Here is a 130,314-nt window from a genome sequence, read left to right on the forward strand (position 1 = left end):
ACCAAAAGTGTACAGGGGTTCCCTTTTCTCCACATCCTCACCAACACTCGTTATCTTTCATCTCTCTGATAATAGCCATTCAACAGATATAAGGTGATACATCACTGTGGTTTTGATTTGCATTTCTCTAATGACTAGTGAAGCTGAACATCTTTTCATATACCTGTTGGCCATTTTTATGTCTTATTTTGAGAAGTGTCTATTCACATCCTTTGTCCATCTTTCAATTGAGTTATTTGGTATTTTGCTATTGAGTTGTTCATGTTCCTTTTTTATTTTGGGTATTAACCCCTTATTAGAAATATGGTTTGCAAATATTTTCTCCCATTCCATGGATTGCTTTTTCATTTTGTTGATTGTTTCCTTTGCTGGGCAGAAGCTTTCTGGTTTGATGAAACCACACTTTCTTTTTGGTTTGGTTGCCTGTATTTTTGGTGTCATTTTCCAAAAAATCATTGCCTAGACCAAGGTCGAGAAGCTTTTCCTCTATGTTTTCTTCTAGTAGTTTTATGGTTTCAGTTCTTACGTTTAAGTATTTAATCCATTTGGGCTTGACTTTTTGTGTATGGTGTGATATAACTATCCAACTTCATTATTCTGCATGTGGATATCCAGTTTTCCCAACACTAATGATTTAAGAAATTATCATTTTCCCATTTTGTATTCTTGGTACCCTAGTCAAAGATCAATTGACTGTAGATGTTTAGACTTATTTCTGGGCTCTCTATTCTTTTCTTGGTCTATATGTCTTTTTTGTGTGTGTGTGTGATATGCGGGCCTCTCACTGTTGTGGCCTCTCCCGTTGCGAAGCACAGGCTCTGGACGCACAGGCTCAGTGGCCATGGCTCACAGGCCCACCCGCTCCGCGGCATGTGGGATCTTCCCGGACCGGGGCACGAACCCGTGTCCTCTGCATCGGCAGGCGGATTCTCAACCACTGCACCACCAGGGAAGCCCTATATGTCTGTTTTTAATGCCAGCATCATACAGTTTTGATTATTGTAGCTTTACCACATATTTCAAAATGGGGAATTGTGATACCTTCAGCTTTGTTCTTCTTGCTCAAGATTGCTTTGGTTATTCAGGGTCTTTTGTGGTTCCATATGAAGTTTAAGATTTTTTTTTTCTATTTCTGTAAAGAATGCCATTAGGATTTTGATACGGATTGCATTGAATCTCTAGATTGCTTTTGGTAGTATTACAATCTTAACAATAGTAAGTCTTCTAAACCATGAACACAAGTTGTCTTTCCGTTTATTTATGTCTTCTTCAATTTCTTTCAGCAATGTTTAGTAGTTTTCAGTGTGCAAGTGTTAAGCCTCCTTGATTAAATTTATTCATAAGTATTTTATTCTTTTTGATGCTATTGTAAATAAAATTATTTTTCTTAATTTCCTTCTCAGATTGTTCAGGCTAGTATACAGAAATGCAACTAGTCTTTGTATGTTTTTGTTTTGGGGTGTTTTGTATCCTGCAACTTTACTGAGGTTTTTTTTTTTTTTCTTTAGTCCTAGCAGGTTTTTTTTTTTTCTTGATTCTCCAGGATTTTCTACACTTAAGATCGTGTTATCTGTGAATAGACAGAGTTTTACTTCTTTTCCAACTACATATCTTTTTTTCTTTTTCTTGCCTCATTTCTCTTGCTGGAACTTCTAGTATAATGTTGACTAAGGCAGCAAAAACAAGTATTTTGGTCTTGTTCCAGATCTTTGGAATCAGTTCTCTGCTGAATATGTTGTTAGCTGTTGGGTCTCCATATACGACTTTTATCAATTTGAGAAAGTTCCTTTCTCTTCCTAGTCTTTTGTATTACTGTATGGTCAGCATTTTTTATCATGAAAATGTGTTACATTTTATCAAACACCTTTTCTGCATCAATAGAGATGGTCATTTTATCTTTCATCCTATTAATATGGTGTATTGTATTGATTTTCATACAGAACCATTCCTGGGACAAATCCTGCTTGATCATGGTGTAAAACCCTCTTAATAGTTGCTGAATTTGGTTTACTAGTACTTTGTTGAGGATTTTTGCATCTGTTTTCATAAGAAATATTGGTGTGTACTTTTCTTTTCTTGTTATATCTTTATCTGGCTTTGGTATCAGTGTACTGCTGCCCTTATATAATGAGTTCAAAGTGTTCCCTTCTCTTCTATTTTTTTGGAAGAGTTTGAGAAGTGGTGTTAATTCTTCTCTAAATGATCAGTGGAATTTACCAGTGAAGACACCTGGTCCTGAAATTTTCTTTGCTGGGTGGTTTTTAAGTATTAATTCAATCTCTTTACTTGTTATAGGTCTATTCAGATTTAATTTCTTCTTTATTCAGTTGTTTGTGTTTCTAGGAATTTGTCCATTTCATCTAATTTGTTGGCATACGTAGTATTCATGGTATGTAGTATTCTTCTATAATCTCTAAAATTTCTGTAATGTTGGTAGTAATGTTCTCACTTTTATTTCTGATTTTAATAATCAGAGTCTTTGTGGGTTTTTTAGCTAATTTAGCTACAGGTTTGTCAATTTTGTTAACCTTTTCAAAGGATCAACTTTTGGTTTTGTTGATTTTCTATGTTGTTTTTGTATCTTCTGTTTCATTTCACTTCACCCTAATCTTTATTATTTCCTTCCTTCCACTAGCTTTAGTTTTACTTTGTTTCTTTTCTCACTTCCTAAGTTTGAATGTTAGGTTACTGATTTGAGACCTTCTTTTTCTAATGTAGGGTTTTTTCAGCTATAAATTTCCCTCTGAGCAGTGCTTTTACTGCATCTCATAATCTTTGGTATTTTGTGTTTTCATTTTTATCTCAAAGTATTTTCTAATCTCCTTGGTAATGTCTTCTTTAACTTATTGCTTAGGAGCTTGTTGTTTAATTTCCACATATTTGTGAATTTTCCTTCTGTTAATAGATTTCTAGTTTCATTCCATGTGGTCAAATAAAGTACTTTGTATGATCTTAATCATTTGAAGTTATTTGAGACTTATTCTGTGGCTTAATATATGGTCTGTCCTAGAGAATGTTCCATGTGCACTTGAGAATACTGTATTCTGCTGTCATTATATGGACTGTTATGTATATTTTCTCTTTGGTCTAGTTGGTTAATACTATTGTTTAAGTACAGTTGACCCTTGAACAATACAGGGGTTGGGGCACCAACCTTCCACATAGTTGAAAATCCACATATAATTTTACAGCCAGCCCTCTGTATCTGCAGTTCCACATCGTGGATTCAACCAACTGCAGATCATGTAGTACTGTAGTATATATTTAGTGAAAAAAAAATCCACGTATAAGTGGACCCATGCAGTTCAAACTGAGGTTGTTCAAGGGTTAACTGTATTCTATTTATTTATTGACCTTCTGTCTCATGTTTCTATCATTATTGAAAGAGGTGTATTGAGGTCTCCAACTATTATTGTAGAACTATCTATTTTCCCTTCAATTCTGTCCATTTTTGTTTGGTATGCTTGGGGGCTTTATTGTTAGATGCATATGTGTTTATAACTGTTATATCTTTTTATTTTTACAATTTTTTTGGGGTATAGTTGATCCACAATGCTGTGTTAGTTTCAGGTGTAGAGCAAAATGAATCATTTATACATATACATATATCCACTCTTTTTTTAAGATCCTTTTCCCATATAGGCCATTACAGACTATTGAGTAGAGTTCCCTGTGCTATACTATAGGTTCTTATTAGTTACCTATTTTATATATAGTAGTGTATATGTGTCAATCCCAATCTCCCAATTTATATCCCCACCCTTATCCTCTGGTAACCATAAGTTTGTTTTCTACATCTGTGACTACTTCTGTTTTGTAACTAAGTTCATTTGTACCCTCTTATTAGATTCCAAATACAAGTGATATAATATGATATTTGTCTTTCTGTGTCTTACTTCACTAAGTATGATGATTTCTAGGTCCATCCATATTGCTGCAAATGGCATTATTTTGTTCTTTTATGTGGCTGAGTAATGTTCCATTGTACCCATCTTCTTTACCCATTTTTCTGTTGATGGACATTTAGATTGCTTCCATGTCCTGGTTATTGTAAATAGTGACGCAGTGAACTTTGGGGTACATGTATCTCTTTGAACTATGGTTTTCTCTGGGTATATGCTTAAAGGTGACATTGCTGGGTCATATGGTAGTCTTATTTTTAGTTTTATAAGGAACCTCATACTGTTCTCCAATTTACATTCCCACCAACAGTGTAAGAGGGTTCCCTTTTCTCCACACCCTCTCCAGCATTTATTGTTTGTAGGATTTTTGATGATGGCCATTCTGACCAGTGTGAGGCGATACCTCATTGTAGTTTTGATTTGCATTTCTCTAATAATTATCTAATAATCAGAGATGTTGAGCATCTTTTCATGTGCTTTTTGGCCATGTATGTCTTATTTGGCGAAATGTTTATTTAGACCTTCTGCTCATTCTTTGATTGAGTTATTTGTTTTTTTGATATTGAGCTGCATGAGTTGTTTGTATATTTTGGTGATTAATCCCTTGCAAATATTTTCTTCCATTCTGAAGGTTGTCTTTTTGTTTTGCTTACATTCCTATCATTATTTAAAATGGTGTATTGAAATCTCCAACTATTATTGTATTGTATTTTTATTTATACAGTATGCCTGAGAGCTTTATTGTTAGGTGCATAGGTGTTTATAATTGTTATATATTTTTGGATGGATTTAAACTTTTAGCAGTACATAATGCAATTCTCTGTCTCCTGTAAAATCTTTTTACTTAAAGTCTATTTTTTCTGATATTAGTAGAGTTACTTCAGTTTTCCTTTGGTTATTATTTGCATGGAATATCTCTTTCTATCCTTTCACTTTCAATTTTTGTGTGTGTCTTTGGATCTAAAGTGAGTCTTTTGTAGACAGCATATAGATAGATCACTTAAAAAAATCCATTCTGCTACCTCTACCTTTTAATTTGAGAGTTTAATTCGTTTACATTTTTTTTTTTTTTTTTCGGTACACGGGCCTCTCACTGTTGTGGCCTCTCCCATTGCGGAGCACAGGCTCCAGATGTGCAGGCTCAGCGGCCATGGCTCACGGGCCCAGCTGCTCCGTGGCATGTGGGATCTTCTTGGACCGGGGCGCGAACCCGTGTCCTCTGCATCGGCAGGCGGACTCTCAACCACCGCACCACCAGGGAAGCCCATAATTCATTTACATTTAAAGTAATAATGATAAGGAAGAACTTAATGTTGCCATTTTTCTGTTTATTTCCTTATGTCATACTTTTTTTGTTCCTCAGTTCTTCCAATACTGCCTTCTCTTGTGTTTAATTGATGTTTTGTAGTGTACTATTGATTCCCTTTTTATTTCCTTTTCCGTACACTTTGTAGTTAATTTTCTTAATGGCTGCTTTGGGGATTACAATTAACATGTTAAAGTTATAACAACCTAGTTTGAATTAATACCAACTTCTCTTCAACAGAATACAGAAACTCTGCTCCTGTATATGTCCATCCCTCCCCTTTTATTATTTATTTATTGTCACAAATTGCATCTCTATACATGTGTGCCCACTTACATAGATTTATAATCATTGTTTTATGTATTTGTATTTTGAATCATATAGGGAAAAAAAGGAGTTGCAAACCAAAAGCACAAATATACTACCTTTTATATTTACCTATGTAGTTACCTTTACCAGTGTTTTTTATTTCTTCATATGACTTTGACTTATTGCTTATGTCTTTTCATTTCAGCTAGAAGAATTCCATTTAGCATTTCTTGTAGGGCAGTTCTACTAGCAATGAACTCCCTCAGCTGTCATTTATCTAGGAATGTTTTAATTTTTCTTTCATTTTTAAACTATATTTTTTTAGATAAAAAATTCTTGGTTGACAGTTTTTTTTTTTTTCTTTCAGCATTTTAAATGTGTCAACCTTCTGGTCTCCATGGTTTCTAATGGGAAATAACCTATTAATCTTATTGAGTTTCCATTATATGTGACAAGTCACTTCTGTCTTGCTGTTTTCAAGAGTCTCTCTTTGTCTTTCAACATTTTCATTATGTGTGTCAGTGTGGATCTCTGAGTTTATCCCACCTGGAATTTGTTGAGTTTCACAGGTGTGTAGATTTACATATTTTTATTAAATTTGGTAAGTTTCTATCCATTATTTCCTCAAATATTCTTTTTGCTCCTTGTTCTCTCTTCTTCTGAGACTTCTTTGATGCATATGTTGGTATGCTTTATGGTGTCCCATAGGTCTCTTAGGATCTGTTAATTTTTCTTCATTCTGTTTTCTTTCTAGTTGTAAGACATTTAGTTTATTTGAACTATTTTTAAGTTCTCTTATTATTCTTCTGTTAGCTCAAATTTGCTTTGGTCCCCACTAGTAAATTTTTCATTTTAGGTTTTGCGCTTTTCATCTCTAAGTCCATTTGGGCTGTCATAACAGAATATCATAGACTGGATGGCTTTTAAACAAAAAAATTTAGGAGGAATTCCCTGGCAGTCCAGTGGGTAGGACTCCGTACTTCCATTGCAGGGGGTATGGGTTTGATCCCTGGTGGGGGAAACTAAGATCCCACAAGCCACACAGCACAGCCAAAAACAAACGAGCAAACAAAATTTACTTCTCACAGTTCTGGAGGGTGGAAGTCTGAGAGCAAGGTGTCAGCAGATTTGGTGTCTGATGAGAGCTCACTTTTTTTTTCACAGACTACCATCTTTTCACTATACCCTCACATGGTGGAAGGGGCAAGCAAGCTCTCCAAGGTCTCTTTTATAAAGGCAGTAATCCCATTCATGAGGGCACTCCTTTTCCTTAAAAGTTCCACTTCACAATGGGGATTAGGTTTATACATGAATTTTGGGGGGACACAAACATTCAGTCTAAAGCAATCTCTAAAATTTCTATTTGGTTCCTTTTTATATTTTCTATTTCTTTATCAATATTCTCTATTTGTTGAGACATCCTTCTCCTGGTTTCCATTCACTCTTTGTCCATAGTTTCCTTCTTTTTTTTTTTCCTTTGAGTATAGTTATGACAGTTAAATTAGTATTTTTCTAGTAATTCCAATATGTATGCTTCCTCAGGGACACTTTCTGTTAATTTTTTTTTTCTTGTGAATAGGCCATAGTTTTTGGTTTTTTGAATGACTCATTTTTTGTTGTTGTTTTAAAAAGTAGGCATTTTAAATACTATGCTGTGGTAATCTGGAAATCAGATTCTACCTCTTTATCAGGATTTTTTGTTGTTGCTTGCTGTGAGTTTCAGCTGCTTGTTTGTTTAGTGACTTTTTAAAACTACTTTTGTAAAGACTGTATTCTTTGTTATGTGTGGCCTCTCAAGTCTTTGTTTCTTTAAGTTAGGCATCAGCTAGTGGTTCAGTAGAAATTGTTTCAAATGCCTTGAGCTGAGAGAGAGAGAGAGAAAGAGACAGACAGAAGAAAAAAGAACAAAATACTGTTCAGGTCTTTGCAGATTGTCTCTGTGTTGAGGCACCCTGTCAATGCTTAGCAAGGTCATTTACAACTTCACCTTAGCCTTCACTTCATGCTTTTGTGGAGCCTAAGGTCATCAAGAGGTAAAAGCTTAGGGTCTTCTCAGGAATTTTCTAAGCACAAATCTTTCCTTGGGTATACACAAGATTTTTTAGGTCCGTCATTATATGTGGGAGCTTTTCAAAGCTGTTATTCTACAGAGTATCTCATCCTCTAGCTTTTCTTCCCAGGTTTCTAGCATGTCTATTGTTTGCCCCAATTGTTATTTTCCTCCTCAGGTGGTAGCAACTTTGTTCATTTGCCTTTCAATGTTTTTGATGAATATCCTTAGTGCAGCCACTTCTCCACCCAGAGAGAGTTTGAAGTTGGCAAAACAAAGGCAAGTCCCTTGCATTGGTCCTTCAGGGAACCCCATAGATATGTCAAAATAGGCAAACACACATCCTTGGGAACAGGGTTCACTCTGTTCCTGGGTACCACACTGGGAATGTGGACTGCTGTTTTCAACTACTGCCACTGCAAGGAGGGAATTGGGAAAGGGTATGTTAAACTGCCACAAAGCTCTCCCATCATGTTTCAGTGGCCTTTCTTCTGGTTAAGCTTTTGCTTGGTTGCTGTAAATATTTGACTATTTTCTAGAGTTCTGATAAGGTTGCTTCTAGAAATTTTTGCCAATTTTTTTCAGTGTTTTGGGGGAGGGATGGGACCCCAGAATTTCCTACTCCACCATTTTCTGTAATGCCACCCATATCTTACTTTTTAAGAAACTGCCAAACTTATTTCCAAAATTATTACACCATTTGACATTCCTACCAACAGTTTTGGGAGTTCTAGTGTCTCCATATCTCAGCCAACACTTGGTATGGTCAGTCTTTTTAATTCTAGCCATTTGTTCAGACTGTCTCCTATTCACCCTGTTGGCAAGGGAGGGAACCCCACCATAAATAGCATGAGATGGCCGAATACATGACACCTAACACTGGACAGATGAGATAGACAACAGTTTATTAGTCACATATACTCATAGCCCAGGGGAAGAGGACATCATATGCCATGCAGGGCCACATGGGGCCTGTACTCAGGAGCAGAGTGAACCAGCAGGGGCTGTGGGAGGCAGGATTTGTAGTGACAAGAGGGTGGACTGACACTTTGTTCCTGTGGGAGGCTGTGATTGGCTTGTTTGAATAACTTCGTGGGTTAGCAGAGAGATGAAACCACTTAGGCTGTGGACTGGGTGGCGTGTAGCTGGTCTAGCTGATAGAGAGCTGGCTGGGTGGGGAGGTTTTCCCTCTGGATGGGGGCATGTCTGACAAGAGCAGGGAATTCACAGTTAGGCCTTTTGGGCCCCATGAGGCTCAAAGATGTCAAGTCCTTATAATACACCATTCAGTTAGGTGAGTGCTGGCATCACATCATAACTTTAATTTGCATTTTCCTAATGACTGATGATGTTGAGCAACTGTTCACATGCTTATTTGACACCCATATATTTCTTCTGGTGTAATGACTGACTGAATAGATCAACTCATTTTCCTACCCATGAACAAGGTATATCTTTCCATTTAGTTAGGTCTTTTAAATTTTTTTGTCAGCAATGTATTGTTGTTTTCAGTGTACAGTGTCATGAATCTTTTGTTTGATTTATTTGTATTTCACGTTTTTGTTGCCATTAAAAATGCTACTTTAAAATCTTCAATTTCTTACTATGGAGGTTTTAGCCAGTTCATTAAGGCAAGAAAAAGAAATAAAACCAATCCAGATTGGAAGAGAAGAAGTAAAAGTCTTTATTCAGAGACCACATGATTGTCTATCTATGTAAAATCTGGTAGAATCTATAAAAAAGCTACTGGAACTAATAAATGAATTTAGCAAGGCTGTGGGATACAAGATCCAAGTACAAAAGTCAATTTTATTCCTATATATTAGCAATGAACTATTGCAGATTAACATATTAATTCTCCTCAAATTAACCTATAGATTCAATGAAATCCCAATTAAAATCCAGCAAGCTGGGAGTTCCCTGGTGGCGCAATGGATAAGACTCCACGCTCCCAATGTAGGGGGCCCGGATTCGATCCCGGGTCAGGGAACTAGATCTCACATGCACACTGCAACTAAGAGTTTGTGTGCCACAACTAAGGAGCCCACATTCTACAACTAAGGAGCCCTCCTGCCACAACTAAGACCTGGCTCAATGAAATAAATAAATAAATATATTTTTAAAAATGCAGCAGGGCTTTTTTGTAGAAATTGACAATTTAAAAAATTGTAAAATTTAGGAAAATATTAAAATCACACAAAATAGTCAAAATAACTTTGGTAAAGAAGAATGAAATTAGAATACTATCACTACCTGATTTTAATACTAGTTACAAAGCTATATAATCAAAATTGTGTGGTATTTGCATATAGAGAAATAGACCAATGGAACAGAATAGGGTTGAGAAATTAGACTCACACGTGTATGGAGAACTAATTTTTGACAAATATGTGAAGGCAATTCAGTGAAAAGAGGATAGTTTTTTTCAACAAATGTTGCTGGAAAAATTGGATGTTCATATTGGGAGAAAAAAACTCAACATATACCTCTCATCTTACACATAAATTAATAAGAAATGGATCTGAGACTAAATGTAGAATGCAAAAGTATAAAACTTCTACAAGAAAAAACAGGAGAAAACATTTGTGACCTTGATTTAGGCCTAAGGCTGAGTAATTAACTATTTTCCAGTTTTATATATTATAAATAAACCTAGGTTTTTAGTTAAAAATGCTAAATTGACACACACATTAGACCTCTGTTCCATACAAATATCCCACTAAAATGAAAATAAGCAGGCTTTCAAAAATGCAAAGAATAGCAAATTAAACTCAAAGAAAATAAGAGGAGGAAATAATACTGATAGGAGCAAAAATGAATGAATGTAAAAGAAGCATACACATAGTGAGAATTTAGAAACTGAAAATATTAGCTATTAGAAGATTATGACATTTATAAACACCTGGAGAGATTGATTAAGAAAAAAAAGAAAAGATACAAATAACTAGTAATGATAAAGGGAATGTTATGACATATTCTTTTTTTTTTTTTTTTTTTGCGGTATGCGGGCCTCTCACTGTTGTGGCCTCTCCCATTGCGGAGCACAGGCTCCGGACGCGCAGGCCTAGCGGCCATGGCTCACGGGCTTAGTTGCTCCGCGGCATGTGGGATCTTCCCGGACCAGGGCACGAACCCGTGTCTCCTGCATCGGCAGGCGGATTCTCAACCACTGCGCCACCAGGGAAGCCCTGACATATTCTTTTTTATAAATAAAAATCATATATATTTAAGGTATGCAATATGATGTTTTGATATACAAATCATAGTGAAATGATTACTACAGTTGAGCTAATTAACATATTCTTCTCCTCACATGGTTACCTGTGTGTGTGTGTGTGTGTGTGTGTGTGTGTGTGGTGAGAGCACCTGAAATCTACTCTCTTAGCAATTTTTCAGTGTTCAATACAGTATGATTAACTATAATGTGCATATTTGATTTATTCATCTTACTTAACCGTAACTTTGTACTCTTTGACCAACATCTTATTTCCCCCACCACCGCCCTGCTTCTGGTAACTACTGTTCTCTCTGCTTCTATGTATTCAACATTTTTAGATTCCACTTGTCAGTGATGTCATGCAGTATTTGTCTTTCTGTGTCTGGCTTATTTCACTTAACATAATGTCCTTCAGGTTCATCCACATTGTCACAAATGGCAGGATCTCATATTCTTTAGACATTAAAAATATCATAAGATGTTATGTAAAACTTTACGACAATAAATTTGAAAATCTAGTCATAATAGATTCCTGAAAAAAGCACAACTTAGCAAAATGGAAAGAAGAATAAATAGAAAATATGAAGAGTTTAAATATTAAAGTGATTTAATCTATAATTTAAGACCTTCCTACAAAACATTGCAGGCCTAGTTGGCTTCACTGGTGAATTGTCCCACACATTTAAGGAAGAAATTGCAATCATCTCACTTAACTCTTCCAGAGAAAAAGAGGGAACACTTTCATAAGAAAAGGTTACAGTAGGTCTGGACCCTTTCTTCAGAGAAGTAAGCCTGCCTGGGAAAATGGCCTCAGTTGCCTTCCTCAAAGCATTGTTTCCTTGAAAGCATATGGAATATACATACAGGTAGAATGCCACTGTGCACCAAGAATTGATGACGGGCCCTCATTACTGTGGATCTTCAGTCTGTGTGACTGTGTCTGGACCAGGAGACCTGTGAATTGGCATGGAGGCCATGGGCCCAAGTGACTGGAGGGAAACCAAGGCAGTGGCTTCTCTGTGTTGAAGTGTGATAGATTTGTATCGTGTCGAGTTAGCCAAACTAAAACTGTTTCCCAGAATTTCCACCCCTGCATAGTTCCAGGTTATCATGGGTCTTGTCTTGTTCTTCATGCACCGGCCACAGCTTGGAAACCCTGGGAGGGTACCCATGGGCAGCTGGCACACTCTGCTTTTGGCAGAGATGGAGGTTGGCTGCGAGGACTAATAGGAGGGAGGAGAAGCTGGGGCCCTGAGCCAAGGCCCTGCCCTGCACTCAAGATAAGAATCGACAGAGCTAAGCGTAGAGGGTGACAAAGGGGGCTACCCCATCCAGCTGTTGTGCAAGAAGAAAGGAATGTCTCTGGTCAAATTTCAGGGCTAATGGGAACAGTTTTCTGGTCCTGGGTCAGCCCCAGCAGGCCCCCTCCTCACTGGCCTAGAAGACCTGAAGTATGGAAGGTAAGAGAAGCATTTCTCATTGTCAGGGAGAAGACATTCTCACCCCAGTTTACAGACAAGAAAACTGCAACTCAAGGAGTCGATAAAGCAGCCGAAGGGCCAGGCAGGTGGGAGCAGGCTGGAAGCAGCCCAGGGTTGCTAACTGCTGACACTGGGCTGTGGAAGGAGGAGCTGGATGGACTCATGCTGGGAAAGGGCAAACCTCTGCGGCAGTTGTAATTACTGACCTGGGAGGTCTGAGAGTTGGGAAGGCCGACAGGAGTCAGGAGCACAGAAGCCAAGGTGAGCTTGGGCCAGCAGGGTCAGAACTGTGCTGTCAACTGACCCAAAGGGCAGGGTCAGGTCAGGAGGCAGGGCATCAGGAGTCTCCCAGGAGTATCACCTGGATCCCACTCAGAGGCCTCTGGGGCTTCCTGGGCCTGACATGGTCACCCGGTGTTTGAGACCCTCTATGTTCACATCCCTGAACCCCTCCAGTCATTCCCACGATTCTGCCTTTATAGGTCAGTCTCTTCTTTCTACATAGGCACAGTTCCATCTCATCTCACAACTGACCCTGCCTGAAATAGTCTGTACTTACAAACTACAGATTCCTAAAACCCTGAGCTTCTGTCCCTCCTTCCAGCTTTATCTCAGGAAGGCCTTCCAGGAATCATTTCCTGACCACTCCTACCACAGGAACCTGGAATTTCTCTGGATCCTGGAACATGTCACTGAATCACTCAACACTGGCAGAAAAACTAGTGTATACTGGGCACTCATGGAGAAAAGAGCACCTACCATCCTCACTTCCTGGAGCTGACAGTCGTGGGGGAAACAGACAAGCAGGGGAAAGAGCAAATACACCATGGCAACTTTGACGTGGTGATGAAGAGAATGATCAGTGTGCTGAGAATGGAGATGAGAGCTGAGGCCTCTCTGAGGTGGGGAGGTGGGGAAGTAGCCTGCTACAGAAATCTGCTGGCATTCCTGAGTGGGCCTGAGATGCAGCAGGAAGGCAGGAGGCTGATGCTGCTTGTGGGGAGGGAGAGGTCCAGGCAGAGTGGGACAGGTTGCATGTGCTGAGGACCTGGTAGCAGGTTTGGGCTTTGTTCTTAGATCAATAGGAAGCCACGGGTAGACTCCTGGGAAATGTGTAGGAACCATTTGCGTTTGGGAAACTTACTCTGGCTGCTGTGGGTGGGGAGAATGGGAGAGGTTAAGACTGGATCCTGGGACATACCTGAGGCCATGGTAGTCTGATGAAGGTGACGTTCTTGGACCAGGATGGTGGCAGTGGGAATAAGAAGTAAATGGATTTGGGGAAATCCTTCAGTGCTACCCACCCTTCCAGAGGGATTTCATCTGCACTCAGGACTTAGCCATCGCAGGTATGCCCCCAGTTCCCACACCTTGCACCTCTTGCCAGATCCGGACCTACCCCCAGGATCCTCCCAGACACTGCACCCAGGCATCCTCAGGCACCCCCGAATCCCATAGGGCCAAATGAAACTTACATAATCTTCCCCCACCCCCAACTTCCTGCTCACTGCTGGCTCCTGCTTCTCCTCTTGCATCCTCCATCAGGGTGATGTCACAAAAACCAAAAAACTAGTCAGCACTCTAGACCAGGGCGTTCAGACTTTAAGGTACACATAAATCACCTAAATACAGGTTCTGATTCAGCAGTTCTGGGAGGCCCCAAATTCTGCATTTCTGACAAGCCCCCACTGCTTTTGGTCTTTGGAGCCCAGTTGGAAGAGGGTGGCTTTTGGTCTTCCCTCTCCCTCATCTCTCCCTCCACATCCGGAATACTTCCTGAATCTGTCCCCTCTCCCCTTCTCCTACCACACCTGCGTTCAGGTCCCATGGTCTTTAACCTGGATTGTTTCAGCACCTCCTGACCAGTCTTCCTTTGGTTCATGTTGCTAAGTGGTGTTCCTAGGAGAAATCAAATGTTCCATGAGAAGTATTACTTATCCAGGCGACTTGGCCACAGTTGCCAACAGGGTTATGACCAAGGGCAGGCTGCTGTCCAAGATGCTCTTACTACTCATGCTGTACAAGGCTGGAGGATGTGCACAGAGCGGAGTCCTGGAGGGACTATCAAGATCAAAGCCAGGAAATGGACTCTAATGGGGTCATCCCATCAACCCTCTGACAGTGGGCCTGAAGGTCCTGGGCCAAAGCAAGAGGGAGCCTTTTTATTTTTTTCTGTTTTTGTTTTTTTTCAGTGTGGAAATTTAATTTATTTCACTCCCAAGTAGCCAGAATATACATACCCTCTTAGCTCTGAGAAATGTGATAATGAAAATACCAACAGGATCGATCATACATAAAGAAAAGAAAGAAAAGCCCATACTGCACAGTTAACATCCCTAAGTTCACCCTAACCTAGTAGTGCAAGTTAATGGTATGTTTCTGGCATTGTCACCTTTCAGTTGATTTACAATAATTTTATAGGACATATTTAAAGCAAAGATTTTTATTTTATTTTTTAACCCTAGCAGATTCTTTTAAAAAGAGGTTATATTAAATGACAATACATTCTGGGTTTTTTCTTTTTTTATTAACTTTTATTGGAGTATAGTTTCTTTACAATGTTGTGTTAGTTTCCGCTGTGCAGCAAAGTGAATCAGTTATACGTATACATATATCCACTCTTTTTTAGATTCCCTTCCCATTTAGGTCACCACAGAGCACTGGGTAGAGTTCCCTGTGCTATACAGTAGGTTCTCATTAGTTATCCATTTTATATATAGTAGTGTATATATGTTAATCCCAATTCCCTATTCATCCCTATTCCCCCCCCCCTCCGGTAACCATAAGTTTGTTTTCTACATCTGTGACTCTATTTCTGCTTTGCAAATAAGTTCATCTGTACCATTTTTCTAGATTCTACATATAAGCAATATTATACAATATTTATCTTTCTCTTTCTGACTTACTTCACTCCATATGACAAACTCTAGGTCCATCCGCATCGTTACAAATGGCATTATTTCTTTCCTTTTTATGGCTGAGTAATATTCCATTGTATATATGTACCACATCTTCTTTATCCATTCCTCTGTAAATGACAATACATTTTGAATCAGGGAAAGAAAAAATTAAAAACTGCAAACTTCTATCAGTTTACTCAAAATAAAAATACACATAGAATTATGGAAATATAGGTTGACTATTTCCACTATGCAAATTTTGAAAGTTTTGCAAATTATTTTTCAAGTTTTTTTTTTTGCATCTTTATTGGAGTATAATTGCTTTACAATGGTGTGTTAGTTTCTGCTTTATAACAAAGTGAATCAGCTATACATATATATATATATATATATATCCCCATCTCTCCTCCCTCTTGCGTCTCCCTCCCACCCTCCCTAATTTTTCAAGTTTTTAAAGTACATCATAATCCCTCAATAAAGTATACCTATATTCGCTGGGTGCTAGTTTCTTGGAGGAAAACCACCCCATGTGCTCAATCAGTGGGTTTCAGATTTTCGTAGTGTGGACTAAAATCACTTGTTAAAATACAGATGCCATAGCCCCCCAAAAGATTCTGATTTTGTCTCCCTTGGGGAGTTAGTATTTTAAAAGAAAAAAACAACGAAACAAAAACAATTCAGGAGATGCAGATGCCCACCCAACTTTGGTGCTGGCTGCTCTTCTTCACTGATGCCAATGGCCCCACCTGGCGGTCTAAGGGTGAGTTACACGCACTCCTAAAGGGAGGTTGGTTACCAGTGAGTCCCCTTCTTGGACATGGGATAGGCTCGTTACACACAGTATCTCTTCTTATTTTCCCCCAAACTCCTTACATGTGATATCCTCATCCTGTTTCAATGACGGGGAAACTGAGACTCAGAGAGTAGAGGTGACTAGCCTTATTGTGATGATCCTTTTACACTATCTACAAATATAATTATGTTGTTGTACACCTGAAACTAATATAATATTATTTTTAAATTATACCTCAATAAAAGAAAAGGGAAAAAAAGGAAAGGGAGTGTTGACAGTTAAAGGTTTCCACAGAGGAATCGTGAGTTCGTGAATTGGGCTGCAGCAGAACCTCCTGGGACCCTCAAGCCCACCCAGCCCAGGGGGAGTTTGGGAGCTTAGCTGTCTGTGGGGCCCAATAGTACCAGGCTGGCCAAGGCCAGGGCACCTGCCCTCTCCCAGGACAAAGTCAGCTCTGTGGTGGCAGCTGCCAGCCAGCAAGCCCTGTGCACAATATACTGGTTGTTTCTTCCCTGTACATGCGAACGGAAGAACAGGCGCCACCTGGCACTTGAGTTTGAAAGACTAATTAGAATCCTCATATTGCATTTTTTATCCTCACCTAAAGGATGTCCACAACTTGCTTTTTTCTCTCGGTGTGGTTTTTGAGATTTACTTATTGTAAATAAATCAAGTAATTAAGTTTTTCAAAATGCCTTTGTATGCATGTTTCACAATTTATTGAATGACATTTAGGTTGATTTGGTTTTGCTTTGTTTTGGTTTCTGCAATTACAAATAATGCTTAATAGCCCTGTGACTTTGGAAAGTTACTTTGAACCTCTCTGGGCTTCTGTTTACAGAATCTAGGCTTATAGATACTTATCTGTAAAATGGGGGTAGCAGTAGGTTTGTGATTAGGATTAAATGAATTCATAAATGTAAACAATGTTTCTCAATCAAGGGCAATTTTGTACCCAGGGAAAATTTGGCAATGTCTGGAGACATTTTTGGTTATCACAACTTGGGGAAGGAGGCTGCAGCTGTTACTGGAATCTGGTAGGTAGAGGCCAGGGATGCTGCTAAACATCCTACATTGCACAAGACAGCTCCCATGCATAAAGAATTATCCAATGCAAATTGTCAGTATCACCAAAGTTGAGAAACCCTGGAATAGTGCATGGTGCAAAATAAGCACTCAGTGAACATTAGTTATTTTTCAAGAGTGGCAGTGAAAATTCTTTTTCTTATCTTCTATATACAAGCATGAGACTCTCTCACAGAAACAGTCACTGCCTACAAATACTCACGGAACACTTACCAAAATTGTTTTACTCAGCCATAAGGAGCACCTCAGTAAATTTTAAAATATAGCAATTGTGCAGAGTACTTTCTTACCAAGAAGCAATAATTGAGAATATAATTACAAAAAGAGAGCTTCTTCCTGACCCACCCTTATTCTCCCACACCTACTAGAATTCCAAAGCCACCAGAATTTTAAAATTTAGCAAGTAACTATTTTTTAAAAGGAGTAACATAGAGTGAAATATTAATTTATAAACTAATATTAATAATAATATTATATATTAAAAGATATAGAGTACAATCAAGGGAAAACACAGGAAAAAAACACCACAATCTTATGAAATTTTATAAAATACAGAATTTAAAACAAATGAGCTAAGCATTCACTCTAGAAAGAAAATAAATAATAAAATAAATACCAAGAGTAAGAGGAGGAAATTAATAAAAATTTTAAAAGAAATCAATGAAATAAACAAAAATAGCCCCCCAAAATAACTATTTTTTGAATGCCAGTAAAATAGACAAAACTCTGACAAATACATCTTTAAGGGGGAAAAAGCTAGAAACAGAAATGAACAATATTGGGAAAGAATATGACCTTAGATTTATAGGCGATTAGAATTGTAAGCGTTCTGTTTGGATAGAGTACTGTCTGTACATATTTGATTTCACTGCCATGAAAACCACAATAAAGGGATGAAAAGAGGTAAATAAACCCACAAAACAAAAATGGGGAGAATTGAGAGGGGAAAACATCAATAAAAATTTGGAAACTAGAAAGCAGATATTTGAATCATAACTGACTTAGACTCCAGATAATTAAAACAATAAGCCAGGGGTGAGGAAAGCTGAGAAACTTGATTAAAACCTCAAACTGGATTAAAACCCTGCACCACAACATGGACCATGTGATCCACCAGCAGCTGCAGATCAGCAAAGTCCCTGGTTACACCAGCTCTCACTCCACAACCAGTGCACAGGTGATGGTGATATCTGCTTGCAGCAGCAGCAAAGTCTTGGCGTGTCCTGGATCACACTCTACAACCAGGGACTAGTGGGCCCTGCAATGGCACCACCAGGATAAAAGCTATGCCTCCCTGCCCTTCACCTGGTGGCCTAAGGTGACCCAGGCCCAGTATCTTCTGCTGTAGACACCCAGAAATAGCAGGTAAACCCAGTAAGTGCCTCCTGCCCTCACAGACTGCACCAGCCAGTGCTGAGCAGAAGCCCAGCAGTACCAGAAGAACAAAGCTGACCAGAATGCATGGCAGAGCTCAGAAAACTAAACTGTCATTGGAACTAAAGTCTACAAAAGTAGACAAAACCCACAGACTAACCTGGGGACTGTCTGATAACATGGACGATTGAATGGGGCTGAGAGTTCCCTCACATAATAACCCTAATGGAAGGGTGCTATAGAAAATCACTTGTCATACCAAGATGCAGGAAACAATTACCCAAATGAGAAAAGATAATAAAGTGAGACCAATACTGAGATGAATCAGATGTTGGAATTATCTGACAAGGATTTGAAAGCAGCTGGCATAAAAAATGCTTCAACAATCAATCACAAATTGTCTGGAAACACATGAAAAAAATAGAAAGTTTCAGCAAAGAAAAAAGTTATTAAAAAAATCAAATGAAAATGGTAGAACTGAAAAATGCAACATCCAAAATTTAAAAACTCACTGAATAGACACAACAGTAGAGTGGAGATGACAGAAGATAGAATTAGTGAACTTGAAGACAATCTGAACAACAGAGAATAAACTGAAAAAATAATGAAGAGACTCAGAGACCTGTGGGTTTATATTAAAGGATCCATATAATCAGGGTCCCAGAGGAGAGGAGGAAGATGTGGGACCAAAAAGGCACTCAAAGAAACAATGGCTGAAAATTTCCCAAACTTTGTGAAATACATAAACCTCCAGATTCAAGAATCAGAGAGAATCCCAAATATGAGAAACCCAAAGAAATCCACACCAAGATACATCATAACTATACTTCTGAAAACTAAAAACAAAGGAAAACATCTTGAAAACAGCTAAAGAGAAATAATGTACTAAGGAAAAGCAATTCAAATGACAGTGGATTTCTCCTCTGAAACCATGGGGGCTAGAAGGAAGTGGCACAAAATTTTTCAAGTGCTGAATGAAAAGCTGTCAACTCTGAAGCATAAATTTGGTGATATTGTCCTTCAGAAAATAGGAGGAAATAAAGACATTCTCAGATAAAGAACATCTAACAGAATTTATTGCCAGCAGACCTATCCTTAAAGAATGGCTAAAAAGAGCTCTCTAGAAAGAAAGGAAATGATGACAGAAGAGAGCCCTCAGAAAGGAAAGAAGAACAATAAAGAACAATAAAATTAGTAAACATAAGTAAGCACAATAGATTATCCTTCACCTCATGAGCTTCCTTAATTATATCTTATGGATGAAGCAAAAGTTATAGCACCACAGGATGCTATAACTTTTAATATATCAACAGTTGCTTTAAATGTAAATAGTCTAAATACACAATTAAAAGACAGAGATTTGGGAAAAAAGACAGATATTTGGAAGAGTAGATTAAAAAATAATAATGCAACTATATGTTGTTTATAAGAAATTCACTTCAAACATGATGACAGAGGTAGGTTCAAAGAAAAAGGATGGAAAAAATAGCATCTCCAAGCCCAGACATTCTCTCATTGGAGTATTTTACCAAACATTCAAAGAATTAATAACTGATTTTAATCTATATCAGAAAATAAGAGAGGAAGGACACTTCCCAACTAATTTTATGAGCCTGTATTATTCTGATCCCCAAATCAGAAAAGGTAGCACAACAAAGAAAACTACAGACCAATATCCCTCATGAATTTAGATGCAAAAGTCCTAGATGCAGAAAAATTTAGCAACTTAAATACAAGAACATATAAAAAGATGATACACCACAACCAAGTGGGATTTTTTTTTCCAGTTATAAATGTTGGTTAAATATTCAAAAATCAAGGATGAAGGTCATATGATTATTCCAATTTATGCAGGAAAAATATTTGACTAAATTCAACTACCTAACCATTCATGATAAAAATTCTCTGGAATAAAAGGGGACTTAACCTCACAAAGAGCATCTACAAAACCAATAGCTAACATCATACTTAATTGCATGACTTTTCCTCTAAGACTGAGAAAACAAGGCAACGATGTCTGCTTTTACCACTCTTACTCAACATAATACTGGAATTTCTAAACACTGTGACAAGACAAGAAAAGGCAAAAAAGAAAAAGTCATACAGATTGGAAAGAAAGAAATAAAACTGTCTCTACTTGCAGATAACATGATTGTCTATGTTGAAAATTCCAAGGAATGTATAAAAATCATCTAGAACTAATAAATGAGTTCAGTAAGATGGCAAGATACAAAGTTACCATGCAAAAGTATTTCTATATACTGATGACACACAAGTGGAAGCCAAAATTAAAAATACCATTTAGAATTGCTCCAAAGAAATGAAATATTTAGGTATAAATCTAACGAAACATGCACAAGATCAATATGGTAAAATTTATAAAATGCTGATGAAAGAAATCAGTGAAGACCTAAATAATTGAAGATATATACCTTGTTCAATATTTGAAAGATTCAACACAGCAAAGATGCTAATTCTCCCCAAAGTGATCTACAGATTTACCACAATCTCTATCAAGATCTCAACAAACTTTATTTTTATAGATACAGAAAGCCTTATGCAAAATTTTAGATGGAAAAGGAAAGGTCCTATAACAGCCAAAACAAATTTTAAAAAGAAAAGAAGTAGGAGTAATCATTCTTTGAGATGTTAAGTTTTTACTATTAGCTACAGTAATAAAAACAGTATGATATTGGCAGAGGGATAGTCATATAGATTAATGGAACAGATAGAAAATGAAGAAATAGACCTACACAAATATGTTCATTTATTTTTAAACAAAGGAACAAAGCATTTCAAAGAGAGAGAGATGAGCCTTTCAGTAAATGGTGTTGGAGCAAGTAGGTACCCACAGCAAAAACAAAAAACCTTGAACTAATCCTCCAATTTTATACAAATTTTAACTCAATGGACCATGAAAAATGTAAACCTTCTAGGAAAAAAATAGGAGAAAATATTCAAGACCTAGATTAGGCAAAGAGTTCTTAACTGAGAGCATGATCCATAAAAGGAAAATTTGATTAATTGGACCTCATAAAATTTAAAACTTTTGCTGAGCAATTGACACTATTAATGAATATGAAAAGACACATTACAGACTGGGAGAAAATATTTGTAAATCACATATTTGACAAAGGACTTGTATCTAGTATATACAAAGAACTCCTCAAACCCAACATTAAAGAGACAAACAATCCAATTTTTATAATAGGCAAAAGAAATGTGTAGACATTTTACCAAAGATAAAGATATACGAGATATACAGTTGGAAAATAAGCACATGAAAAGATGTTCAACATCATTAGAAAAATGCCAAATAAAACTATAATGAGACATCACTACATACCATTCAGAATGACAGAAATAAAAATAGTCATAACACAAATGATGGTGAGGATGTGGAGAAACTGGATACATCATACATAACTGGTGGGAATGTAAAATTACACAGTGTAATATAATTTTAAAAAATGCTGTCTTGACCCAGTTTTGAGGCCCTGGCTAGAGGTTGGTCAGTTCTCCTTCTTGAGCAGCCAATTAAGCCCATACTCCCAACTATTGAGTTTACTGGGCTCTCATTACTACTCCTAGACACTATACACCTGCCCTAATCACCCCAAGGCCAGGTACCAGACAACCAAGGACAGACTGAAACCCAGGGCTGACTGAAATTACTCAAATTATCCAGTGCTAAACCAGCTTACCTTGCCTGAGCCATTCCTTCCTGCAGAAACCACAATAAATATGCTTGCCCACAATTCCCCCATCCCTCTGCCTCCTAACTGACCCTGGTGCTTCCTTGTGTGGCCCCGTGTGAAGTGCTCTGTTCTCTCCTATTGAACTTTGATTAACCATTTTTTCTCATTTTTTTCTCTCTTGACCTGTGTCTGGCCTCACCATATCCCACTCAAGGTAATATGATTAAAACATACAGGCACTCTGGAAAATAGTTTGGTAGTTTCTATTAAACTAAAAATGGAATTACCATATGAACAGCAATTACTGTCTTGGGCTTTTAGCATAGAGAAATGAAAACCTGTTTTTATGCAGAAACTTCCACATGAATGTTCTAGCAGCTTTATTCATAATAGCACCAAAATAGAAATGACCCTAATGTCTTTCAACTGATGAATGTTTAAAGAAACTATGGCACATCCATACCATGGAATGCTATTCAGCAATAAAAAGGATGGAACTATTGAGACATGCAACATCTCAGATGAACATAATGGAAATTATGCTGCACTAACCTCAAGAGGATACATACTGCATAATTCTATTTACATAACATTTGTAAAAGAACATAATTATAGAGATCAGTGGCTAACCAGGCCAGGGCTGGCTGGGGAGGGGAGGATGTGACTGTAAAGGGGAGCATAATGGACACTTAAAGTGATGGTACAGTTAAGTATCTTGATTACAATGTTGGTTCCACAAAGCTACACATGTGACAAAGTTGCATACAGCTACACATGCACACGCACGCACCCACACACATGCGTGCGAGTGCATTATTAACTGGTGAATCTGAATAAACTCAATGGTTTGTACCTAATGTCAGTTTTCTGGGTTTGATATTGTTCTGTAGTTTTGCAGGATGTAAATGTCAGGGGTGGTAGGGTGAAGGGTGCATGGGACCTCCCTGCACATTTCTTTGCAACTTCATGTGAATCTATAATTACTACAAAATGAAAAGATTTTTTTAAGGGGAAGGGGACTCCTGTGATGGAAAACAAACAAAACAAAACTTCAAAAACTTCAAAGGTTTCAGAAACTGGCATTAGCTACTGCTGCACCTGAAATTTATACTTTTTTTTTACGTGTAGGGGAGGATAAAATCAAGAAGGACGGGAGAAAGCACCTCGAGAGGAAATTAGACCTCAGATTCTCTCCCTCCTTCTGCTTAGCCAGGTGTCTGCCCCTCCCTACTCGGAGGGCTCGTTTTCTGTTGAGAGTAAACCAGAGGGCTTTCTAGACATTTATTCCTACTCAACTCTAAGAATGCTGGCAAGTAAAGGGAGGGTGGGAAATTTCATCTTTGTTCTGGAAAAAGAGTTATCCTGCAGTCCTGGTACAACTTCTCTCTTTGCCCTCGTATATATCCATGTGCACCCTTCTTCCCATACACAGAGCACTCTCCCCAAGGGGGCAACATAGAGGCCAATGTAGCTCAGAGTAGCCAGCAGGTCCCAATGTGGCTTCTTGTGGTCCAGTAACCTGGGAACTAAAAGACGACTGCCTCCAACACACAGAACATATAACTGTCAGTAGGAATGGGACAATTGTAGCAAACAAACAAACACAATCTAATTCAGAAAGTGGGAGGATGGTAGACATACAGCAGTCACTGGTTCTTGCCCACTTGGTTTTCTAGGAACACCACAGTCTCCCTTCTCTGCAAGTAGTGTTATTGATCAGCCCACCTAGCAGTCCTTTGTCCACTGGCTTCTAAAGCTTTGTCCCTGCCTTCTGGTAGTTATATTTTCTTTCATGGTCACATTAGACTTGGGAATTAAAGCATCTGCTTCCTGCTGGTGCGTGTGTGGGAGTTTGGGCACTTCTTTTGGGGTTATAAAATTATAGAATTGTAGGTGGTCTCTTTGACATTTCCCTAAAAAACCTAGTAGGTTTCCAGTCTACTCTCATCCTATTAGTTCCATGTGACAGTACCCATAGCCAAAGGTCTGCCTGGACATCGTTTTTAAATTTTAAGACTTGCATCATCTGCCTTTGTGGTCTGCTCATTGCTCAATTTCACAGCTTAATGAATCTGAGGTCATTTTAAAATCAATCAACTTAGTTTGTAAAGCAACACTCTCAATCTACTTTCTGCCAGTAAGCTTTAGGTTTCTGCATGGCAGGGCATCAATCTTATCTCCTTCCAAATACTACCATGATTTTGGAGGAATTCAACCTAGAACTGGTGTAGTGTCTGCTCCATGAAATGTTCAGAAACCAGGCTTCTTTCAGCTCCCTTTCTTATTCTGATATCATGGGCCTCATTCTCGTGGTCCAAGACAGCAGCTCCACGTTCTAGGCAGCAGGAAAGAAGAAGGACTAAGGGAAAGGTTGCAGCAATGGATGGGACCTTATTTGGGGACAGGAAGAATAGGTGCCATTTGTTGGAAGAAGCATAAATGGGGATATTTGGTAGTCACAGGGGTGGACGGTGGCAGAGATATTTATCTGCTCAAAAAAATTCATTTTTTTCCTTCCATTGTTGCTGAGAAGCAGCTGCTCAGATGGAACTGAGTAAGTTATTTCCAAGCTTGTGAAAAACTTCCCAAGTCTTCTTCACATTTGGTGGGGATATGTGACTAGTTCTTGCCAATGGAGTGTGAGGAGAAGTGCTGCGAGTGACTTGAGGTTGAGCTAGTTAAGAAGCACATGTGCTTTCTCTGCATCTCTCCTCTCTTTACCAGTGGATACAGAGGGCTCCAAACCAAGGGCAGGAGTTCTTGACATTTTTTATGATATGAGCCTTTTGTCAGATGCCCTGTTCATAATAATGTTTTTTAAAAGGATAAAATAAGGGGGGGAGGGATAAATTGGGAGTTTGGGATTGACATATACACACTATTATATATAAAAGATAACTAATAAGAAACTACTGTATAGCACTATTCAGTGTTCTGTAACGACCTATATGGGAACGGAGTCTAGAAAAGAGTGGATAAATGTATATGCATAACTGAATCACTTTGCTGTACAGCAGAAACTAACACAACATTGTCAATCAACTATATCCCAATAAAAAAATTAATTTAAAAAAGCATAAAATAAAATACTGGGTTAGCCAAAAATTTCCTTTGGTTTTTAAGTAAAAATAAAAGACGCATCTTTCATTTTCACCAATAATTTTATTGAACAATATATTCACCATTTTGTTCCACTACCTTCTGCCAGTTTTCAGGCAACTTCATAATTCCATCTTCCCAAAACTTTTTATCTTTTGAAGCAAAGTACTGTTCCAGGTGTCTTTTACAGTCTTCCAGGGGATTGAAATTTTTTCCATTAAGAGAATTTTGTAAAGACTGAAATCAGTGGAAAGACAAAGGTGCAATGTCTGGTGAACATGGCAGTTGAATCAGAACTTCCTAGCCAAGCTGTAACAGTTTCTGACCAGTCATCAGAGAAACATGTGGTCTTGTGTTATCCTGATGGAAGATTACACATTTTCTGTTGACTACCTCCAGACGCTTTTTGTCGAGTGCTGTTTTCAGTTGGTCTAATTGGGAGCAGTACTTGTTGGAATTTAATCGTTTGGTTTTCTGGAAGGAGCTAATAATAGAGGACTCCTTTCCAATCCCACCGCATATAAAACATCACCTTCTTTGAATGAAGACTGACTGGCCTTTGGTGTGGTTGGTGGTGGTTCATTTCGCTTGCCCCATGATCTCTTCCATTCCATATTATTGTGCAGTATCCACTTTTCATCAGCCGTCAGAATTTGTTTCAAAAATGGAAAGTTTTCATTATGTTTAGGTAGAGAATCATATACAGAAATACAGTCAAGAAGGTTTTTTTCACTTAACTTATGTGGAACCCAAACATCAAAGTGATGAACATAACCAAGCTGGTGCAAATGATTTTCAATGCTTGATTTGGGTATTTTGAGTATGTCGGCTATCTCCCAGGTGGTAAAACGTTGATTGTTCTCAATTAATGTCTCAATTTGATCGTTATCAATTTCAACTGATCTACCCGATTGTGGAGCATCGTCCAGTGAGAAATCTGCAGCACGAAATTTCGCAAACCACTTTTGACACGTTTGATCAGTCACAGCACCTTCTCCATACAATGCACAAATCTTTTTTTGCATTTCAGTTACATTTATACCTTTCTTGAAATAATAAGGCATAATATGACAAAAATGTTGCTTTTTTTCTTCCATCTTCAATATTAAAATGGCTATACCAAAATTCACCAATTTTGAGAAGCTTTTTAAAAATGCATTCTGATATGACAGCTGTCACATACAATCTAACAAAATTGTTTCCAATGAAGTTAAAGAAAACTAAGAGCTACCAGAGCCATCTTAAGGAAAAAAACAGATGAACTTTTAGCCAACCCAATACATAGGATTACAAAGGAAACCAGTTATATTGAAATAGTTACCAAAATATTTTAAGTATTATGACATAATAGTATTTATGCATTTAAATAGCATGTTAAATGCATGTTCTACTGGTGGGTCTAATATCTACCACATTTTCAATGTCGTAAATGAGTGAAAATGATATTTTTAGATATACCTAACATTTTCTTTTAGGATGATGAAACTGTTTTAGAAATAGAGAGAGGTATGGTTGCACAACATTGTGAATGTAGTAAATATTACTGAATTGTGCACTTTAAAATGGTTAATTTTAAGTTATGTAAATTTTACCTCAATTAAAAAAAGAAAAAATGAAATTTGGGGAAAAGATCTCTATTGTACAACTGTGAGAGGATATGAAAATATCAGGCTGAGGTTTGTCATTGGTTATAGTCACATCCTACTGTGGTTTGTTATTTAGACTCAAAATGGCAGGAAAAGCTAAACTTGACCCATCTGGGTTTGCTGCAACCCTCCCTGACTTCTATCCACAGATCTCTTGGGGGTACATGGACCCCAGGATAAGAACCCCCATCCTAGGGGGTTCTAGGGGATGACAGAGCCGTAAGAGGAAAGGGATTAGGCCCCTGAGTCACTACTAGGAAGAAAAATCACCTGCTGAATGGTTACATGAGCAAGAAATTTTGTATCTGTTGATTAGAGAAGCTAGTATTATCCTGAGCCAATACACTCCTATTTCTGCTTAAATTACTTCAAGTCAGGTTTCCAACACCCCATATCCCATAATAAGCAGGAAAGTAACAAAATGTTTTTTGCCCAGAGCAGTATCAATGATTAATCTGCCTGTAGGCCTTAAATCAAACAACCCTAAAGGATGCCCTACATTTGGGCTTTCAGTGATGGCAGTCAGTAAATATCCTTATTCGGTAAACATGTTTGAGAATGTTTTGGTTTGTTTATTTTATTTTATTTTGTTATTTAAGGCCAAAGCCTTGTAAACAATTCAAATCTTTGAGGAGTGTGGCTGGAGTTGGGCCAGGGATGAGACCTCCAGTTTCTTATTCATGCCTTTCTGTAATTTAGTCTTTTTTTTAAAACCATGACCACAAATCATTTTTATCACAATGAATAAGGTGGTTTAATCTTAGAGAAAAAAACTATATATGGGCAAACTTCAGAGATATTGCGGGTTCAGTTCCAAACCACTGCACTAAAGCAAATATCACGTTAAAATGAGTCACACAAATTTTTTGGTTTCCCAGTGCATACAAAAGTTATGTTTACACTGTAGTGTATTTAGTGTGCAATAGCATTATGTCTAAAAAAATGTACATACCTTAATTAAGAAATACCTTACTGCTGGGACTTCCCTGGTGGTCCAGCGGTTAAGACTTCACCTTCCAATGCAGAGGGTGCAGGTTCAATCCCTGGTCGGGGAGCTAAGATACCCCATGCCTTGTGGCCAAAAAACCAAAACATAAAACAGAAGCAATATTGTATCAAATTCAATAAAGACTTAAAAAAATTAATTAAAAAAAGAAATGCCTTACTGCTAAAACTTGCTAACCATCTGAGCCTTCAGCAAGTCATAATCTTCTTTTTTTAAAAAAAATTAATTTATTTTTTTGGCTGTGTTGGGTCTTTGTTGTGGTGCATGGGCTTCTCATTGCAGTGAGTGGCTTCTCTTGTTGCGGAGCACAGGCTCTAGGCGCACGAGCTTCAGTAGTTGTGGCTTGTGGGCTCTAGAGCACAGGCTCAGTAGTTGTGGAGCACGGGCTTCGTTGCTCCGTGGCATGTGGGATCTTCCCGGACCAGGGCTGGAACCCGTGTCCCCTGCATCGGCAGGTGGATTCTCAACCACTGCGCCACCAAGGAAAGCCCAAGTCATAATCTTGTTGGTGGAGGGTCTTGTCTTGATGTTTATGGCTGCTGACTGATCAGGGTGGTGATTGCTGAAGGCTAGGATGGCTGTGGCAATTTCTTAAAATAAGACAATAATGACGTTTGCCATATTGATTGACTACCTTTCATGACTACATTTCTCTGTAGCATGCAATGCCATTTGATAGTGTTTTACCCAAAGAAGAGCTTCTCTCAAAATTGGAGTCAATCTTCTCAAATACTCTTGCTGCCTTATCAACTAAGTTTATGTAATATTCTAAATCCTCTGTTGTCATTTCAAGAATCTTCACCAGGTGTAGATTCCATCTTAAGAAACCAGTTTCTTTGCTCATCTATAAGAAGCAACTCCTCATCCATTAAGTTTTATAATGAGATTGCAGCAATTCAGTCACATCTTCAGGCTCTACTTCTAATTCAAGTTCTCTTCCTATTTCCATAACATCTGCAGTTACTTCCTCCTTGAACCCCCTTAAAGTCTTCCATGAGTGTTGGAATCAACTTTGTTCAAACTCCCATTAATACTGATATTTTGACCTCTTCTCATGAGTCATGAATGGCATCTAGAATGGTGAAACTTTTCCAGAAGGTTTTTTTTTTTTTTTTTGTAGTATGCGGGCCTCTCACTGTTGTGGCCTCTCCCGTTGCGGAGCACAGGCTCCGGACGCGCAGGCTCAGCGGCCATGGCTCACGGGCCCAGCTGCTCCGCGGTATGTGGGATCTTCCCGGACCGGGGCACGAACCCGTGTCCCCTGCATCGGCAGGCGGATTCTCAACCACTGCGCCACCAGGGAAGCCCTTCCAGAAGGTTTTTGATTGACTTTGGCTTGATCAGACGAATCACTATCTATGGCAGTTATAGCTTTACAAAATCTGTTTCTTAAATAAGAAGACTAGAAAGTCAAAATTACTTCTTGATCCATGGGCTTCAGAATAGATGTTGTGTTAGCAGGCATGAAAACATTAATGTTGTACATCTCCATCAGAGCTCTTGGGTGACCAGGTGCTCATTGTCAATGAGCAGTAGTATTTTGGAAGGAATCTTTTTTTCTAAGCAGTAGGTCTCAACAGTAGTTTTTTTTCAGTAAACTGTGATTCAAACAGTTGTGCTGTCATCCAGGCTTTGTTGTTTCATTTATGTAGCACAGGCAGAGTAGATTGCACATAATTCTTAAGGGGCCTAGGATTTTTGGAATGGTAAATGAGCACTGACTGCAAGTCACCAGCTACATTAACCCCTAATGAGAGAGTCTGCCTGTCTTTTGAAGCTTTGAAGCCAGGCATTGACTTCTCCTCTCTAACTATGAATGTCCTAGATGGCATCTTCTTCCAATATAATGCTGTTTTGTCTACATTGAAAATATGTTTAGTGTAGCCACCTTCATTCATTATTTTAGCTAAATCTTCTGGACAACTTGCTGCAGCTCCTACATCAGCACTTGTTGCTTCACCTGGTACTTTTATGTTATGGGGATGGCTTCTTTCCTTAAACCTTGTAAACCAACCTCTGCTAGCTTCAAACTTTTCTTCTGCAGCTTCCTCACCTCTTCCAGTTTTCACAGAATTGAAGAGAGTTAGGACGTTGCTCTGGGTTAGGCTTTGGTTTAAGGGAATGTTGTGGCTGGTTTGATCTTCCATTCAGACTATTAAAATGTTCTTCATATCAGCAATAGGGCTGTTTCACTTTCTGGTCATTCATCAGTTCACTGAAGTAGCACATTTAATTTCCTTTAAGAACTTTTCCTTCGCATTCACAGCTTGGCTAATTGTTTGGCATACGAGGTCTAGCCTTCAGCCTATCTCAGCTTTTGACATGCCTTCCTCACTAAGCTTAATCATCTCTAGCTTTTGATTTAAAGTGAGAAATGTGTGACACTTCCTTTCATTTGAACACTTAGAGGCCATTGTAGGGTTATTAACTGGCCTAATTTCAATATTGTTGTGTCTCAGGGATTCGGGAGGACTGAAGAGAGGTATAAAGACAGAGGAAAGGCTGGTCAATGGAGCAGTCAAAACACACACAACACTTATTAAATTTGTTGTCTTATGTGGGCCCAGTTCGTGGTGCTTCAAAATAATTACAAGAGTAACATCAAAGATCATTGATCACAGATCACTGTAACAAATATAGTAACAATGAAAAAGTTTGAAATACTGTGAGAATTATCAAGCATGACATAGAGACATGAAGTGAGCAAATGCTGATGGAAACTGATGCCAATAGACTTGTTTAATGCAGGGTTCCCACACACTTTCAATTTGTAAAAAATGCACTATCTGTGAAGCACAATAAAGTGAAGTACAATAAAATGAGGTATGCATTTGCAGCTGGAGCTGTTAGAATCTAAGCCTGTAGATGCTAGTGGCCATCTTTCCTGCCTCGTTGCACAGCCCTTGTGAAGCCAGTGGGGAGGAAAGCTGAGTGGAGGGTGGAAGAGTGAGATTGGATTGATTCTTGTTGATATTTTAAGATGTCTGAACTTCTCAGTTATGTGATACCTGAATACATAAATGACCTCTTTCTGCATCAAGCCTATTTGAGTTTGGGTTTTATAACTTACACAGGGAGATCTTGCCTAATATAAGGAGCACTTTGATCTGGATCTGGAAAGGCATTTGATGGGGTTCTCTTCAGATATTCAGAAAGAACAGGATGTGCACAGGCAGGGCCACCATTGGTTCCTTCTCTATGGTAGCTAGTCTACTGAGATGGCCCCAAATAAGTCTCTCCTTCCCTCCTGCACTGCTTATGTCCTCTTCTCTTAAATCTGGACTGGGCTCGTGACCGTTTTGACCAATAGAATACAGAGAAAGTGACATTCTTCAAAGGGTTTTCCACTTCCTCTCTCTTGGAGCCCTGGGTTGCCATAAAAGATGTTCAGGATAACCTGCTAGAGAGAAGCCACAAAGAAAAGTGGGAGGATAAAACACTACAAAGGGAGGGCTTGTTGGGGACATAGAGGTGCCAGAATCCAACCCCAGCCACCATCTCAGTAGAGGCATGAGAGACCCCAAATGAGACCTGGAGCACTAGAATAATGAGATGTAATAAATTCGTGGTTCTATGCAAGTTATTTTGTTATGCAACTGGACTTCCCTGCCCCCATACACATGGTACCAATCACAAAAAGTAGCTCCTTCTGGGCAGATGAATTACAAAAATTCACCCCTCTCTCCAGGTTGGAGCACAGGTTGCCAGGGCACAGCATTCACATGGGGGGGCAGAGAGTGCCACTGGCTCCTCCCTCAGTCTGGTGACACTTTGTAGAGCACAGGGGCTGCACAACCCCAATATTCAGAAGCCTGGGGTTGGAGGCTGTGGAGGGATGCCCACAGGCAGCCAGTCAGTCTGCACTTGTTCTTAGCAACCCCCTATCCCTCCTGGGCTTTCATGTTGCCCTGCTGTTGTCTAGTGTCCTCTGACACTAGAGGACTGACTGTTGATGCTGAAAACTCAGCCTTCGTGCACTGGTGCCGAATTGAATCTTGGAGTTTTGGGTGAAGAGGAAAAGAATAGCTTTATTGCTTTGCCAGGCAAAGAGGGGACACAGCAGGGTTGTGCCCCTGAAAAACTGTGTGTCCTAACCTGGAAGGATTTGGTGAGGAGTTTTATAGCAATGGTTCAAGGGCAGTGTTGCTGATAAGATTAGGGTGTGTGCAGGGCATTCACTCCTTTAATCTGGTCTCGGTAATCTCTTGATGAGCTTCTCTGGTTCCTTTAATCTGGCCTCAAGTGGTCTTCTCTGGAATGAAGAATGCTAACATCTTCTATTTGTTGGGGGTTTTAGTTCTGTAATGAGCTCAAAGATACTGTTATGTGTATCCCTTGAGGTAGTACCAGGACCCTGCCCCAAGGCTGCACTATTATTTCTTGGCTGCTCCTCCCTTGTCTCTGCAAGCCCTCCCTTCCCTGATTAGCAACTGTTTGAAAAGCTTCCGTGCCCAGGAGTCCTACGGTCTCAATCTTTTCCTTGCCCTTCTAGCTCTCCTCTGCCCCAACAGCAGCCAACCATTTCCCATATTCTCCAGCCCAGTATAGCAAGAGAGGGTGTCTCATTTTGTTGCTCTTGTTAGTTCCTGGAACCTGTTTCACTCTCATTTTTTCAGAGTTGATTTTCCAGGAAAGAGCCAGGAGCCCATCCTAGTTTGCCATGTAGGTGAGTGGACAGCTATTCCTTTTTCCTCAGGCCATGCCTGTCCTCATGCACCTCTAATGGGTTTTAACAGTCTGTTGAGTGTTTCTCTTGTCCCTAGGCTGTGAGCTTACTCAGGGCAGGCCGGGGCCTGATTCATCTCTTTGCCTTGGTCCCAGCACAGGGCCTTGACCACCAGTCAACTAATGTGAACTCATGCGAGCATCATCAATCCTTTCTCTGCTCATTTTCAATCTCCACCTGAATAGAACATCTTGCTCTTTGAACACAGCTGCGGACAGTTACTCCGGGCTAGGATCCCACCAGAATTGTCCCTGAATTTACTGGACTGAATGACCATTAATGGACCGAAATGTGCCATTAATTAGTTTTTTCTTCATATCTGAGGCAGGATGAATCAAGCCACTGTTCACGACTGAATGTCTTGTCTTTAGGCAGCTCAGGATACTGGCTAAGGGTCAAAAGTCTGAGAGCTTGTCCCTGTTTCCATGTAATTGATAGGCGAAACGAAAGGGAGGAAGATCAAGGAAACAGAGGGAAGAGAGGAATAAAAATGTACAGCCTGAGACAAGAAAGAAAAAAAAGAGCTAGTTGAAAAGCATAGGAGCGTTAAGAAGATGAGAAAGTAGAAGCGACAAGGCAGGAAATAAGCGACGAGAGCGGGAAGAGAAGAGGGACGTCTGACCCTGGAGCGCGCCCGGCCGGCTCACTGCTCCCCATCGCGGGGGTGGGGGAAGCGGAGAGCGACCTCCCCGGATGCTGAATGGTCGCGCCCGGCGGCGGCGGCCAATGGGCGGCCGGGATGTTGAAGCGGCAGCGTCGGTCGCGGCGCTCGCAGGCTTGGGGTGGGAGGCGGGGAGGGGGAAGGGGTGGGACGGCGGCCGCCGCCATGATGCTTGTTTGCTTTCAATGAAAACGAGGGGGGCGCAGAGGAGGAGGCGGCGGCGGCGGCGTCGGTGGCGGCGGCGTTGGCTGCGCGAAGGCGAAGGCAGCGGTGGGTACAGCGAGGAGGGTGAGGCCGGAGGCCGAGAGGCCGGGAGGCCGTAGTGGTGGCCCATCGAGGCGGCTGAAGCGGGCGGCTGACGAGGTGGATCTCGGAGGGAGAACAAAGAGCGGCGGCTGAGGCGGCAGAGGAGCGGCGACGGCGGCGCTGCAGCAGCGGGCGGGACTGGTATGGTGGTTCCACAGGTCAAACCCCGCTGCACTCACAGGGAGGAGGCAGCGGCAGCGGCGGAGGAAGGCGGCGCACCCCAAGAGGTGAGCGAGACCAGCCCGAGGCCCGGCTGGGCTCTGCTTCCCACACTGGCTGGCCACGGGCCCCTCTCGGTCGTGTCCCCGGGACCGTAGCGCGGGGGACTCGAGCAAGAACACCTTGAGTTTTGCGTGCAGCGGGCCCGAAGATTGGAGGAGATGGTGGCTGTTGGGGGTCCCTAGACGCGCGGCTGTCGCCATCTAGTAGGTCCCCAGACTGCGCCCCCGCGCCGCGTCTGGGGCTGGGGGGTGTTGATTGACGGCGGGGGCGCGCAGAGGGCGCCAGGGTTGGGGGATGCCCCTGGCTGTCGACCCTGGCTCTGGTCACCCGGAGGAGGGGAGTTAGTGTTCGGGACTCTTGGCTGGCATGGGATGGGTGGCAACTCTGGAGAAGTGGCGGTGTGGAATTGCGCGGAGTGGAGTGTGGAACTTCTCAGTTACCGCAAAGCGGGAAACCAGCTGTTTACCCCCTCCCCCAAATGGGTTTAAAATTCAGTTTAACACAAATATTTTGCGGGGTGGGGGAATGGGAATGACATGGTTAAAGAAACCCTTAGCACCAGATGAAGAGATTTATGATATTGCTGAGGACTCAAAGATAGTTCTAATTACTTGAAGTTTTGTGTAATAACTTGAATCGTATCTGTTTTCTTTTTTTCTAAACACCAATCATTATTTTCTTTGGAATTTTTTTTTTTTTTTTACTCTTTTTCTTCTACAGCTTCCCCTAAGAGCCTGCTAATGAACACCTGTAACCTCTTCTTGAACTCTTACTGCAAATGACAGCATTGTGAATGGTCATCTTGCTTGTCCTTTTTGGATTTGGTATTGTGTTAAGCTGACGTTTAAATAAATCTCCTTAAACATGAGTTCCCATATTTACCTGTTTTCCAGGAGGATTGCCCCATTAGTGGTAGTGCGGAATCTTGCCTCTTTGTGTCTGGGGATTTTAATTTTGGAGAGGAAGAGAGTGAATATGAACAAGTGAAAAATAAAATGGCATATAATAGCACTTTGTGTTTTTCACAGTGCACTAGAATTTATCTTCCCAAAATAGTTTTGTAGGCTTTAGGAGCTGTGTCCATTGATCAAAAGGTTTTGAAGACTTGTTTTGTAATTGCTATCAGAGCAATTATCGCAGTCTTTGGAATGTGATGACTTTTAGAATAAAAATTGCTTAATATTTTTAGACCAGTGATCTAGTCCAGTCAACTTGCTTTAAACAAAATATTTGAATAGCTGCTGTTGAGGAAGCAGGCCTAGAAAGGTTAAAGTGACTTGCCCAAGATATTACAGTGAAGAGGGAAAGGACCAGGTTTTGTGTAAATGTGAGAGCACATGAGAGTGAGGTACTTGATGGAGATTAGTTTTTTTGGGAGGGCGGAGTGTGTTTTAATGGCTGTAAGTTATTTGAGGTAGTTGAGTGTGGTCAGTTCTCAGTAGGTGAATAAGATACTTAATGAAATGGTCAAAAAAGGAGGATGTGACAAAAGACAAAGTTTCCTGTGAGACTCAGAAGATTTTGCATAGTTTCAGAAGTGTCTTTATCAATGGTAACGTAGATGAGGAAGCTCTTTTGAATGCCTCTTTGATTTGTAGGTATTTCCAGGTTTCTTAAACCTTGGTGGCAAAGTAAAACTTTTCAGACTCTTGAACAGATATGAGTTGTTTACAGAACTTGGTCCTGGCTACAAATAAAGGCATTTGCTTCTGTACTTACGGTTTATAAATAATGCATTTTGGTTAATGTGTAGGCATTCCACCATGTTCCTATTAGCCTTTATTATATTTAAAGCATAAACCTTTTTCATATCATAGTGCAACAGAAAGGGATAATATATGTAAGGCATACTGGAATAAATGGTCAAGGCTGCTCACAGCTGTAGCCTTTGGGCCATGAGAGGTGAGGGCCCTCTTCAGCACACTTGTAACTTTCCCATATGGAAGGTATACTGGTTGGGAAACTGCTTTTAAAGTGTTTATTTGCATGTAAGATGGGGACTCATTTAGTCTGTCTTAATCTTACTCTTCTCTGGGCTTTACCTCTTCCTCATCCATTTTTATTTTCTTGATAAGTTATGTGCAAGGAATAGTATATGCTGGACATAGTGTTGGACCCTGGGAATTAAGAAGTGAATAACACTCATTTGCTGTCTTCTTGTTGCTGTAGTCTTAGTAGGTGTACATAGTGCTGTGGGGAGAACAGGAGAGAATGATGAAATTTGTAGAATGTGTGGGAGCAGTTTACAGAAAATAGCACGGAATAGGTGTTTGTCAAACTGGAGAGATGGGGTCATTTCAGACAAAAGGAACTGTGGGTGCACTGAGGTGCCAAGTGTTGGGGTAAGGCCAATATCGATGTGTTACTGGAACGGGGAGAGTGACTGGAGATGAGCCTGCAAAGGTGTGTCCATCCTAGATTTTGAAGAACCATACTTACTAAGCTAAAAGTGAGGTTTATATCTTTATCCTATAGCAAAGGAGAGAGCCAAAATATTTTTCATAGGGGAACAAAGTGATTTAAAGATCATTTGGGCATCAGTGTGGAGAATTAAGTGGAGCCATACATATAAAAAAGTCACATTTGAGATACTGTGGAGTTAGTGACTCTGAATCTATTTTAAACTTGGATATAGGGTCTTTTGTGTATGATCCATTTTATAGTGGGTTTGAGGGCTCAGTTCAATTGCTCTGTAATACAGGGTAGTTTAAAATCAAAATGTTTTGGAAAAAAGTTAAGAGCAATTAAAAAATGAAACCCATATAATGGTACATGTGAAAGTTCAGGCATTCAGAACTTGGCTTCTGAGTTAGGCTTAGGCAGACTGTAGAGCTTAAGCTGGAAAAATCAACTCTGCTCACCAGAAGTGAGAGCCACCAAGCTTAATGGTTATGGCTATCCTGATGGTCTGTGAGGATATGGACTGTAAACATTTTGTGAAATTGGGGAGAGGGCAGAGTTTTCTCTTCTGTATATTATTGGAATTGAAATATTGAAAATTTCTTAAAACCTAAGAACTCCTCATACAGCTGTTAATTTATATAGTCAGTTCTGCTGTAAAGCAACATATAAGTTCCTAAAAATCTCCATGATATGGAAAATTGTGCAGTTAAAAACTACATGCCTTTTGGGAAAAGTGGAACTAAGGCACAACACTCAAAACTTTGTCAGTGACTTATGTTAATAAAAAGGAACCTGGTAAAAATGGTAGCATGATTTTACACATGTTATGATATACGTAAATACTACAATAAATATGTCACTTTACCTTGAAAAAGACCTGATTTGCATGTGTTAATGGGCATCAGAAAGCTTGCAAGGAGGGTTACCTGAAATCGAATGGAATGTTTTAATAACACCAGAGGTGGGTGGGTGTGGCTCAGCTCATGTGTACACACACAGAGTGAACTGATGTAGCTGGTAGGTGTTTTGAGGTGTGTGTATTTTGTGTATTTCTATGCAGCTCAGTTCAGCTGGGGGCAGGTTTCTACCATCATCTGGTTTTTTTCACAGACAAAATCACATAAGCAAATGGAAATTTTGTGTTAAGCTCAAATTTTCTAATATATCAGTTACGTTGGAACAGATTATTTTCAGAATAAGTGATACAGCAGAACTGATTATACTTGAACACAGCATTTTAAAATAGGGCTAAATCTCAGTTCCAAAAATACTGGAAACACCCATGTGTCAGGCACCATTATAGACTTGCTCCTCTAATAGGGCTTATGCTCTTTTATTCTAAATGGGTTTATAATGGTATGGAGAGAAAAACAAATTAACCAATAAAGTGCTCATCAGGTTATATAGTAATGAGGAATACACAAAGCCTTTGGGGCATTCTAAAGAAGGAGCAACTAATTCTGCTTGGGAAACTTGAGGGAGTCATCTCAGAGGTCTTTGGGCTGAGCTTTGAAGGTTGAATAGAGGTTAGACTGAGTAGGACCTTTTAGTGAGAAGAAAGAACATGTGCAAAGTCAAGTTACATACAACTTGGGCTGTGAAACATAGGATGCAAAGATGAAAGGGACAGGAGGAGTGGCCAGCAACAGTCTGTGAATAGTCTTAGGCATTTTCTTAAAGTATTGAGACTTTCGTCTCTATATAATAGGGATTCATTGAGAGTTTAGGTGCATAGGGGTGGGGAAATTGTGTGTGTGACATACTTTTTCAGGAGACATAGGAAAAATGTGAAGGCTGGATGAAGGAGACAGGGCCAAGAAACTGGGGTCAGAGAGTTCATTTAAGCCCTTGTGAGAGAAATATTCTAGAGTTGTTAAAGGCTTCTTGATGATTTATAAGGTCAGCATTTTATGAATAATTTTCTTTCTTAGTTTTTAGGTGAAAAAAAGACTAGTGGGTCAAAACTGATTGCTACTATATTAGAACTTCCCAAAATGATTGTATACATGAATTAGCAGCTAGAATAAATGTTGAATGCCTCAAAAGGCCAAAATTCCAACTAGATAGGGGTAGCTAGAATACTGTGATTGTAAGAGTGGGAGTAGCAAATAGATTATGGAAACTGGCAAAAGATAAGAAAGAAATGAAGAGATTTCTGTTGGCAGCCATCATTGCTGAAGGTGTAAACTAGACGGTTGTTGCTTGTCTCATACTAAGAGAACAGATTTAATATCGATGGCTCCCTCTCCTTACCTTTTTGACCTCGGTGATGTTTCATCACACAAATCATGGTTTGACTTAATGTTAGTGGGCCCTCAGCTTTGCTGGCTAGATCATAAATCATAATTGTCCTAATATGTTCTTTTGTTCTATACTTTATATTTGACTTAAAATATAGAAATTAAAAATTTTAAGCTAAGAAGTATTTGTGTTTTAAGTTGAAATTTGTGGATCACCTATACTTAGTGTATCTTTATAGTTATATTTTGAGTTAATTTATTGAGTTGAATGAAATTGCTAGTATTTTACCATTTTTGATCTTCAAAATTGGTAGTTTCCTGTGGTGTTGCAGTACACTCTGACTGTATTTTATATTCACTTGTGTTATTAGGCACAGACACATGATTAGAATTGCATTTTAACAGCAGTCTAGTAAACTCTTATGGGCTGTTGGTTATTGGCTGGGCACTGCGGATGCAGATGGGTATGCCGGTCTTCTTTTAGAGCTTAGACTAACTACTGCATTTGCTGTTTGACTCTGTTTAGGAGGAATATTTTATCATAATTTTAAAATCTTTTTTCGCAGAGGTCTTATTGATTGGAAATTTTAGTTAAACCAATATGGACTTAAATTTATTCTTATTCTAGTTGAGAAAAGGATTTAAGGAATTGAGATTTGGGGAGGCAGGAGGAGGTAGCTACAGAAACCTTAAGTTCTTAGAAATATTACTAAGGTTATTTGCCTTTTTCATTCTCTTCCTCTTATGAGTATACAATGGTGTTTTCCAGAGACTGACAAAATGATGTGTAATATCTGATCAGTTGAATTCAGAGCAGATAGGTGAATCCAGCTGTCTTCTAGCATGTCAGACCTTAAAGATTTGCAAAAATGTAAGACGGTGTCACTCTTCTCACAAAACTTTACTTTGTTTTTGAAAGTAGTTACTTTTCATAAAAATGTTAACATGTGATAGGTTTATTATATTTAATGAGTTAATACATATTTTAAATTCCTTAGTTCTAATTTCTAGTATGGTAAATATTGATAGTTATAACCCACACAATTGAAAGGTCTTTGAGGTACTTGAGTATAAGGATCCTGAGATGATAGCATTTGAGGTCTGCTGTGTTAAGTATTAGGCAGAGTTTGGGAGTAGAGAATACAGGTGAAGAGTAGTTTGGAAAGATGATACATCTGAGAAGAAAACTCAGGGGCTCACAGTCTTAGCAACATAATATTTGGAGAATGAACACAAGATCTTGGTTTCATCAGTGACAGAATTCTAGACTTGTGTGAGGCATTGGTGTTATAGAGTACAGCTTTGCAGCTAGATTGTCCCAAGTTCAAATCCTAGCTCTACTACTTACTAAGTGTGTGCAACCTTGGGCAAGTTATTTAAACTCAGAGTCTCAGTTTCCTCATCTAAAATAAAATGAGGGGCTTCCCTGGTGGCACAGTGGTTGAGAGTCCGCCTGCCGATGCAGGGGACCACGGGTTCGTGCCCCGGTCTGGGAAGATCCCACATGCCGCGGAGCGGCTGGGCCGTGAGCCATGGCCGCTGAGCCTGCGCGTCCGGAGCCTGTGCTCCGCAACGGGAGAGGCCACAACAGTGAGAGGCCAGCGTACGACAAAAAAAAAAAAAAAAAAAAAATCAATAAAATAAAATGAGGATAGTGTCTACTTCATGGATCGCTATGAGAATTAAATCAAGGTAATTACCAGTAAATTATTGCATAGTGGTTGAAAGCATAGACTTTTGGATCAGACTTGGGTTAAAATCACAGTTGTGCCAGTAGGTTCTCTGTGATCTCAGGTAAATGACTCATTTTCTGGACCGTTCTTTCTTTATGTATGGAGAATAATACAATAGTGTTTACTCATAGGAGTCCTGAGGGTTAAATGAGATAATGCATGTGAAGGGCCTGCCAGTTGGTGAGTGCTCAAAACATGTTAGCTGTTATGTGCCTAGTGCAGAGTGTGACAGATAGGCACTCCAGTACAGTTTTGCCATTACCCCCACCTGTTTGAGGTTTGCTCTTATTTTGCTATAGCATGTCACTAAGATTATGTTTATACAGTTTTACCTTTAAGTTTGTCCCTTTGCTTCATATCCCAACCTGTCCTAGAACGAATATTCTCAGCCTTTGGTCACTTAGGTCCTTTCTGTCGGGATTCTCTAGATTTAACCTTCCAGATTAGAGGCCTATGTTAGTTTTTCTTACTCCTGCTAACATGGGCACTGCTTCTGTTAGCATACTTGTCTCTTACACAATGTTTGCTTTTTTTTTTTTACTGTCCCAGCTTATCCCCTTGAATTCTTATAATTATTCACCAAACACTCTTTGCCAGGCTCTGAAAATATAAAAATATTTGAAATATAAGTGCAAAGACCCTATGTTAGAGTAGGTGAATGAGACATGTCAAAAATAATTAAGGTGGGCTTAAAGAGTATAACATTAGAAATATCTTCAAGGTTCAGAATAGCTCAAAGCAGGGAATGATAAACTCCTGTGTTTGTGAGGGGTAGGGAAGAAGTCCTAAATTAGAGTGATGTTTGTAAAAAGGGTTGTAGTGTGATTACATCATCGTAAGATTTTTGTTTGCACTCCCCAGTAGATTAAGATCCAAGATTATGTACGTATTTCCTATTTATTCTTTATTCCCAGAACCTGGCAGAGTGCTTGGCACATAGAGGCAGAAGGTGCTTAGTAAATATTTGTTGAATGAATGATTCTGTAAAGAAAGCTTCCTTAAGGAAGCATGGTTCGGATGTATTGAATTGCTTTTTTTGGATTTTTCTTGGAAAACCTGATTTTGAGTCATGAAGGAAAGAATGTTTAGACCAGTTTATTAGTACAATGAGCTAGGTCTTAACACAAGACACTGGGAGATACAAACTGGGGTGATAGATGCTGTAGTAAATGTATGGTGTGCAGAGGAAAGAGTAGTGAACTTGTGCGTTTGTTGGGAAGGGCTTACAGGGACTCTGACATCTAACATGAGTTGCTGTGAAGGGGGTGAGTAGGAGTTTAGGGTGAAGGTTCCCTTTGGTGAAGGGAGTAGCATGTGTTATTGAAAGACTATGTCTTAGAAGTAGGTTTGCTTTGATTAATTTAGGACTTTATAGGGTGTCTTGTGTGTCAGTGGCTGAAGATGAGTGAGAAAATAGTTGCCTAAATCCAGATTGTAAAGGACTTTGAAGTTAGGGCTTTAGCTAGGTAGGCAGAAAAGGCCATCTTAGATTTTTAAGCAGGAGAGTGACATGAGCAGGCATCTATCAGGAAGGTATAGAGAAGTTTGTTTAAAAGTTGTAGCTGAGAAATGAGGGTATAAATTAACTTCAGTAGCTGTGAAAATGGAGAAGACAGGTTTAGAAGTCCTGAAGAGGTAAAAATCAGTGGGATTTAGTGAAAAATTGGGTAAGATGTAGTGAAAATTTGGATAGGGAGAAGTAAATAGGCACCAAGGCTAGTGGCACTACCTTTTCATATATTCTATAACTTATAGCTCTGTGAGGCTCCCGATCATCAAATAAAAGGATTTTTCTGCACATGAGTTTATTTCTTCCTTCTCCCCTCCCTTCCTTTCCTCTGCGCCTTCCCTTTTTTCTCCTTTGTGTATGTGAAGTAAAGCACCAAGAATGGAGGAGAAAATGTAACAAGCAAGGAAAGGAAAAGAGGAATTTAGCATTTTATCTTGTCAGTTAAGATTTGCTATAATTCAGCCTCATTTCCCTTGGAAAAAAATCTGGCCAATACAATTTAAATAAATTATTTAACTTCAGAGTGCCTTTTAACAAGAAATGCATTTTTGTACATTGCCAAAATAACATGATCTCATAATAATTCATTAATATTTCAAAATATGAACTAGATATTAAATGTTTCTCCAACAGTCTGCAGAATGTCCTTTGTTGCAGATTTGTGGATCCTATATAGGGACCATTCATTACATCTCATTCTATATATCCCTTAATTTTCTTTAAATCTAGAATAGTCCTGACACCAGCTTGTTAAAGGTGGCAGACCAGTTACCCTGCAGAAAATCCTGCATTCCAATTGCTTCTTTGGTGTCATTTGGCTAGTTCCTCTAGTTCTTAATCAAGGTAAACATTGTTGGTGTGTATTTCATATTCTGTCAGATCCGAAGACCCACAGTATCTGGTTCTACCCCCATCAGTGTTGGGAAGATTGGTGAAGGGGTAACAGTTTATTCCTCTCTTGAACATTTTTTACCTTAAAATCAAAAAACAATCTGGGTGGTGGTGTTACCTTAGCATTATGCCAGTGCCAATGATTCATCTAATGGTTTTAACCCAGTTTATAAATCCTTGTTTTTAAAAGGCTCATTAGGAATTATGAAATGATGTTGTTTTTGTTTATTTATTCTTTCATTCTTCATTTACTCCTTTGTAAAATAGGACTTTTTTCACCTGGGGCTATTTGATGACTCTGAAGTACAGTACCCACTGAAAGGATAAAGACTTAAATTTTTCTCTTCAGTACCAATTTTCTTAGTTTAAAAGCTGCCTCATATGGTGGCTGACTTGTACTTATGGTCTCTCCCTCGCCCTGCGCCTTCCCTCTTACCCCCCCTCCCCTGTGTATTTTTTAAGCCATTTTGTAAAATGTTTAATAATGAAAGCATATCTTTCTATGCTAGTAAATAATGTCCTGTATTTCTTTAAAGTAAATAATTATTCTAAGATACTGAAAAACCGTTTCTCTGAGATCTAGATCAGGGACAGATTTTATGCTGCCAGGATCAGTAGTGATGTTTGGCACTGGATTGGAGGAATTGGAGATTGACTAGTCAGGAGCTGTATACCTGCTGACTCTGGCCTAGCTATTTTTTAAAAGTCTTTTAATTCTACTTGACAATTTTCAAGCCTGTTTTGGAAACGTTTTATTCTTTTTAGATAGTAATCTGCAGTGACATACTGTATTTTTTAGAGAGTAAGGTCTTCTTGTTTATTTCAAGCCTTGGGAAAGATCCTAAATTGTTTGTATTCTTATATCCTTTTCTCTACCTAGTTTCCAATACAATGTTCAGTTGGACTCCAAGAAAAATGGGTGGGGTTGCTCAATGGGCAGATAGGATCCTCAGAAGGGCTTGATTGTCCAACTTGATGCCATTTCTTTTATTCTATCATATTCTCCTCCCCGCCCCCCACTTCCTAATATGCACTGTCAGGGATTCAGGAAATAAAGAAGATCTCCTCACTGCTTTCAAGTAATGAACTGTCTCTTAAATTTTAAGGCAACACATCATATGTCATGAAAACCAAGCAAGGGAGTGGTTGGCCGCTTAGGCAGAAATCATTACTCTTTGATGGAATGACCGCAGGTCTAGGGCTTGGATTTCAGATTTCAGTTCAGTAATACTTGTATTTATTCTCTGAAGCATGATCAAACTCCAGACATTGATTCACACTAAATAAACTCCCATGAGAGTGGTAAATCAGACTTCTGAACTTTCACTAAGAAGGCAATGATTAATAATTAGTAGTAACTCAAAATACTAACCTCAGCTGGAGAGAGCAGCTTACCATTATTAAATTCTATTTGGAAAAGCCAGTGAAGACCACATGGTCGTAAGTAAAATCTAGTCAGAATAGTGGCATTTGGTTGATCTTAAGGAATCTTAAGGGATGTTGTCATCAAGCTCTGGTAACCTTACACAGCATTTTGTTATTACTGGTATATTCATATGATTCAGAATGGGCACTTGCTTCACCAGATTGTCCTCTAGGTGGAACAGGAACAGTTCTTGACTGTATAGCTTTCTCTGTTCGGTATTTTTGTATTAGTCTAAAAACTTCAGGCACTGTATTTCTGTTTTGGAGAAATTAATGTGTAGGAGAACAGTTTTATTAACAATATTTGACAACACAAAAAATGTGCTGTTTCTTGTGCAGATGATTAGTCTTACCATTTATATTTTTACTTTCTTCTAAAAGCTTTTTAGGATTACTTATCTCCTGTGTTTTGACTACATGGTCAAAACCATTTCTATGTTTGAAAGATAGCTCTACTTATCATTAGAGGAGCAGCATAGCATAATGAAAGTTGCTTTAACTTTTTCCATTTTTTTAATTGTAGAAAATATACATAACATACAATTTACCATCTTAAGCATTTTTAAGTGTAGCATTCAGTGGTATTAAATACATTCATAATGTTGTGCAGCCTTCGCCATCATCCATCTCCATAACTCTTTTCTTCTTGTAAAACTAAAACCTCGAACCCGTTCAACAGTAAGTCCATTTGACGTAAGTGATTGCTGACTCGCTTACTTTAAATTCACATGATGGTAGGTTTTTCTCCAGCTTTGTTTAGCTGTGTAGGTATCCAGAGTAGGTAGAGACTTGGTTAAAGCAGATTATGGCTCATCCAAACACATAAGGTGAAGTGAGACTGGGGCAAGGAGCTTGGGAGAATATGCAAGGAAGTGAGATTTCATTTCACCTGAATATTTCAGAATGTTTCTATAAGAATAAGAATTTTTAAAATAACCACAAACAAAATGAACAATAGTCCCAATATCGACTTAGGTTTAGTTCTTCTTCAAATTTGTCCAATTCTCAAAAATGTTTTTTTACACTTGATTTGGTCAGATCAGACCCAAACAAGGTCTATACGTTGCATTTGATTGTTGTGCCTCTTAAGTCATTTAATATCAACTTCCTCTTACTCTCCCTTTTTAATGTCATTCATTGGTTGAAGAAACTGGGTCTTCTGTTATGTTGAACTTGCCATGGTCTGTGTCTGGCTGGCTGTATTCTTGTGGCATTATTTTAAAATTAAGAAAAAATTTTTTAATCATGGTAAAATTATAACAAAACTTACTATCTTAATAATCATTTTAAGTGTACAGTTCAGTAGTGTCAAGTATATTCACATTGTTGTGTCTCGTGTTATTTTTAACATGTTCCTCTGTCTCCCTTACTTAGTGTAAACTGGTACGAGATCTAGAGAGGCTGATTTGATTCAGGTTCAATTTTACTTTTAATTTTTTGGATGAAGGGGCAAGGGCATACATAGTGTTGGCATGTAAGTCTAGTTGTCCTAATACTGAGATCAATCTTTGGGTTGCGATCTTACAGCCTGATCTATCTATTTAAAATTTTTTCATTGGACTTTTTTCACCTAATGCTTTTATTAACCATTGATGGTCATCCATTTTTTCATTAGAGATTGTGAAATAGTGTTTTTTCTAATTATGTAACTCTTTACATTTATTAGCTAGAATTCTGTCAAGAACATTTCCTCATCTAGTTTCTGCCAGAAATGCAGGATAAATGCTTGATTCTTTCCCTTTATTTTCCAGTTTTTGGGTGACTGCATTTTTTTTTTTCCTGTTAAAGTTTTGGATTCATGCAGTTTGAAATGTAGTCTTTCTTTTGATGTTCAGATTGTCATATCTGTGGCCAGTGGGACCTCTTCAAGCTGGCTCCTGTTTCCTTCACAGCCACAGCATTTTTCTTAGTGTCCAGCCTTGTTTGTATTTTTCCGATCTCAGACCTGAAATCCTCCATTTCTCCAAGGGGCTCCTAGTTCCTTTTAGTGGGAAATTGTGTTTAGAGGTCTACTTTTTTTTTTTTTTTTTTTTTCTGCGGTATGTGGGCCTCTCACTGTTGTGGCCTCTCCCATTGTGGAGCACAGGCTCCGGACGCAGGCTCAGCAGCCATGGCTCACGGGCCTAGCCGCCCTGCGGCATGTGGGATCTTCCCAGACCAGGGCACGAACCCGTGTCCCCTGCATCGGCAGGTGGACTCTCAACCACTGCGCCACCAGGGAAGCCCGGGTGTCTGCTTTTTTTTTTTGCAGTACACGGGCCTCTCACTGTTGTGGCCTCTCCCGTTGCGGAGCACAGGCTCCCGACGCGCAGGCTCAGAAGCCATGGCTCACGGGCCCAGCCGCTCCGCGGGCATGTGGGATCTTCCCGGACCGGGGCACGAACCCGTGTCCCCTGCATCGGCAGGCGGACTCTCAACCACTGCGCCACCAGGGAAGCCCGGTGTCTGCTTTTTAAAAAGATGTTATTTTCAGTTATTTGATTCTTCTGGGTATTGATTGGTTTCTTTTCTTAATTCAACAGGCATGCCCAAAGAAAAATATGAGCCCCCTGACCCTCGGAGGATGTACACAATTATGTCCTCTGAGGAAGCAGCAAATGGAAAGAAATCACATTGGGTGGAGCTTGAAATAAGTGGTAAGACATGCAAGCAAAAATTTATGGTATGGAAGTTAAGATATGGTAGAAAATTGTTTTCTAATGCTAATACACAAGGAAAGCAATGTTGTGTTTTACCAGTGCTAATTTATCTTAGAAGCTGGAAGGTCCAGTAGAAAGAACATGGTTTGAGTCAAAGTTCAAAACCCATTCATTGCTTATTCTCTCACTATCAGTGTCCTTTTATAAAATGAGGATAATAATATCAAGGATGGAATGAAAATAACACATGTGAAATGCCTAGTGTACAAAGGTTTGTTCTCATACTTAATTCTCTAATAAAGTAGGATAGAGCTTTTACATGATCAAATTACAGGTTTCCAGTGAGGTGGGAAATGCCGGTTCTAGTATAGGTTCTGGGATAGATTTGTTTCTCCTTATTTTCTTCATTTGCTTTTCAGTCTTAGTCTCTAGGGGGACAGCCTTATTCAGAAACAAAATCTTAAAAGCAATTGGAGCAGCTTTCAAAGTTCCCTTCTACCTTTAATGCAGTCTTCAAAAGTGGCAAAGGGACATTATTACTTCTCAAGGCAACCAGTGCTAAAGAAAGTTTGTGTTCATGTTGGCCTCCCCATACTTTCCTTCTAGTTTGTCTTGGTTTTTGCCTTCTGAAATAATACAGAGCAAGTTTTCTCTTCTTTCAGCTGACTGTCCTTGATTTTTTTTTAATTTAATGCAGCAAACATATTGAGTATATGCTATGTGTAAAACATTTTGCCATGTGCTATACTAGGCATATGGAAAATATATAGATGAAGAAAACATATTCCCTTTCATTCTGAAGCTTATGGCATATTAGGGAGTGAGAAGAAGGGAATATACCAGTGTAAATAACTAATAGACAAAATATAACTGCCAAATCTAAGCAGAAGGGTGCTATACAGAAAGCAAAAGACGTAATGATGTATTTCTCCCTTGTCAACTCAAGAGTTCTGATTAATCTATTGAGTAAACCTAAACACCCTCCTCTGCAGCCATAGTAGAGGTCGGTGCCCACATGGGTCTCTCCTTTTCTCCCTCTTCGATTTTTGGAGAGCTGGTATGGTGTGATGGAGAGTGAAATTTCTCTCTTCTTTTGCCTCTCCCGTCAGATTTGATTTTCTGTGTCAGGGGAGCCTTTGAAGCACAGGCAGTCACCACTCCATCTTCCCCTTTTAATTTCTGCTGGATTGGTATTTAACTATATTTTTCTTTTTTTTCAGTCTGTATTAGCAGTTTTTGAATTACAAGTCCTTTGCTTCTAGAAAGTTTAGGTAATCTAGAAAGTGCTCACTTAGGTCAGTGAGATTGTATGTCTGAGGTTAAGGGGATTCTTCGCTCTCTCCTCCCTCTACCTCATGTTGGGAACTCCTTGGCAATTTTGAGTCACTGTTCTCTGCTTACTCTAAACTTTGGGAAGAAATCTGTGTACAAGATAGGAAGGAAGAGGAGAGATTCCTCTAAAGTAACATTCTTAACAAAGTCTTATCCTTACCAAGTATCATGGAGGATAAACTATTGATTGAATAGGTCGGTGGAACAAGACCTTATAATTAACAAAGCTACTATCAGGAAGGTCACTTTATTGTCTTAGTCAGTCCCTAATACATAAATTCCTGTGTGTAGAAATTTTCAAGGCTGAATTCATTTCATGCTAAGACAGTTACCTTAAGATCCTGTGTTACAAAGTTCTGGGGATCTGAGGTCATTGAATCCTGGACCTGCAGTAATCTAATATACTCTTCTGGTTCTAGGGAGATGGGTGGTTAGATCCTTGTGCCATTTGGAGTTAACCAGATAAGCCAAATGACTATTAATCATTTACTTTCTAAAGAAAGCCTTGTTTATTGTAAAATGAAACAGAGATAAAGAAAACCGGGAATTCTCTGGCTGTCCAGTGGTTAGAACTCTGAGCTCTCACTGCCGAGGGCCCAGGTTCAGTCCCTGGTTGGGGAACAAAGATTCCCCCCACAGAGCTGCGTGCGCAGTCAAAAAAAAAAAAAAAAAAATCCTCAAGAAAACCACACAGATATATTAGTGAATTATTATAAGGCCAGAAGCCTTATAATACGCAGGTCAGGAATTAGAAGTTTTTCACTTATCCCAGAACCCGTTCCACACCACAGCCAATCACCAGCCCTTCCCTGCTCCCCAAAAGTAACTGTTACCCTGACTTTTATAGTAATCACTTCTTTTGTTTCCTTACAGTTTTAACACCAAGTTATGTACACCTAAGCATTTTAGTTTAGTCCCCCCCTTTTTTATTTGATATGTCTTAATTTACATGTTCCCCCTTCATCCTTTTCTTTACAATTTATCTGTTGAACCTGAGTAATTTGACCTGTTGTTACCCCACAGTCTATATTTTTCTCCATGCATTTCAACATGTTTCTCATCCACATGGGCAGCAGGATGCAGAGGCTTGATCAGACTCAGAATTTAAGACCCTTGACAGGACTGAAGGTTGTGTTGTGTATGTGGTATTGTCCTTTTACTTCAGGAGGCACATAAGGTAAAAAGGCCTTCTTTCCTACTGATGTTCAGTGCACTGCCTAGAGCCATTAATTCTTTGAGGGTTGCAGAATAGCGATATTCTGTCTTTTTTTAAATTAAGTGAGCTGCATCTGTAAAGAGATAATTTCCTTCATTTTTTTAAAATTTAATTTTTATTTTATATTGGAGTATAGTTGATTTACTCCCTCATTTACTAATTACTCAAGGTACAATTTGTATAGGAAAGGCAGGAAAGAATGCTTATTTCTTTCCTTTTATTTACTAGTTTTCAGGATAAACTTGTCCTTTGAGGGTGACCAATTAGATTTTTAAAGTATCATTATTAACTAGTATATTTTGGTTTCAAACATATGCCATGAGTTGTCATGATTACTCTTACTTTGTTGCTTAAAATTGTCCTGTTGTTGGCAAATGGGAGATGTGTGTTTTGTTTGTTTGTTTGCAGAGTGTTCACAATGTGGGTAATTGTTTTCTGAAACTTTCTGGTTCTGTTCCCTTCTCTCATTTTTATCTGGACCTTTTTCTCCCTTCATCTCTTTTTATACCTGTCCTATTTAATTTTATTTCCATTTTTGGAGCTTCTTTTTTCTCAGCGTGGGGCCTTGGCTGGTCAGTTTGGAGAATCTCTGGGGCCCAGACTACTTTCAGACTTACTGTGGACACTTTGCACTCGTTACTGAATTGCACTAAATTCCTCCCAGTTGTGATAATGTGGCTGGGTGGGTGGGTGGGTGGGAGTATTCTCTTCAGATATCCAGAGCTTTCTATCTGTTTAGTCTCTCCTTTCTGGCCCTCTGCCCTGTGAACTATAGCCACCTTGGCATCTTTGGACTCCCAGCTTTATCTCCTCAACTTACATAATATCACCAAACTCCACCAGGTTTCTGTCTCCCTGCATTACTTTCTGGAAACTGTAGCAGTAAACTGGAACAGTCTTAAGGGCTCACCTTGTTTGTTCCCCATCTATCAACGATCACTGTCCTGTGCTGCCTGGTGTCCAGTGTCTGAAACTCAATTTTTCATATATTTGTCCGTTTTTTTCGTTGTTTTAGGTGGGAGGGTAAATCCAGTCCATATTACTCTATCTTGCTGAAAATGCAAGTCTATCAATTTTTTTAAAATTATTTATTTATTTTTGCTGTGTTGGGTCTTCGTTTCTGCACGAGGGCTTTCTCTAGCTGTGACAAGCGGTGGCCACTCCTCATTGCGGTGTGCGGGCCTCTCGTTGCGGAGCACAAGCTCCAGACGCGCAGGCTCAGTAATTGTGGCTCACAGGCCGCATGTGGGATCTTCCCAGGCCAGGGCTCGAACCCTTGTCTCCTGCATTAGCAGTTAGATTCTCAACCACTGCACCACCAGGGAAGCCCAAGTCTATCAATTAAAAAAAAAAAAATTGTGTTTGGTAACTCCAGTATCTGAATCTCCTGGGGGTTCTGTTTTGTTGTTTCTCTTTTTCTTCTGTTTTTCACTCCCTTGGTCTGGTAGTTTTTATTAAATACTAGCAATTATATATGAATTGGTAGAATAATTTGATGGTCTGGATGGTATTCTCTTTCTTAGGAGTGAATTTGCTTCTGTGTTTGTCAGGCAGTTTTGATAGGAATGGGTGGGTGACCTTAATCTGATCAGGGATTCATTCATCTCATATAAGCGTGGTGTTCAGTGGTTGTAACAGTTGACTTACTGCAGGGTCACCCCTGTTCCATTTGTAGATGCCAACTGGAATCTTGATGGTTAACAGAGTCTAATTCCTTGGTGGTTCTTCAGTTCCCATTTTGTCTTCCCAAATGTGTAAGAGGACTTAAGTTGTCCTCAACAACTCAGCCTTTCAGCCCCAGCTTTCTTCTCATCTACTTGCTTCTGCTGCTTGTGATTCAACATATTCTTCTGGAAGTAACGTGGTGGGATGTGTCTCGCTCGTTAACTGCTTGTGATTTAACATATTCTTCCAGAAGTAATGTGGTGGGATGTGTCTCGCTCATTACTTCTGTTTGCTTCCCTTTCACCGGGTTCTTTGTCTCTCACGTCTTTGCTGCCTCTGTAGTCCTCCATTGCTTTTGACCTCATTTTTGGTGGGGGTGGGGGTTTCCTCTATTTTTACCAGTTTTTCTTTCCCCCAGTGGGATGATTGGTCAAAAACAAATTACTCTCGTTATAGAAAACTGAAATCCAGATGTGCACAGATTTGAAAATTCTGCTTAAAGAATCTGAAGATATCAAACAACTCTCAGGTTCCTCATTTGGTGGTGGTCTTATTGTTTTTTCATTGTATGGGGGCAACACTGGTTACCTGTTTTTGAGATACATCTGTATCCCAGAACAACTACTTGTTCCAGGCTCTTGAAGTAGCAGTGTAGGGCAAGGAGAATGTACTAACCACAGCCACATCCAGGAACCTTCCAGGAAATAGGGGCTTGGGTCTGGACTCCTTGGTCATTAAATGATCTTTGAATCAGGTGCCCTGGCTGTAGGCTGCATATTAGTCTTTTCTACTTTGTGACATTTTCCAACATTTTGAAAACTTGAGTTTATCATGAAAGTAATCTGTATTCACACTTACTGTTTTTCCATTGGAGAGTGATAGACCATGTCTCTCAAATTCTGGATCAAATACTTCTGATTTTTAAAAAAATTTAAATATTATATTTGGCTCTGTTTTGGTAATGTGAGAAGTGTAGCTGCAGAGTCAGGTGGCTTTCATTATGTTATCAGCTTGTGCATCTGCTCACCCCCTGGACAACCCTGGTGTCTGCTATATGGAAGTTCATAGTGGGGGTGGGTAAACAGGGGAGGAGGGAAACCCAAGTAGAGGCAACAGATACTGAATGGTAGCTCTGAGGCCATCATGAACTCACTGGAATCACTTACATGTCACTCATTCATTCATTTATTCTGAAACTTCTGACGGGACATAAGATTTCAGGAATCCAGCAAGCTATGGGAGGAAATTCCCACAATAAGGTAACTATCAAACCATGATAAATACAGGGGAGAAAGCTTGGACCATTTATCATCTTTAAGATTGTCTTAACCAGGGGGAATCATGGCATCCTTAGAATAGCTGACTCCTGAGTTAATGATATTAGTCAGGGGAAAGCAGAGTTAACCACATCTCAGGAAGAGGGGACATGTGAGAATATAAAAAAGTATACAGTGGAAGTCTCTCATCGCCCTGTTATATACCTCCTAGCATGCACAGGCATGTGGCCATTCACATACAGCTTTATTAATTTCTTTTGCATCCCTTTGGAGTCCTTCTGTGCATATACAAAACAGATTCTTATTCCATACCTTATTTTTAATTCAAAAGGTAGTATATACATATTTCTGCACTGTGCTCTTTTTTTTAATGTAACATGTTTTGGAGCGATTTCTAAATAAGTATATAGATAGCTTTCCTATATGTTTTAAGCCCCATAATATTCTATCACATGTGTACTGTAATTTGTTTCAGTGGTACAATACTGATGGTCAGTCTGTGACAAAGTGTTGTAGTGAATAACCTTGTAGGTTATTTTGTATTTCTGTTAATAATACTTGTAAGTCAAATGGTATATGCGTTTGTAATTTTGACAGAAGTAATGTAATGACTCGGTGGGAAGAAGTGTAAAACGATGATCTTTTTCTGTTTTATTATAGGGAGTCAAGTTTAAAAGTGAAGCATGCAGTTAAAACTATAAAGACTCTAACCTTTAATGTTTTTTAGAACTTCTCTTAACCTTAGAGGGATTTTAGAAAATCTTTTTTAGCAAAAGAAAAACAAGTTTGAAGGTCTATAGTTCTATTAGGTTTTCATTTTTTCTTTTATTAAATCAAATTAAAGAAGCATGTATAGTTCAGTCCATTTTGATTCCTATTTATTTTTTATACTAACAATATGAATGTGATATAATGGTAGTTATGCTGGGTGATAGAATTTTTTTTAATGGTACTGTATTATTTAATAAGCATGTTCATCTAAAAAATGTTATGTTTTTAAGAAAAATGTAAGGAGATTAACTAGTTTAGATGTTAGTGACTCAGCTTTGCAAAAAACATCTTCTTTTCTTAAGGGCAGTTATTAAGTGGTAAAGCCTACTTAGTGGTAGAGCACAGAACTGTAAAATGTAAGTCCCCTGACTTTGATTGCATCATTCTTTTCTACATCACACTGTGGTGGTGATTTTATTTTGAACTAACATTCTCCCCTTTCTCTCACTTTTTGTCTTCTTCCTAATATTTGGCCTTAGTCTTTCCATTCTCAGGTTCTAGGCTTATTACCTTCAGGTATAATCTTCTTTTACTTAAATTAGATCTGTTTAATTTGAACAAGCTGCATCTCTCTGTTGCTATGAGTACATGAATTCCTTCCCACCACAGTTCAACTGATGTGTATGTACCTTTGCAATTGTGTTTTCCTTTATGGATGGAAACTTCCATTTGTTAACTCATACGAACTAACACTTGGTGCATTAAGTTCATTTCCTCCCTTGTCAACGCTGCTATTTTTAAACTAAGCATTATTGCTGTATTTAATCTGCCAAATGTTTTCCTTAGCACCCTTTGTGTAATTTAATCTAGTTTCTTTGCAAATCTTACAACAGAGTCTTCCTTTTGTGAGGTTGCAGTTTCCCTTGCTAGGAGCCTGAAATCCTAGTCTTGAACTTCATCAGGAGTTGTGACTGGAGAAAAATTCAAATTACCACCTTTTCTAATTATAGTTGATTCTCATTATTCGCTGTAGTTATGTTCTGTATAGCTACCTGAGTTAGCAAATACTGAACCATTACTCCCAGAGGAAATAAAGAGTTAGGTTGCTATGAACCTCTGGTAGTAACATTTTTGTCAGCTGATCAGTACTTAAGCTGTTTTGTGTGTTTCTATTTAAAGACACCTTGTTTAATGTATATTGTCACTCATTAAAATTAAACTCATGGACAGCAGCCCTGTAACTTGTGCCTGAAGGAAGCTTTATCTAAGGCACATCACACAGCCTTGCATTCAGCACTACACTTGAGGGCCATTTTATACATCAGAATTACTCAGAAAGCACAAAAATGCAAAAACTGTGGCACTAAATAGTGAAAAAGATACTTGTTTACATTGTGAGAGCTGCAACAAGAAGAAAGAGTGTTGCCTTGTTGGACCTCAGCCGGAAACTTGAACAACTCCAATTTTTACTACTCTGCGCATATTTGTGAATGACTGTGGAATCCTTGTAAGAATTGATTTGGGAATTACACATAAATTTGAGGGAGTGGGCAAATTGCAAATACAGAATCCAGGAGTAATGAAGATCAGCTGTAATTCTTATTTCTTCTACAATGTCAGAGTTTTAGAGATTTAGTCAAGATTTGGGGTTTTTTTCTGAATCTGCAAATGCAGAGGTAGTGATCTCTCTGTAGGTAACCGTGATTACACCTAGTGTTTGCTAATCATCCCTCTCATTTCAGGGAGCACTAATTAGATTCTTTCTGTCTCCTGATATTTAGCAATAAAGGATTCTGGGCACTTTAGAATGAAATTACTTATCAAAACAGGGCTCTTAACCTAGACCAGGATAATCCCAGCTTTTCTCAAGTCACTAAACTGCTTAAAATTGAATGCAAATTTTTGAGTGCTCGTGAATATGTTCAGTTTATGGAGAAGTAAATAGATGTCATCAGAACCTCAAAAGTTGTCTTCCTTGTTCATTGCCCTCTACCAGAAAATTAGGAACCTTAATTTCTTGGATTACCTAGCTCTGCCAGTAGAGATTTATCTTTCTCTACAGTATGTTACATTCTTTTGCTTCTATAGCCTTTGATCTTTTAAACCAAAATTTTTTCAAAAATGGAGTACTATAATATAATGCTTTGAAATTTGCTTTTTTCCTACTCTGTTTTTAAAAAAACCTTTCCATATCAATGTATATAGCTCTATTGCATCCTCTTTAATGGCTGCAGAATTGCATTGTATATGTGATCCAAAATTTAAGTATGCCCTATTAATGATCATTTATGTTATTTCAGATTTTTCCCTACTACTAACAGTATATATCTTGGCATACTTGAATAGCATTTTCATAAGGTAAACCTCTAATTGTGGAATTGTGGTGGGGCAAAGAATATTCAGATTTAAAATTTTAGTAGCTATTACTACAGGATTAAAATATGGTTTAAAACATGGTTGTATTTTTCCCATAATGCATGAGTGCATCTGTTTCCCCCTTAGCCTTGTCATTACTGGGTATTAATCTTCTTATTTTGCTATTTGCATAGGTAGAAGTGTATTATTTAAATTTGCATCTCTTTCATTACTGAAATGAACTTTTAAAAATTACTGATCCTTTGTTTTTTATTGATTGATTTACTTGTTCTTATCTGTTGTTCATTTTCCTATTGCTGATTGCTTATTTTTTGTTTTATGTTTTATTGTTTAAAAATTTATTGCATTTATTTATTTTTGGCCGTGTTGGGTCTTTGTTGCTGCATGCTGCTTTCTCTAGCTGCAGCAAGCAGGGGCTACTCTTCATTGTGGTGTGCAGGCTTCTCATTTGCGGTGGCTTCTCTTGTTGCAGAGCACGGGCTCTAGGCACGTGGGCTCAGTAGTTGTGGCACACAGGCTTAGTTGCTCCATGGCATGTGGTATCCTCCCAGCCCAGGGGTCAAACCCATGTCGCCTTCATTGGCAGGCGGATTCTTAACCACTGTGCCACCAGGGAAGCCCATACTTTGTTTTATTTTTTATTATGGAGCTCACATAAAAAATCCTGAGGGTAGGAACTTTGTCTTATTTACCATTCTGTCCCCACACCAGCATACTAGTCACTGAAAGTTGGCTGAATTAATGGACGTTATCTCTTTGGCTGCCAAACGTGTTGGCATCTCCACCATATTCAGTTGACCCTTGAAATTCCCGGTTTGAATTGCATAGGCCCTCTTATATGCAGGTGTTTTTCAGTAAATGCACACTGCAGTACTACATGATCCAAGGTTGGTTGAATCCGAGGATGCAGAACAGCAGATACAGAGGACTTACTGCAGGTTATGTGTGGAGCGTCCACATTGTTCAAAGGTCAACTGTAGAGGTTTTAAATTTTAATGAATTCAAACTTGACAGTGCTTTTCATTGTTGGATTCTAGGATATGAGTTTTTATGCTTAAGATATATTCTCTTCCATTTCTTTTTTTGGGTTTTGGTGTTTATAAATTTATTCCAGAATTTTTCTTTTTGGCATATGGTAGAGATATGAGTCTTCCCTTCCCTTCTCTCTCCAACCCCTGTATGATTGATGTATTTATACATGATTCCTTATACTTGACTTTTTTTTTTTCCTTCCCTTCTTCACAGACTTTTCTGGTTTTCTTTTTGGCTACCTTATTGTTTGAGAATTTTATATCCTTCCAGTTAAGTTGAAGTATAAAAATACATTTCTCAAGTCCTTTTCTTCTTAAGTAGTACCTTGAGTGTAGGGGGCTGAAACACATGGTAGGCTCTCAGTAAATAGTTTATTATATTTCTTCATCCCCTCTCCCATACGCAGGCAACCACTGTTCTGATTTCTATAACCATAGATTACTTTACATTTTGTAGAATTTTTATGTAAATGAAGTCATAAGGTATGTACTCTTTTATTTTATTTTTGTTTACTCTACTTAATTTGAGATTTATCCATTTTTGTTGGTCAGTACATTCTTTTTATTATCGAGTATTATTCCATTATTTGGATATACCAGCGTTTGTTTATCATTCACTTGTTGATGAACATATTTGGATGATTTCTGGTATTTGGCTATTAAAGATTAAGCTACTGTGAACATTTTATGTGTAAGTCTTTGTGTGGGCATAGCTTTGTTTCTCTTGGGCAAATACCTAAGAATGGAACTGGTCATATGATAGGTGTATGTCTAACTTTTAAAAATACTGACAGACTGTTTTGCAAAGAGGTTGTCTCATTTTACATTTGTGTTACATATCTTTGATCCATACCCTCACCAACACTTGGCAAGGCAAGTCTTTTTAATTTCAGCCATTCTTCTGGGTGTGCAGTGGTATCTCATTGTGGTTTTAATTTGAATTTTCCTAATGACTATTCATGTTGAGCATCTTTTCATGTGATTATTTGCCATCTCTATGTTGTCTTTGGTGAAGTGTCTGTTCACATCATTTACCTGTTTTAGGTTGTTTTCTTTTTATTGAGTTTTTAGAGTTCTTTATATAATTAGTCCTGAAATCAGGTAGTGTTGGTCTTTTTTTTTTTTTTTTTTTTTTTTTTTGTGGTATGCAGGTCTGTCACTGTTGTGGCCTCTCCTGTTGTGGAGCACAGGCTTAGTGGCCATGGCTCATGGGCCCAGCCGCTCCGCGGCATGTGGGATCCTCCTGGACCGGGGCACAAACCCGTGTCCCCTGCATCGGCAGGCGGACTCTCAACCACTGCGCCACCAGGGAAGCCCAGTGTTGGTCTTTGTTCTTTTTCAGAGTTGCTGTGGCTTTTCTATGTCCTTTGAATTTTCATATGAATTTTAAAATCAGCATGCCAGTTTCAAACTTGTTGATATTTTCATTGGGATTGTGTTGACTCTGTAAACCACTTTGGGGAGATCTAACATCTTAACAATATTGAATCTTCTGATCTGTGAACACTGTATCTCTCTTCACTTACTTAGGACTTTTTTCATTTCTCTCAGCATTGTTTTGTAGTTCTTAGGACACATGGGTTCTGCACATTTTTTTGGTCAAATTTACCCCTAAATGTTTCATAATTTTGATATATAATACAGTAAATAATTGTAAATGTTATGATTTTTAAATGTCAATTTCTGATTATTCATTGCTAGCATACAGAAATACGGTATTTTTGTATATCGATCTTTTGTTCTACGACTTTGCTAAAATCACATATTGGTAGCATTTTTATAGATTCCATAGGATTTTTAAATAGATGATTTGGTATTTGCAAATAAAGAACTTTACTTCTCCCTTTTCAGTTTTTAATTTTTCTTGTCTTCTTGGAATGGCTAGGACTTCTGGTATAATGTTGAATGGTAGTGGTGAGAGTAGATATTCTTGCTTTGTTTCTGACCTTAGGGAAAGGATTTATCCCTTAATCACTAAGCTTTTTGTAGATGCCCTTTATCAAGATTGAGGAAGCTGTCTATTCTTAGCTTACTGAGAGTTTAAAATATTTTTTTTTAGTATACAAGAGGATTCATTTTATTTTATTTTTATTAAAAATTCTTTTCAAATTTCTTATACAATCTTTAGAGGTTACACTCCGTTTACAGTTATTATAGAATATTGGCTATATTCTCCATGTTGTACAATACATCCTTGTGGCCTTTCACCCAGTGGTTTGTACCTCCCACCCATATATCGCCCCTGCCCTCCCACCACTGGTAACTACTAGTCTGTTCTCTATATCTATGAATGTGTACCTCCTTTTTGTTATATTCACTAGTTATATTTTTTAGATTCCACATATAAATGATATCATACAACATTTGTCTTTCTTTTTCTGACTTACTCACTTAGCATAATGCCTTCCACGTCCATCCATGTTGCTGCAAATGGCAAAATTTCATTCCTTTTTATGGCTGAGTAGTATTTCATTGTATCCGTATACCACATCTTTATCCATTCATCTGTTGATGGACACTTATGTTGCTTCCATGTCTTAGCAATTGCAAATAATGCTGCTATAAACATTGAGAAGCATGTATCTTTTGGAATTAGTGTTTAAAGAGTGGAATTGCTGGGTCATATGGTAATTCTATTTTTAGTTTTTTGAGAAACCTCATACTGTTTTCCACAGTGGCTGCACCAGTTTACATTCCCACCAACAGTGTAGGAGGGTTCCCTTTCCTCCACATCCTCACCAACATTTGTTATTATTGTTCTTTTTGGTGATAGCCATTCTGACAGGTGTGAGGGGTATCTCATTGTGGTTTTGATTTGCATTTCCCAATGGTAAGAGATGTTGAGCATCTTTTCATGTGCCTGTTGGCCATCTGCATTTCCTCTTTGGAAAACTAATCAGTTCTGCCCATTTTTTAATCGGGTTGGTTGTTTTTTGATATTGAGTTGTATGAGCTTTTTATATATGTTGGATATTAACCCCTTATAGGTCATATCATTTGCAAATATTTACTCCCATTGAGTAGGTTGTCTTTTTGTTTTGTTGATGGTTTCCTTTGCTGTGCAAAAGCTTTTAAGTTTAATTAGGTTGCATTTGTTTATTTTTGCTTTTATTTCCTTTACTTTAGGAGGCAGAGCCCCCAAAAATATTGCTGTGATTTATGTCAAAGATTGTTCTGCCTATGTTTTCCTCTAGGAGTTTTTTAGTATCTGGTCTTACATTTAGGTCTTAAATCCATTTTGAGTTTATTTTTGTACATGGTGTTAGAGAATGTTCTAATTTCACTCATTTACATATAGCTGTCCAGTTTTCCCAACACCACTTTTTTTGTTGTTTGTTTTTGTTTTTTGTGGTACGCGGGCCTCTCACTGTTGTGGCCTCTCTCATTGTGGAGCACAGGCTCCGGACACGCAGGCTCAGTGGCTGTGGCTCACGGGCCCAGCCACTCCGCGGCATGTGGGATCTTCCCAGACTGGGGCATGAACCTGCGTCCCCTGCATCGGCAGGTGGACTCTCAACCACTGTGCCACCAGGGAAGTCCCCAACACCACTTTTTGAAGAGATCATCTTTTCTCTGTTGTATAGTCTTACCTCCTTTGTCATAGATTAATTGACCATAAGTGTGTAGGTTTATTTCTGGGCTTTCTGTCCTGTTCCACTGATCTATGTGTCTGTTTTTGTGCCAGTACCATACTGTTTTGAGTACTGTAGCTTGTAGTATAGTCTGAAGTCAGGGTATAATTCCTCCCACTATGTTTTTCTTTCTCAAGATTGTTTTGGCTGTTTGGGATCTTTTCTGTTTTGATACAAATTTAAAATTTGTTGTTCTAGTTCTGTGAAAAATGCCATTGGTAATTTGATAGGGACTGCATTGAATCTGTTGATTGCCTTGGATAGTATGGTCATTTTAACATTATTGATTCTTCCAATCCAAGAACATGATATATCTTTCCATCTGTGTTGGTCATCTTCAGTTTCTTTCATCAGTGTCTAATAGTTGTTTGGAATACAGGTCTTTTGCCTCTTTAGGTAGGTTTATTCCTAGGTATTTTATTCTTTTTGATGTGATGCAAAATGACGTTTCTTTCATTTCTTTCTGGTAGTTTGTTGTTAGTGTATAGAAATGCAACAGATTTCTGTATATTAATTTTGTATCCTGCAAATTTACCAGATTCAGTGATGAGCTCTAGTAGTTTTCTGGTGGCATCCTTAGGATTTTCTATGTATAGTATCATGTCATCTGCAAACAGTGACAGTTTTACTTCTTCCTTTCTAATTTGATTCCTTTTATTTCTTATCGGATTGCTGTGTCTAAGACTTCCAAACTATGTTGAATAAAAGTGGCAAGAGTGGGCATCCTTGTCTTCTTCCTGATCTTAGAGGGAATGCTTTCAGCTTTTCACCATTGAGTATGATGCTAGCTGTGGGTTTATCATATATGACCTTTATTGTGTTGAGGTAAGTTCCTTCTATATCCACAATCTCTGGAGAGTTTTTTTTATCATAAATGTATGTTGGTTTTTTCAGAAGTGTTTTCTGTATCTATTGAGATGATCCTATGGTTTTTTATTCTTCAATTTGTTAATGTGGTGTATCCCATTGATTGGTTTGTGGATATTGAAGTATCCTTGCATCCCTGGGATAAATCCCACTTGATCATGGTGTATGATCCTTTTAATGTGTTGTTGGATTCAATTTGCTGTTATTTTGTTGAGGATTTTTGCATCTGTGCTCATCAGTGATATTGGCCTCTAATTTTCTTCTTTTTGTTATATCTTTGTCTGATTTTGGTATCAGGGTGACGCTGGCCTCATAGAACGAGATTATAAATGTTCCTTCCTCTATAATTTTTTGGAATAGTTTTAAAAGGTTGGATGTTAACTCTTCTCTAAAAATTTAGTAGAATTCACCAGTGAAGCCATCTGGTCCTGGACTTTTGTTTGTTGGGAGTTTTAAAATTATTGATTCAAAATCAATACTGGTAATTGGTCTGTTCATGTTTTCTATTTCTTCCTGGTTCATTCTTGGGAGATTATACCTTTCTAAGAATTTGTCCATTTCTTATAGATTGTCCATTTTATTGGTATATAGTTGTTCATAGTAGTCTCTTTTGATCCTTTGTATTTCTGTGGTATCAGTTGTAACTTCTCCTTTTTTCATTTCTGATTTTATTGACTTGGGCCCTCTCCTGTTTTTTCTTGATGAGTCTGGCTAAAGGTTTATCAATTTTGTTTATCTTTTCAAAGAACCAACTTTTAGTTTTATTGATCTTTATTATTTTTTTTAGTCTCCATTTCATTTATTTCTGCTCTGATCTTCATGATTTCTTAACTTCTACTAACTTTGGGTTTTGTTTGTTCTTTCTCTAGTTGCTTTAGGTGTAAAGTTAGGTTGTTTATTTGAGATTTTTCTTGTTTCCTGAGGTTAGCTTGTATCACTATAAATTTCCCTCTTAGAACTGCTTTTGCTGTGTCCCATAGGTTTTGGATCATTGTGTTTTCATTTTCATTTGTCTAGGTATTTTTGATTTCCTCTTTGATTTCTTCAGTGGTGCATTGACTGTTTAATAGCATATTGTTTGTGTTTTTTGCATTTTTTTTCCTTGTAGTTGATTTCTGGTCTCAGCATTGTGGTCAGAAAAGATGCTTGATATGGTTTAAATTTTCTTAAATTTACCAAGGCTTGTTTTGTGGCCTAGAATGTGATCTGTCCTGGAGAATGTTCCATGTGCACTTGAAAAGAATGTTTATTCTGCTGCTTTTGGATAGAACGCTCTATATTTATCAGTTAAGTCTGTTTTGTCTAATGTGTCATTTAAGGTCTCTGTTTCCTTATTGATTTTCTCTCTGATGACTTGTCCATTGATGTAAGTGGGGTGTTAAGTCCAATACTATTATTGTGTTATTGTTGATGTCTCCTTTTATGTATGTTAATATTTGCCTTATATATTTAAGTGCTTCATGTTGGGTGCATATATATTTACAGTTGTTATATCTTCTTCCTGGATTGATCCTTTGGTCATTATGTAATGTCCTTTTTTGTCTTCTGTAACAATGTTTATTTTAAAGTCTGTTTTGTCTGATGTAAGTATTGCTACTCTGGCTTTCTTTTGGTTTCCATTTGGGTAGAATTCTTTTTTTCAACTCACTCACTTGGTGTGTGTCTTTAGTTCTGAAGTGAGTGTTTTGTAGGTAGCATATATAGGGTACTGTTTTTGCATCCATTCAGCCACTCAATGTCTTTTGGTTGGAGCATTTAGTCTATTTACGTTTAAGGTAATTATTGATATGTATATTCTTTTTGCCATTTTGTTAATTGTTTTAGATTTGGTTTTTTAGGTCTTTTTTCCTTTTCTTCTTTTGTTCTCATGATTTGATGACTGTCTTTAGTGTTATGTTTGAATTCCTTTTTCTTTTTTGTGTGTATATCTATTATAGATACTTGGTTTGTGGTTACCATGAGGTTTGTATAGCAGTGTATATGCATTCTAAAAACGCTGCATTTGTACTCTCCTCCCCTTACAATTACTGTTTTTGATATCACATTTTACGTCTTATTTTTTTTGTGTATCTCTTAACTGCTTATTCTGGACATAGTGATTTTACTACTTTTTGTTTCTTAGCCTCCCTACTAGGATTGTGTGTGTGATTTCCTACTTTTACTGTATGCTTGCCTTTACTGGTGAGCTTTTTCATTTTCATAACTTTCTTTCTAGTTGTGGCCTTTTATTTTTCACCTAGAGAAGTTCCCTTACATTTGTTGTAAAGCTGGTTTGTTGTAAAGCTTAGCTTTTGCTCGTCTGTAAAGCTTTTGATTTCTCCAAATCTGAATGAGAGCCTTGCTGGGTAGAATATTCTTGTAGGTTTTTCCCTTTCATTACTTTAAATATATTGTGCCACTCCCCTCTGGCCTGTAGAGTTTCTGCTGAAAAATCAGCTGGTATGAGAGATTTTTAAAAATCAGGAATGGATGCTGATTTTGTCAAACACTCTTCCTGCATTTATTTAGATGATTTTCTTTTGTGAGAAACATTTTTTAAATTATATTTTTTGAATGTTCAACAAACCTAGCATTTTCTGGTGCAAATTTTACCTGGTCATTATCCTTTTAATATATTGTTGGATCTCTTTTGTCAGTTTACATTTATGTTCATGAGGATGTCATTTTGTAGTTTTCTTGTACTAGTTTTGTCTGATTTTGGTGTCAGGATGATGATGACCTTATAGAATGAGTTGGAAATTGTCCTCTTCAATTTTCTGGATGAATTTGTGTAGAATTGATATTAATTCTTCCTTAAATGTTTGGTAGTATTCGCCAATGAACTCTTCTGGTTCTAGAATATTCTTTGTGGGAAGGTTTTTTTATCAACAACATTCATAATGTTGTGCATCCATCACTACCATCCATCTCCATAGCTCTTTTCATCTTGCAATTTGCCATCACTCTTGAAAGTTGTTTTCTGGGTTGCTAGGTCGATACGACTTTTTTCCTTCAGTGCATTAATGTGGAAATTTTTCTGCCTCTGTGTGTGTGTGTCTGTCTGCCTCTTTTGGTGACGGCTGTAATTGGTAACAGTATAATTCACACAATTCACCCACTTAAGGTGCAAATTCAGTAGTTTTTTATATATTTACAGGGTTGTGCACCCATTACCATAGTCAATTTGAGAACATTTTCACTGTCCCCAAAAGCAACCCTCAAAACATTAGCAGTCATTCCCCATTTTCTCTTAACCATGGTGTTCAACTTTAGAAGTTCAATTTGAGTGTGCTATCTTGTATCACTAGTTACTATGTTTAGCCTTTCCAGCTTCTGACCATATGGAATATAATTAAAGTAACTTTTAATGTCTGTCTACTAATTTTATCATTATCTTTTCTGGACTGGTTTTAATTGACTGACTTTTCATTATGGATGATATTTTCCTGTTTCTTTGCATACCTAGTAATTTTTAATTGGGTGCCAGATATTGTGAATTTTACCTTATTGAGTGATGTGTGAACCTGGGTGATGTGTGAACCTAGGGGTTGTTAACCTTAACTCCTTTTGGGTGTTTTTTCCCTCTGGCTCAGGCAATTTCTCACATGCATATGGTGGTCAGTACTCAGGTGACAACTTGAGGGGAACCTCAAATCTCCAGACCTTTCTGTTGATCTCTCTCCTCTCTGGTACTCTGCCTTTGTAAATTCTAGTCATCCTGGCTTCCCTGGACATTTGCTCTGTGTCCTGAACTTGCGGGAGATCAGTGTTCTTTCCCTGGAATCCCCTCCCTGTGCTGCTGTTCGCCTGTCTTGTTTGTTTTCCATCCTTCAGGGATCACTCTCCTGTGCTGATTGGTGTCTGATCTCTGATATTTGTTGATTCATGTATATTGTCTTGTTTTATAATTGTTAGGGGGGATAGTAAATTTGGTCCCTGTTATTCCATTTTGATTAGAAGTCTCTAGACTGCTTTTTCAGCCAATAGAAAATCAGTTTTCAAAGACTTACATTTTCATTACATCCGTTTGTTTTATTCTCTCTCAGACTATAACCTGCACTATTAAAAATATTGTGGGGAAAATTCTTAGGTGAATTTAGAAACAGTTGTCATCAAGAACTGCCAAAGTACAGATTTAATATTGCATTGAAAGAAATTATTCTGTTTCTAGTCACTACTCTTGACTCTTGAATCCTATGTCTGTTACTGTTTGATTATGTATAGTTATGACTTAATATCTGAAATGCTTCTGGGCAGGTATTTTTCCTTTTAATTATACAGTACAGATTTGTCTAATTACATTATTATTGATGAAATTATTACTTTGGTACTCTTAAAAGTTTGATAAGCTGAGACTATCTCACGTACCTTCTGTTTTTAGGCAAAATTCTTGTTTTCTGGAGTATAGATATGAATAGCCTCTGAGATACTAGATTTGATTTTTTTTGCATAAGTCCAAATCATTCATGTTGAAATATTGGACTTATCATTGCTATAAATTATTCATGCTTTTTCTTGTCATAGCTGAGGCTAATTTAAAGGATAAAGTCTTAACTATTGTATTCTTAAAAATAACAGTGGAATCTAAATATTGATGTATTGCCTTAAATGGGTTTTTTTTTTTTTTAGTCTGCCAAGTGGAGAGTTTATAACTTAATCATAGCAGTGAATTGTTCTAGAATCGGTAAGGTTTCTACTATTGACCCTTTTCTCACAATTTTTTGTGTGATAAACTATTACTCAATATGGGACTTCCCTGGTGGCGCAGTGGTTAAGAATCCACCTGCAAATGCAGGGGATACGGGTTGAATCCTGGTCCAGGAAGATCCCACATGCTGCGGAGCAACTAAGCCTGTGCGCCACAACTACTGAGCCTGCGCTCTAGAGCCCGCAAGCCACAACTACTGAAGCCCCACCTCTCCACAACTACTGAAGCCTGCGCTCCAAGAGCCCGTGCTCTGCAACAAGAGAAGCCACCACGATGAGAAGCCCGCACAGCACAATGAAGAGTAGCCCCCACTCGCCACAACTAGAGAAAGCCCGTGTGCAACAACGAAGACCCAACACAGCCAAAAATAAATAAATAAATTTATTTTTTAAAAAATTATTACTGAATAAAATATCTAAAATGTTACTTAATCCAGGGACCAAATTGTAGAGAACACTATATAATTTTTTTTAAACATCTTTATTGGGTATAATTGCTTTACAATGGTGTGTTTCTGCTGTATAACAAAGTGAATCAGCTATACATATACATATATCCCCATATCTCCTCCCTCTTGTGTCTCCCTCCCATCCTCCCTATCCCACCCCTCTAGGTGGATGCAAAGCACCAAGCTGATCTCCCTGTGCTATGCAGCTTCTTCCCACTAGCTATCTATTTTACATTTGGTATGGAACACTATATAATTGTTACCCTATTTTTTTCTTCTTTTACAGGAAAAGTAAGAAGCTTAAGCTCATCTTTGTGGTCACTAACTCACTTGACAGCTTTGTATCTAAGTGACAATTCCCTGTCCCGCATTCCTTCAGACATTGCCAAGCTTCACAATCTGGTGTATCTGGACCTGTCCTCTAATAAAATCAGGAGTTTACCGGCAGAACTCGGAAACATGGTATCACTCAGGTATACAGATTCAACTTAGTACATAGCTATATACCCCCTAAAAGAATATATTATTATATTGTTAGGAAACACCACTTTGTTGGCAAACGACATTGTCAATTTAATGGTATTTGAACACAGTTAAACATGACTGTGTTCTTCAGGTAAAGTTTTCTGAGAAAATTGAATGTCAGCTAATAAATAAGTCATTTAGATCCATTGCCTAAAATTTATTTTGTTGCTGTTTTGTGTAATATGCTTTATTTTTGAAACAAAATTTTTGGACAAAGTGGGGCAGACAAATAGAAGGCACTTGTGTTATCCCATATATGCACTCTACCTGTGACAGTCAGTTGAGAAGCTTTTCCCCCACTAAATTCTGGGGCCCTATACCATCCTTAATATGGGATCCAGGAAGCCATTGCCAATTAATGATCCCATTTTGGCCATCCCAGGGCTTGTATGCATGATAGTAACAAAGCCAGGACTTGAAAGAAGCTAGAATTAGTGATTGAATATGGGGGCCTATAGTGTGGACTATAGGAGGTGGATAGGATGTGGAGTCACACAGAGTTCAGGTTAGAAACCTGACTCAGTCGTTTACAAGTTGTGTGATTTGGGGCAGGCTTCTTAAAACCTTGTGGAGTGTTTCTTCATCCATGAAGTTGCTATGATAATGACCCAACTAAGGCTGAGATTAGAGATATTTGAGATAATGACTAAGAAACTACTAGCAACACTGCTTGGTACATATTGTTTTAGTAAATAATAATTGCTGTAACCTCTGTTTTATAAGATAGATGAGATCTACCCAGGTTGAATATAAAGCCAATTTCCAGCTATTATGTTAATCCCAATAGAAAATCTTGCCCCATTTCATATTAACCCCCCCCCCTTTTTTAAAAAAAATTCCACTGGCTTTTCTGCTGCCTTCTATCATTTGCTGCATAGTAAAAAGGAATAAGGACCTTGTGAGAGTTTCTTTACCTCTATTGCTTCCATTCCAGCCCTTTGACATTTTTTAGGCTTAATTATTGAGTATATACCATGACTATTTTTAATCCCCTGAACCAAATTCACTTCAAGGACCTCCTTTCCTGTGTGATATATTTGGAAATAAACAGGAACTAAGTATTCAGAGTGAGTTTTTCTTATTCAGTTTATGGCCTCACCAACCTCTGGTTTACTCAGTGGTAACCAAGCTTCATTTAAATTCCAAGAACCAAGGGCTATAGAAGTATCAGTAGTTCTCATTCACATGTAAAAATTGACAAATAAAACTTATCATAGGACATTGCCAATATCTTAATATTGGGTCTTTCTTTTTTTCCTACTGAAGATTCCTTTCACAATTCTATTTTCTATACAAAACAAATCACTAAAATAATCAGTAGTTATTAATATAGCTACCATTATTTCTAAAATGAAACTTTAGTATTATTAATCATAAATGTATTGTGCAACTACCATAAACTATTTTGATTTGGTACTATATGATCATTTAAATTTTCTTTTAACAATTCACATGTTAGGCTGTTTTTATCATTCATTTCCCCTTTCTTAAACATGTGTGTTAGACCTCCATGTATGCTAGACCAGTTCTGCTCTCAGGGTGGTATCTGGACTGTGCCATTTTCAAACTGTGTCACCAGCCTGCAGTGAGATGCACAGCAAGTGTCTTTTGAATCCAATACCCTTAAAAAAATTGGGGCTTATATTTTGTTGGTCTTTTTTTTTCTCATCACATTTTTATAGTAATTAATTTTTTTCCTGTGTTTTACAAATGTATTTGGTCTGTGGCAGTTTGGGGTTTTTTGTTGTCTTTTTGTTTGCTTGTTTTTTTTAACCACATATGATTTAAGAAGCACTCTGCTAGACATTGGTGTAGAATACTAAATTTTATATTCTTAGGAACTTATATCTTATATTTCTAGAAATTATATTGTTGATTTTAACTGTTAGTTAAAGGTTAATATATCTTCTGACTTCCTGGAATTTTTACATTAACAGGGAACTCCATTTAAATAACAACCTGTTACGAGTTCTACCTTTTGAGCTGGGAAAACTGTTTCAGTTGCAGACTTTAGGCCTGAAAGGTATGACTTCCCATATTTGTGCTTCTTGTGGTTTGTACGTATGTCTTTGAGTCTAAAGAAGCCATAAAAGGGAATCCTTTTGCCAGGGATTTGCAGGTTCACTCTTCCCCAGAGTTCATCATTTTGTTAGATACAGTCCAATGGTTTTCTTTCTTTTTTCACTTATAGATTGTCTGCTGGTCTTCTTCTTATTTTTTGCTCCTAGCCCAGCCTTGCTTTTCTAGCCTTTCTTTTAGTCACCTCTATGTTTTGGTGATACATTCCTGACGTCAGACTTTATTTCATCATGCTGTAAAACAGCTTTTTTGTTTGTTTTATGTTCAAATCTCAAAAATTGGAGATTCTCACAAAATGCAGAAAGCAAGTAGAAAATTTTGATCTGTTTGGATCCTCTAATAAAGACCAGTATTTAAGCATTGCTTTTAAAATCAAAAATAAAATTGATTTATAAGGACTTTACTAATATTTTAGAACTCGGGGACATAATTAACCTAGTAAGAACTATTGGGAAATATTCTTTTAAACCAGCAAGGTTAAAAGTCCCATTTTAATAATATGTCAAAACCTATAAATTTTTTTATCACATTGTGGTTCTTCACCAGTCTTGTAGATGTATCCAGCTTACTCTATAATTGATTCCTTAAAATAGATCACAGGGGAACTTCCCTGGCAGTCCAGTGGTTGTGACTCTGCCCTTCGCTGCAGGGGGCATGGGTTTGATCCCTGATGGGGGAACTAAGATCCCACATGCTATGTGGTGTGGCCCCCCCCAAAAAATCACATGATAAAGTCTTCAAGAAGTATACTTTTATTTCTTAAAAATATAGTTATAAAGTGAGGTTTTATTTCTGTAAATACATTTCATATTATAAAAGTAATGGTATTGTTCACAACAACAAATGGAAAAATGCAAATAATACATTTACAAATATATGTAAAACAATGTTCAACAAACATCAGCTTTATAAATCATCCTTTGGAAAGTTTTTGTCTGTATGGGCTACACTGGCTGAGGCCTCTTGAAATGGAAGTCAGGGAAATGTGAGCTGCAAATGCCTTCTCTGTTGTATCTCCCTATGATAAGTCTAATTTATTCTTATTTTCCTGCTTTTAAATTTGAAAAACAAAAATGTAAAATGCAGCAAAGTGTAATTCATATACAGACTACCAGAATTAAAAATTAATATTTTGTCACTTTTGTGACAAAAGAATTCTTTTAACGCAAAAGAAATAGAACATTATAGAACATTAAGGCCTTCTTTGTTCCTCTTCTAGTCTCTTTCTCGTCCCAGAGGCAGCTACTGTTGTATGCCCTTCTGGTTCAAGGTTTTGTAATCTTACAGTATATAGTTTACAAACCTTAATCTGTATTCATTTCTCTAAGGATTTACAAACTTTATTTGAAGTTAGGGTCATTGCTCACAAATTTTCTCACTGATTTAAGTAAACGCTGGGGCCAGATAGGGAAGTCTTTATGGCACATTTGTTTTTCATTAGTCCTTGGTCTTCTACTTCAGAAAGATCCTTTACTGTAGTTCGACATTTATGCCTTTATGTTTCTTTCTTGGAAGTATAGTTTCACCAGGATAATTTGTTTATCTCAGCCATTCTGTTGGACATTGTTACAGTCTGTCTGCAATAGCAGTCTTTTCACTTGATTTCACCTTTTTAAGGCAAATGCTATGTTATTTTCCTGAGCTTTGCAACTTACACTTTAATGCTGTGCTAGCTACTTCGTAAAACAGTTACATTTTCCTTGCTGTCTGAAAACTTCTTTCATGATTTCTCATGGCACCTGTTAATTATTTGGAAGAGAAAATGTATCACTTAGTTCAAAAATCATGTCTATTTGCTATATTATCCATTCGTACAGAGCCAAAGTATTTCTGCCTCATGAATCAGTTCATATCATTTTCTTTAAAGTTGATTGCATAGGGCTAGCATGCGTCACTTTTTTTTTTTTTTTACATTTTTCCATGTTCTTCAAAATTGTTCTACTGTAAAAGATAGGACTATAACCTTAGTGTATTCATTTTTTAAATTTTGAGATAAGAGATTTACATGAACCTGTAAGAAATAATGCAGGGAACAATCCATGTGCCTTTTACCTATTCCCCCCCCAGTGATAACATCTTTCAAAACTATAGTACATAGACTTCCCTGGTGGCACAGTGGTTAAGAATCCGCCTGCCAATGCAGGACACACAGGTTCAAGCCCTGGTCCGGGAAGATCCCACGTGCTGAGGAGCGACTAAACCCGTGCACCACAACTACTGAGCCTGGGCTCTACAGCCTGCGAGCCACAACTACTGAACCCATGCACCTAGAGCCTGTGCTCCACAAGAAGAGAAGCCACTGCAATGAGAAGCCTGCACACCACAACAAAGAGTAGCCCCCACTCGCTGCAACTAGAGAAAGCCCATGCGCAGTAATGAAGACCCACTGCAGCCAAAAAACACAAAACAAAAACTAGTACAGCATCACACCCAGGATATTGACATTGATACAATCAAGGTACAGAGAACAGTTCCATCACCAAAGGATCCCTCATGTTGCCCTTTGATAGCCACACTTGCTTTCCTCTTGCCCCAGTTCACTCCCTAACTTCTGACAACCACTGATACGTTATCTATTTCTATGATTTTGTTATTTCAAAAATAATATATAAATAGAATCATGCTGTGTCTGTATATCTTCTTTGGAGAAATATCTATTTAGGTCTTCTGCCCATTTTTGGACTGGGTTGTTTGTTTTTTTGATATTGAGCTGCATGAGCTGCTTGTATGTTTTGGAGATTAATCCTTTGTCAGTTGCTTTTGAGATTGGGTTCCCCTCCCCCCACCCAAGGTTAATTCTTTGGAGATTCACCCAGGTTGCTGGGTGTTTGCTCCTTTCTGTTGATGAGTAGTATTCCTTGGTATGGATGTATCACAGGTTGTTTAACCATTGACCTATTTAAGGACATCTGGGTGGTTTCCAGTATTTTGCTGTTACAGATGACGCTGCTGTTAACATTCTGTGTGCAGGTTATTGTGTGAATGTAAGTCTTCATTTCTCTAAGGTAAATGCCCAGGAGTGCAGTTGCTGGGGCATAGGTTAGTTTCATGGTCAGTTTTGTTTTTTGTTTTTTTTTTGGTATGCGGGCCTCTCACTGTTGTGGCCTCTCCCATTGCGGAGCACAGGCTCTGGACACGCAGGCTCAGCGGCCATGGCTCATGGGCCCAGCCGCTCTACGGAATGTGGGATCTTCCCAGACTGGGGCACGAACCCATGTCCCCTGCGTTGGCAGGCGGACTGTCAACCACTGCGCCACCAGGGAAGCCCCATGGTCACTTTTTTAAAGAAACTGCCAGGTTATTTTCCAGAGTGCTGTACTATTTTACATTTTCACCAGTAATAAATGAGTGACAGTTTCTTTGCATCCTTATCAATGTTTGGTATTGTCAGTGTTTGTGTTTTTTTTAACATCTTTATTGGAGTATAATTGCTTTACAATGGTGTGTTAGTTTCTACTGTATAACAAGGTGAATCAGTTATCCATATACATATATCCCCATATCTCCTCCCTCTTGCTCCTCCCTCCCATCCTCTCTATCCCACCCCTCTAGGTGAACACAAAGCACCGAGCTGATCTCCTTATACTATGTGGCTACTTCCCACTAGCTATCTGTTTTACATTTGGTAGTGTATATATGTCCATGCCACTCTCTCCCTTTGTCCCAGCTTACCCTTCCCCCTCCTGGTGTACTCAGGTCCATTTTCTACATCTGTGTCTTTATTCCTGTCCTGCCCCTAGGTTCTTCAGAACCATTTTTTCTTTTTTTAGATTCCATATATATGTGTTAGCATATGGCATTTATTTTTCTCTTTCTGACTTACTTTACTCTGTGTGACGGTCTCTAGGTCCTAACTCAATTTTGTTTCTTTTTATGGCTGAGTAATATTCCATTGTATATATGTGCCACATTTTTATCCATTCATCTGTTGATGGACACTTAGGTTGCTTCCATGTCCTGGCTATTGTAAATAGAGCTGCAATGAACATTGTGGTACATGACTCTTTGAACTATGGTTTTCTCAGGGTATATGCCCGGTAGTGGGATTGCTGGGTTGTATGGTAGTTCTATTTTTAGTTTTTTAAGGAACCTCCATACTGTTCTCCATAGTGGCTGTATCAGTTTACATTCCCACCAGCAGTGCAAGAGGGTTGCCTTTTCTCCACACCTCTCCAGCATTTATTGTTTCTAGATTTTTTGATGATGGCCATTCTGACTGGTGTGAGCTGATACCTCACTGTAGTTTTGATTTGCATTTCTCTTAATGATTAGTGATGCTGAGCATCCTTTCATGTGTTTGTTGGCAGTCTGTATATCTTCTTTGGAGAAATATCTATTTAGGTCTTCTGCCCATTTTTGGATTGGGTTGTTTGTTTTTTTGATATTGAGCTGCATGAGCTGCCTGTATGTTTTGGAGGTTAATCCTTTGTCAGTTGCTTCAATTGCGAATATTTTCTCCCATTCTGAGGGTTGTCTTTGGTCTTGTTTATGGTTTGCTTTGCTGTGCAAAAGCTTTGAAGTTTCATTAGGTCCCATTTGTTTATTTTTGTTTTTATTTCCATTTCTCTAGGAGGGGGCCCAAAAAGGATCTTGCTGTGATTTATGTCATAGAGTGTTCTACCTATGTTTTCCTCTAAGAGTTTATAGTGTCTGACCTTACATTTAGGTCTTTAATCCATTTTGAGTTTATTTTTGTATATGGTGTTAGGGTGTGTTCTAATTTCATACTTTTACAAGTAGCTGTCCATTTTTCCCAGCACCACTTATTGAAGAGGCTGCCTTTTCTCCATTGTATATTCTTGCCTCCTTTATCAAAGTTAAAGTGACCATATGTGCATGGGTTGCTGTCCTATTCCATTGATTGATATTTCTGTTTTTGTGCCAGTACCATACTGTTTTGGTTTCTTTTTTTTTTTTTTTTTTTTTTTTTTTTTTAATTTTATTTATTTATTTATTTTTGGTTGCATTGGGTCTTCGTTGCTGCGCGTGGGCTTTCTCTAGTTGCGGCGAGCGGGGGCTACTCTTCGTTGCGGTGCCTGGGCTTCTCATTGTGGTGGCTTCTCTTGTTGCGGAGCATGGGCTCTAGGCATGCAGGCTTCAGTAGTTGTGGCTCGTGGGCTCTAGAGCGCAGGCTCAGTAGTTGTGGCGCACGGGCTTAGTTGCTCCGCCGCATGTGGGATCTTCCTGGACCAGGGCTCGAACCCGCGTTCCCTGCATTGGCAGGCGGATTCTTAACCACTGTGCCACCAGGGAAGCCCCATACTGTCTTGATTACTGTAGCTTTGTAGTATAGTCTGAAGTCAGGGAATCTGATTCCTCCAGCTCTGTTTTTCTTTCTCAAGATAGCTTTGGCTATTCGTGGTCTTTTGTGTTTCCATACAAATTGTGAAATTTTTTGTTCTAGTTCTGTGAGAAATGCCATTGGTCGTTTGATAGGGATTGCATTGAATCTGTAGATTGCTTTGGGTAGTAGAGTCATTTTCACAATGTTGATTCTCCCAATCCAAGAACATGGTATATCTCTCCATCTGCTTGTATCATATTTAATTTGTTTCATCAGTGTCTTATAGTTTTCTGACTACAGGTCTTTTACCTCCTTAGGTAGGTTTATTCGTAGGTATTTTATTCTTTTTGTTGCAATGGTAAATTGGAGTGTTTCCCTAATTTCTCTTTCAGATTTTTCATCGTTAGTGTATAGGAATGCAGGAGATTTCTGTGCATTAATTTTCTATCCTGCTACTTTATCAGATTCATTGCTTAGCTCTAGTAGTTCTCTGTTAGCATCTTTAGGATTCTCTATGTATAGTATTATGTCATCTGCAAACTGACAATTTTACTTCTTTTCCAATTTGGATTCCTTTTATTTCTTTTACTTCTCTGATTGCTGTGGCTAAAATTTCCAAAACTGTGTTGAATAATAGTGGTGAGAGTGGGCAGCCTTGTCTTGTTCCTGATCTTAGTGGAAATGGTTTCAGTTTTTCACCATTGAGAATGATGTTGGCTGTGAGTTTGTCATATATGGCCTTTCTTATGTTGAAGTAAGTTCCCTCTATGCCTACTTTCTGGAGAGTTTTTATCACAAATGGGTATTGAATTTTTTTGTGTGTGTGTGTGGTATGCGGGCCTCTCACTGTTGTGGCCTCTCCTGTTGCAGAGCACAGGTTCCGGACGCACAGGCTCAGCGTCCATGGCTCACGGGCCTAGCTGCTCTGCGGCATGTGCGATCTTCCCAGGCTGGGGCATGAACCAGTGTCCCCTGCATCGGCAGGCGGACTCTCAACCACTGCGCCACCAGGGAAGCCCTGGGCATTGAATTTTGTCGAAAGCTTTTTCTGCATCTATTGAGATGATCATGTGGTTTTTCTCCTTCAACTTGTTACTGTGGTTTATCACATTGATTGATTTGTGCATATTGAAGAATCCTTGCATTCCTGAGATAAACCCCACCTGGTCATGGTGTATGATTCTTTTAATGTGCTGTTGGATTCTGTTTGCTAGTATTTTGTTGAGGATTTTTGCATCTATGTTCATCCATGATATTGGCCTGTAGTTTTCTTTTTTTGTGACGTCTTTGTCTGGTTTTGGTATCAGGGTGATAGTGGCCTCGTAGAATGGGTTTGGGATTGTTCCTCCCTCTGCTATATTTTGGAAGAGTTTGAGAAGGATAGGTGTTAGCTCTTCTCTAAATCTTTGATAGAATTTGCCTGTGAAGCCGTCTGGTCCTGGGCTTTTATTTTTTGGAAGATTTTTAATCACAGTTTCAATTTCAGTGCTTGTGATTGGTCTGTTTATATTTTCAGTTTCCTAGTTCAGTGTCAGAAGGTTGTACTTTTCTAAGAGTTTGACCGTTTCTTCCAGGTTGTCCATTTTATTGGCATATAGTTGCTTGTAGTAATCTCTCATGATCCTTTGTATTTCTGCAGTGTCAGTTGTTACTTCTGCGTTTTCATTTCTAATTCTATTGATTTGAGTCTTCTCCCTTTTTTTCTTGATGAGCTTGGCTAAAGGTTTATCAATTTTGTTTATCTTCTCAAAGAACCAGCTTTTAGTTTTATTGATCTTTGCTATCGTTTCCTTCATTTCTTTTTCATTTATTTCTGATCTGATCTTTATGATTTCTATCCTTCTGCTAAATTGGGGGGTTTTTTGTTCTTCTCCTCTCTCATGCTTTAGGTGTAGGGTTAGTTTGTTTGTTTGAGATGTTTGTTGTTTTTTGAGGTAGGATTGTATTGCTGTAAACTTCCCTCTTAGAACTGCTTTTGCTGCATCCCATAGGTTTTGGGTCGTCATATTTTCATTGTCATTTGGTTCTAGGTATTTTTTGATTTCCTCTTTGATTTCTTCAGTGATCTCTTGGTTATTTAGTAGTGTATTGTTTAGCCTCATGTGTTTGTAGTTTTTACAGATTTTTTTTCCTGTATTGATATCTAGTCTCATAGTGTTGTAGTCGGGAAAGATACTTGATACTATTTCAATTTTCTTAAATTTACCAAGGATTGATTTTGTCACTATTTTTATTTTAGCCTTTCTGACAGCTGTGTAGTAATACCTCATTGTAGTTGTAATTTGCATTTCCCCAACAGTTAAAGGTGCTGAACATCTTTGCATGTGCTTATTTGTCATCTGTATGGCATCGTATGTGAAATATCTCTTATTCCTTTGCCCATGCACTAATTGGATTGTTTACTTTTTTACTGTTGATGTTTGGGAGACCTTTACATATTTTTGATACTATGGTTTTGCCAAATATGCGATTTGCAAATATTTTCTCCCAGTATGTAGCTTGTCTTTTCATCCACTTAATAGGGTGAGAGGGTGGGTGGGTGATTTTCCCCAACACCAACAAGCAATTCTAGGACACTAGCTGGGTGTCCTGCAATTCAACTCAGTTCTGACACTACTTACCCAGAGATAGCATCAGTTTCCATAAGTAAAGGGCTCAGTCCTACAAGACTGCCCCTTTTCCCTTTCCTTCCAACTTCACATGCTGGTCACAACGCAGGTTGTCATTTGTGCTTGTGCTTCTGACCAACCAGCTACAGATTGGAGGTTCCCGTGACTCCCTCCTTGGGTTTGATTAACTTGGTAGAGTGGCTCACAGAACTGAGGTAACCCATTTACTCACTAGATTACATGTTTATTGTGAAAGGATATAACTCAGGAATAGCCAAATTGGAGAAATGCATAGGCCAAGTTATGCGGGAAGGGCACAGAGCTTCCATGCCCTCTTCCAGGCACACCACTCTCCCTGAATCTCCACATGTTCACCAACCCACAGGTCTCTGAGCCCCATCCTTTCAGGTTTTTATAGAGGCTCCATTATGTAGGCATAATTGATTCGATCATTGGCCATTGATGGTGATTGATTTAACCTCCAGCCTCTCTCCCCTTAGCAGGGTGAGACTGAAAGTTCCAACTCTCATCACATAGTGGGTTCTCTTGGGAACCAGCCCCGTCTTTCACATAAGGCCAGAAGTCATCTCATTAACATAACGAGGCATCTTTAGTACTCTGATCACTTAGGAAATATCAGAGGTTTTAGGATATGTGTGTCAGGAACAGTGGATGAAAAGCAAATATGTATTTCTTAATATAAATCACAATATCACACAGGGTCTTTTATGTAGGAAAAGTTTTAAATTTTGACGAAATTCAGTTTTTCAGTTTTTGCTTTTATGGCTTTTGATGTCAAGTCTAAGAACTCCTTGAAATAGCTCTAGATCCCAAAGATTTCCTCCAGTTTTTTGTACTAAAAGATTTATGGTTTTGTTTTACATTTAAGTCTGTAATCCATTTTGAGTGAAAAGACGTGAAGATTAATTCAAGGTTTGTTTTTTGCTTGCGCATGTCCAATTGCTCCAGCAGGTTTTGTTGAAAAGTCTGTCCTCCCTTGAATTGCTTTTGCACTGGGCAATTGGACATATCTGTGTGGATTCTCTATTCTTTTCATTGATCTGTGTATCTGTTTCTGCCAATATCACGTAGCTTTTGGAACTTGAAATAGGGTAATAATTCTTGAAATAGATAGACTGATTCCTCCTCTATAGTCTACTTCTTCAGAATGGTCTTAGCTATTCTAATTCTTTGGCCTTTCCATATACATTTTAGAATAATCTTATCTATAGTTACAAAAAATATTACTGGGATTTTGATAACCTGTATATCAAATTGGGGGGAACTGATGTCTTTAGTATGTAGAGGCTTCAAATCAATGAACGTGTTATGTCTCTCCATCTTCATCACTGTTGTGTAGTTTTGGGTATAAAAGTCCTGTAAATGTTTTGTTAGACTTATACTTGATAATGTATTTAAAATTTTGCTGTCCATGTTTTCATTCCCAGTATATAGAAATATAATGGATTTTTGTATTTTTATTTTGTATCCTTCTACTTTGTTGAACCCAGTTCTAATTCTAGGAGTTGGTTTTTCTGTTTTTTGTAGGTTTTTTGGTAATTAAAAATTTTTTTTCTATGTAGAAAATTACTCACCTGCAAATAGGGAGAAGTTTATTTCTTTTCAATATGTATGCTTTTCTTTCCTTTTTCTTGCCTTATGGCACTGACCAGAACTTGCAGCACTATGTTGAATAAGAGTTGTGAGAGCAGACAATCCCCCCTTTTCCCCAATCTTAGAAAGTATTCTGTCTTCATTATTGAGTATAATGTTAGCATAGGTATTTGGTAGATGCCTTATCGGTTTGAGGATTTTTCCTTCTATCCTTCTTTTTCTGAGAGTTTTAAATCATGAATGGGTATTTAGTTTTGTCAAATGTTTGTTCTTCATCAGTTGATATGATGTGATATGTAATTTTTCTTCTTTAGCCTGGTAATTAATTTTTGAATATTGAACCAGGCTTGCATTCCTGGAATAAAATCCGCTTGATCATGGTGTATAATTTGTTTATTGTTGATAAGTGTATGCTAATATTTTAATGATTTTTGACTGTATTCATGAGAGATACTTGTAGTTTTGTTTTTTGTTTGTTTTATACTCACTTTGCCTGGTTTTGGTATCAAGGTGATATTAGCTTTATGAAATGAATTTGAAAGTGTTCCCTCATCTTCTGTTTTCCAGAAGAGATTCTGTAGAATTAGAGTTAATCCTTTTTTAAATGTTTAGTAGAATTTTTCAGTGCAACAGTCTGGGTTGGAGATTTCTGGTAGTTTTAAAATTATGAATTTATTTCCTCTACTAGGTGTAGTGCTATTAAATTATCTACTGGGTGAGTTGTGATGGTTTGTGTTTTTCAGGGAAGTGGCCCATATCATCTGTGTTGTTAAATTTATGTATGTAGAGCTGTTTATAGTATTCTCTTATCCTTCTGATTTCTGTAGGGTCTGTAGTGATACCCTTATAACCCTTCCGTTGTTGATATTGGTAATTTTTGTCTCTCTTTTTCTTTATCAGTCTTGGTTAAAGGTTCATCAGTTCTATTGATCTTTTCAAAGAAACAGCTTTAAATTTTTTTTCCTCCATTTTTCTGTTTTCAGTTTCACTGATTTCTGCTCTTTAGTATTTCTATGCTGCTTTTTCTTTGGGTTTATTTTACTCTTTTTCTCTTGGTTCTTAGGGTAGAAGCTTAGATTATTGAATTGGGACTTTTTTCTTCTGATGTATGCATTTAGTGCTGTAACTCTACCTCTTGGCCGTGCTTTAGCTGTGTCCAACAAATTTTATTTTCACTTGCTCAGTGCATTTTGAAATTTCCCTTCAGACCTCCTCTTTGACCCATGGATCATTCAGAATTTTCCAAGTGTTTGCAGATTTTCCTCTTGTCTTTCAGTTATTGATTTTTAGTGTCATTCCATTGTGGTTGAAGAATACATTCTACATAATTTCAGTTCTTTTAAATTTGTGGACGTTTGGTTTTATGGCCCAGGATGTGATCTGTCCTAGTATTTGTCCCTTGGGCATTGGACAGGAGTTTTGTATTCTTCTATTATTGTGTAGATGATGTATAAATAGCAGTTAGATCCAATATATTTGTCTAATATCTATTAGATTGATGGTATTGTGGACTTTTGTCTGGTTCTATCAATTTTTGAGAGAGAGGTGTTGACATCTTCAACTGTAATTGTAGTTTTCTCTATTGTCCTTTCAGTTCCATCAGTTTTTGGATGGAACTGTTTTTGCTTAAAATATTTTGCAGTTTTGTTGTTTGATAGATACACATTTAGAATTGTTAATTCTTCTTGGGGCATTGGCCCTGTATCGTTACATAAGGCCACTCGCAGTGTGGTAATTTTCTCTGAAATCTACTTGATCTGATATTAATATAGTCACTCCTGCTTTCCTCTGACTAATGTTTGCATGATTTTTTTTTTTCAATCCTTTTCCTTTCAACCTGCTTATATTGTTATATTTGAAGTGAGTTTCTTGTTGATAGCGTATAGTTGGGTCATGTTTTTAAATCCACTCTACCAATTTTCTGTCTTTTAATTGGTCTATTTAGACCATTTACATTTATTATAATTATTAATTTATTGGGGCTCACATCTGCCACTTTATTTTTTGTTTGTTCTCCTTGCTTTTGTTTTCTTTTTCTTGCTTTCCTATGGGTTACTTGAGCATCTTTTTACATTTCCATTTTAATTTGTGATGTGTTTGAATTATCTTTTTCAGTGGTTGCTCTAGGTATTTCAGTATATAAACTTAATTTATCATAGTCTTCTGGTGTTACTACTTTACCAGTTTGAGTGACATATAAAAACCATAGCTCTTTTTATGACCTTTTATTTGCCTGCTCCCCCAATTAACTGCCAAACATGATTTAGAAAACTTAAGAGAAGGAAAGCCTGTTATATTTGCCCCCCCTTTTATTGAACCATAATCTTTTTTCTTCCTTCCTGATATTCCAGGGTTCCTTCTGTTATCATTTCCTTTCCATTTAGAGAACTTTCATTAATGGTTCTCTTAGGGGAGGGTCTGCTGGCAACAGAGTCTCTTAGTTCTCTGTCATCTGAAAATGTCTTTGTTTCTCCTTCATTCCCAAAAGATATTTTTTGCTGGATATAGGATTCTGGGTTGACAGTTCTTTTCTTTCAGCGCTTGAAAAATACCATGCCACTTTCTACTGGTTTGTGATGAGAAATTTGTGGTTATTCATATTGTTTTTCCCCTACAGATAAGGTTGTTTTTCTCTGGCTGCCTTCAAGATTTTTTTCTTTGTCTTTAGTTTTCAGAAGTTTAATTATGATGTTGCTTGGTATAGATTCCTTTGGGTTTATCCTGTTTGAATTTCTTGAATCTATAGGTTTAGGTTTCTTGCCAAATTGGGGGAGCTTTCACCATTTCTTTCGTACTTCTTCAGCCCTGTGCTCTTCTGCTTCCGTTGCTCTGAGGACATGAATGTTAAATTTTTTGTTGTAGTTCCACTGGTCCTTGAGGCTCTCTGTTTATTTATTTTTTTCAATCTGTTCCCTTTCTGTTGTTCAGATTGCGTAATTCTAGTGTTATATCTTCCAGTTGACTGATTCTTTCCTCTGACCCTCCATTCTGCCGTTGAACCCATCCAACTGAGTTTTTTAAATTTCATTTATCCTATTTTACAGTTTTAATATTTCCATTTGGTTTTTTACATTTCATTTGTTTACCAAAACTTTTTTTGTTTACTGAGTCTTCTTGTTTTTTTGTTGTTTTATTTCAGGCATGTTTGTAATTTTTCATTGAAGCATTTTTATCATGCCTTCTCTGTTTTGCTCAGATCATTCTAATGTTTCTATCATCTGTGTTGGAATCTATTATCTTTTTCATTCAGTTTGAAATTTTTCTGGTTCTTGGTATGATTAGTGATTTTCACATGAAGCTGGACATATTCACATTATGTTATAAGACTCTGGATCTTATTTAAACTTTTTGGTGGTTTTCTCTAACACTGCTGTGGCAGGGAAAGTGGAGAACACCATCTCCTTACTGCCAGGGGAGGAGGTAGGAGTTAAGATTCCACTTGGCGTTTGTTGACACCTGAGGGTCAGCTGGGTACAGGTGGCAGTTTTGGCTCTTTATGTGGTCTCCATAGTCACTGCATTGGGGTGACCTCATTACCTGTGGGAGATGGTAAAAGTCTTGACTCTCCTCAGCCTCCTCTGACGTCATCCCCAGAAGGGAGGTGGAAGAGCACCTCGTTACTGTGGGTTGGGGTGGAAGTCCAGGCTTCCCTTCTTGGTCTCTGCTGACACCACAGGGCGGAGGAGGAGGTGCTTGTTACTTCCTAGAGGGGATAAAAGTCCCAGCTACCTTCTTGGCCTTCTCTGACCCTACCCTGCTAGGGGTGTTGGGGTAACTCCTTCCTCATAAGGGTGGAAGTCTAAGCTCCCTGCTTGGTCTTTGCTGGCATGAGTAGAGAGGATGCTATGTATGTTTCTTTGGTGTTTAGCTGTAGTATCTGTTACTATCTAAAAGTTTTGTTTTGTTAGGCTGCCCTTTCCTGGCCCTTTGGCTTTTGTTGGAATGTTTTTTTCTGTACCCATAGGTGTTTCTGTGTTGCTGGCTTCTTAGCTCTGTGTCTGGGATATATGAGACAAATAGTAAACCCAAGGAATTCACCACTGTGTTGTTCCTCAGGTCCTGAGGTCTCTGAACATTCTGCCTTCTTACCACATTTCAGAGTCTTACATTTCTTTACACATAATTCATGGGATTTTAGTTGTATTCAGCAGGAGAAATAGGGAAAAGTATGTTTACTTCATCTTTCCAGAAATGACTTCTCTCATTCACTTTTGTTCCTTAGTTCTGAGATTCAATATCATGTTTTAATTCCAGAATTGTATTGTACTTGTTAAGTTTACCCTATGTGTATTATTTTTCCAGGCAATGAATAGTAGATTAAATTTAAAGGAATTCCAAAGAACAAGCAGATGTTGGGGGAAATATACCATTTGGTTTCATGCGTTTATTAGAGAGTCAAAAATAGATGTTTGGGTTTGGTTTTTAATTTTATAGAAAGATCTTAGAAGGGAGGATCACATAGTTATAAGTACTCAGCAGTTGCCTTTAAATATTTTTTACACTAGAAAGTAGTAAAAATGCAGCAGTAATGTAGGTCTAGTTAGAATGGGATGCTTACCTGGTACTGAGGAGTTTTTTGGTTGACTTCATTTTCTCAAGATATCCTTAACAGAGTCCTGGTAACTTTCAGGTTATAGCTACCTGTCTCATAGGATTGTGACTAAATGAAAATTTCAGGACTCTGGTAGCTGTAAAGAACTGTACACATACGGGGAATGATACTATTGTTACTTGTCTTCCTACAGATATATACTTTGCACTTATAGGAGCATGTTTTTACCTTTACAGTTCTTAAAATCCTAACTTAGGATTCTTCCCATCCGTGTAATCCAGCTTTTAATGAAGGATACTCCACTACCTCACAGGTCAGGGCATTTCATCTTAAATAATTCTAATGTTTAACAAACACTTCTGTTCTGAGCTTGGTCCTCATTCTGCCTTTTGAGTCTACTCTTTAACAAGAGAAAAGGAAAAAAACACTTTTATCTCTGTGCGGTGATCATTCTTATATTCCATACCTTTTTTTTTTTTTTTTTTTTAAATTTGGAATGGCTAAGATCGCTCATCATTTTACCTATCTTCCATCTATAGAATTTATTAGTCTTTCTTAAAATGGAGCATGGATAGGAACTTTGCTTTTGAAACAGTGTACTGTGCTGTTACTTGTACATAAGAAGTCCTTCGGAGAGAATTTGAAACTATTAATAATACATGTAAATCATTGCATTTGCTTTCATTTTTGGCACTTACGAAACAGTGATTGAATTTACTGTTGGATCACTGCCCTGGGGTTTTCCCCTTCATTACTGGCTTAATCTTAAACCAAGTCTGTCCCATCCTGTTACTTTATTCATTAGAATTTAAAAAAATCTAAGTGCTAGACTGCATTTGTCATTTGGATGTTTTCTTATTAACTTTATAGCGTTCTTAAATTTTGATTCTGTGATTCATTATATTGGCTCTCACCTTTCCTTTGCCTAGTCCTTCTTCCAACTCTTCCCCAATCCAGTTTTACTCTCTTGATCATTATGAAAGTGTTGATGAGGCAGGGTCAGATGCAGAGCACTATTAGATATCTTCTAGATTGACATCAGTCCATTAATAATCATTTTTTGGATACTTCTATAGAATGTGGTATGAATCATTTTTATTCTTCACATCAAAAACTGAAAAAAATAATATTCTAGTTTGGTATATTGAGTTAATATATAGTTTTTTATATACAGTTATATGTGGTTAATATATATAGTTAATATACATTGTTATAGATGATCTGATACTTTTGATATATTTTTCAATTTTGAAATATTTTAGTATTTGTCTTGGTTTCATTTTACCTATTTAAAAAACATTTCCAGGAAATCCACTTACCCAGGATATATTGAACCTCTATCTGGAACCAGATGGAACAAGAAGGCTACTGAACTATTTGCTTGATAATTTGGCAGGTACTGCAAAAAGAAGTAAGTGGTCATTTGATTAAACCATTTTTTTTTAGAAAGACATGTAAGAATATTGTTTAATTTTGTGTTTTATATTCAACTAGTTTCAACAGAACAACCACCTCCAAGATCTTGGATTATGTTACAAGAACCAGACAGAACACGGCCAACTGGTTGGTAGCCTAATTTTTTAAATCTTATTTTTACTTTTTCTTTGTAAACCTAATAGTATTGTTGGTATGCTTTAGATTTTGGGCAGTGTTACAGTAGAATGTTTAAGGTTGATTTGGTTTGGGAGATACTAACGAAGACTTGTTTACCTGGCCTCTATACTATGCTACAGAAAGTTTGGTATAAAGCAGTACTCCTCAACCAGAGGCGATTTATGCCCCAGAAGACATTTGGCAATGCCTGGAGATATTTTTTGATTGTTAACAACTGGTAGAAGTGCTCTTGGCATCTTGTGGCTAGAGATCAGAGGTGCTGCTGTTGAGGAACTCTGCTCTAAAGTACTGATCAAATTCAGTTATGATAAATACACCAAAATCTTTCTATACTGTAAGTTTCCAAACTGTACTGTGTTCCAGATGTATTTGATAATACAAAAGTTTAAGATAGCCAAAACACCTACTTGAAAGAGAAATCGAACTAATGACCTCTAATCTCCTTTTAAAATTGTATGAAAATAGTTTGAGCACTTCTGTGATGTGTGCAACAGGATTTGGTCTATAATACTCCTTTTCTTTCATGTGAATTAATAATAGTGGCTCTGTAGAAGAAAAGTAGAGATGCCTGTTAAGAAAACTACCTGTCACATTTCCACATTCTACATTAACAATTGTTGAAGTGGTGGAGGGAACATAGAAATGAGGAGCCCTGAAGGACTTAAGATCGTATTCTGTTAGTTTTTGAACCATCTGTGTGTACCTCTGTAGCAGGAAACACATTATTTATTTATATTACAATTTGTTCACATATCTGTCCTTCATTTATTTTCTAACATTACTTATGCCATGTCTGGCATATAATGGCATTTCAGTGAATATATATTGAATGAATAAAGTCAAACTTATCATTTAAATGAAAACTATTGAAATTAATTATGTTTTTTTTTCTGCCACGTGTGTGAATAAGTAAAGTTATCTTTCCTACAGCCTTGTTTTCTGTCATGTGCTATAATGTTCTTTGTGATAAATATGCGACCCGGCAGTTATATGGCTACTGTCCATCATGGGCACTAAATTGGGACTACAGGAAAAAGGCCATTATTCAAGAAATCTTGAATTGCAATGCTGATGTCATAAGTCTTCAGGTAAGTCATCAGAAGAGCACTTGTTTAAATTGCAGAAATACCCCAACATTGATCAAGCAAGGAACAGCTTAGGAATGCATTACACTGACACATTTGAAGCCCTAGCTTTAGCAGTTCTTAAAATATGGACTTTTCCTGTATTTAGTGAATTCTGGGAGCATTCACTGCCTGCTGTGCTTTGTAGCAGTGTGCTGCCAAATTAAAAATGGGTTAGGGCTTCCCTGGTGGTGCAGTGGTTGAGAGTCCGCCTGCCGATGCAGGAGACACGGGTTCGTGCCCCGATTCAGGAAGATCCCACGTGCCGCAGAGAGGCTGGGCCCGTGAGCCATGGCCACTGAGCCTGCGCGTCCGGAGCCTGTGCTCTGCAACGGGAGAGGTCCGTGTACCACAAAAAAAAAAATGGGTTAAGCTGGGTTTAAGTGTTTGCTATGACAGCTAAATGTTTACTTTTTCCTCCCTGATGCCCCTGTGCACTATTTTTTAACTGGGTGGCAATGTTACTGAAATTGTGGCACTATCAAGGTATAATTTTGCTTTACTACCAGTGGTAATTGAATAGTTAGGTCAAAGTGGAAAGGGCATTGAACCTGGTGCACAGTAACTGGGTTCTCAGTCCAACTCTCATAATAACTTACATTGACCTTGGGCAAGTCACTCTCCTTGTGGCGTGGAGTTCCTGTTCTATGCCAATTCTAGAATATAAGGAAATATATACACATAGGGGTGTATGTCTTTCTGTTCTTTACTCTTAAACAACAAAGAATTGACCTTATCAACTGGTACCTGTAAAATGACAAGTAGGTGTTCTGACTGGTTTCAGATAAATTACATTGAAAAAATGTAATTCTTCATTCTGTAGATCAGTCCTTTGAAATTATTTTAAGTTCTTAAACTGTACATAAAGGTAATGCATAGGCCTGATTTTTGTCTTATGAAATAACTCTGCTATTTACAATTTTTCAGGAGGTTGAAACAGAACAGTATTACAGTTTTTTTCTGGTAGAACTGAAAGAACGTGGCTATAATGGATTCTTTAGTCCTAAATCTAGAGCTAGGACAATGTCAGAACAAGAAAGAAAACATGTTGATGGCTGTGCAATATTCTTTAAGACAGAAAAGTAAGTCATCTTCTTTCTTTCTTTTCTTTTTTTTTTTGGCTGAGCCACATCGTGTGCAGGATCTTAGTTCGCAGACCAGGCATCGAACCTTGCCTCCTGCAGTGGAAGTGCAGAGTCCTAACTACTGGACTGCCAGGGAATTCCCAGTCATCTTATTTCTTAAAAAGAAACCTTTTTCTGTTTGCAGGTTGGGGGCCAAGGGAATGGAAATTAGTTGGCAAATAAGAGAATGTGGCATTACATTATTACTCAAGGAAACAGTACTGTTGACTTAGAGGGTTTTGTTTTGATTCATCAGAAATAGTGTTTTGGAGGACATGTTGAAAGTACTACTGTTTCTTCAGGTGTTTGCTAGGGTTTAACTCCAACTGTTATTGAAACACGTTGTAATTGCATTCCCTCTGGGATGGTAGAGAGATTCTTAAGCCTGTACTTAGGAAGAGAATTATTTTAAAATTATAAGATGGAATTTTCCAGTGTGAAACCTAAACAGAAGATGACTACATTTTCTTAAGTTGTAAAAGTTTATCAAAATGTTACTTGTATCTGTAACAGACTGAGAACAACTTAAATGGACATGGGAAGCTTGGTGTTAAGTGTGGAGGATTTTCCATAATGTAATTTACATGCCATCATATCTGTTAATGAAGTTTGGGAAAATTGCATTTTTCATGAAGCTAATGTCTTGGTATTCTTAATTTTATATTTGTGTGTGTGTTTTTGTTTTTGTTTTAGATTTACTTTGGTTCAGAAACACACTGTTGAATTTAATCAGCTAGCAATGGCAAATTCAGAAGGGTCTGAAGCTATGCTGAACAGAGTCATGACAAAAGATAACATTGGAGTTGCTGTACTGCTAGAACTTCGAAAGGAATTGATTGAAATGTCATGTGAGTGACCTTTCCACTTCCTATGAAATTGACCTCCAAAATTTAATAGAAAACAAAATTTGTTACATATTAATAGTCTTGTCTAACACCTGAAGAAACTCAGAATTTATATCTTAGATTTTAAAACCTTATATCTCTACCACAAAGCTCAAGATGAGGAAGTATTGCTCAGAAAAGTATTTCAAATCTTAAAAGGCATAAAGCCAAAGGAAAAAATCAGCTTTCTTTTCTCCTCAAGAATTTTTCACATAAAATGCTGAAGTAAATATTAGTTAAAATGACTGCTCAGAGAGAAGAACTCCATACACTTACATAATTTCTTGGCAACAAGGATATTCTGTATGCTGCTGACTTCTCTTCCTGACCTTTTAGTCATTATTTTAAAGGTCTTGTGTTTTGGAGAAATGAACCACTTATTTCAAATTAAATGTATGTTTAGAGTGACCATCATGCTAAGAACTGAAAATTCTGTCACTTGAGGAACAGTTGGAAATGGGGATATTTAATCTGAGGGATAGAAAAGATGAAAGATGGAACTTAGTGACTATCTTAAATATATCTTAAGAAAAAGGGTGTCAATTTAATTTTATGATGCTCAGTTTAGGACATCTAGAAGACCAGAAGTTTTAAGGAGATGGAACTATTTAAAAATCAAACTGTCCCAAATAGAATGGGCTGTCTCTGTTCAAGTAGTGAATACCCTATGCTGGAAGTACTCAACCGAGCAGTTAGATGTCTATTTCTCAGGTTTGTTGTAGGGTAGATTCAGTCATCAGGTGGGAGATTGTTAACTAAATTTTAGGCTTCTTTATTATTCCTAAGATTCTGAGATATTATTTGCTTTCAGACCCTGTGAGCATATATGGGGTTATGGACAGGTTTTGTTTGTTTGTTTTCTTTTTATCTAATATAGCTGGAAAGCCACATCTTGGAACAGAAAAACAACTTATTCTCGTGGCTAATGCTCATATGCACTGGGACCCTGAATACTCTGATGTGAAGTTGGTTCAAACGATGATGTTCCTCTCAGAAGTGAAGAACATCATTGATAAAGCCTCGAGAAGCCTCCTGTCCAGTACATTGGGAGAATTTGGAACTATTCCACTGGTGTTGTGTGCAGATCTTAATTCTTTGCCGGACTCTGGTAAAAACAAAACAAAACAAAACAATGCTATTTTATATAAAACACTTACTGACTTAAAATGTTTCTGTAATGTGTTGTTTCTGATAATTCCAAATTTAGTCAAAATGAAAATTCAATTTATAGTGGCAGCTATGAATCAGGTTAAAAAAACGTGGAGTAGGGGAACCATTTTGAAAATGAAATGGTATTATGAGAAACGTCAGGAGGAAGGATGTTAATCATCTTCAGTAAACACGTAGGTGATAACTTGAAGTAATTTATTAAAGAACATATAATTGTATTTCATTGTCCCCAGGTTATATGTAATGCACACTCTGAAAAGGTTATTAAGATAGACTCTTTGGGATTCCAGCATGTGGTAATAAAATCCAGTTTAAATTTTACCGTATATTAAAGGATCTCCAGTTTTGGTGGGCTTGATTAGAAAAATACACCTCAGGTAGAAATTGAGATTTTTTTATTTACACAGATCAGGCAAGTGATTTTAACAAAAAAAGTCAAGAATCTTGATTTTTAATCACAAAGTAGAAGAATACAGAAAGCCTTATTCTTAAATACTTTTCCATAGATAGTACAGTGAGTAAAAACCATAGTCCTTGTAATATCAAACTAAGTATTCCTTTTTGTCTTTTAGCTCCTTGTTTATACTTTCACATACACAGAATACTTTTCCTTGGACTTACATGCATGCAAGAATGCGCACATTCACACATACACACACACATTCACACACTCGGAGTGGTTAAATTCAGTAGCACATCACTGCTATCACAATAGATGAGAGAATAGATGTAATAAGTTAGAAACTATGTTAAAATTCATTTTCAGGGGAAATAAAGGTGTCTGAGATCCATAATTCTTCTTTCAAAGCCATCTGGGGATTACTGGCAATTTCTCTACATGCTTTGCATCCTCTTTTTAGCTACAAAGTATCTGAGGGGCCAAGAGAGACTCTTGTCAAATAATGCAGATCTTAGGACCTATTTCCATGTTGTAAAATATAGTATTTTAATAGCAAACACATGGGAAAATGTCCAGTCTTGTTAACTAATTAAATGAAAGTTAAATATTTACAGAACCCATCTTATGCTTCTCATATTGGAAAAATAGTATCCAGGGATGATGAAGTTGCTCTGTAATTCTTTCAGAGTTGGCTGTGTGTGTGTGTATACATTTTTCATTTTCACCAAGAACTTTATTGAACAGCATATGCACCGTTTTGTTCTACTACCTTCTGCCAGTTTTCAGGCAACTTCATAATTCCATCTTCCCAAAACTTTTTATCTTTTTGAGCAAAGAACTGTTCCAGGTGCCTTTTACAGTCTTCTAGGGAATTGAAATTCTTTCCATTAAGAGAATTTTGTAAAGACTGAAATCAATGGAAATCCGAAGGTGCAATGCCTAGTGAATATGGCTGATGAATCAGAACTTCCCAGCCAAGCTGTAACAGTTTTTGCCTGGTCATCAAAGAAACATGCGGTCTTGCATTATCCTGATGGATGATTATGCGTTTTCTGTTGACCAACTCCAGAAGCTTTTTGTTGAGTGCTGCCTTCATTTGGTCTAATTGGGAGCAGTACTTGTTGGAATTTAATCGTTTGGTTTTCTGGAAGGAGCTTATAATAGAGGACTCCCTTCCAATCCCACCATATATACTATATCATCTTTTTTGAATGAAGACCGGCCTTTGGTTTGGTTGGTGATGGTTCATTTTGCTTGCCCCATGATCTTTTCCATTCCACATGGTTGTACAGTATCCACTTTTCATCAGCCGTCACAATTTGTTTTAAAAATGGAACATTTTCATTATATTTCGGTAGAGAATCGCACGCGGAAATTGGTCAAGAAGGTTTTTTTCATTTATGTGGAACCCAAAAATCAAAGCGATTAACATAACCAAGCTGGTGCAGATGATTTTCAACGCTTGATTTGGATATTTTGAGTATGTTGGCTATCTCCCTCGTGGTACAATGTTGATTGTTCTCAATTAATGTCTCTGTTTGATCGCTGTCAACTTCAACTGATCTACCCGACTGTGGAGCATTATCCAGTGAGAAATCTGCAGCATGAAACTTTGCAAACCACTTTTGACACGTTCAGTCAGTCACAGCACCTTCTCCATACACTGCACAAATCTTTTTTTTTCCGTTTCAGTTGCATTTTTATCTTTGTTGAAATAATAAGGCATAATATGCTGAAAATGTTGCTTTTTTTCTTCCATCTTCAATATTAAAATGGCTACACAAAAATTCACCAATTTTGAAGTTTTTTTTTTTTAATGCATTCTGATATGACAGCTGTCACATACAATCCAACAAAATTGTTTCGAATGAAGTTAAGTGCTACTGGAGCCATCTTATGGAAAACACTGAAAGAACTTTTTGGCCCACCCAATGTATATTTAGGCACAATGAATCCTAATCTTGGTATTTTATACTAAGCATAGCAGAAACCTACATACTAAGATGTTGATTATTCATTTTTTTTAAGGTAGAAATAACATGAATTAAAAAAAAATAAAGAACTAGCCCAGTTGTATTATGCAATCATTAAAAAAATAATTGAGAAGACATAGGAACATAAGTTCATGTGATACAGTATAGAATATTCAGTATACTATGTATGATTAAAACCATGTAAAAATGGGTTTATACAAGTTTTGGCAAATGTGAAAAATAGTGAAACATTTTAGAAAGTGGGAATATGTGTGATTTAAAACTTTACTACAGAGTTATGTTTTTAGTTATGTGTTGTACACTGTGTATTATACTTGACAGTGCAGAAAGTACATTTATTTTCATTATAGGTGTTGTGGAATATTTGAGCACTGGTGGAGTAGAAACAAATCATAAAGACTTTAAGGAACTGAGATATAATGAAAGTCTTACAAACTTCAGCTGTAATGGGAAAAATGGGACAACCAATGGAAGGATCACTCATGGTTTCAAGTTAAAGAGTGCCTATGAGAGTGGCCTGATGCCTTACACAAATTACACGTTTGATTTTAAGGTGAGTTTTGAGATAATAAACTTTTAAAGCCTTCATTTTTTAAAGTGTCTTATAGCTTTATGATGGCTTTAAATGTTAATGCTCAGAATGGAATTAAGCTATCTCGAATTAGTTGACAGCAGCATTCTTTTATTATTACTCATAATGTAGAATTCCATGTGATTAGAGTCCCATCCCTATGTTATAGATACCTATTAGAATCATTTCCAAGGTAAGAAATCAGATGAAATAATGATAGTAAATCCTGAGTTAACTGTCACCTTTTCAGGGCAATTATTTTTTTTAATAGGCTCATTACTAACAGCTGGATATGCAGGACCATCGTATTTAATTTGCTGTCAATTGAAATGAGGTGTTCCATCTCTATTTCAGTTTAACTGAAACTGTACTACTTGAAAACCAAAATGTCTTTTACTATTAGCCATTTAAAAATTTCTAATATAGATATTATTTATATGCCTTGTTACACAATGTATTACAATATGGAGCCTTTTCCTTAGTAATTCTCCTCATTTTTATTATCTGTGGTTGTTTAGGACTTGTGTTCAACTGTCCTTTTTAGCTACCTTTTGCATTTATGCTCTCTAAAATCCTAATTTTCCATTTCTAACCTGCTGAGAAAGTAATCTTTCAGGTTAGATTGTCTATTAGAATAGTGTAAATACTTGTGTTAACTGGTTCTTAATTTTAGAGGGGAGGTGGTTGAGACTCCTTTGAGAAACTGTTGAAAACTGACAATTTTTAAAAATTTGGCTTTGGAGGATCCACAGTACTGTAGATAATGATTTAACCCTGGAAACAGATGAGTGTGTAGAGTTGAAGAGAGATTGGAGTAGACTGGGGAAAACTAACATGTAAATGACAGTAACCAGAGAGGTGGAAAACCAGGACAGTATAGGAACTTAAATGCCAAGGAAAGAAAGCCTTTCTAGGGAAAGAGGTGTGAGTGTTAAGCTTCAGAAAGATATTGATAAGAGTTGTTTTGCTGGAGAGCTAGTCAGAGAAACTAGAATATGATGAGTTGGAGAATAACTGGGCAATGAGGTAGGAAAAACCAACTTTTAGATTCTTATTTCAAGCAGATTGATTGAAGAAGAGGTGAGGGTGATAACTAAAAGGTGGGAGAGATTGGGGATTTTTTTTTTTCCTCTTGTTCCTGTTCCTGATAGAAAGTTAGGAAGAAGACTCTTGAACATGCTTAAATGCTCTTGGCCAAGAGCATGTAAAGGAGAGTCTAAAGTTATAGGGAGGAAAGGAGCAAACCAAGAGTAACCTAGCTGTGTGCCAGATGCTGTGCCTGGGTACTGTTGAGGGTGTTGAGAGCAGAGACAGCCTGGCCCTGGTGGAATCATGATCTGGTGGGAGAGATAGGTCACAACCACACAAATGAGTATATAGTTACACCTTGGGGAGTGTGTTAGCAAGGGAAAAGAATCAGGTGCTAGGAGCTATTAAGTGGGTGAGGGTAGGATTCAGGAAGGCCTTGGGAAAGTGATTAAACTTGGCACTTGAAGGTTGAGAAGGAGTTAGCCAGTTGACAAGTAGAAGAAAATGTTCTAGACGTGTGGAGGCCCTGGGGCAGGAAAGAGCTTGGCGCCTACAAGGAATGTACCCCACTTCACACCACATCTCCCTACTCCCCAAAAAGGGCTAGTATGGCAATGGAGTAGTGAGCAAGGAAAAGTGTCACAAATTAAGTTAGGAAAGAGAAGCAGAGGACCTATCATGAAGGATTCTTTAGGTCTTGTTAAAGATTTTGAAAAGATCCAGATAGGAGTAAGAATGATTATTATCCCTAAACTTTCTTCATTCTCACATTTGGGGATGCCATTTGGTTTATGTAGTATTGCCTTTTCCTATAGGCTAATAAGTTTCTTTGTTTGACTCTAAGGATATGTCTTGAAAGTTCTCAGTATTCAAGTGTTATCTTATGTGGGGCCTTGTCTTTTTTTTTTCTTTTTGCCTTCTGTTTTTCAGGGTATAATTGACTACATCTTCTATTCTAAACCTCAGCTGAACACTTTAGGCATCCTGGGACCTCTGGACCACCATTGGCTAGTTGAGAACAATATCAGCGGCTGCCCACACCCACTCATCCCCTCTGACCACTTCTCACTTTTTGCACAACTGGAGCTCTTACTGCCTTTCCTGCCCCAAGTTAACGGCATTCACCTTCCTGGCAGGAGGTAGTCAAGTACCTTCAGAGGATGACCTCAGTTTCACTCGTAAACTTGTAAAAAATCTGAATATAGGGGAGTGAGGTATGGCCACTAGGGATTTTTTTTTCTTAATGATGATTTGAGTTTTCAATCTGATTATTTGATAAGGATATAGTATGAAAGCCAGGTGCTAGCAAACAGACAAATTCTGAGCCCGATATGCTTTATATACTGTTAGACAGGGACTGGTGTGTTTGCACCTATCTTTAATTTGTTACAAGTAATTTTCCTGTTTCTTCTATCCAATATAATATTTTCATGCCTTGAAATAGGAAAATGTTTGAACAGCATATTCTCTTTGCACAGAAATCTGTAGCACTACTTTTTTGAGGCCAGTAATAACATCCAGAGATCATTCTTCCATACTTTACTCCCTACTTTTTCAGACTTGTTTGTAAAATATAGAATTTAAATTTAGCCTTTATGATTGTATATGATCCACAGAAGACCTGATTTATGAAATTTTGTACTAAAAAAATCAGATTTGGAAATGATTGTATTGTAATCTAAGGCTAAGTTTTTTTTTACCTGTTTCATGTGTTATAAAGGCCAGCTTGTAAAAGAAGTTGCAACAGACTTTCTCTGCTGATGATTTGCACTGTTAGGGTTTTGTTAGCCCTTTTGTACTACTTTGTTTTTAAATTGAGAACATTGCTCTTTAAATCTAAATCTGTTTAAAGTTTAGGACATTTTCTTGGACCAGAGGCAACTTACCCATGAATTCCTGGGTTTTTACAAAAAACTATCTACCAGGACAGATAAGCTGAGCAGTGAATGATCTGTAGACATTATGGACTGAATGTAATGGTTGATATATGTGCATTCTGATATTTTTAAATCCTCAGCTTTTTTAAGTTACAAAATTACAGCTGCTTAGGGACAGCTTCTTAACTCCTTTTTGAGACATTTCCTGTCCTATCTCCACTGTGCCTGCCTGAATTTGTTCTCACCAAGCACTGCCTGTGCATGCAGAGAAAATCTGTGCATCCTCTTTTATATTTTTAAATACTGTTTAACATTTGTCAGAGTTTTATGAAAATGCTTTTGTATGGGCTGTGGCTTTTTTTCCATTGTGAAACATTGAATATCACATTTTGGAACATGTTCATAGGGTGGGTCCCTGGGTCTTTACTCACCAGACCCAAGCACTGCTTCTTGGTGTCATTGCACAGTGCTGTTCGTCACCCAGAGTACTACTATCATGTGAATTCTTTTTGTTTTCCATGTATTCCTTAGTTTCCATGTTTTTTAGAAATCATTCCTTTAAAAAAAAAGTAATTTTCTGTTTATGAAGCAGTATAAAATAAATGAGATGTATTTTCAAAACAGGTCCCTAAGACAATACTTCAGATCATTTTAAAAGTGACTAAGTCATTTTAACATGTCAACCAAGATAAAAGTTATATTATACCTTGTATTTTGCCCATAGTGCTGTTAGTAGAGATTAAAGCCAGCTTTAACTTTGCAAAGTTAACTCCTATATGTTCTGTTCTCATTCATTCATTCTCTCAAAAAAATCAAATGAATTCACAGGGAACTTGGTCTAACTGCTTTTGTTTCAACTGCAGGCAGGGGAGCAAAAGGACACCATGTATGTGAGCATTAAGAAAAGAAATTGTTGAATGTTAATAACAAGTTTTTATACAGAGAGTGAGTCATTTTGGATAATGACTTAAAATTTTATGAAAAATGTTTAGCACTTAAATGTGCTTATTCTGTTTTTAAGAGAAAATAAAATCACATACTGTTTAAGTAAATGATTCTTTTTTTTTTTTTTTTTTCCTTTAAAAAAAAGAAAAAATTCTCCAAAAGGTTTTGATCTTGAATCTTTGTCTGGGACCTGGATTTTCCTTTGAAGGTTTTTTTTGGGGGGTTTTTTTGGTTTTTTTTTTTTTTTTTAACATTTTGTTGTGATGGTTTTTTATTTTTTGCTTTTTGTTTTAAGTTGTGTTGGCAACGAACGCATCCAGTTTATAGTCAGTACATTGGAAAGCTGGTATTACTGATATAGAACCCATGCATAACTTTTGTGGGGTTTCTTTTTGTTTTTTTTGTTTTGTTTGTAAAGTGTGAATAAAAGATGTGTTTACTCATTTATCCTAAACACTGTGTTGGTAATGTGCATCATGACAATTTCCAGCAAGGGCAAGCTGGAGCTGGTTGGACTGATGAGATGAAGGAAACTGCTTTTCCTATGATCTGCATTATGTAATAACAGGTCCAGAGAGCTTTATGGAAGGGGAAGGGGAGAAGCACTTACTCTGTTTATGGAGGATATATTCTTTTCATAGATGCTGGAACTAGAGTGCACTTGTTAGATGCTAAAGGTTTGAGCTTTACACAAAATGTTTTCATCTGTGTTTGTTATTGTCTACAAAATATTTGAATTTGGGGGCAGCATAGTAAGATATAATGGCCTGTTACGTCTTGAAAATATTTGTTCTTGCCTCTTCTAGGCAGACTGCATTCTGTGGTAGACTACCTTCTGTGGGTCAGTTTGAACAGCTTCTCCACCTTATTAGATAGTGATAAATTGAACCAAGAGTGTAGATTTACAACTGTAACCTTTAAAAGAGAGAAAACTATTTTAAGTCTATAGGGAATAAATGGTCACACCAAAATAGACTGTTAAGCAAGATTTTGTGTTTTAAATATTTTCTGTGTCCTGAATAACTTCCAGTAATCCATACTCCCTAAAATGCAATAAAAACTAGTATGTTTTCACAGTATAGGTTTTCTTCAAAAATTCTGTAACAAATATATTTAATGTGGTGTTGCCATAATGTAATTTCAGTATTCTTACTGGATAAATCCATTTTATGAATGTTTTACAGAAAATTTGGGGTATATTTTCTGTTTTTAATGATCAGAAATTTGGAGGAGCTCAGTTCCTTGTAAATCTCTTGAAGTACAGTTTACTGTATTAGTGATAATTATTTATGCTTTAAGAATTTAAACAATGTTCATCAAAATTAATTTATGGCGTAATTTAAACTAAAGTTGTAGAAATAAATTGTTGATTGCAACTTTAATAGTCCTAGAAGATAGGCAGGGAACATCTCCAAGAAATGTGCTTTTATTTTTACTTGATTTGGTGACAGCCAGGAAAACTTATTTTGAGTTAGCACTTTGAAACCTAAGATTATTAAATTGGGTGGAATGCACTTCTAAATGTTGAAATTAAAAGTTCAAAGCTCTTAAAAGATTTCTGGTTTTCAATAATAAATTCCAACTTTAATATTCCATTTTTTACTATTTAAACTTATGGAATTAGTTTCCATAGTGACTTTTAAGGTTTTGGGGGTCATGCTATATAGGTATAAAAGCCAACCTAAGCAAAACAGTTATAGCAATTTGCTCTTTTAATGAACCAATAAGAATACCCAGTACAAATGCTGCCGATAATTCAAAGAAAACTTTTAGCAAGTGTTTCTCCCCTACTTGTAAACAGTATTTTGAGATGTTCACTTTGCTCTTCTTTTTGGTTACATAAATTTTAGTAACCAGTATGTTGAAGTAGTGTTTAAAATAGAATATCTAGTCTTTATTTACAGTACATTAAATTGTGTAATGCACTGGACTAAGTTTTGTTTACCATTCATGTAACAAAACCCAGCACATTATCTGCACTAAGCTCAAAGAATGTCCCATTTGCCTAGGCAGCTCTTTGATAAGGGTAATGGGAAACTGAATATGACCTATGGACTGGTGGCAACAAGGGCTTTTACTCTTCTTTTCAGTGGAACCTTCTTGGTCAAATTGTAACTAGCTAGTATTATATTTATATACAGGGTCTCTTTTCTTTACCGATGTATTTTCCTACTCATAGTCAACCAATAAATTCAATTATCTGTTTCAAATATTTTTAAAGTGTAATTTGTATAGCTGTAGTACTGAGGTTTGAGAAAATATGTGTTAATCAGCAGACCACCTATTTAAAATTCTGAGTCATCTGGGACAGGGTTATAACTCACCTTTGAAAGGGAAGACTGAACGGGGACAGTGCCATGATATAGGGAGATGGTGTAAACTTAAGGATCTCCTTATTGGCTGTGTTATTCTGTATAACACTCATATCTTTGCCAAAGTTCAATTTTATATTTAGGCCACTGATGATGATCCTTTTGTATTTAGGATTTTTGTTGTTGTTACCATATACCTCATAGTATAAGAAATGGGCTCATGTGTCTTTCATCCTTTGGAAGGAGGTTGACATATTTTGAATAAATGCTTTTAATACAGTAGCAAACATTGTATTGGTGGGGTTATATTAATTCATTAAATGTTTTAATTGTTACATGTATAGTTTGTTGTATATATAACTTTAAAATCGTCTGACTTCCCAACTCTTCAGAGAGCATTGAGTCTATTTTTAGAAACTACTTTAACAAATAAATGTAAATTTTTATATAGATGCTGGGAAAAAATCCTTTAAAATCACAGCACAATTAGATAAAATGAATGTTTGCTGAGATGTCCAGTTTTTAAAGTAGGCATTTTCTACCTAATCCTTAATATATAATTTTATCTCTATAACAGAAGTCTTGTTCTTCCTTATGATTGCCAAAAAAAATGTTTTAGAAGTTAATGAAATATGCCCATGTTTATAAATTCTAGTTAATGTTCTGTAGAGGAACAAGTGTCTAAGGAAACATGAACTGAAATATATATGCAATAAAGTTTTTAGGTTTTAGGTAACAATGTTATATATATTGAGAATTCCCTTTGAGTATTATTTATGTATTTAAATTGAATTTAAAATAAGCTTTCATAAATACTTTAAAGGCAATTTTAATATACAGGTTATATATTTTAAGAATCCTATAGCAGATAGTTTTTACTAAAATTTTACAAGAATTTTAGGCTATTTCTATAAGTTAATAATTTGCTCCAAATGATGAAAAATATTCTAAATAGATTGTTCCTCAAATGAGTCTAACCAGCTAGTCTATAGCTAGGAATTGAGAAGACTGCTGGATTACCAGGTGACTTGAAGACCAGTTTCTACAGTTACTTTAGCAACACTGACAGTTTAAATCAAATGAGTAGGGAGATGTCCATTTTCTCATTTTCTTTGAACTGCACACTTCATTCAGTTCACTCTAATCTACTCAAAAGCTATTAAATTATTTTGGGCCTGTTGTGAGAAACTTTTGTTCGCTACACCAATGTGACTGGAGGTGGTGGTCTCAAGAGCTCCTACTGCCAGATACTTTTCAGGCTTACTAGCAAAGTGAATTTAAGCTGTGGGGTCCCAGAGAGCCAACTCAGTCAGCATGACTGCTTCATTAATTTATTAATGGCTTTTGACTGCCAACCCTGTAGCCCTGGTGATTTCAGTATTTCTCCTTCATGGCAGTCCTGCTAGTGCTATTTTTTTCCAAGCTTTGTGTAATTCTTGAAAGCCTGATCCATGAAAGACATTGAAAAGGGACGCTGGTGTGACCAAATTCAGGCAGAAGAAAGCTGCAAAATGCAGGACTTGCTTTCCTTTTAGTATTCATACTGATGCAGGTGGCTGCTTCTCAGGGCAATGATGTAGGTGTGAGGGGTATATGCTCACATTCTGAGCTGTATATAGGGAGTTACCATCTCCACTCCCCAATAACATGATGCTTGCTAGTGGTGACTTTGAACAGACCTGATGAGTGGGAGGACTATATGTAATTAGTCCATTGCGATGAATCAGTTGTCCTTAATCTACTTTTCCTAGTCACCATACTGATAAATACTTATTTAGAATTTCTTCTTGTCAGACACTATGTTTAGATTGGAAATAGAGATTTATCAGACGTTCTCTGACTTCAGGTTGTTCATTGGTCATTATAATCTAGTGTTATAATGTGCTAAATATACACCAGGTATGGAGGGAGCAAATCTCTGTCTACATGGGTCTATAAAGCCTTCCGGGTGACGGTAGAACTGGTTTTGAAGGACTAAGAACTTGTTTACTGGATGAATAATAGGAGCTGTATTAAATGCCTTTGTGAAATGTGTATAGCTATGAATGGAATGGATTTTGAACATGATGAGGGTCTTTCAGTGGGAAGTGCGCTAGTGGAGTGTCTGGAACACAGTGGGCACCTTTGAACTTTGAACCATGTACTAAAGTATGAACTTCATCCTGTAGGTGGTGGCAAAGAACCACACAGGGTTTTAAATGGGAGTAGCATTACCCAATTTGTGTTTAGAAAGGTCATTCTAGCAGTGTTGTGGAGGGTGGATTAAAACAATGAATAGTTAGTTGGTTTCTGATGTGGTCCAGTTGACAGATAAGCTGATGACAGCTTGCAGAGCAGTAAGAGTAGAAAGGAAGGGAAACTTGGCACATTCAGGAAATAGAATCAATAAAAACCTTGATTCCTGCCTCATTTATGGGAGAAAAGACAGGTAAGTGAGTTTTGTTCATTCCTTCATTATTTCCATTAGGCAAATCCTGACTCAACATCTCTTATGTCTTTATCACCAAGGCCCTTGTTTCTCCTTTACTGACCTCAACAAAAACATTTAGTCAAACAAATTTGTTTCTCAAACTGCATTTTACTTCATTTCCCATTATAATTCATTCAGATTTTAGTCTGCAAGAGAGATCCAACGTGCCCCTACTAGACAGTTAAGTAATTCTGGAAAATAATAAAAGATAGCACTTATGCAAATTTGATTATTTCAGCCTGTTTCCTTTAGGCTTTTTTGTATACTTGAAAATGCCTTATGTATAAAAAGACTGCCTGTCAGAGATCACTAGGTAAGATTATTCATTAGAAGATGCTTCAATAAAGTACATAAATGGAAGGAATCCAGCAATTCTAAACCCACTTAAGTTTCCCCTCATGCAATGAATTAGACTATGTTGTTCAATATGGTACCCTCTAACCACATGGCTTTTGAGCACGTGAAATATGGCTAGTGTGAATGGAACTGTAAAATGGTTTTTGTTAAATGAAACTATTAATTTTGATAGGACCATATTTCCCTTTATCTCTTGCATTGTGTAAGATAAGGAACCAGTGTATTGCTTGTTTGTATTAGGCATAAACACATCACCAGTTGATGTCAAAGAATTGGTTCCATTCTAACAATGATTTACTAACCAAAGTAGTGTGTTCATTTGAATATTTTATTCAAACAGCCTGAGTTACTGTGCCTGTGTAAGTCACAATGAGTAATTGAGATACCTATATTTTAATATAATTATGTTTTCTAGTTCAAAAAATAAGTATGAACAAATTATTAAAATCAGTTCTACTGATACAGAACTGAGCTAGTACCACAACTGGAAAAGACTGGAAGATAATATGAGTTTTACGATGAATGATTATTGCAATATGCTGCACCAGAGCAGAAGAAAAACTTCGTGTAAAGAAAATAATAAAGTGAACAATATTAAGATACATTTTCTTCAAATGCATATTAAACTGATGAGAACAGATACTAGATCTTAGCCAAAAGGCCGAGAAGAAGCGATTCCAAGTGCATATTGAATTTAATGTTTCGTCAAAAAAGAATAGATGAAATTAATCACCTGAAATCAGACTTAAAAGTCCAACAGAGTGTTTTTAAACAGTTTATAACAGGATAAGAGCTTATATACTTGGCCAGCTATAAAAGAGCTTGTATTTGTGTACAGAAAAAGATTTTTCTGTTGGATTTATGGTTTCTATTATGGAAATTTTATTAGAAAATTACGAGGAAAAGACTGTTTTACAAAAATGAAATATCTTCAGTTAAGCAAGCAATTACCTATAGAATATAAGACCTTTCTAATAGTACTAACGATTAGCTGATTCAAAATTGAAAAACTGAAACTATGTTATCTTTAGATGAGCTATGATGTAAAAGACACTGCCCAGTTAATACTTTGTATGCTCTGCTCTGTATTAAAGGAGATCCAATTTTACAAAAAAATATGAATTCTCAGCCTAAGAAAATCACTTGTGGCATGTTTTTGCATCTTTGACATCTGCAGAAGAATTTTGCTAAATACAGAGAAAAAAGTGTCACTACAGAAAGTGCTTCTGTTATGTTAGGTCAAAAATCTGGATCTCTTGGAATTTTTTAATGAGCCTGGATTTCTCTTTTGTTTCACCTAGTGATGCTTATTGCAAATAAGTTTTCTGAAACAGACTCTGAAAAGTGTCACCATTGTTAAAATTGATCAGTATATAGGTTCAAATCCAGTCCAGGAACCATAACCAGTTTGTGATAAAAGACAATTTAGCAATCTTGTCTTCCTTACTAATGCTCATTGGTTGAATTATTAAGAATTTTAAACACTGGTTTACATTTCTATTAATTCCAGTTTCCGATTTTCTTGCAACAAAAGGAATGCCAAGTAGTCGGTAATCAAGAGCAAAACATGTCAGTGTAATACACACTTTCTTGCTGATATCGCACTGTATATGAGTAAACCAAAATTAAAACTCCAAGAAAAGGAAAAGCTTATTTGTCACCTTCACAGATAGGTACAAAAGTTTATGTTGAAATTGAAGCATCATGATACGGATCAAGAAATGTTGATTTTGCATAGTTTCTGACATTATAAATTTTCATTGTAATTAACATTTTGTAAATTTGCTGCAAAAGCTACCAGGAAAATTTGAAAAACACTTAGTTGATATTGAATAAGCTTAGAGTTGCTTTTGAAATTATGCAGATACCCCTCCCTTTGAATTTGATTTAATCTAGAGTTGACACATGAATTAGTACTTGAGCAGAAAAGTTCTTAACTTGGAGAGAAATTGATAACCTTTTGCTAAAATGTTAAATAGGTTCATATAAAAACATTTTGTTGATATGGATCCAAAAAAAATGTTTTAATGATTTTTTGAGTAGTTGATTCAGTTATGGGAAAAGAAGTATATTTGGAGCAATTTGGATATTTGAGTCTACTTTTTCAACTATGAACTCAATTATGAAATTGCAAAAATTATGAAAGAAAACGTTACCCTAGAAAATAGTCAATGCAAAAAAAATGTAAATAAGGAATAAAGGAACAAAAAAGACATGAAACACAAGTTAAATGGTAGGCATAAGTCCAATAATAACATTAAATGTGAATGGATTAATCCAGTCAAAAAATAAGGGATCAGACTAGATAAAAATAAACATGACCCAACTATATGCTGTGTACAGGAGACACTTTAAAGATACAAATGGTGAAAGTAAAAGTATGGAAAAGGATGCAAATTATCAGAAAGTTGGAGTGGCTATACTAATAGATAAAATAGACTTGAAAACAAAATATGTTATTAGAAATAAAACGGGGCAGTCTGTAATGATGTGCAACACCAATGATAAGCAACCCCAAGCTACATGAGACAACTGACTGGAAGGGAATGATGGACAATTCAACAATGACAGTTGGACACTAATGCCCTGCTCAGTGGATAAAACAACTGGGCAGGTAAACAAAATAAGAGACTTGAACAGCACTATAAGGCAACTACACGTAACGTGTAGAGCACATAGCAACACCAGAATACACATTCTTCTCAAGTGCACATGGGACATTATTCAGTATTCCATAGGCTACATCATAAAACAAGCTTCAAAATGTAAAAGAACTAAGATCATACAGAGTATATTCTCCAATCATAGTGAAGTTAGATGAAAAGTTGAGAACTTTGGAAATATGTGGAAATTAAACAATGCACTCCTAAAACCAATGGGTCTAAAAACTCAAAAGAGAAATTAGAAAATACTTTGAAATAAATGAAGACATACCAAACCTGGTGGGATGCAGCAAAAACTGCTTAAAGGGAAATTTATAGCTATAAAAACATAGATTTATTAAAACAAAAAACCTAACCTTCCAATTTTAAGACACTGGAAAACAAAGAGCAAAGTAAACCCAAAGCAAGCAGAAGTAAGAAAATAATGAAATGGAGAAAAGGAACACAATTGAGAAAGGAGCAAAACAAAAGTTAGTTCTTTGGAAAGATCAGCAAAATTGATTAAAGAACACTCAAATTACTAAAATCAGGAATTAAAGGAGGACATTGCTACTAACTTTACAGAAGAAGGGTTATGGAATACTATGCTAATGAATTAAATAGCATAGACAAATACCTAGAAAGACATACTACCAAAACCGACTCAAGAAGAAATAGAAAAAATTGAATAAACTTAAAACAAGTAAAGAGGTTGAATTAGTAATGAAAAAAACTATGGAAAGAAAAAGCCCAGGCCCAAATGGCTTCACTGGTGGAATTCCAAGAAGAGTATCAATTCTTCACAAACTTCCAAAAACCTGAAGAAGGAACACTTCCTAACTCATTCTTTGAGGCCAGTATTACCCTAATATCAAAACCAGACAAAGCTAACACAAGGAAAGAAAACCACACACTAACATCACTTATGAATATAGATGCAAAATTCTTAAAAAACTAGTAAAACAATCCAGCAAAATGTTAAAAGATCAGACACTGTCACCAAGTGGGACTTATCCCAAGAATGCAAGCTTGGCTTAATATCCCCCATTAATGTAATACACTATATCAATAGTTTAAAGGACAAAATGACAGGATTATCACATTAGGCATGGAAAAGGTATTTGACAAAATTCTACAATGCTTTATTTAAAAATAACAAGAACACACTTGCAAAACTAGGAATGGAAGGAAACTTCCTCAACCTGATAAAGGCATTTACAAAGAACCCACAGCTAACATCCTACTTAATGGTGAAAGACTGAAGACTTTCTCCCTAAGATCAGGAAGAAAAAAAAAAAAAATGTCCACTCTTACCACTTCTATTCAACATTCTACTAGATGTTCTAGCCAGGGAAATTAGGCAAGAAAATGAAATAAAAGGCATTTTTTATTGTTTGTAAAACCATATGGCATTTGTTGTTCTTTGGAAAGATCAGCAAAATTGATGGGCCTTTAGCCATACTCTATGGAAAAAAACCACTCAATTTACTAAAATCAGAAATGAAAAGGATACATTACTACCAACCCTACAGAATAAAAAGGATTATTGTGGAATACCATGAACAATTGTATGCTGATAAATCAGGTAACAGTGAAATTGATTGGAGAGGAAAAAGTAAAACTAGATTTCAAGGTGACATAATGTACATAGACAATCTTAGAAGCTGTTACAGTTAACAGGGAAGTTCAGCAAGATTACAGGATAATAAGATCAGTATACAAAAATCAATTGTATTTCTACTCACTAGCCATGAACAATTCCAAATTAAAACAATTTCATTTACAATAGCATTAAGCAATAAAATACTTAGGAATAAATTTAACAAAAGAAATGCAATACTTGTACACTGAAAACTATAAAACATTGAAAAAAGACCTAAGTAAATGGAAAGACATTTCATTTTTATGGATTGAAAAACTTGATACTGTTAGGATGGCAATACTCCCAGAATTGATCTACAGAGTCAGTACAATCTCTAACAAAATCCCATTGGCTTTTTGTTTGTTGCAGAAATTTACAAACTGATCTTAAAAATTCATACGGAAACCTAAGGGACCCCAACAGCTAATCTTGAAAGAGAACAAATTTGGAAGACTCAAACGTCCTGATTACAAAGGTCCTTATTACAAAGCTACAGTAATCAACACAGTGGGGTATTGGCATAAGGAAAGCATATAGATCAATGGAATTGAATTGAGAGCCTAGAAATAAACTCTTACATTGTTCAATTGATTTTGAACAAAGGTGCCAGGACACCTCAGTAGGGAAAAGAATTGTGTCTCCAGCAAGTGGTGCTAGACCACTGAATATGTACAAGTAAAAGAATGAAGTTGAACCTCTACCACACACCATATACAGTTAACTCAAAATGAATCAAAAAATGTAAATGTAAAAGCTAAAACTACAAAAACCCTTGGGAAAAGACATAGGTAAAAATCTTCATGACCTTAGATTAGGCAATAATTAACTTAGATAAGACACCTTTTAAAGCACAAGCAACCAAAGATAAAAATAGATTATCTGGACTTTGTCAGAATTAAAACTTTGGGGCTTCCCTGGTGGTGCAGAGGTTAAGAATCCGTCTGCCAATGCAGGGAACACGGGTTTGAGCCCTGGTCTGGGAAGATACCACATGCTGCGGAGCAACTAAGCCTGTGCGCCACAACTACTGAGCCTGTGCTCTAGAGCCCACAAGCCACAACTATTGAGCATGCCTGCCACAACTACTGAAGCCCACCTGCCTAGAGCCCGAGCTCCACAACAAGAGAAGCCACCACAATGAGAAGCCTGTGCACCACAACGAAGAGTAGCCCCTGCTCGCCACAACTAGAGAAAGCCCACGAGCAGCAATGAAGACCCAACACAGCTAAAAATAAATAAAATAAATTTAAAAAAATTTTAAACTTTTGTGCTTCAAAGGAAAAAAAAAGACAACCCAATATTTGCAAATCATATATGAGTCTAGTCTCCAGAATATATAAAGAACTCTTAACAACTCAACAGTGAAAAGACAACCCAATCTAAAAATGGTTAAAGGATTTGAATAAATATTTCTCCAATGAAGAGTGATTTCTAATGGGTATAGTTTCTTTTGGGGCTGATATAAATGTCCTGAGGTTAGGTAGTGGTGATGATTGCACTACACTGAATATTCTAAAACCTCTGAATTCACTTTAAAGGGGTGAATTTAATGGTATATGAATTATCTCAAAAATAATACATAAATGAAATCATTTTGTATTATTTCTTTTGCAACTTGAATTCTTTGGTCACTATGTTTAATTCATGCTAATGCATGCAGTTGCAATAGCTGTAGTTAATTTGTTTTCCCTGTAGTATGATATTGTGTGAATATTCCAAAATATATTTATTCATTCTTCTCTGCAAGTGTCTTTGAGTTGTTTCTAGTTTTCTTCCACATTCCCTCCAGCCTTACACATCATCCTGCTCTGAACATTCTGGTAGGTGCTGGAGTACAAGAGTTTCTCTGGAGTATAAACTTGAGGGTTGGAATTGTTAGGTGATAGAGCATGCACATTTGACTTACTAGGTATGCTTAACTCTCTTCAAAGTGTTTGTTCCCATTTACTCTCCCACGAGCACTTTGTGAGTTTTTTCATTGTTCCACAACTTAGCCTATGTTTGTTTTTGTCTGATTTTTAATTTTTGGCAGTCTGGTGGATATAATAATATTTCATTGTGGTTTCAATTATATTTCAGATTCCTCTTATGATTTTATGCCTATTGAGGGTTTCGTCCTTTTCTGATTGATACGTAATTCTTTACATACTCAGGATACTTACTTTTTATCAGTTATATGTGTTGTGTATATTCTCTCACTTTTAATCGTTTTTTTTTTGACTTTGTATTTTGAAATGTTTCCAACGTATACTGCAGTCCAGAGAACAACTGAATGAACTCGATTCACTCATCACCAAGCTTTGATTACTATTATATAGCTAATCTTGTTTCAACTATCCCACATGTTGTGCACACCCTAGGTTATTTAAAAGCAAAGTCCAGACATCATATCATTTAATCTGTAAATATTTCAGTACCTATTTCAAAGTGATAAGCATTCTTTTAAAAAATACTTATCAGTTTTCAGAACATTGAGTTAATTTCCTTGTGTCTCTAGTAGTTACCACATAGACTATTTTCCCCTGTATCAAAATCATATGGTTTTGAACATATTTAGTGAATTTCATCCATTTGTTTTTTCTACCACTACTGATGTTCAATTTACCCCATCTTTGGCCAGTGGGAGCTTTATTCAAACTGGTTCCTGTGTATTTTGGGCACAATCCCAATAGTGTTTGGTAGCCTCCTTCTGTTCTGTATGGAAAGATGTTCCAGGTTGATCTTTCACATTTCCTGCTTCTGGCCTGGAACCAGGCATTCCTCCAAAGATTCTTGGTTCCTTTAGTGGGAAATGTTATCTAGAGGCCACAGTTCTCATTAGGCATGTTATGGGATTAGTCAGTTTCTTGGTCCTTTTAGGAGACAGAGATAAGAGGGTTTTTTTCCTCCTAAAGATAAAATACATCAGGATAATTATACTTAAAGTTCAAATTATACTTCCAGTTCAAATCTTGAGCTATAAGGTTTTTACTCTAATCATATCAGCATCTTCTTTCAACTTTACCAGAAATCTCAGGTTTCAATGACACTAACATAATTACTCATTTGACTTAGAATATGCAAAGAATGACCTCAGTATGGCAATGACACCAACCAGAAAACTTTCATTGTTTTTACAGTTCTTCTTGTCCTTGGGGTACAGGATGCAGAGTTCCAAATTACTACGTTTTTGTGTTACTTGAAATAGTTCCTCTCTGCTGATTATACCATCACTGAAAACAAAGTTAGGTTTATATGTTTCTTTAAAAAAATTTTTAATTGAAGTATAGCTGATTTACAATATTATAAATATTAGTTTCAGGTGTACAGAAATAGTGATGCAATATTTTCATAGATTATAAAAGTTAAAGTTTTAAAGTTATTACATTTAAAGTTATTACAGAATGCAGGGGCACAGTCAAGATGGTGGAGTAAGAGGATGTGGAGTTCACATCTCCTCACAAGTAGAGCACCTACTAGGTGCTGGTGGGGGACCTCGGACATCCTAGGTGATGGGAGGAATCCGTGCATGACTAGGTAGGACGTGGGAGAGAAGGAGGAGGGGAAGAAAAGTGGAGGCGGGACAGGACTGGCACCCCTGAGGTGGCGCTGGGAGAGAGGAGAAGTTCCCGTGATCGGAGGGGCCCACTCATGGGGGGGTATCAGCGGGGATGGAGAGGGACTTTTGGGGGACTGGGGGATCTGAGAGGAAGCAGCCAGCATCTCCCCTGCCCACTCGGGCCCTGGTGAGCCTGATGGAATCCAGGTCCTGAGCACCCCCCGTACCCCCCACCCTGTTAAGGCCACTTCCAGCCACATGAGTCTCAGGTCTGAGCCCCACCCCCACAAGGCCTCTTCCAGCTGGAGCCCCACCCCCTGGGTCCCCTCCAGCTGCGTGGGTCCCAGGCCTGAGCCCCGCACCAGCTGGGGCCTCTTCCAGCCACATGGGTCCTGGTGGACCTGAGTACCAGCCCCCACAAAGCTGCTGTGAGCTGTGCAGGTCCCAAGAGCCCACACACCACCCCGACAAAGCCTCTTCTAGCAGAGTGGGTCCTGGGCCTGAGCCTCACTCCCACCAAAGCCTCCTCTGGCTTTGTGGGAACTGGCACCCCGAGTGATGCCCCTGACAGGGTCTCAGACCATGTGGGGCCTGGCGGGCTGAAGGCTGTCCCCCTCCAAGTCTTAGTCCGGCTGCACCAGCCCCTGGAGGCATGCCTGTGGAGGCCTGTGTCCCAGCTGTCTTGTGCAGGCTCATGTGCTCCAGTCCAACTTCAGGAATAGACGCTGGTGAGAAACACATGCAGAGTTGGGGCTGACAGAGCAGGTCCAGAAACCCACCTAGAGGTCTTGGAGACCTACTGAGGAGGCAGGGCTTGGTTGGCTGTAGATCACTGTGGGGGCAAGGACACTGATACAGGAGGCACCAGGGAGTTTTAAATCTTTTATTATTTTACTTTTTATTTTTTTTCTTTTTTAATTCTTATCTTTTAATTTATTTATTTTTTATTTTAAAATTTTCCTTATTTTCTTTTTTATTTTTTTGCTGTTGTGGCTCTGTTTTGTTTTGCTGTTCCATTTTTATTGTTATTTTTCCTAATGTATTTTTAATTTTTCTAATTTTATTTTATTTTTTATTCTTTGTTATTGTTCTGCTCTTTTCTGTTTGTTGCTTTTTTTTTTTTTCTTTCTGCCTGAGTATCTGTGGTGGGAGTGTCAAGTCCAAGCCACTGGACTAACAAACAACTTCAGGTCCCAGGGAATATTAATCAATGTGAGGTCTCCAGGAGGTCCTCATCTCGCCATCAAGAACCAACTCCACCCAACTGCCTGCAAACTCCACTGCTGGACGCCTCAGGCCAAACAATAAGCAAGACAGGAACACAGCCCCACCCATCAGCAGACAGGCTGCCTAAAGTCGTACTAAGCTCACTGACACCTGAAATCACACCACCTGATGGGGCCCTGCCCATCAGAGGGAAAAGACTCAGCTCCACCCACCAGAGCATGTACACAAGTCTCTCACACCAGGAAGCCTACACAAGCCCCTGAACCAACCTCACTCACCAGGGGGCAGACAACAGAACAAGAGGAACCATGGCTCAGCAGCCTGCAGAAAGGAGAACATAAACGCAGTAGGATAGACAAAATGAGACAATGGAGAAATATGTTGCAGATGAAGGAGCAAGGTAAAATCCCACACAGTCAAATAAATGAAGAGGAAATAGGCAATCTACCCAAAAAAGAATTCAGATATAATGATATAATGATAGTAAAGATGATCCAAGATCTCGGAAATAGCATGGCAGCACTGCTTAAGAAGATATAAGAAATGTTTAACAAGGACCTAGAAGAACTAGAGAACAAACAGTGATGAACAACACAATAACTGAAATGAAAAATACACTAGAAGGAAAACAATAGCAGAATAACTGAGACAGAAGAACTAATAAGTGAGCTAGAAGATACAATGGTGGAAAAAACTGTGGAGCAAAATAAAGAAAAAATCAGCTTGGTGCTCTGTGACAACCTAGATAGGTGGGATCAGGGTGGGGTGGGGTGGGATGGAGGCCCAAGAGGGAGGGGATATATGTATACGTATAGCTGATTCACTTCACTGTACAGCAGAGACTAATGCAACATTGTACACAATTATACTCCAATAAAAATAAATAAATAAATTTTAAAAATAATGAGGCTAACAGGGAAAAAGCCTCCTAGTTAATTTTCAAATCCAGTTTAACACAGATGCTTGCCTGATCCCTGTCACCTTTCATTATTGGCTCTATGCTACCTACCACAATGTCAATTATAATTCTCTCTCTCACTCACACACACACACACACACACACACACACACAGACACACACACACAGACACACACACTCACATAATCTGAGGCATGGTGTACCTCCTGAGGTGTAGGGACCAACCCAGCCTTAGCCCCAGGTTGAGGCCCCTCTTCCTTCACTATTGCTCACAGCAGGGAGAAGAACAGGAATTAACATAAAGGTGAGAAGACATCAACCCCAAAGCTGCTCTTATCCATGTTTATTGAGAGAATAGGGGAAGGGTATGAATGCTCAGGGCTGGGCAGCAGGTCCCCAGCCTGTAGATGGCAACATCTTGTCCCCAGGCTGGGATAGTCCAGCCTCAGCTTAGCCAGAGAACGTCAGGGCCCCCTGAAAAGGAGAAGCCAAGCTTAAGTGTGCTCCTCCTCCAGCTACTGCCGCTGGGAGAGTGAGGTGAGGCCGCAGACACCTGAAGAACCTCAGGCAGGAAGGTACAGCTGCAACTCTGGGGAGGGCTCCCAGGTGGGTCATGAGACATACTTTGTGCTGGGACAGGCATGGGCAGCATCCCTGTGACAGGTACGTCCAGTACCTTACCCCTCCAGACCTCCACAGCCCCCCTGCCATTCAGATATGACCATCATCCTGATTCCTGCCCAGGAACAGCTAGCTTCTCCTGCGGGTGGAAAATGAGGTTTCCCTGATATAGGACCCAGATGTCTCTTGTAGGATTTTGCGGAGTGAAGTATTCCACTCTCCTGGAGGATGGCTGGAGGGTGCTGCTGGCACTGGGAGGGTGCTCACATTACCAGCAGAGCCTTCAGGGCCCCCATGGCCTCAGGGCCCAGCTCAGCCACACACTGCCTGGAGCCCTCCACGAGATGCTCCACAGGGTTTCCCAGGCTGGCCGGGATGAACTTCAGAGGGTTGAAGCCTTTGAGAAAGGGGTTGGCCGCAGCCCCAGCCCTGGCCTCCACGGCAGGAGTGAGGGCAGCCGAAGGTGGGGCCACAGGCTTGGCGATGAAGTTCACGAAGAAAGTAGCAGCTGCAAACACAAGCAGAGATTGAGAAATGGAATATTGCCTGCCATATCGTTAAACAAAAGATGTCATAGTCATCAGCAAATGCAGCCATCAGGAATGTGAGCTGGTGAGCCCTGAGGAAACTCAGGAGGAAAGAATCCTTGCCATCTAGCAGCCATCAGGCTGCAGCCACTCCCTACCGTGAGCCCTGAGGAAACTCAGGATGTGAAAATACAGGATACTGGCCCCAGATAGCTGAGGCACATATCAAAGGAATGATTTCAGTGAGCCCAGATTCTTGCATCTTCCCATATATAGAAAAACGCTAAATTCCTCAACTTGGGATATGTGGTTTTCTTTAATTTAAAATAAACTTTTGATGGTCAGACAACCTGCCCTTTGTTGCAAAACTTCTATATAACCAGGTTTCCTCCCTCACCTCCTCAGAGCAGTTTTCTCAGGGTTAGTTGAGATGCTGCCTCCTGGGCTTAAGTCCTAAAAATTTCCACTGAATGAAACATAACTCTCTACTTTTAGGTTGTGAATAATTTTTTAAGTCCACAAGATGAACTGCCCCCCAGGACCTGGGGCCCCAAGGTGGCCTGCTGAAGGCGTGTTTCCTACAGGAGGTGCCCAGGGCGCCTTTACAGACTAACCAGCACCCCTGGCCACCCACTCCCTCCCTTGTTGACAGCTGGCCTGTGCTGCATCCAGGCAGGCCTGGCCAGTTGGGAGAGGCAGCTGTATAAGCAGAGAGCTGGGGCCCAGCAAGGAGGTGGCTGGACAGAAGGACATAGGAGTTGGCTTAAGAGTGGAGGGAGAGAAATTGAACTCTGTGCAAGCAAGGGCAGGCTTCCCAGAGGGAGGGACATCTGGGCTGTGCCTTAAAGAATGAAGCAGAGAGCAGATGAATGTTCTCAGACTAGGGCCTGTGCTTGCACCGGCTTAAGGGTAGGAGAGCCTGGTGTTGGTGGGTAAAGAAAAGAAACTGGGGTGCACAGGGTCATGAGAGGAGGCCTGAGGGCTCAGGTGGGGCAGACCCCAGAGGGCTTGAAAACCTTAAGGATGAGCAAGACTTCCTGCACAGAGGGATGGGGAGTCCTGGGAAGTGGTAAGTAGAAGAATGTCCTGGTTCCTCCAGGGCACTAGACGGGCCAGCATGAGGAGCTTGGTGCCCAAGGTGCGGAGGTAGCAGGGTCAGGACCAGCTGGAGTGGAAGAAGGGGACAAGCAGAACCACTGTCAGGGGTCCATGGGGAGGCACCACGAACCAAGGCCTGAGGGCTCCCCAAAGTGGAGACTGGTTCTGGGGTAAGTGGGGATGACAGCACAAGGCAGGTAAGGAAAATGTGGACACAGCTGAGAGGTTTCTCCCAGTTTCAAACCGAGGAGATTCTTTCTTTCCCCACCTTCCTCTTCCCCATATCAGCATGAGTCTCCTGCCATTTTCTCAGCCCAATACTGGGACGTGGTATCCCCTGCACTATGTCCCCTCCCAAGAGCACCACCTCTGCTTGGGATGGAGAATATTTGCCCTAAGGAGAAGTGGCTGGGGTAGCTGAGAATTGTCAGTAAAATTTCCTCACTGTATGTGTGTGTGTGTGTGCTTGTGTGTGTGTGTGCTTGTGTGTGTGTGTGTGTGTGTGTGTGTGTGTGTGTGTTGGGAGGGTGGTGCTGGTTGGTGCCAGAATGTTCTAATATGCCCTCTTGTCCCTTTGAGACCTGGGGACATGGGTCTTGCAAGAGCAGGTATAGTTCATGCCAGCTCAGGGTTGGGGAGAAGTGTCAGTTGTTCCCAGGGGCCCCCGACTGCTCAGGTCCACCCACAGCTGAAGTGCCCCAGACCCACTGTGGGCCAGCAGTGGTGGGTATAGGGGTGTCTCTGGCCCAGGAGAGGCACATGGAAAGACCGAGGAGGGCTGAGGTCACACCGCCATTTGCCATGGGGACTTGAGTCAAGGACTTTCTTCAGTTGACATTCTGTTGTGGGGATTGCAGAAAGGACTACACTCCTACAAATGTCACACTGCAGGTCGTGGCATTGTCGGCTTCACCCAGACCTCTTTGTCATCTGGTGGTCAAAGAGCAATACTGTCTATAGAGCTTGGACAACACAACTGAGCATGATTCCCAATCAGAACTGGAACATGGGGTTAGTGGGTCCTCAGAGTTGACCTAATTACTGACCCATTTCACGGCTCTCGGGCTGCATCTAAGCAGCTTTCCTTAGAATACCAGGAGCCACAGCCATGTCCCTAATGGCCAGGATCAATAGGTCCTGACACCCTCCCAGGCCCAGTAGGTCACACCCTTAGCTGTGAGAAAGAGTGGGTTTACAGAAGAAAGAAAAAATGGACCAAGTTTCCTACAGGGGAAGGAAATCTCGGCCCCTCTGCTTCCCTGCCCCCCACCCCAGCCACTGCCTCCCCCAAAAGATGGCTCCTGCCAGCCAGTTCCCTGCCTTGGATGGCTTGATGGTGGGTCCCCTCAGTAGTCAGCCCACTGCTCTTCCTCTTTTTCCTGGCACATGTTGTTCATCCTGTGTTGGCCTTCTCTGTGCCTTGGCTCTTCTCTCTCAGAGCTACAGGACCAGGGAAGCAGCTCCTTAGGCCTGCAATCTAGGCTTCTGGGCTCCAATCCAGCATATCAGACCTATGAGTTCAGTACCCCAAATACACTGGCGTTTTGCTTTTCTTTGCCATTGCTTCCTTGGGGTCCCAAATGGACAGCTGAAGCAAGACAGAATTCCTTGCGTTCTTGGCTAAAACCCATCTAATGGCACCCGAATCCTAAAAGCGGCTTCACTAGGGGCAGATGACTTTTTCTAGTGCTTTATCTGACCTTCTGAAGCAAATGAATTAATGAGGGCCTGGGCTCAGCCCGGGAAGATGGTTGAAGAGTTGACCTGGAATTACAGAGCCAGGGGGTGCTGGAATCTAAACCTCCATGACCTTCTTCACCAGAGCCACACCACCATCTCTGTGTGCCTAACTGGCTCTCACCTTTGTTTCTTGGTGCCAGGGCAAGCAAATATTTGTTACATCTGAGATGAGAAGGGCAATTAAAGTATTTAATGAGGTTACATTAAAAACATTTTTTGTAAATTTTTTTTCCTGATATTAAACACAAGTTCCTCATATTTTATTTGTGGAGTTTTCCCTGCTGCTAATTCCTGGTTCTTCCCAAACTCTCCAGTGGAAAGCTTCATCACCAGGGTCCTCTATGGGATGTAGATTTTTTTTATCGAGATGGCTTTGTCAAGACTTCTGTCCTGCTCCATTCTGGTGAAGGGGTTCTCATGGCTGTCCTGTCCTGGGAATTCCCTTTGCTCTCTCCTGGGTTGTGTGAGTCTCTTTACACTCCACTTCCCCAGAGAGTCAACCACAGGCTCCAACCAGGATGGGACATTGGAGGTCAGCTGGCTGTGTGGGGTAGGAAGGGGACATGGGCCTTCAGCTGCTCCCCCCTCATAGGACCGTCAACTGGCCAGTCTATTTCCAGCCCTTGCATGGCCCCCCTGAGCCCTGCACGGGGCAGTCCCTGTGCAGACTGTGGGCTGCTAATCCCTCCACCTTCCAACTCCCAGGAAATGATTGGTTTTTTGTTCATCTAATAAAGTTTTTAATAAATTATTGTTGAGATGAGATTCACATAACATAAAAATAACGATTTCAAAGGAAACCATTCAGCGGCACAATGTGGTGCAGCCATAACCTTTATCGAGCTCCAGGACATCTCATCACCCCAAAAGGAAACTTCATACCCACTAAGCAACCCCTCCCTAATCCTGCCTCCTCCCCAGCCCCTGGCAACTGGCAGTTGTTTACGTCTGTCTCTATGAATTTGCTTATTCTGGATATCTCATATAAATGGAATCATACATTATATGACGTTTTTTTGTATTGGTCAGCTTCTCTCACTTAGCATAGTATTTTGGAGGTTTATTTATGTTGTAGCATATGTCAGTGTTTCATTTCTTTTTATGGCTGAATAACATTCTATTGTAAGAATATACTGCAATTTGTTTACCCACTTATCCATTGATGGGAACTGTTTCCACCTTTTGGCTATTGTGAATAGTGTTGCTATAAACATGTATGTACAAGTATTTACTTGAGTACCTGTTTTCACTTCATCAGGATATATACCCAGGAGTGGAATAGCTGTGTCATATGGTTATTCTATGTTTAACTTACTGAGGAACTTCCTAACTGTTTTTCCAGAGGGCCTGGACTGTTTTCCAGAGGGCCTGGACTGCTATATAAATATAGCAATGTATGAGGGTTCCAATTTTTCCACACCCTCACCAACACTTGTTATTTTTTTTTCTATTGTGGCCATCCTAATGTCTATGAAATGGTATTTTATTAAAGTTTTAATTTGCATTTCCCTAATGACTGGTGGCAAACAGCATCTTTTCATGTTCTTATTGGCCATTTCTTTGTCTTCTTTGGATAAATTTCTGTTTAAGTCCTTTGCACATTTTTAATTGGATTGTTTGTTTTTGTTGTTGTTGTGAGTGTTAGAGTTCTTAATATTGATCAATTTTGATTGACCACTGATCAATTTTAATTTTTTCTTTATTGGGCCGAGCTGCACAGCATGTGGAACTGCCCTGACCAGAGATTGAAACTGTGCCCCCCGGCATTGGAAGCCTGGAGTCGTAACCACTGGACCACCAGGGATGTCTTGTCACTGATCATTAATGAGTAAATTTTTTAAATTAAATTAAATTTAATTTTTATAAGCAGGTTCTTATTATTTATTTTGTACATATTAGTGTATATACGTCAATCCCAATGTCCCAGTTCATCCCACCACCACCAACAACACCACCACCCCTTCCCCACCTTGGTGTCCATATGTTTGTTCTCTACATCTGTGTCTCTATTTCTGCATTGCAAACTGGTTCATCTGCACCATTTTTCTAGATTCCACATATATGCATTAATATACGATATTTGTTTTTCTCTTTCTGACTTACTTCACTCTGTATGACAGTCTCTAACTCCATCCACGTGTCTACAAATGACCCAATTTCGTTCCATTTTATGGCTGAGTAATATTGCATTGTATATATGTACGAGATCTTCTTTATCCATTTGTCTGTCGATGGGCCTTTAGGTTTTTCCATTATCTGGCTATTGTAAATAGTGCTGCAATGAACATTGGGGTGCATGTGTCTTTTTGAATTATAGTTTTCTCTGGGTATATGCTCAGTAGTTGGATTACTGGGTCATATGGTAATTCTATTTTTAGGTTTTTAAGGAACCTCCATAATGTGCTTCACAGTGGCTGTATCAATTTACATTCCTACCAACGGTGCAAGAGGGTTCCCTTTTCTCCACAACCTCTCCAGCATGTTGTTTGTGGATTTTCTGATGATGCCCATTCTAACGGGTGTGGGGTGATACCTTACTGTAATTTTGATTTGCATTTCTCTAATGATTAGGTGATGTTGAGCAGCTTTTCATGTGCCTCTTAGCCATCTGTATGTCTTCTTTGAAGAAATGTCTATTTAGGTCTTCTGCCGATTTTTGATTGGGCTGTTTTTTTTTTTAATATTGAGCTGAATGAAATGTTTATATATTTTGGATATTAATTCTTTGTCCGTTGATTCGTTTGCAAATACTTTTTCCCATTCTGAGGGTTGTCTTTTCATCTTGTTTATAGTTTCCTTTGCTGTGCAAAAGATTTTAAGTTTCATTAGGTCCCATTTGTTTATTTTTATTTCCATTACTCTAGGAGGTGGGTCAAAAAAGATCTTGCTATGATTTATGTCAAAGAGTGTTCTTCCTATGTTTTCCTCTAAGAGTTTTATAGTGTCCGGTCTTACATTTAGGTCTTTAATCCATTTTGAGTTTATCTTTGTGTATGGTGTTGGGGAGTGTTCTCATTTCATTCTTTTACATGTAGCTGTCCAGTTTTCCCAGCACCACTTATCAAAGAGACTGCCTTTTCTCCACTGTATATTCTTGCATCCTTTGTCATAGATTAGGTGACCATAGGTGCATGTGTTTATCTCTGGGCTTCCTATCCTGTTCCATTGATCTGTATTTCTGTTTTCCTGCCAGGACCATGCTGTCTTGGAATACTGTAGCTTTGTAGTATAGTCTTAAGACAGGGAGCCTGATTCCTCCAGCTCCGTTTTTTCCCCTCAAGACTGCATTAGCTATTTGGGGTCTTTTGTGTCTCCATACAAATTTTGGGATGATTTGTTCTAGTTCTGTAAAAAATGCCATTGGTGATTTGATAGGGATTGCATTGAATCTGTAGATTGCTTTGCGTAATATAGTCATTTTCACAATATTGATTCCTCCTATCCAAGAACATGGTCTATCTCTCCATCTGTTTGTGTCATCTTTGATTTCTTTCATCAGTGTCCAATAGTTTTCTGAGTACAGGTCTTTTACCTCCTTACGTAGGTTTATTCCAACATATTTTATTCTTTTTGTTGCAATGGTGAATGGGATTGTTTCCTTAATTTCCCTTTCTGATCTTTCAATGTTAGTGTATAGGAATGCAAGAGATTTCTGTGCATTAATTTTGTATCCTGCAAATTTACCAAATTCAGTGATTAGCTCTAGTTGTTTTCTGGTGGCATATTTAGGATCCTCTATGTATAGTATCATGTCATCTGCAAACAGTGACAGTTTTACTTGTTCGTTTCCAATTTGTATTCCTTTTATTTCTTTTTCTTCTCTGATTGCCGTAGTTAGGACTTCCAAAACTATGTTGAATAATAGTGGTGAGAGTGGACATCCTTGTCTTGTTCCTGATCTTAGAGGAAATGCTTTCAGTTTTTCACTATTGAGAATGAAAATCTTGCTTTGGGTTTGTTGTATATGGCCTTTATTATGTTGAGGTATGTTCCCTCTATGACCACTTTCTGGAGAGTTTTTATCATAAATTGGTGTTGAATTTTGTCAAAAGTTTTTTCTGCCTCTATTGAGATGAACATATGGTTGGTTTTTTTTTTAACATCTTTATTGGAGTATAACTGTTTTACAGTGGTGTGTTAGTGTGTTATTTTCTGCTTTACAACAAAGTGAATCAGTTATGCATATACATATGTTCCCACATCTCTTCCCTCTTGTGTCTCCCTCCCTCCCACCCTCGCTATCCCACCCCTCTAGGTGGTCACAAACCACCTAGCTGATCTCCTTGTGCCATGCGGCTGCTTCCCACTAGCTATCCACCCTACATTTGGTAGTGTATATATGTCCATGCCACTCTCTCACTTCGTCACATCTTATCCTTCCCCCTCCCCATATCCTCAAGTCCATGTTCTAGTAGGTCTGTGTTTTATTTCTGTCCTACCCCTAGTCTCTTCATGACATTTTTTTTTTTTTAGATTCCATATGTATGTGTTAGCATACGGTATTTGTTTTTCTCCTTCTGACTTACTTCACTCTGTATGACAGATGCCAGGTCTATCCACCTCATTACAAATAACTCAGTTTCATTTCTTTTTCTTCAATTTGTTAATATGGTGTATCACATTGATTGATTTGCATATACTGTAAAATCCTTGCATCACTGGGATAAATCCCACTTGATCATGGTGTATTATCCTTTTACTGCGTTGGTGGATTCTGTTTGTTAGTATTTTGTGGAGGATTTTTGCACCTATATTAATCAGAGATATTGGTCTGTAATTTTGTTTTTGGGTTTTTTTGTAGTATCTTTGTCTGGTTTTGGTATCAGGGTGATGGTGACCTTGTAGAATGAGTTTGGGAGTGTTCCTTCCTGTGCAATTTTTGAAAGAGTTTGAGAAGGATGGGGTTAGCTCTTCTTGAAATGTTTGATAGAATTCACCTGTGAAGCCATCTGGTCCTGGACTTTGTTTGTTGGAAGATTTTCAATTGCAGTTTCAATTTCATTACTTGTGATTGGTCTGTTCATATTTTCTGTTTCTTCCTGGTTCAGTCTTGGAGGGTTATATTTTTCTAAGAATTTGTCCATTTCTTCCAGGTTGTCCATTTTATTGGCATAGAGTTGCTTCTAGTAGTCTCTTAAGATGCTTTGTATTTCTGCAGTGCCCATTGTAACTTCTCCTTTTTCATTTCTAATTTTATTGATTAGAGTCCTCTCTCTCTTTTCTTGATGAGTCTGGCTAAAGGTTTGTCAATTTTGTTTATCTTCTCAAAGAACCAGCTTTTAGTTTTATTGATCTTTGTTATTGTTTTCTTTGTTTCTATTTCATTTATTTCTGCTCTGATCTTGAGGGTTTCTTTCCTTCTACTAACTTTGGGTTTTGCTTGTTCTTCTTTCTCTAGTTCATTTAGGTGTGAGTTTAGATTGTTTATTTGAGATTTTTCTTCTTTATTGAGGTAGGATTGTATTGTTATGAACTTCCCTCTTAGAACTGCTTTTGCTGCATCCCATATGTTTTAGGTCATTGTGTTTTTGTTGTCATTTGTCTCTAGGTAGTTTTTGATGTCCTCCTTGATTTTTTCAATGATCTCTTGGTTATTTAGTAATGTATTGTTTAGCCTCCATGTGTTTGTGTTTTTTACAGTTTTTTCCCTGTTATTGATTTCTAATCTCATAGCGTTGTGGTCAGAAAAGATATTGATATGATTTCAACTTTCTTAAATTTACTGATGCTTGATTTGTGACCCAAGATGTGATCTTTTCTGGAGAATGTTCCATGTGCACTTGAGAAGAAAGTGTAGTCTGCTGTTTACAGATGTAATGTCCAATAAATATCAATTAAATATATCTGGTCTATTTTGTCACTTAAAGATTGTGTTTCCTTGTTAATTTTCTCTCTGGATGATCTGTCCATTGGTGTAAGTGAGGTTTTAAAGTCCCTCACTATTATTGTCTTACTGTCAATTTCCTGTTTTATAGTTGTTAGGATTTGCCTTATGTATTGAGGAGGTCCTATGTTGGTGTATATATATTTATAATTGTTATATCTTCTTCTTGGATTGCTCTTGTAACATTCTTTATTTTAAAGTCTGTTTTATCTGATATGAGTATTGCTACTCAAGCTTTCTTTTGGCTTCCATTTGCATGGAAAATCTTTTTCCATCCCCTCACTTTCAGTCTGTATGTGTCCCTAGGTCTGAAGTGGGTCTCTTGTAGACAGTGGGTCTTGTTTTTGTATCCATTCAGCAAGCCTGTGTCTTTTGGTTGGAGCATTTAATCCATTCACACTTAAGGTAATTATCGGTATGTATGTTCCTAGTACCATTTTCTTAATTGTTTTGGTTATTTTAAAAAATAAATTTATTTATTTTATTTATTCATTTTTGGCTGCATTGGGTCTTCATTGCTGCACGGGCTTTCTCTAGTTGTGGCAAGTAGGAGCTACTCTTCATTGCAGTGTGTGGGCTCTAGGTGCGTGGGCTTCAGTGGTTGTAGCAAGTGGCTCAGTAGTTGTGGCTGGTGCACCAGAGCACAGGCTCAGTAGTTGTGGTGCACGGGCTTAGTTGCTCTGTGGCATGTGGGATCTTCCTGGACCCAGGGCTTGAACCCGTGTCTCCTGCATTGGCAGGCAGATTCTTAACCACTGTGCCACCAGGGAAGCCCTGGGTTTGTTTTTGTAGGTCCTTTTCTTCTCTTGTGTTTCCCACTTAGAGAAGTTTCTTTAGCATTTGTTTTAGAGCTGATTTGGTGTTGCTGAATTCTCTCAGCTTTTGCTTGTCTGTAAAGCTTTTTATTTCTCCATCAAATCTGAATGAGATCCTTGCCAGGTACAGTAATATTGGTTGTAGGTTCTTCCCTTTCATCACTTTAAATATATCATGCCACTCCCTTCTGGCTTGTAGTGCTTCTGCTGAGAAATCAGCTGTTAACCTTATGGGAGTTCCCTTGTATGTTATTTGTCATTTTTCCCTTGTTGCTTTTAATAATTTTTCTTTGTCTTTAATTTTTGTCAATTTGATTACTATGTGTCTTGGTGTGTTTCTCCTTGGGTTTATCCCGTCTGGGACTCTCTGCACTTCCCGGACTTGGGTGGCTATTTCCTTTCCCATATTTGGGAAGTTTTCAACTATAATCTCTTCTTCAAATATTTTCTCAGTCCTTTCTCTCTCTCTTCTCCTTATGGGACCCCTATAATGTGAATATTGGTGCACTTAATGTTGTCCCAGAGGTCTCTTAGGCTGTCTTCATTTCTTTTCATTCTTTTTTCTTTATTCTGTTCTGTTGCAGTGAATTACACCATTCTGTCCTCCAGGTCACTTATCCGTTCTTCTGTCTCAGTTATTCTGCTATTTATTCCTTCTAGTGTATTTTTCATTTCAGTTATTGTATTGTTCATCTCTGTTCTTTAGTTCTTCTAGGTGTTTGTTCTTTGATTCTTCTAGATCTTTGTTAAACATTTCTTGCATCTTCTTGATCTTTGCCTCCATTCTTTTTCTGAGGTCCTGGATTATCTTCACTATGATCACTCTGAATTCTTTTTCTGGAAGTTTGCCTGTCTCCACTTAATTTAATTGTTTTTCTGGTGTTTTATCTTGTTCCTTCACCTGGTACATAGTCTTCTGTCTTTTTATTTTGTCTATCTTTCTGTGAATGTGGTTTTCATTCCACATGCTGCAGGATTGTAGTTCTTGTTTCTGCTATCTGCCCTCTGGTGGATGAGGCTATCTAAGAAGCTTGTGCAAGGTTCCTGATGGGAGTGACTGGTGGTGGGTAGAGCTGGGTGTTGCTCTGGTGGACAGAGCTCAGTAAAACTTTAATCTGCTTGTTTGCTGATGGGTGGGGCTGAGTTCCCTCCCTGTTGGTTGTTTTGCCTGAAGTGACCCAGCACTGGAGCCTACAGGCTCTTTGGTAGGGCTAATGGCAGACTTTGGAGGGCTTGTGTCAAGGAGTACTTCCCAGAACTTCTGCTGCCAGTGTCTTTGTCCTCACGGTGACCCACAGCCACCCCCCACCTCTGCAGAAGACCCTCCAACACTAGCAGGTAGGTCTGGTTCAGTCTCTTACAGGGTCACTGCTCCTTCACCCTGGCTCCTGATGTGCACATTACTTTGTGTTTGCCCTCCAGGAATGGAGTTTCTGTTTCCCCCAGTCCTGTTGAAGGCCTGCAATCAAATCCTGCTAGACTTCAAAGTCTGATTCTCTGGGAATTCCTTCTCCTGTGGTGGACCCCCAGGTTGGGAAGCCTGATGTGGGACTCAGAACCTTCACTCCAGTGGGTGGACTTCAGTGGTATAATTGTTCTCCAGTTTGTGAGGCACCCACCCAGTAGTTATGGGATGTGATTTTATTCTCATTGTGCCCCTCATGCCATCTCATTGCAGCTTCTCCTTTGTCTTTGGAGGTGGGGTATCTTTTTTGGTGAGTTCCAGTGTTTTCCTGTCAATGATTGTTCAGCAGTTAGTTGTGATTCCGGTGCTCTCGCAAGAGGGAGGGAGCACACGTCCATATGTGTCCAACTTCATTCTTTTGCACGTGTATAATCAGTTCAGTTGAAGAGACCTCTATCCACTTTTTTTTTTTTTTTTTTTTGCAGTACGCAGGCCTCTCACTGCTGTGGCATCTCCCGTTGCAGGGCACAGGTTCTGGATGCACAGGCCCAGCAGCCACGGCCCATGGGCCCAGCCGCTCCATGGTATGTGGTATCTTCCTGGACCGGGGCACGAGCCCATGTCCCCTGCATCGGCAGGCGGACTCTCAACTACTGAGTCACCAGGGAAGCCCTCTATCCACTTTTTATCTTTCAAGAATTTGTTGGCATGTTTTGTCACTGTTTTATCTCCAAGTTTCTTTGCCCTTGTGGATTTACAGCTTAAAACAATTATTGTTAAGTCCATTTTCAGTAGAAATTTGGGAGAGAGTAAAGTGAATACATGTGTTGAATTTACTATGCTTAATGGGAAATGACAAGAATTAAATTTGGAATGGTCTCTGGTGTCTCCCTAGCAGCTCCATTCTCCTGCTTTCTTCTCACTGATGAGAGCAAAGGTTTTCACTTCTAATGACCACTGTCAAATCAAGCACAGATAAAGCAAGACCCATGTTTTCCCAAACAAGTAATGACTAAAGTTATTCTGAAATTTTCAATGATTTATTGATAGAAGACAAGAGAATACTCTCAGGGGAATATATTGCCGGTGTTTACAAAGGTCTACAGACAATAGAAATCCCTCTTGGGATTTGAAGAAACCTCAGGGATCTAAACTCTTCAAATCCGGACCTCATTAGTCTCTCTCTGTGCAAATCTAATTCAAGAAATGAGTCCTACAAATATAAGCAGACATGCCAACAAAAATACCCTATGGGAACGTCCATGACAATTTTTAAAAATTCATTTATTTTAATTTATTTTTGGCTGTGTTGGGTCTTCGTTGCTGCACATAGGCTTTCTCTAGTTGTGGCGAGTGGGGGCTACTCTTCGTTGCGATACATGGGCTTCTCATTGCGGTTGCTTCTCTTGTTGCAGAGCAACAGGAGCTCTAGGTGTGTGGGCTTCAGTAGTTGTGGCACACGGGCTTCAGTAGTTGTGGCTTGTGGGCTCTAGAGTACAGGTTCAGTAGTTGTGGTGCACTGGCTTAGTTGCACCATGGCATGTGGGATCTTCCTGGACCAGGGCTCGAACTTGTGTCCCCTGCATTGGCAGGTGGATTCTTAACTACTGTGCCACCAGGGAAGTCCCCGTAACAATTATTTATAAGAGGAGGAAGGCCTGAATTGTACCTTTTGTGGGCCAGGGGCACTTTTGCCTCAGTAGGTGGGTGTCTTCCTCCATAAAAACTGTTTAAAATATACAGTTTATGACTGTGTTAGCATAAAGATGAATATAATCCAGGCTGATTGTGGAAAACAGTATGAAGGTTCCTCAGAAAACTAAAAATAGAATTGCCATATGATCCAGCAATCCCACTCCTGGGCATATATCTGGACAAAACCATAATTCAAAAAGATACATGAACCCCTATGTTCATAGCAGCACTATTCACAATAACCAAGACATGGAAACAATATTAATATCCATCTACAGATGAATGGATGAAGAAGATGTGGTGCATATATACGATGGAATACTACTCAGCCATAAAAAAGAGTGAAATAATGCCATTTACAGCAACATGGAAGGACCTAGAGATTATCATACTAAGTGAAGTCAGAAAGAAAAAGCCAAATACCATATGATATCACTTATATGTGGAATCTAAAATATGACATAAATGAACCTGTCTATGAAATAGAAACAGAACCACAGACATAGAGAACAGACTTGTGGTTGCCAAGGGGAAGGGGGTTGGGGGAGGTATGGAGTGGGAGGTTGGGGTTAACAGATGTAAGCTTTTATATATAGAGTGGATAAACAACAAGTTCATACTGTATATCTCAGAGAACTGTATTCAATATCCTATGATAAACTATAATGGAAAAGAATATTTGAAAAATAATGTATATATATATATATATATATATATATATATATATATATAACTGAATCACTTTGCTATACAGCAGTAATTAACACAGCATTGTAAATCAACTGTGCTTCAATAAAAAAATATAATCCAGGCTGGATCCATTATTTTATATACACATATTCATTACTCTGACGTTTTTTTGATTTAAAGAGAAATTAAAATGAAAACCTTTCCATGGCCCTAAGTACATCGCTGGTCCTCAGCACTGGGCATCATGTATTTCACGGAGAAGCCATCAACCCTGAGTAGAAGTAACTGGAGAACACCTAGCACATTGTCACAGAGGCTCTATGGGCCTCTCCCAGCTTCTGGTGGCTGCCAGCTTTCCTTGGCTTGTGGCCACACCACTCCAATCTCTGCCTCATAGTCACATTGCCTCCTCCTTTTATATGTGTGTGTGTGAAATCTCTGCCTCCCTCTTATAAGATTTCATGTGATTGCATTCAGGGTTCACTGGCTAATCCAAGATAGTCTCCTCATCTCAAGGTAATTAACTTTATCACATCTGCTAAGACTATCTTTCCACATAAGGTAACATTCAAAGGTTCAGGAATTAGGAGCTGGATAGTTTTGGGGTACTTCTCAAGCCACCACATCCTCCAAGATCTGCATGACCTCCTCCCCACCAGGTCAGTAGAGGGTGCCCAGCGGGATGTTGGAGCCCACTTGGCACAGGGTGAGGGTGCAGAGACGAGCAGAAGCCATCAACATCTGCCGGGGCCTCCCCTGTGGCTCTGACTTCAGCAAACACCTGCGGAGGGTGTCTGGCAGTTGTCGCTGTGCTGTGCCACAGGCAGCGAGGCCAGCAGCCCCTTCACGTTGGGCTGGGGCCACCTTGCAAGGCACCCCCTTCCATGAGGTCCCAGGAGCTCTCTTATTCTCTTCTCATTCTCTTTCTGTCAGACCAGGATCTGTGTTTCTGAGCCCTGTCTGAGAACCTGGCTAAGTAAATTATTAAGCAAACTGGAAAGGACTGTGGACACCAATTCCACCTCTCAGATAAGAGTGTGGATGCTCTGGGTGGGCGGACCCAGCTGCACCTTTCACACCAGTGGGCAGCTGGTGCCTTGGTTACTGCACATCGTTGGAGGGTCCTTAATGCCCACTTTTTTTTTTTATGATAAAAAAAAGTACTATGGGGTACTCTCCTTGTATCTGTGATATCTGTGATGCTCCTCAAGTATAAACTTCTCCTCTGTCAATCTCTGAAGCCGGTGCACACACAAGCCTGGAAACAGCCCTCATGGTGCCCTTCCTCATTCCTCTGTGCTCCTTTCCCACGGAGGCTGGGCATGGATGGGCAGTCCTGAGGGGATTCCCAGGATCCTGGGGTCCCTCTGCCATAGCCTGGTCTCAGACACTGCCCGTATGGCCACCCTGTCCCCTCCCAGGGAAGTCCTCCTGGGCCAAGACTGCCACACCAACCAAGCAGGAGACCCCTCCCTCTCCTGTCCTGAGTAGTCACCATGACTTAGGTGGACATGTCCAGGGCTCTCCTGGGAGCCCAGATGACGCCATCCCAGCAAGGCTTTGGGGCTTTATCTTATACAAGTGGGAATGGCTGAAGATAAGCAGGTTGGGGGCAGGGCCAGAGCAGGATGGTTGCTGGGCTCAGAGCTGTGGTGTCCTGCCTATGGTCATGTCATGAATCTATCCCAACAACCCATTTTGGGTTCCTTTCTCTTCCTCATAGCTCAGTCATCTGGGCCCTGGGTCTCTGAACTGTGTTACAGACATGTCTATTCCTGTCTCCACGGGCAGCTTCCCTTGGGTCAATATTGATTGGGCTCCCTCAACCACTTCCTTCTTCCTCTTTCCTGTCCACAGCATCCTCCCTGAAAAATCCTGCTGTGGGTAGGGTGGACAGGGTCAGCTGCCATCCACATGGTTTTGCTGTGTGGGTTCCCGGCATCGGTGAAAGTGATGGCTTAAGCAAAGACTGAAATTCTGGATTTTCAGATAGGTGTCCCTCCTGGGGTGACAAGCCAGCAGCCAGCTTTACCAAACCTCAGACACTGTTTCAGGCTTGGGAGACAAGCCACTATCCCCAGGGGTCTCCCATGAGGTTCTTCCAGGTTGCACTGCTGTAAGTGGCTGTGCTGACTGCAGTGGCTGTGGCCAAGTTGTGTCCTGTATAATTAAGTCCAGTCCACCTGTTTCAGCCTGGGCTAGAGTGGGGCCCTACAATCCATGGACTGAAGGTGTAGCCCGCAGTCATTCCTTAAATGGAATGGTATCACCTTTACGAGTCAGAAGAAAGGCAGCTCAGAGTAAGTCAGTGACCTGTCAGGGGTCCCCAGGTCAGTTCCAGGTGTGTCTGCACACCTGGCTCTCTTCCCATGCTTTCTACCGCCCCTCAGGACTGGAAGGTCCCCCACTGACCAGCACCTTGTGTTGCCTCCACACCCTGGGACTGGGAGCAGCTGCCTGCCAGGTGAGGAATGGGAGTTGGTGGATCAAACCCTATGGGATGTCCCAGCCCAGACTCCAGATCAAGGCCAACCCACAGACAGAAATTCTCCCTGCCATCCCAAAGCGAGGACTCTTTGAAGCTGAGTCAACAGGTTAAAACCCAAGGGTTTAATAGCAATCCCTTCTGTTACTCCCACCTCTCCAGGCCATGGAGGGAACCATGATACTTATCTGTGCCCAAGGGGGCCAGGCCTTCCATTCTGGGGAGAGGGAGCAGCCTCCTTCCAGGTGGTCCACACCTGGTTATCTTGCTGCATGCAAACCAGCTCTGATGGACTTCTGGCAGTAGCCAAGAGCAGCCCAGAGATATCACCCTGGGAGCCATTTTGACCTGCCTAACTGGAGCCCGTGTCCCATGGAGGGTGACCGAGGCCTTCAAAGATGCTGCCTCACCACCTTCCAAAGCCCTCAGTTCTCTATCCCCAACCTCTCTTAGTTCCTCCCTCAGCCCCTTCATTATCCCTCCTGCCTCCCACATTTGGTTTATGACAAACTTTGCCACCTATGACTCCAGCTGGGAAGTAAAGAGATTTCCATCTGGCTCTGAAGAGACAGAGGTGCACCCACTCCACTGCGGTCCAGGACAGGAATGACTCACTTGCCCTGCAGTGGTGCCTGCAGCCAGTTGCTCCAGCAGTTTCTCAGAGGGTTCTGAGCTAGGACCCTTACTTCAATCCCCACCCAGAGAGATGAGCTCCAGCCAGGAGAGTGTGGCAGGGCCCTGCCCTGGGATGTTTGTATGCCTTCCTTTCACAAGTGAGTGGCTGGCATAGAGGTGGCTTTAGATTGGGGTGTGACACTGGCCCTCTGGACACGGCCTCAGCAGGCTTCCCAGGAGGGCTAGCCCAGGAGCAGTCCCAGGGACTCAGGAAGGAAATCGGGCCATGTCAGCTGTCAGCACAACGGGCACCTCACCCAAGCGAGCAGACAGAAGCCCAGCAAAGGTCAGGAGCCAGAGGCCACTCTGTGGCCAGGCCCTGTGCCTACCCCATTCTCTCACTCCTCGGGCACCTGCTGTGTTGCCTATACCCCGCGGCTGCAATGGCCACTGTCCCGGACTCCTTTTCAACTTTCATGGGCAGAGTCCCTCCAACAAAGGCAGATTTTGACGGCAGTGGGTTTGCTGTTATTTTTACCTCTATAATAATTCTAAATGTGAATACAGAAAAGACCCTCACTGAGTTTGGACATTTTCACTTTACAATATAATTGGTTGAATTTAACCACTTTCCCTTGGCGAATGTCTCAACCCAGAAGTCAGCCATCCAGATGCCTGCCTGTTCACCCAGCCCAAAGTGCACCCACATGTTGTGGGAATAAGTGTCCCCACTGTGTCCAGTTCCAGGTGGGGCTGCCCTTCTGGGCTACTCTGGTCCTGCCTGTGCTGGATGCTCAGGGTTGCACTGAATATCCCCACCTGCCCTCACTCCCCAGAGCACCAGAGACTCCAGGTGTGAATAGGAACTCAGCCAGCGAGGGCACCATCCAGGAGCATCTTACCAGGTAACTGTGTATTCCCACCTCAGGGTCCCCCAGCGCCTCCCATGTCCCAGGAACCTTCTCTTCTCTCCTCCTCTCAGGCCCCAGCACTTCACAGGGTGCCACCCATCCCCTTGTCCCACTTGCCCTCCTCCCCAGTTTCACACTCCTATTCATTTCTACCAGAGAGCCATAAGTCACCTCCTTTAGAAGGAATCAGGCCAAGGGAACACTTGAGTGTCCCTTGATTCTGTCCTAATGTCACCACTGCCCCTTTGCATTGGGCCCTGCTCTGAGCCACGCATTGTCCTAGTCCTTGGGACATGGCAGAGTTCCTGTCCCCACAGTTCCCATTGTAAGGAGTGACATGTGGGTGGAGCTCTGTACAGGAGGAAGATTGGTGTGGAAGGCCTTGGGTCAGAAGGAAGGAGGGACCTGGGGGGGGGGGTTGAGGTAAAGAGGAGAGGCTGGCAAGAGCCCATCCTTTGGGTCCTGGGAGCCCAAAATTAGGAGTTGGTTTCTTGTTTTAAGGTGAAGTTTAGAGAAAGTGGTGATGAGCTCTGACTTACATTTATGCTCTTGAAGGAGCAGAACAGGACCTCCTGGGAGCTGGGTGAGGCCTGGGTGGGGAGAGTCTGGGCTGCACCAGGGTAGGCTGTGAGGGGCAGAAGAGGACAGTTTTGGAAGACGCCAGAAGGGCAGAGGAGTTCTGTTCTTAGTTGGGTCCTTATCCAGGCTAGATACGTAGAAAAATCCCTTTTCCCAAGTGGTCTTCTACAAGAGCCAGTCCTAAGACCTGCTCCACCCACATTGCCTGAGGCCCAGAGTGTTCTCAGTCCAGGAGGAGGGTCCAGGTGCCTAAATACCAAGGGAAAAGCCTGGAGGATGAGCAGAAGATGGGGAAACAGAGCCTGACCCACACCCAAGGAAGGGTCTTCCTGGCTTCCTCAGGCCTGGGAAGGGGCCAGAGTCCAAATGGAAGAAGAAATAGTTCAAAAGAGAGGAGAGAGCCATCACTGGAAGCACCCAGGATCTTCTGGATGTCCTGGGGGAAGACAGGGGGACACCCTGAGTGGGTAGGTCAGGACTCCAGCCCTGTCAAGCTGGGCTACAGAGTCCCTGACCTTGATGTTCACTGTCAGTAGGGGAAACCCAGGAAACAGCTTCCAGCGCAGACACTGGCCTCCCCCACCCCCATGGTGGATCCTTCAGGCCACTTGTCCCTAGGAGGTCCGGGCCAACTCTTGAGGCCAGGCACCTCAGCCCAGATAATCAGCTACAGAGAGTGTCCGAGGTGCTGGCCAGTGCCCATGTCATGGGGTCCACCCCACCAGATGTCCACATGCAAGTTCAGAGAGGGAACTGCAGCATCACCAAGAAGGAGACCTGCCCTGTGGACCCCCGAGCGAGGCCTGGGTGCCATGAGCCACCAGGCAGAGAGCCTGGGCCAGGCTGTGCTCTGAAGTCTGTTCACAGCTGAGAGTGGAGAAT

General features: G+C 38.9%; 2 protein-coding genes and 1 pseudogene across 6 annotated transcripts; 1 reads left to right on the forward strand and 2 right to left on the reverse strand.

Moving 5' to 3' along the window:
* The first annotated feature begins 33,367 nt into the window (after positions 1 to 33,367).
* CNOT6 (CCR4-NOT transcription complex subunit 6) lies at positions 33,368 to 97,470 on the forward strand. Of its 5 annotated transcripts, XM_067032251.1 has the most exons (13): positions 33,370 to 33,787; positions 46,507 to 46,620; positions 65,339 to 65,393; positions 66,152 to 66,338; positions 68,328 to 68,413; positions 83,835 to 83,939; positions 84,023 to 84,091; positions 85,073 to 85,230; positions 86,194 to 86,348; positions 87,084 to 87,238; positions 88,152 to 88,382; positions 91,189 to 91,391; positions 93,369 to 97,470. In XM_067032251.1, exons 4-13 carry the CDS (start codon positions 66,325 to 66,327, stop codon positions 93,579 to 93,581), a joined length of 1,389 nt encoding a protein of 462 aa, XP_066888352.1. In that variant the 5' UTR covers positions 33,370 to 33,787; positions 46,507 to 46,620; positions 65,339 to 65,393; positions 66,152 to 66,324; the 3' UTR covers positions 93,582 to 97,470. The 5 variants fall into 5 exon arrangements, with proteins under 5 accessions (XP_058917018.1, XP_066888352.1, XP_058917019.1 ...); XM_059061035.2 differs by lacking the exon at positions 65,339 to 65,393 and having other exon boundaries at positions 33,368 to 33,787; XM_059061036.2 differs by lacking the exon at positions 65,339 to 65,393 and having other exon boundaries at positions 33,376 to 33,787; positions 83,835 to 83,924.
* Positions 97,471 to 100,961: 3,491 nt separating this feature from the next.
* Positions 100,962 to 101,072, reverse strand: LOC131756525 (U2 spliceosomal RNA; annotated as a pseudogene).
* A 10,179-nt stretch (positions 101,073 to 111,251) lies between these two features.
* SCGB3A1 (secretoglobin family 3A member 1) lies at positions 111,252 to 113,723 on the reverse strand. Its single transcript, XM_059062413.1, has 2 exons — positions 113,708 to 113,723; positions 111,252 to 111,496 (listed from the first exon to the last, which is right to left on the reverse strand). The coding sequence occupies exons 1-2, from the start codon at positions 113,721 to 113,723 to the stop codon at positions 111,252 to 111,254; spliced, it is 261 nt and encodes an 86-aa protein (XP_058918396.1).
* Positions 113,724 to 130,314: the final 16,591 nt, after the last annotated feature.

This window comes from Kogia breviceps, chromosome 4 (assembly GCF_026419965.1).
Source record: "Kogia breviceps isolate mKogBre1 chromosome 4, mKogBre1 haplotype 1, whole genome shotgun sequence".
In the NCBI taxonomy this organism is placed as follows: Eukaryota; Metazoa; Chordata; class Mammalia; order Artiodactyla; family Physeteridae; genus Kogia; species Kogia breviceps.

What these genes read in the sequence shown, in the direction of transcription:
- CNOT6 (XM_059061035.2), top strand. Translation starts at nt 46,509, where the DNA reads ATGCCCAAAGAAAAATATGAGCCCCCTGACCCTCGGAGGATGTACACA. An exon ending in GGTGGAGCTTGAAATAAGTG is followed by an intron (nt 46,621 to 66,151) that starts GTAAGACATGCA and finishes CTTCTTTTACAG; the next exon opens with GAAAAGTAAGAAGCTTAAGC. An exon ending in TAATTCTTTGCCGGACTCTG is followed by an intron (nt 88,383 to 91,188) that starts GTAAAAACAAAA and finishes TTTTCATTATAG; the next exon opens with GTGTTGTGGAATATTTGAGC.